The 144,179-nt window shown below is 42.1% G+C and overlaps 4 protein-coding genes across 10 annotated transcripts; 2 read left to right on the top strand and 2 right to left on the bottom strand.

Annotated features, from left to right (window-relative positions):
• The first annotated feature begins 12,642 nt into the window (after positions 1-12,642).
• On the top strand, positions 12,643-14,610 carry LOC147609565 (uncharacterized). Its single transcript, XM_086787975.1, has one exon. The coding sequence runs from the start codon at positions 12,643-12,645 to the stop codon at positions 14,608-14,610; it is 1,968 nt and encodes a 655-aa protein (XP_086644101.1).
• Positions 14,611-47,546: 32,936 nt separating this feature from the next.
• On the bottom strand, positions 47,547-51,108 carry LOC147609564 (heavy metal-associated isoprenylated plant protein 44-like). The gene is made up of 4 exons (XM_086787487.1): positions 49,715-51,108; positions 49,131-49,265; positions 48,913-48,988; positions 47,547-48,190 (listed from the first exon to the last, which is right to left on the bottom strand). The coding sequence occupies exons 2-4, from the start codon at positions 49,134-49,136 to the stop codon at positions 47,856-47,858; spliced, it is 417 nt and encodes a 138-aa protein (XP_086643613.1). The 5' UTR covers positions 49,137-49,265; positions 49,715-51,108; the 3' UTR covers positions 47,547-47,855.
• A 7,350-nt stretch (positions 51,109-58,458) lies between these two features.
• Positions 58,459-61,299, top strand: LOC147609563 (uncharacterized). Of its 4 annotated transcripts, XM_086787921.1 has the most exons (5): positions 58,459-59,621; positions 59,730-60,175; positions 60,280-60,395; positions 60,474-60,941; positions 61,127-61,299. In XM_086787921.1, exons 3-4 carry the CDS (start codon positions 60,375-60,377, stop codon positions 60,933-60,935), a joined length of 483 nt encoding a protein of 160 aa, XP_086644047.1. In that variant the 5' UTR covers positions 58,459-59,621; positions 59,730-60,175; positions 60,280-60,374; the 3' UTR covers positions 60,936-60,941; positions 61,127-61,299. The 4 variants fall into 4 exon arrangements, with proteins under 4 accessions (XP_086644047.1, XP_086644048.1, XP_086644049.1 ...); XM_086787922.1 differs by having other exon boundaries at positions 58,459-60,171; XM_086787923.1 differs by having other exon boundaries at positions 58,459-60,175; positions 60,283-60,395.
• A 14,599-nt stretch (positions 61,300-75,898) lies between these two features.
• LOC147609562 (nuclear pore complex protein NUP98A-like) lies at positions 75,899-128,959 on the bottom strand. Of its 4 annotated transcripts, none has more exons than XM_086787726.1 (13): positions 128,665-128,959; positions 124,520-124,569; positions 124,089-124,382; positions 122,933-123,349; positions 122,581-122,796; positions 78,846-79,435; positions 78,577-78,661; positions 78,434-78,494; positions 78,221-78,341; positions 77,925-78,044; positions 77,546-77,735; positions 77,394-77,456; positions 75,899-76,961 (listed from the first exon to the last, which is right to left on the bottom strand). In XM_086787726.1, the coding sequence occupies exons 2-13, from the start codon at positions 124,542-124,544 to the stop codon at positions 76,261-76,263; spliced, it is 2,883 nt and encodes a 960-aa protein (XP_086643852.1). In that variant the 5' UTR covers positions 124,545-124,569; positions 128,665-128,959; the 3' UTR covers positions 75,899-76,260. The 4 variants fall into 4 exon arrangements, with proteins under 4 accessions (XP_086643852.1, XP_086643854.1, XP_086643853.1 ...); XM_086787728.1 differs by having other exon boundaries at positions 77,546-77,720; XM_086787727.1 differs by having other exon boundaries at positions 124,520-124,563; positions 128,665-128,840.
• Positions 128,960-144,179: the final 15,220 nt, after the last annotated feature.

The following is a 144,179-nucleotide window of genomic DNA, read 5'->3' as shown; positions in this document are numbered from 1 at the left end:
TGAATGATTCTTTAGGTTGACCCTTGTGATGACAGAATCATGTCGGAGGTACAAATAATTGTATCCCCAATCTTGAATCATTTGAAATTGTCGCATGAATGGTCTATCCAATATCACTTCATAGTTTGGATGTTTTCCAAAATCCACTACTACAAAGGTGTGCTCATATTCAATCCCACATGTGGTGACCAATATGTTCTCAAGCAGCCCAAGGGGATGTTCTAAGCTTCCATCTGCTGGCTGCAAGCGCATCCTGGTACTCCTAATAGCTGGTTTACCCCACTTTTCCCAAATGGACCTTGTCACAATGCCCACTCCTGCACCACTATCAAGTATTGCAGTTGAGGCTACTTTTCGCACTTCCAATGGGAGGGTAGCATTTCCCTGATCGTCCTCACAAAATTTTCCTACTTTGTTGATAGGAACTGGCATAACATGCTTTGTCTCAGGGTGTATAGTACCATGATGGTGACCCTTTTGTAGCAATACCTACTCTGACAAACATGTGGCAATATCATTCCACAACTCTGGTCGAAGCTTTATCAAATCAAGCAAAGGTAAGGTACAAGCCACTGGTGCTGACAGAATAGCTTGCACGATACCCATATCCATCTCCTTTGTCAACCTTTTATGCAGGGAGGGTATTTTCAAGGTTTGAGAACAGTTCTCATACTCTCCCAAATATGATGCTAAGGTTTTCATTGTATGCTTACTTCTAGGAGAAACAATTGTTTGAACTTCCTCCTGGATGCTTGGGCGTCTAGAGTTGTTTTTTGTGCCCCTGGTAAAATCTACCTCTCAGAGAATGGAGGTGAACTAATAGAGGACATATTCTCATTAACTTTCTCATGAACTGCTGCCCACATCTCATTTGCCATGTCCTCGTTAGCATCAATAACTTCATCATTGCATGGGAAGACAAGGCTAGGTGGTGGCAGAATACCTCCTTTCAATTGGGTGTCAATTGGTGCAAACCTCTCGCTATGAGCTTGTGAAATGAGCTCACTTTTCATTTCCCGACTTGATGACACTTCTGGTATGGTTTCTAATGTTGGCTTAAGAGAGGTTGGGCCCCGAGGAATAGGTGAAGGCGGTCCCTCAAGTATTGATTGAGCTTCCCTAATGAGTTGCTGATGTACAGCTAGATTGATCTTGTCCTCACGAGGGTTTGGGTATTCTTGAAGCTTCTTGGGTAGCTCAGATAAAGCTGCAATGCGACTTCTATGAGCATCAATGATGGCATCTAGAGTCTCATTCACCTTATCCACAAAAACAAAACCCCCAGAACTATCCTCGGTCGTACTAGTCTCATCTTGTTTAGCACTAGGCCCAGGTTGAGGTTGATGCTCCTCATGCACTTCTTGGGATGTAAAAGTTTGATCCTTCATGTTTTGTTTAGAGGCTTCTTGAGAACTAGTGGATGCACTTTTAGTTCACTTGTTGCGGTTCTTTTTCCTCCTAGTGGTCCTTTTTCTATTGGAATGTAGGGTCTTGTCCACTAGATTTGCCTTTGCATCCCTAGTTCGAGGTGTCTCATCAGTCTGTATTTCGGCATTTCGTGTCTGTGATCTAGTCATGACTCTAAGTGGCATGATATCCTCATTCTCAGATGAAGGTGGCGATGGAACGGCCCCTACAAGGTTAAGTGAGATCTTGGGTTGAGATGTGCCTTCCTCATGTGGTTTCAGCAAACAATCCTTTGGGAAGTGTTCTACACAACACCCTAGACAATATCTTTCAATTGGTGGAAACTGTGGTACTGTTGTATTGGATCGAGCTGTTTGCCTCGAGCGATGTGGACAATCACAAGCCCAATGGGGTTCTCCGCACTCATAACAGGGGCCCATTAGTTTGGCTTCTACTTTCCTTTGCTGCCATTGACCTGAGGGGCCTGGAGTCCTAGGTTGGTAGCCGCCTAGCAACATCCAAGAATTTTGTTCCCCTGGTTGAGCCTCCAGCGCTTGGCTTTGATATGCGGGACTTTCAAAGAGATTTTCCTTGGATGAATATGATGCATATTCCTCCTCCACATAGTCTGGGTTTACCAAGTCTCTACACATATTTGAATTGTTGTAGTCAACAACCCTCACAGGAGCAGTCCCAGGAGCAGGAGGTTGAGCTCCAAGAACAGGTCGTGCTTGCTCTTGTGCCATCGGTGGCTTACGTTCAAAATTAGTATACTGTTGATGTATTTGTGGAGCCACTCCACCCCTTTGCTGCTCACGCTCCTGTCTCATTCTTGCAATGCGAGTACATTCTTGTGTGGTGTGGGTAAAGTTCCAAGCATAAGCCTGGCACCACTTCTTTGTGGGTTGGTTTGTGACTAGAGGAGAAAAGGTATTACATTCTTCGGTTTTATGGTTACCGCCACATGCTCCACAAAGATGAGGACCTGTAGGTAGTACACTCCTCATTCGCTGCTGTTGTTGTTGTGGCTGCATGGGTGGGCGATAGGTCTGGCCCAATCTCCTTAGTACTAGGTTAGCTATCTGGTCTGGAGGATTTACTAGCGCACTAGACCCTGAACTTTGGTCATCACCCCACTGATCTCTAGGTTTCACCTCAGGGCCAGAACCATCTTGGAATTTGAAGTTATCGGTGAAATCCATAGCATCATGGCAACACTCATTGAAATTTGAATGCTTCTTTGCATAGAGATGTGTATGCAGTGTTGAATTTTTGAGTCCTTTTAAGAAGAGAGAAATTAATCGACTCTGGGTGGGCTTCTCATCTTCAGGGCAACAATTAATGTACTGCTTCATCCTATTTACACAATCTCTAACACTCTCATTCTCGCCTTGCTTGAAAGAGTAGATGTTTGCTACCGTGTCATGTTGAATCCCCATCAAGGAAAAAGCAGCAATGAATCTCTCTTCCAAAACCCGTAAAGAAAATTTGTCTGAAGCCTCTAGTGCGTGAAACCAAGCAAGGGCCTTTCCCTCAAGAGTGAGCCCAAATCCTTCAATTTGAGTATGCTTGTCACTTGCTCAGCTCGAACTGTTTGCCTAAATGCTGCTACATGGTCGTATGGATCTCCTGACCCTTCGTACTTCTTTACCAGTTTCTGAAGAGTTGATGGCCTTACTTGTCTTGAATACTCATCATAGGGCCTACGGCCTCTCACTCTCAGTGGGAATTGTTCCTCTCTTTGGTAAGATGGTCCACATGCATCCCAAATTGGTGTGGGTCCCCTATTACCAGCCTCACCAACCCCCTCCAAAGATCTTGTTACCCGTATTTCAGGAGGTGCATTTATGGGAGGCCGAGTTGGTTCCCCTACCCTCCGATTGTCATACTAAGAAAAATGTTGTTGTGGTGTGATCTGTGGTTGCACTTTTGGTGTAGGATAATATCTTGGTGCTAGAGTTGGGCTACTTGCAGTGGTCCACTTTGATGTTGAGGGTCCCTCTCTAGTGAACTCTCGTAGGGGAGGAGCAACAGTTTCTCCAAGAAAGGCTGTCTCTCCTGGTTTAGCTGTATTTGTTGAGAACACTTCCATGAATAATGGTTGTCCTTTCCACGTGAGCTCCCGAATCTCCTTCCAATCTAAGGTTCGGTATTCATTGGCCCATTTATCAACGATTCGGTTCATGTGTCTTGCAAGCTTCTTGACTACCACCACAAGTGCTAGAGGAAGATCTAGCTCTGGCAATGTATGGCATAATATCCCTCTAAAGAGTCCTTATAGACTTCTTGAAGTGGGTCATCCTGTAAGACCTTTGTCACTGGAATTTGTCGTACAAATTCCCATTGGTTCTCGGCCCCTTGATCCATTTTGGTCTTGCCTTTCCTATCCCTTTCCAAATTTAGATCTACAAGAAGTAAATCATCTATGGATGGCTTTGAGGACTGGGCATTGGATGGTCCAAGCATGTCCGACTTAATGAGCCAATCATCTCTAGACTCCCTTGCTCTGGAAAGCTTTGATAAGTCTAGGAACTCGCTTTTAGAGAGCTCCCCTAATTTGTCTACATTCTCTGGAGACTTCGTAGCGAACACTATCTCCACCCATGTACATGTTACCCTAGTCATTGACTAAAGGTGCTCTATCAAGTTCTGAGAAAATGTCTGCGATCTTAACAAGATACCGTTGTTGTGGATCCCTAAAGATCTCAGCTCCTTGAGCATTCGTGTAGACATATTGGAGTCTCACATTGAGTGTTAACCCCATGGTGTCGGCTTCAAATGGATTAAAAGATCTTGTGGGTGTTCTATTTGGGACTAAGGGATGACTATTTGACAGCCCTAGATTGTCCATGGACAATGAGCTAGTTGTTCTAGAAAGGGTATCGGATTGGGATTCGAAAAAGGTTTCAGCAATATCTGCCAAATTTCCTACTGATTGGGTCCCAATTTCCTTCGTAGGTACTCTAGAAGGTGCCCTAGGCCCTATGGCAGAGTCTATCTGACGACCCGACCGCAAGTGCATAAGGTCAAATTTTTTTGGTTTTTTTTTCGTTATGTTTTGTTTTGTTTTTTTTTTTTTTTTTAATCCTACCTATCCACTAAATGCAACTAAAATGAGTATGTGTGTAACTATCTTTTTTTTAATGATTTTATTATTTTTTACTTTTTTTTACTTTTTTTCTAATTACACAAAAATATGAATTACGTTAAAAAAAATACGAAATATGCACAAAATTACAATTTTTTTAAAAAAAATGCAAGTTACTCTAATTATGCAAAAAAAATTATAGAAATTTTAAAATAAAAAATTACAGAATATGCAAAGAATATGGATTCCTAAAAAAAACACATAATTTACAGAATTTTTTTCTATTTCTATTTCTTTTCTTTTGTTTTCTTCTCTTTTTTTTAAAAAAAATTATTGTTTTATGGTTTTTTTTTTGTTTTTTTTTTATTTTATTTTTAAAAAAATAAAAACAAAATAACAAATTAAAAAAAGAAAAAATACTAACCTTATCGTTATCTCCTCCGGCAGATCGTGCGGCTTCGGATTTCCCTCGCCTTCACGTGCTTTGCCTCCGTCTTCTTCTCTCCGTCGCTTCACGTTCTACACGGCTGCCGCCCTTTGCCACCTGCGTTGGCCACAGCAGCCGTCTCTTTCGGCTTCTTGCACTCCACGCAGACTTTGCGCGTTTTTGCTTTCGCTGACGCCTTTGCCTCACAGCTGGGCTTCGCTACAGTCACCTTCGCCCTTTCTTCACTCTGCTCGCTGCTCTCAAGCCAGCCACCTTCGCCTTCACACCCTGCTTACAGCCAACGGCCTCGAAACCGCCACCTTCAACCTTCTCTTCGCACCCGCCTTCGTCTACTACTCCACGCAGACCTGCGTTGGCCACAGCAGCGCCCAGTAGCCGTCAACTCCACCTCCTCTCTCCTCAGCCTCTCTTCGCCAGCACCCGTTGAGCCATGAGCAACAGAACGAACCAAGGGCCTGAGGGTAGGTGTAGATTCAAAGGAAGCTTGAGGGCGAACAGTAGATGCAGGCATCAACGAAGACACAGTTTGGTGGCGAGGTAAAGTTGGCTGCAAGACCGTGAGCGAAGTTGCACTTCTGCCCAAATGGGCAGTGACCAGTCATCTCCCATTTGTTGCTCATGCGGGTCTTCCAGTTCGATGGGCGTTCTCCGCCGCCTCCATTGCCACCTCCGCCACCACTGCCGCCTGCTCCTCCTCCGTTCATCGGACTGCTGGTGGCTGGGCCCAAGCTGATGGCGTTGCTTTCCCGGGCCTTGGCCTGATCGTCATGCAAAAAATTGCACCTCTCCCCGTATGGACACCCCTCCTCGCTGTAGTACTTCTTGCAGCGCCGGGTCCGACGGAAGCGCTGAGATGGTCACTCTCCACGCGGCCACCTCCTTCCACGCCTCCTTCGCTTTGCTTGCGGCCAACCTTCCACTGCTGCAGCCGACAGCCACTCTCCTCCACGGCCACTTCCTTCCACACCACCCTTCACTCTCTTTCGTCTGCAGTCGCTTTGACCTTCTTCGAACCAGTCAGCCAACAGCCACCGCCTTTTGTGTGTTTTTTTTTAATATAACAAAAATAAAAATAAAATTTACAACCTCTCTCCTCCACTTTTTTCCTTTCTCCCTTCTCTTTCCCTCTCTCCTCTCTTCCTTAAGCGGCCTTCACGCTTGGGAGCCTATGGAGCTTGCATAAGCTATGGAAGAGCTTAGCAACGCACCTCTTTTATTTTTATTTTTTTTTACTAATTACATGTTAACGAAAAGCATGAAAACATGAAATGATAAAAAACAATGAAGGTAAGCATAATGAACGGTACTTGAAAAAGAATAAAAGCAATAAAACATAAAAAAAACAATGCAGGAGAAACCTCAACCGCTCAATGGTTTTTTTCTTATCCTAACCTTATCCACTCACACCGGGATCGCACACCCGCACTTAACCTAATCACTCAATGGTTTTGCAACCAAAAGAGGAAATAGTGGTGGTTTCCACACACTCTCAACCGGATTTCTTCTCCCCGGTATAGCGGCGCCAATGGAGAGACGGAAAACTCTCTCACTTGTAGCAAGAGTAGTATGATCCACATGTAGCTCAATCCAATGGGATTTGCATCCCTTTCGGAGCTAGGGATTCAACCCGTACCGGTGCACAAAAGCTTATCCGTTTGATGGAGAGAATGCTAAGAATACTACTACTATTGACATAGACTTAACACACACACAAGCTCAATCTTGCTATTGCTCACTCACTCATCATCCCACTCATCCATCCATCCAAACAAGAAGAAAGCTTAGCTATTGCATACACAAGATCAAAGCATTCTTCATTCTCAAATACTCATTTCCCTAGCATGCACACAAACCTTGAAGCTATCAATAAGAAACATGCACACTAGAGAATTGACATGAGAAGAGAGACAAATATCAACTCATTGCATTGAATTAACAAAAAATAGAACTTACAACAATGCACATAGGGAGAGAGAAGAGCTTGCACCTCTATGGGAAAAGAGGGAGAGCTAGTCTCAAGAGAGCTCAAACATGAGTTTGCCCAATGTCCCCATAAGCTCTCAAATGAGCCACTTTTTATACAAAAACTCTAAAACTCCCAAAAGTTCCCATGTGGGATTATTGTCAAGCCCACTCCCACACTCATCTACAACTTGGAACTCTTTACAAGAGCCCTAAGTATCTTTTTGTTGCATCCTTGCATTGATCTTCACTCATCACGCAACAAAGTTGTTCTTATCCAGCTTCTCACTGACAATCTGATTGATTCCGTCAGACATGTTTTCCTGAAACAATAAAAAATCTACATCAGACAATTTCTGTATGCAACCTGTAACACAACAGTATCTTCTATGACTACTGCAATAGTACTTCAGCACAACCTGTAGGTCACCAGATCTGACCAAAGTACATGTAAATACACCCAATGTAAACAACACATGTGCAAACACTGTCTGTAGTCCCAAAATACACTACTGCATTGCAATAACCAAATTTTGATCAGAGACAGTTCTCAACCAGAACTTCTCAAAACTGTCGAAAATACCTTGCAGTGACAGAATGGAGATCGAGACACACCCGAAACGTAATTTTGGTCGTAAAATTTTAGTTCAAAGTACTAAGTACCACACAAGAACCTCCAAGCCTACGAAGAAAGCTCCTCAATCAGAGATGTGTAGCTCTAAGAGAGCTACCAAGGAGTGTTGTACCTAAACCAAGAAGGGAAAGAGATGATGATGCTCTTACCCATATACCGCTTCCTTCCTTGCTTGTTCTTGTCTCTTGCTTGCCTCCTTAGCTCTCACACGAACCAGAGCTTTGATACCATAAAGAGAATGTGGGGAAGAGATAGAGAGCTTGAGTTCCTTAAGTAAACACACACACAACACAAGAGAGTGCAAGACACAAAAGAGAGATGGATGGCTGAATTTTCTTCTATCTTCTTCTCTTCTTTATATAACTATATAACTAAAAGATAAGAGTCATACATAAAGAAAAACTACTCTCCTACAACAAAATACAAAAATGATCGGTCTGTAGTTTGAACCTGACTATATGAGCTGGCGCTATAACTATGCCATAATTCTAGTACTCCAAAGTGGTTGTCACATAGAGACTGTCATCCACCACCACTGGTGGCATATCGACCATAATCTCACCAACCATGCTAGTGACATATGTGCGGAAGCTTTCACCCAGGCAAGTCATCAATGTTCATTGTAGCACTAGTTGAGCTCGATATCTCAACAATTCTTTAAAAGGGCATTCACAAAAAAACAAAGAAGAAAGGAGAACCACAACTGTATGGAATAAAATCACATAATTGCTCACAAGATGTCACATGTATATTTAATCTTTATATATAGTTTTCATTTAATTATTTAATTATGATAATGTTACATTAATTACAATGTTTTGTTGTATAGAGTTCATTCTTCCCATATGCATTAGTGGCTATGAAGACAAAAAATGCACAAGGCTATATACAAAATGGGGGCGGTATGCACAAGTATAATTTAAACATGGTTTTCTTTGTTATAGTGCTAGTTGGGAGGGTTGGTTATGCTAGTTAAATTGAGTCATCTCTATCTAAGGTACATAAGTTCCAACGAGGGGGTACATCCATCCACTATTGATGCCACTTCAGTAATGGATGCTCCTACTAAATTTTAAATCATAAAAAACATTTTTTAAAAGGGTGGAGGTAAATTGTTTTTGTAAATTTGGATTTGGTGTAAGCACACTTATGGTGCATGTAACTAATTTTATTTTATTTTTACAATAAGAACACTTCATATGACAAGACACCCTTTGTGCAAAAGGTAGTTTTTAGATAGGTTATTTTACTGAGCAGAAAGGTGGTTCGTGATTAGGGAGCAATGATGGGTGATTAGGGAGCAATGGTGGGTGATTAAAGGGATGATGAAGCTTTGACAATGATGGATGGAGGGGAGTCGGACGGCCGTCGGGTTGAGAACAGACAACGGCAAAATTCACAGTATATATGAGCGAATTAAGAAGCATTGCAGTACTATTGACGACAATTAGTATGGCGTCTCTGTTTACGAGGAATGTCGGAGGTTGTCCCAGCGGCGGCTGCAGTTCTACTTGCGCCTTCACATGCGCCATATGCTTGGAGAGAGCGTCCAAGCCCGTTGTCACTAGGTGCGGCCACCTCTTCTGCCTGTCCTGCCTTCAGAAGTGGCTACAATGGAAGCGTTCCTGCCCGTCCTGCCGACGTACGACACAACGCCCCAACTCCAGTTATCGTAGCAGCAGACTGACGTCCTTCATTACCGTCTCATGCCAGGCATTGTCAGCAGCAGATGCAGACCCGAGAAGCGGCGTTGTTAGCTTCTCCTGCCGGCGGTGCCTCCGGGGTGAAGCGTCTCAGCCCGTTGTGCTGTCCGGCTGCGGCCACCTCTATTGCTGGTCTTGTCTCTACCCGTTGCTACTGGAAAAGCAACAACACACTACTCATAGCAACGAGTTACAGCAGCAGCAGCAGCAAACGTCTTGCGTGGCGTGCTCCTTAGTTTTCACTGCCGGAGATATATATCCGGTCTTCATTGATGGCGGCGAGCATGTCGACGACACCCACCAACGCCGAGCTGAGGGTGAGGCGGGTCTAGCATTTGAGGTTAAAATACCCCCGCGACCTGTAGCAGCACTCACGCGCGACGAGGCGGTTCGCTTGAGGGAGTCTGCTGGTGATATAACCGTGAATATTCCGCCTCCGGGCCTCCCATTGCGGCGCCGTTCTCCGCCGTCGGGCGCCCAGTACGTCCCAGCCCCGATCCATAACATTCCGCGCGCACTCACGCTCAGGGCCTAAATTTGACGGGTGTTTTACCTGTCAAGGGTGATTTTGCCCGTCAAAAAAGGTTTTTAAAAAAAAACCATGTCAAAAAACATGTAATGCCTTAGAATTAACCTTTCACTCTGAAATACAGTAATTTCAAATGCCTTTCAAATGACATGTCATTTTTTAAAAAGTGCTTTTCATTTTTTTTGATATATATATATATATATATATATATATATATATATATATATATATAATTTCAGTTGCACAAACATGATTTGTAAATTTTGTAAATATTGGGTAATTACTAATTTGCTCAATGCTAATAGGCTAATAGCTATTAGCTTATTAATAATTACTAATTAACTAAAGCCTAAATTCCTAATATGTTAATTTGCTAAATTACTAATTTACTAATACTATTTAATTCAATAGTTATTAGTATTAATGATCTTTGAATGATCCGTTGAAATCCGTTGATTCCGTGGACCGTTCTGATTCCGTCACAATTTCCGTGAATAGTGAATCATATTAGTTAATAGTGATTATTAATTAATACTAATTTAAGAGATTATGGGCCAGGTGGAGTTGGACGACCGTCGACTGGAGTCTGGGCTTGCGCGTGCCCACTGCCAGGTGCCACACTGCCAGTGGGCACTGGGCATTGCATGCTGATGCTGCATGCAATGTGTGCCGCGTGCATTATTCTGCTGCTTTCTGCATGCATGCAGCGGCCGCCGGCCAGCCTGCAGGCTTGTAGCTACTAGCATAGGCCGAGCCGCCCTCAGCCCTGGTGGAGTGGTGGCCACTGGCCCGTGTAGCTCATAGCTGCCAGGCTCCAGCCAGCCTGGTGCGGAGTCGCGGACCGCGGACGGTGGACCGCGGTGAAGGTTCAAGGAGCCTGGGAGGCTCGCGGCTCGCCGCTCGGACAGTAGACTCTCGGAGAATCGGGACTCGGGAGTCGGAGGCTCCTAGGCTGGCTGAGCCTCTAGGCTCTGAGGCCCGGCCGCCCGACTCTGAGCCTGGAGGCTGGTTAGGCCCTAGCCAGTGGCGGTCACGACTCCTGCTGCAGCCTGCTGGACATTGGACAAGCGGCAAGCCTGAAGGAGGTTGAGACTTGAAAGTTGAGCGGCGAGCCTCTGAGACGGTCGACCTGTAGGCTGTCACCTCTCTCTCTCTTCCCTACTTGTGTTTTCTGTAATTTTTGATTTCTTTATCATTGATCAAGATTCAGGACTGAGGAGTCAGGAGTCAGGACCCTGGACGTTAACTGAAGTCTGAGAAGTTGAAACTTGAGAATCGAGATAACTTGAGAACTCTGCGTTTGCTGCTGCAGTAGTATAATGTATTCCTCTTCCGGCCACGGCGGCCAGTCGCCGGCCACCTCTCTGGCCAGCTGTGTGTACAGCCCTGCTCGTGAGAAGTTACTACTTACTAGTGATTCCTAACTCCTGAGTGTGAGGGAGAGTCCTCGCAGATTTCTTTCAATGAAGATGGCAGTGAATGTGATAGTTGGCCGCTACTAGCTAGCAAGTGTGGCTCCGACTATAAAAATGGCTTCATTTGGGTGAGTCATACTCAGTGCTCACTTAGTCTGCATTGTTGATTCACTGGTGACTGGTTAACATGTCCCTTGTCCTAGCATCCATTGGGAGCTCATCCTCTCAGCCTCTCAGCACTTGTCTCGACTCTCAGGTATCTAGCTATTGCTTGATTATACTCTTTATAATATACGATTGAAGGTTTCTATAATCTTTGAATCCTAGCAAATCTATTACTCAATGATGGGCATGATTTGCTGTTTTCTGAAAGCTGTGAATCTGGTTATGGATGGGCGACTAGGACTGATGATGGATATGATTCTTCATTCTTTGATTTCTAAAAGCTTTGAATCTGCTTATAGATGGGCGAATATGTATTGATGACTTATCTTGGAATTAATGTGTTAACATATGTAACCTAGAAAAAAAAAATGGATTTACTGAACGACTGCTTCAGTTTGCAGATTAGACAAATGGATTGTTTACTTATAGCCATGTTGTTGATCTGACAAATGGATTGTTTACTTATGGCCATGTTGTTGATCTAATACAGTCTATACAGATCTAGCAGTGGATTGTTTACTTATGACAAATGTTATAATATATAGAGGTGGTTTTGTATTGTATGATTGTGTACAATTAAATGAAATTGCTCTCTATCTGTCTTTCTCTCTTAACTTACTTTTATGATTCTTGAATCTTGATTAGTGAGTTGTGATCATAGCTAGCTACTTCTGAGCTTGGTGGAGGAAGGACCTGCTAGGCTGCTGGCTGCAATTTATTCCCAGGTTGGATTCTTATTTGGATTGTTTTAACATTTTGTTAAGCTATCTTCAGCTATTCCCTTTTGTGTCTTGTTTTTGTTGTTAGTCTGTTGTTCCCTTGCTCTATAGTAGTATATATGCCTTGTATAAATGAACATGCTTAATCGGTAAGGAGTATAACGGCCTTGTATAAATGAACGTGCTTAACCATTAAGGTATACCGTATGCTCTCTTCTCTTTATTAACATGTGGCTTCTTTTTCTTATTTTATTCTTAAATTTTCAGTGATGGTTGACCGTCCCAATCTAGTGCCTCATAGAGGACGCAATAAAAAGAAAAAGTCACAACCTTCAATAGATTCTTTTTTGTCAAGACAGACCATTGCCAATGTAGGACATGAGAGTAGTGGTGGGAGCTCAAAAACTTGTAATGAGGTTTCCCAAGAGTCTTCTTCCAATAAACCCAAAAGGAAGTGGAGGACTCAATGGACTCTACTACATCCTTGGGCATATTTATGCAAGTCTACATGTAATGAGGACCGCATAAAATGCACTTGGTGTGAAGAAGATGGAAGAGTGAATACTTTCACAATGGGTGGATCCCAAAGCATTCAGCTTTCAGCCTTGAATGAGCATGCAAAATCTGCAGATCATAGGAGAGCTGCAAGTATTTATCATGCAAAGCTAAAGGCTATTGGTGGCAAAGGACCAATAGATGGGGGTATTGACACAATGGTGCATTCTGAACAGTCTAGAATAATCACTTGTATGAAGTTGGTACACTTTTGTGCATGCAATGATATTGCATTGGAGAAATATCCCACTCAATGTAAGTTACAAAGGGAACTTGGCACTCCTAATATGCCATCATCTGATGAGTATGGTGCATATACCAATCCGGTATCTGGAAGAGAGTTCTTGATGTCTTTAAGAGATTGTACTAGGCAAGACTTGTATGCTGAAATTTGTGAAAGTCCATTTTTTTCAATCCTCATTGATGAAAGTACAGATAGAACCATGGAGAAACATTTGATTATCTACATTTTGTACTTGCCTGGGAATGGCAAAGGAGAGCCCAATTGTAAATTTGTGAGATTGCTACCAGTTGATAATGGATCTGGGAAGGCAATCTACAATGCTGTCCATGCCATGCTCTTAGAGAGTAATCTGGATTTGAAGAAACTAGTTGCATTTGTAACGGATGGTGCCTCAGCAATGACAGGTCATAAGACAGGTGTAGTGGCACGGTTTCAAGCATCGGCTTCACGAATTATGGGCGTGCATTGTATTGCCCATCGTGAGGCACTTGCAGCAAAGGATGGTTTTGCATCGAATCCTCATGTGTTTGCTTTTGTTGATAAGGTTGCAAACAAGGTATATGCATGGCTAGGGAAATCAACAAATCGACATGTCGAACTTCGAAACTTGATGCATGAGTATCATATTGCAGACTTGAAAGTTTTACAAATCCATGCAATTCGATGGCTATCTAGAGGCCAAGTAATGGAAAGATTGGTTCCCTTAATGCCTGCTATTTTGGAGCAATGGAGAATGCATGAGAAAAAATGGTACAATTATGCCACAATCTTTCAAGTCCAGTTTATGATGCATTTGCTGGCTGATGTTTTGGTTGAATTGAATAAATTAAATGTAGAATTTCAGAGGGAGAACATGGATGTTACTATGATTGGAGTCTACTTGGATTTGACATTTGAGAAGCTCACTAAAAGGTATATATCTTATGAGGGCGAATTTGGTGCTGGTTCAAAACAGCTTACAAAGTTTTTGAACATGTCAAAAGATGGGAATATGTTATATGTTGATTCTAATGGGTTTACTCATAAGCATGTGCTACACTTTGTGCCAGTTCCAAAATTAGCTCCAAAAAAGAAACGAGACAGAGCAGTAAGTGATTCAGAAGAGGAGGATGCAACTCTTGATCTCAATGTACTGCCTCATGATGCTGGAAGTGCAAGTGGCTCCCTCGCTGAATGTATTTGCATTGGAAGGACATTTGTACAAGATGTTTTGAATGCTTTAAATAATAGGTTTCTTGATCTTGGGGTTTTCAACTCGGTCAAGCTATTTAATCCCTCTGCCTATCCTTCAGATGTAATTGAAAGGGATAAAAGGACTGAAGAATGGTTAGAGAGGCTTATTGGCAAGCTTAATGTTGATGATTCAACAATTGACATTAGAAAATGTTTGGGTGAACGGGAGGATTTTGTTGGCATGCTGTACAGGGTTGCTAGGAGTAGAGGTATGCATGATGCTTGGGCAATCTGCAGCAACACAAAGACTTGGTGGGACACATTTCCAGGACTGATGCATTTATGGCAAGCAAGCATAGTAATTCCAGCAAGTACAGCATCATGTGAGAGAGGTTTCTCTCGACAAAATGACATAAAGAGTAGCTTGAGAAGTAGCATGTGTTTGGAGACGCTTGATGCATTGATGTTGTTATCACTTAATGCAAGTGATGCATCACAAGTTTGTTGGAAAGATGTTTTTGATATTTGGTTACAAGGCAAAAAGAGGAGGGCGATGCCATTAGAGTGATTTGTTCACTAATTCCATGAAGTGCAACACAACTAAACAATAGTCAAAGGCCTAATTTTGGCAAGTTGGACATGCAAGGCATCTTGTCTGGACAGCATGTTGGCCAATGTATGGGTATATAAGATGGTTGACAACATCACTCCAGCATAAGTATTACATTAGTACTTTCACAACATAAGTATTACATTGAAGCCTTTTGTTTGTAGATTGGATGCTTTATGTAAATTTCATCAACAATTATACCTAAATTTTCACTTTAAAAAAAAGCTTGTTTGTAGATTGATTGTTTAATTACATATAGTTTTTTAGTTTTTAAAAGAGCTTTTCATTTTGATAAATTGCTTGCCATTTGAATAACATGATTTTGAAAATTCATGTCATGTGAAAAGCAGTTTGAAAAAGTGTATGTCACTTGAAATTTTAAGTAACCCGTCAAATTTAGGCCCTGCTCACGCTTGTGCGTTACATGATCTTGCAGAGCCACGCGGCAGCTCACACGAACCCCGTTCTCGACTTATAAACCTTTGGCGAGCAGTACCTCTCATTTTTTTTATTTTTTTTTTGGGGGTGCGGTCACAGATGGTGTCTTCTCATTGTAAAGTTTTTTCTTGGGTGGGGTCACACATGGTGTGGTCCTCACCTTTCCCCACATGATACCCCCTCCATCAAAGGGGGGAACATGCCCACCGCGAGCTAGTGCAATGAAAAAGTCGGAACCCAAGAGTCCCGAGGTTAAGGGTTTGATTCCTCCCTGTGCAAGCGGTGGCACACATGGGGCGTATGGTTGTTGATGTTGTTCTTTCAAATATTCAACTAATTTGGGAAAAAAAAAAGGAGTGAACATTGTGTGTTCCTTGTAATATATATATATATATATATATATATATATATATGTATATATATATATATATATATATATATATATGTATATATATATATATAATCGTAAAGTTTCATTGAAGGGCTCAACATAACTACCCGATCAAGTATACATTTTATTCAAGGACTTAATGTTGACAAATTTCAAAGTCTTTTCAATGTAGAGAGATTCTTAAACTACGAAAGGTCCTAAAATATAGGTACCACTAGAGTAGATTCAAAGTCAATACCTCACGCACTCATGCTACGGCTAGGCTATAGCTCAATATAGGTAGAGGTTTCAAACTTACATGTAGTGCACCAAATCTTGCAAATTATAAGACTTGTTCCCATTCTCGTCAAATATTGCAAATTACTGGACTTGTTCCCATACTTGCCAAATCGTGAGCTAGTTGAAAGTTGAACTATTTTAGACTGCTAATTGCGACTGTCAAAACAACCTCCACAAAACAAGTTCCCATGATGGAGAGTAATTAGCAACGCTTGACAAAAAAGGGAACATATCATTGAATGCTAGAGAAGCATAACTAGACCAAATGCAAAAGATAAGTGCATAATAAGGGGGCTTAATGATGGCAAGGTGAGTGAAATTTCCATAATATTATATTTGAGTAAAGAGTTGGATGCTGGTTGTTGCAAACTTAGTAGACCTCTAAATTGGATGACAAAATGTCTCTATAGAATGGAAACAAAATGTGAATGTATGTATGTTTGACACTAAGCTTTGTTTGCCAAAGCAACTAAGCCCAACATGGAAAGGGGATAAAAGAGAGAGAACTCTAAGGATATTGACACCTTTCAATTTTAAACGTCATGTTGTTGTGGCACATCCATGAGCTCTTCATGGTATTTTATATTCTTAATTGAAAAACTGATAAACTATATATGGCATGGTTAGTTCTTATTTTAATACGTGATATGGTTAGTTCTATAATCTACGACAGATATTTCTATACATGTTTAGTTTTATAATCTATGTTGATATTTCTATATAGATGGTTAAATGTAAGTTATGATCGTGATAATGTTATTTTCAAACATAATTGATGACAACACTCCAAGGGTTTCACGTAGAAATGTGTAAGATTATAAATACATAATTTTAATGGAAAGGGTTTTTATGTGATATATGGAGTTACATGGGGGGTATAATGAATGATATATGGAGTTACATGGGGGGTATAATGAATGATTATTACCTTCACCTTATAAAAGTAGTATTTTAAAATTGGCAATAATAATAGATAAGAGGTTAAAAATACAACTTGAATGCAAGTGGCATAAAAGGTTTTCATGTAGTGACTCGCTAAGTACAATAAAAGTTCTCCTCTAGATATTATTTGTGACTAATGTAAGCATTAATAAATATTTGTTCATGTAATTTTTGAACAAATACTATGGCAATGCCATGAAATAGAAAACATCAAGCAATCAATAGAAGGTTCATGTGGATGGTTGTATAGCATATAAAAACAATGCAACAAAATTTCTTAATTTTGTAATTCTTAAGAGATGTTCCAAAAGTATTCCAAAGTTATATGATGTATTTTCATATCTTGATCATGTCTATATTTTTTTGCTCTAGACTAGCTTTGTTAATAGAAAAAAATGGATCTTGGGTTTAGTACTTATTGTTGTGAAACCATGTTAATTTCATGCAACTCTTGATGTTTTATTCATTTCTTGACCTCCATAGATGATATTTTAAAATTTTGATCTCTCTCCATGTTTCAAGATGTAGAAATGTAAGCATATCAAATATAAAAAATATCTTGTGGGATCACTTTATTGAAAACATATATATCATATGGGTATAAGGGGTATTTTGAACATTTGTTACCTGTGAACTCTGAGTAGTTAAATGACCCTTTTTAACGTAAAATCAAAGCCCTCACGATTCTATCCCCAATTAAAACCCTTATTAACACCTTGAACTTTTAACAAACATCCATTTCAACTTATTAACATTTGTTACCTGTGAACTTTGAGTAGTTAAAATGACCCTTTTTAATGTAAAATAAAAGCCCCCACTATTCGATCCCCAATTAAAACCCTTGTTAACACCTTGAACTTTTAACAATCATCCATTTCAACTCATAGTCCCAGGGATTTCATTAACGTCTTCACAATTTCGTGATCACGTTAACAAAACCTATTGTTAACATATTAAAACTTGTGATCACATTGTACATTCACATGACCTGAGAAATGACCTGCCGGAACCCACTATTCCAGTAACACCTTCGGGCTTCTGCCATTCCCGGCGGGCCCGCCGGGATATAGGGTTTTCTCGGCGGGCCCGCCGGGAATGATGGAAGCCCGGCGGGCCCGCCGAGAAAAACAAGAAACACCGGCGGGGTATTATTCTGTATATAAACACTGCCCGACACCCATCGTACAACTTTTGGGAAGATAGTCCTTGTTTTGGGGGCGTGATATCTCTCCTCAAAGTACTTGTAGAGCTCTCGAGTTGCTAGAAGTGTCCTCTTGGGAAGAACGTCCTTATTTTAGGGGCTGTCGTCTTTCCTTGTAGGCACTCCTAAGGCTATTGGGCCACTCGTCCTTAGTTCTTTGAACTGGGGGCAGGGTGTGGTTCGTAGCTAATACTTGCGGAGATTTAGGGACAAATTTGGAGTCATTCAGCTTTGCATTTGAGCCACGTACGTAATCTACCTCATTCTGCTTTATGAATGGTTTGATGGAGCCAAGAGTCCTGCTTAGGGGCTTGTATTGGTTCTTGATACTTGATATAGTTTAGAGTAGACAAGGGTCTATTGTCCTATACTAGAGTATTGGGCAAGCATAGATCTTTGATTTTTTTCGTGAACGTTAGAGAAGGTCTATTGTCCTATACTAGAGTATTGGACAAGCATAGATCTTTGATTGTGTAAAGTATCCTTAATTGGGTACAAAAGGCATCCTTCATTGGGGGTGCAATGTGCATGATAGTTTCGAAGTAGTTTTGTAGTAAGACCTTGCAAGATAGTTTGAAATAGTTTTGTGTTATGTGATGATCTTTTGTATTTGTCAAGATAGTTTCGAAGTACTTTGTCTGCAGATGTATGTTTTGTTATACGTGAGTGATTTGTTGTTTTTTCATTTGTGTATTCATTGTTATATGCTTGGTTGAATAGGTTATTTGTTGAGATGGAGGACAATGTTGGATCCAGTGATACCTCCAATAGAGTCCAAATTTCAAATAGCAGGAAAAAAAAGGCACCTGGGATAGAGTGGCAATATGCAATTAACATTGGTGATCGATTCATAGATTGGGAGTGTAAGCTATGCCATGCAGTAAAATCAGGTGGGGCGCCTCGACTAAGAGAACACTTTTTAGGCGGACCGAAGAAAAAGTCATGTATCCACCCCTCTGCACCTATAGTGGCCAAACGCATACGAGAAGAAATTCAAAAGAAAGATTCAAGAAAACATGACACTCCTACCGTTAATGTATCAAGGCAGCAAGAACACTGTTGTTCTAATCATCAAACTCCTGCTACATCGCCTACTTGTATCCCGAACGGTAATATGCAGCCAGAAAGTAATCTACCCAGTGCATCTTCTTGCAAGCAAAACTTTGACGTAGGAAATATACCCATGCGTCAAAATTCATTACAAGAAAGCCTACGTCAAGGTCGACTCGATGATGCACAACTCGTCCTTGCTGAAGCGATTTACTTTTCTGGGAGTGCTATGATGATGGTGGACAGTGAGCATTGGAAGAGAGCATGGAAGAAAATTGGTGAGTTTGGACCAGGGTTTTCACCGCCTACGTACCATGCTATGCGAAATGATCTATTAGAGAAATGTTATGCGCAGGTAAAAGAACGTGTACAAAGAATAATTCTTAGCAATATAGAGCTTTCTGGATGTAGTATAGTAAGTGATGGATGGTCTAATGTGCAAAGAAAACCATTAATTAATGTAATGGTTATTTCACCTAGAGGTGAGACTTTCATCCGTGCCGTGGATTCAGCTGGTTCAATCAAAACTGGGGCTTACATTGCTCAAGTCATTAGCTCTGTGATAGAGGAAGTGGGTGCCAAAAATGTAGTCCAAGTCGTCATGGACAATGCAAAAATTTGTAAAAATGCATCCAGAATCCTACAGCGACAATATCCACATATTTTTTCGGTAGGCTGTAATACTCATAGTTTGAATCTTGTATTAAAAGATTGGTATAAATCTGATGATACCAAATGGTTTGCCTCAATCGTCGACACTGCTCGCCAGCTTGTGAAATTCATGCTCAAGAGACAGAGAGTTTTGGATATGTTTCGACCTCGCATGTCAGTTATGTTAAAGCTTCCAGCGGAGACTAGGTTTTGCACTCACTTTTACACTTTTGAGTCTCTTCTTAGAAATAAAGATGCAGTTTGTGAAACATTCACATGCATGGCATTTCATGACTGGGAGAACACTCAACTTGAAAAAGTGAAAGAGAAAATCAAAGTCTTGAAGGGAGCGCTTACGAGAAGAAGTTGGTGGAACAGTGTGATGGATGCATACCATGTAATGATGCCTGTTATGTATGCTGTACGAAGCCTTGATCAAAGAGCGCCTAATCTCGGAAAAGCATGGATGCAATGGTGGACTGTCCAGCGGAGTTTGGAGTGTCCTGAGAAATTAGAGCATTCAGTGGTGGAAAAGCAATGGCGTGTACCATTCTCCAGTAGACAAAGAAAAGTTCTGTTGAAGTACTTTCATGCTAGATGGATTGGAGCGCATTCACCACTGCACAGTGCTGCTTACATGTTAGATCCTGAATATTGGAATATGGATTTGATGTCCAACGTTGAGGTGGTGCAAGATTTTTATAAAGTGGTAAACACTTTCTATAATAATGATGATGATCGTGTACAGTGCATAAAGGAGATGACCTCATTTCGGTTGAAAGAGGGTTTATTTTCCAACTCCCTTGTTCAACAAATGGCTAAAGAGCAACCTGCATGGAAGTGGTGGATGATGAATGGTGGTGAGCATTATGCTTTACTGCGCAACCTTGCGATGAAGGTTCTAAGTCAGTGCTCTTCAAACTCAGGCTCAGAAAGAAACTGGAGCATGTATAAATATATTCATAGTACTATTCGCAATCGACTTCTTGCAGATCGAGCAGATAAACTTGTTTACATGTACTGCAATGAAAAGATCTTGCGAGACATCGAAAGCGAAGAGTATGAAGAAGATATGCCCAGATGGATGTACAATTGTGAAGATGTAGTAGACGAGAACTTTGATGTTGGACGTACGTTGTGCACCACCCTTGAGATAGAAGACAATTTAGACATTGACTTAGATGAGCTTAATTTAGCAGACGAGAGAGTAAACGGTGAAAGAATTTTGGAGCAAGATACTGACATAGAGGAAGAAGTCACTTCATTAATTTAATAAAAAGTACTTGTACAAATGATCATATTTGGAGAAATTATCAATACAAAAGTAGAATTTGTTTTTCTTAGCTCTCATCTTGAAATAAATTGCGAATTGCACTAGGAGTTGCATCTAAAGGTCCTGGTGGTTTATATTCGCTAGCCATGCCGAACACTGTATAAATACCTTGATTTATTGGGACATTGCACAATGCACATGTGGAAGTATTTTGCATTTGTCTCACTAAACATATTAAGTGGTAGTAGTGTCCACATGGTAGTATATACTGGCCGCTCCACCCATCGAATACTTTGTAACATACAGGACATTGGGGGGTGGAGGAACTTGTAGCCTCAGCAGAAACTCCCACAAGATCAGGATGTATCAAAAAATGAGAGATGTGGTTTCCTTGGCGCACAGGAGCAATACGTGAAGAGATGCTCTGCACATCTTGGCTGATCTTTGTTAGCTGCTCTTGAATCCCTCTATTGGCTGGGGGAGGAGTTGACGCTTGAGTTAATCGGTCAGCTTCTTTCTCCTTCTCTGCTAGCTGTGCCCCTAAGCTTTCTTTGACCTGGTTTAACTCCAGTCCGGCGCCCTCCACCACGAGAGCAAGTTCTTCTCTTGTGAATGTCACTGTCTCTTCACGTATGTCGTGGGTGTTGACAGTGGCCTCTCTGGAGGCGAAGTCCACTGGAGTTTCCAGGATAAAGTGAGCATATAGCATTTTAGCAAAATAGAGTGGAGCGTCGGCGTTGTGGAGAGGACGACCGTACACCTCCAAGAAAATGCGCTCGGCATTAGTTTTGATATCATTGTGAGTGCAACGAGAAATCTTCCATCTTCCCTTCTTAATCTCGCCATCTGGACATGGCCATATTTCCTTTATCATCTCTGTGGTTACGCGTTTGTTTATGTCTTTCCATTGGGCATAAGTTGGATTTGTCCATTTCGATAACCTGCACGCTGTTCTTGTAGCTTCGCGGGCTGTGAGGCCATGTGCAAGGGCCTTCATTCGCTCGTGTGCCTTCTTGGCTAACTTCTGATGCTCGTTCGCTTGCGCCTGCTCCATATCTGCATGAACGTAAACGACTTTAGGATTTTAATGAACTGTAAAGATCAACGTAAGATAAATTGACCATTACTCTCAAAATCTTGAAGTCAAACACAACGAGAGGAGATATGTATTGCAAAGACTCGATGAGAAATATCCACTTGACTCCAAAAACACTTCAAACAATGCTCGCACATCAAATTTTGAAGAGAAAACATAAACTTAAACACCACAAGAGGAGAGAGATATTGCAAACACTCAATGAAGAGAGAAACAAAATTTTGAAACATTGGACACATCAAATTTTGAAGAGAGAAACAAAATTTTGAAACATTGGACACATCAAATTTTCAAATTCCTGAAACTTCATCTCTTGATACTGTATCATTACAAAGTTGGGGTGAATGCCACCGATAGCTCTACAAGAGGACGTTGTGCCCTCGTAGGGTCAGTATTTAGTGATCTAAAAAATTCAACTACTTGCAAAATTGATTTTCGCTCATCGCGATTAGGCAGAAACATCCAATTTTTGACTCTATGAATAATAGTATCCATGGTAACTTTGTCATGGGAACTATTATCCATCCACAACTCTTGCACTTTCTTCCAAAAGTCATATAAAGTTTGTAATAAATATCCCAAGGCAAAAACATCAGATGCAGGAGTGTATGCATCTGCCAAAAATGGATCATAAAGCTCTGGGGCTATCCACGGCCGTTTATTTCGCTCTCTGTCTGCGTAGGAGACTGCATGTGCCACCTTCTCCGGGTTCTTGTCTGCTTCAAAAACAAAATTGAGAGACCCGTTTTTTGGGCGCTCTCAGCAGCAACCCCCAATCGATAATACCTATGCGTGGCTTTAGCTCTTTTGTATAATCCAACACTACATTAAAAGGATGTAGGTCGGTATGTACAATACCTGCCATATGCGCTGCCGCTACACCTTCCACCAGGGCATGCATAATATGTGGCATGTTTATTACTACCTCTTTTATTTTTGAAAGTTCTAGATGACCTAAAGGGATATTATCAGGCGGTGGTTGTCTCCATCCTCGATCCAAACGAAAAATGGCTCTGGTGAACTCACTGAATCTGAAGGGAACCTTCAGTAGAGTGTCACCAAGAGCGCCGCCATTATAGTACGGAAAAATTGTGATCCAAGGAGCCTCTTTTATAAAGGCAATGCATCGGACAATCGATGGATGTAGCACTTGCATACCCTGCTCTGCCTGGAAGCTCTCGAACTTCGCGCTGCCTTCTCCTTTGTAGTGCTTTCCGCAAAAAGTGATGTGCTCCGGTAAAAATGATATACCTTTAATTGCATACTCTTTTACTGTTCCAAACACACCGGAGCCTATTGTTCGTCCTTCGTGAAGAGCTTCGTGCGGGATGCCAATAAGATGTGTGCACATAGAATTGTAGATGGTACGATTAATGACACCTGTACCACTTGCATCTGCCTGACTGGACGTTGCAGCGACATCCTGGGCAATTCGCACCCTTTTGGGGAGGGACTCTGCATCCAACGCCTTCATGCGCTTGCTCTTGGCTCTTTGCTCGCTCCATACAACGTCCCATAACTGTAGACGTTGCATGTTGGCTTCAGGCGGGGCAGCATCTCTAAGATCACTGCATGCTACTCGCATGCTCCCCAAAATGGTTCGTGTTATGTGCTGATGGTTGAAATCTGCTATCTTCTGTCTATCTAGCAGCTCAGCGTTGCCTCCGCTTCGAAGCCGACGCTGTGCATTTTCCCATATTTGGTCTATGAGATCTCACATGAGTATCTCAGACTCGTTGATCTTTTTGACGACATCATCAGTACATTGTGATACCGTGATGACCGCTTCAACGCGAATTGCTCGCAGAACAATTTTGCGCTCTTCGGGAGAAAGCATGTTGATCGTCTTCGTAAATCTAGCAAATATCATTAAACACAAAAAAACAGAATATCAAACATTGCTGAAATAAACATCAAGCAAACATCAAGCAACAAGTATATCAATATCGTCAATGTTCATACAAAAACGGAATATCAAATAATTTTAATGAACTCAACATCATCCAATACATCATCAAACGTGAGAAAACAGCAATAAGTGTATCATTACTTATCAATGATCAAACAAAAATAGAATATATCAAACAACATTACTGAACTCAACATCATGCAATACATTATCAAACGTGAGACAACCGCAACAAGCGCATTATTACTTACGAAGTGTATACATTATTGAATGACAGAGAGAGAGAGAGAGGGGGAGGAAGAGAGAGAGGTGTGACAGATAGAGAGGAAAAATTAAATGACATTTTTTATAGATTTGTGAGTTCCTAAAGAGAGAAAAATAATGTTTTGTAATCCTAAAGCACTCCTCATCTACATACCTATCGTGATAGAGAGAGATGTGAAGTGTATCATGAGAGAGAGAGAGAAAGAGTTGTGAAGTGTATCATTGCGAGAGAGAGAGAGAGAGAATTGTGAAGTGTATCATGAGAGAGAGAGAGAGAGGAGAGGAGAGGAAGATAGAGTTGTGACAGATAGAGAGAAGAAACATTAAATGACATTTTTAATGTTTTTGTTTTAATTTTTAAGTAAATAGAGGGAGAAAAAAGAAATTATTAAAAATTATGTATATTTTAAGAGAAATAAAAAAAAATCATTATCTACACATCTATCGTGTTGTGAAGTGAATCATGAGAAAGATAGAGAAAGAGTTGTGAAGTGTATCATGAGAGAGAGAGGGGGGTAAGAAGAGAGAGATTCATATTTTTCGAGTTACGAATCACGATATTATAAAATAAAACGTTTAGACAATATGATGTAAACTTTGATCCATGAAATACTAATGTCGCGTTAGCAACCAAGTATCGCATGGATCAAACACAATAAAAACAATACAAGTCAAATCAAACAAATTTACGATATTTATTCGACCGCGTTAACGATCATATGCCGAAATACGCAAGCAAATTTACGACACTTTTTCGACCGCGTTAACGATCAAATGCCGCAATATGCAAAAAAACATTTTATGCACTAGCGGACGACACCAACTTGCCGTGTTAACGACAAAATGCCGCCCGATTCTATGGGAATACCAATAGGATACGAACATACACTGGCCGCGTTACCGACCATATGTCCGCATTTGACAAAGGGAAGGGAAGGGAAGGTGACATCGCCATAACGATACTATGCTTGCCGCGTTACCGACTAGTACCGCTACGATGTGCCATACTTACCATAGGACACAGACTAGCCACGTTACCGACTAAGTGCCCCAGGGTAAGCACCATTCCGAAGAATGGCCTTACACACACACACCAGTCGTGTGGCGGGCCACCCAAATCCTGCCGCGCATTGCGACAATGGGCGGCTGCCCGCACGAACTCACCCACACACAAATCCCTCGTGTGGCGGACCACCCACATCCTGCCGCGCATTGCGACAGTGGGCGGCTGCCCGCACGAACACACCCACATACACACACACACACACACACAAGTTTTCATTACCTGTGTATGCTGTCAGCAATGAAATCCCAAAGGGCCCCCCGGGCCCATATATATAGAAAAAAGTACCCCGCCGGGATATGTGACGACCCCTCCGGGACCCGTCGGGCAAAGCAAAAGCCCGGCGGGCCCGCCGGGGTATAGCAAAAGCCCGGCGGGATTTTTCCCGGTTACCAGGTCGCTTGCCACCGGCTTTTTTGTGAACATGTTAATAACATGTTCACACATGTTATTAACAAAAAAAAATTTGTGATCACGTGAATATAAAATCAGAGCATAGTCCCATAGCCTTCCTAAGGTCTCTTGTAATAATGAAATTGGTCACAACATAAGCTTAAGGTCTCACAACATCCACCAATCTCACAACCTTCCTAAGGTCTATTGTAATAATGGAGTTGGTCATAGACTTCCTAAGGTATCTTGTAATAATGGAATTGGCCACAACATGGGTTTAAGAAAAATAGCTGCATTCCCTTACAACCAACTTATCCAATTCATCTTCTTTGATATATACCATCTCATATAAATTTTTAAAAGAAAAATAACTACATTTAGAAGAACCAACTCATATCCAATTCATTTTCTTTGATATAAACTAAAATATCATTTTAAAGGCAAATAAGACATGGAATTCCATAAAATAGTAACTCTTTACAAAGTCCTATGCTTCTTTTCTTAAATAAAGTCAACATTACTTTTCTTAAAGTTAGTCTTTTATGAATATGTGTCACTTTCAAGCTACACATTCTTGACACAACTTTATATTATCAATAGAAAACCATTATCCTAGCAAGATAATATAGGAAAAGGCAATACAGAAATGTAAGTAGAATTTCAACAATTCAAAAAGAGGTAGAGACTTGACTTGGTAATTGTCTTACTTTCATTTTGATCTTAAGCTTCCACCATGGGAATGGACATACACTATCCTTGGCTTGCTTTATACCATAGAGGGAAACCATAACTCTCTACGAGACTTATTGCACCCTACCACCCTCTTTCCATCATTTACACGTAGCGGTCCCCCATGACCAGGGGCCACCCCACTATGACTTGACACTTTTGGAATGCTAGCTAATTGATTTATTGGAGGTCGAATCCTTTGTTTATAAATTATAATCTTTCTTACCCGAGGCATCTTCACCCATCTTCTCATTGCATCCTTTAAAATAAACATAAGGGATTCAAAAGACCTCTTTGAAGCAAAAGATGACCTTTAGCTAAACATCAATTATTTTACGATCATTTAAATTTAATCTCATGTAAGAATCAGACCTCATAATTTAAATCTATAATCAGGATTGTTGTGAGTACTAAAGTCACGACAAGTTCTATTTGGCCTATAGAATAGCATATTTGGTGTAAGTGAAAGTTACTCCAAATAGCAATGTATGGCAGTCTATCTTAAATTGTGAGTACTAAAGTTACTGTAAGTTCTATTTCGCCTATAGAATAGTATATTTGGTGCAGGTAAAAGTTACTCCAAGTAACAACGTATGTTAATCTATCCTAGATTGTGAGTGAGAAGCTCAACTTCTAAGCATGGAAGTTTACGATGACAAACTTCCTCATGGAAAAAGATATTACGAGTTTATTACATGTGAGATGAGAAGGAGCCCAACTTCCCAAGATTCTAGAAGAAAACCCCACTGCCAACTGGTACGAGCTTTTAAGGCAAGCCTTTAAGACATGGCATGAGAGAGGATCAATAAGGTTATGTATTGGATCTCAATTAGTATGTTCAATTCTATGATTGGTCACATACATGATGTAGTGACACCCATAGATACATGAGATACCTTGGCTAAGCTATATAGCACATATACCAAGGCCATGAAAATGTAATTAAAGTAAGAGGAGCTGTATAATGTGTGTAAAGGAACAATGATTACTCATTGATTAATTAAAGGGCTTGCAGGCCCTTGCCTCTATTGGAGTACCATTTAATGAGGACGACTTGGTGTCGGTCAATTAAGGGATTTGAAAAAACCGGGTTATGTAGAAACATGTGATGGTGTAACGCAATGGCACAATGCATCCTATTGTGCATATTGGGAAACTCCTTTGTCTATGTAGGATGAAACACTGTTGTGTGGGAAAAAATAAGTAATATTTCATGAAAACAAGAACAAAAGGCTATTTTTTAAACCTCTTTTTGGAAAGTGGTCTATACATGTGTACAACACTGCCCAAAAATGACAATACTTAGGGCACTTTGTGCATTTTTTACAAAAAATGAGATGGAAAAAAAGACTTGGTTTTGGTTACTTTTTGAGATTACAATTAAAAATCTAACAATAAGTTTTAAAAAATATACCAAAATAGAGATTGCCATCTTGAATCCAGAAAAGAAATTGACACAATTCTTTAAAAAAAGCTATTTTCTAGACATACAACTCATGGCATAGTTATGGTTCCTCATTATCATTGTTACCTATACCATCACCATCACTAGTTGGTGTGCCTTCCCTTGAGAAGGTAGATGAGGCATCCTCTGCAAGATAGTGGCCCACTCACAATACTTGGAGTAGACAACAAGAGTATCCTACCATCTCAAGAAGGAGAAGCTCACCATAGAAGCTTGAGCCATAGGCATCAAGGTAATTGTATCCCAACAACTATGAGCTATTATCTTATATACTTGGCCCATTTCACACTCACTTATTATGCCCATGCCCATATGCCTAGACCCCAAAGCCCCACATATGAACATCTCCATGAGCCCATGGCCTCCACCACATTACAAACCATCCCCACACAAATATGTTTCCTCCTTGAAACACTCTTCTACTTCATTGGTATGAGGATATCCAATGAAGACCATCAAGCCACTATATACATGTAGATGTACCGTGTAACAAAATTGTCCCCAAACTGTCCAAGAGAGCATAGCCATGCTTAAGAGCTTCAAAATCTCATGTGATGCTCCACAAACAACCACCAAAACATAGCACCATATATTATACATTCCTCATGAAGTGCATATGTCAATAGCATCCCAATTGAGCATCATATTGGCCTCTAAACAATTAATTACAAAAAATTCAGCAAGCATATTCACTATTACATAGCTCAATTTTCCCCATTGGATGCATTCAAAAGTGCTCATATCCTTCCAACATGTGAGCGGGCTGTCATGTTTCATCTCCATCTGACAAGGTATTCGCACAAAGAATGGTTGCGAAGTACCCTTTTCCTCATGCCCAACACTCTCTCGATAATATATTCCACCATGCCATCCTCATTCATAGGAGGACGTAGCTCATCCAAGACTTGCACGTCCAGTCCAATATATGCCTTCAAATGAGATACATAAAACACATTATAAATCTTACAGTAGTGGATGGAAGTAGCAATTGATAGGCCACTTCACAAACCCTTCTCACCACCTTGTATGGACCATAGAAACGGTGTGCAAGCTTTGTGTTAGTTTTTCCCTTTAGAGGACCATATCGTGTCTTGAGAATCCTCAAAAATACATAATCCCCCCTCTTTGAATTCCAATGGTCTTCGATGTGCATCTTCCTAATGCTTCAGCTTCCCTTGAGACTTCTCGATGTTCTCTTTGCATTTTTGCAAGAGAGCTTGCATTCTTTCCACCTCATTCTTTGCATTGGAATTCACATTGTAATTCTTGGATGCTACGATTGGTACATGTACCTTATACCCATATATAGCCTCAAAACACATTCCAATGCTCACATGGTAAGTGCTATTATAGGCAAACTCAGCCAAGTGTAACCAATCATCCCATGACTTTTACGTCTCATAATAATAAGGCCTCAAGTAAGTCTCAAGCCATTTGTTCACTCGCTCGGTTTGACCATCGGTTTCCGGGGCTTAGGCCGTACTTATAGCCAATTGAGTACCCATACTCTCAAACAATGTATGCCAAAATGTGTCCATGAACTTGACATCCTAGTCCTTCACTATTTGTGGCAGCATGCCATGTATCTAAAACACATAATCCATGAATTGACATGCAGCTATAGACCAAAATCAAAGTCGAAGTCAACTCTATTTTGACTTTTATAAAAAGTCAACTATGCCAATTTTACTAAACAAATGATATCGAAATCAAAAGGTTAAAGGCTTATGACACAAATTAGGGTTTATGATTGAATTAGGGTTTTGTGTAAAAATACTTACGACACAAATTAGGATTTATGATTGAATTAGGGTTTTGTAATTTCTGATAAACCCTAATTTGACCCCCCAAATGATGTCAAAATCAAGAGTTTAAAGGCTTGATGCAGAGTCCTTATGGAGCACTACAAGAGAGGATAAAGCTCTAGGCAATACCTAAAAACCCCAATAACTGAATCTAGGGTATAGGTTACATGTATGCAAGGAAATCTTAAAAATTTCGACAACATTTTGTGTGCTTTTGGAACCAAATCTCAATATATCCAAGCAAAACCATAGATTCCCATTAAACACCTCTTGTCATCATTGCCATCACAAAGTATCCATAATGTATCAATAGGCGTCCACATCCATCCAATTAGTGTCCACAAAATGCATCCAAAATCATATCACTTTGCCCCTTCCAAGGCATCCACTTTCCAATGTACCAAAACTTTGCCAAATGAAAATACACCAATTGTCACACTTGGAAGTCAGTGCAGCGCATCAAAGCTTGTTGCGATCTCCCAGCCAAGCTCTTCCAACCCCCTTACTCAAGTTTGAAATCCAAGAGCAAGGGTTTGGGCCATGTCTTCCCCACCAATTACCTAATCCCTCACTAAACCTCTTTGTGCCACAGCACTCATGGCACAGTGAGTTCAAGCCATACTCCCTTGGCCTCTCTGTTGTATGCCAAGATACCTCACACATTACTAGTAATCTAGAAATAGTAATGTGTAAGTAAAAAGTGTCGTGTTAATATAAAAGAATCTCAATGACAAAAGTAAAGTTGCTTACAATGATTTTAGCATGAACTCATACCTCAATTTCATATCAATGATCAAACCAGCATGGACTCATGCTTCCTTCCATTATCCAAGATAGCTCCCAACATCAAAATCACAACCAAAAACCACAAAGCATAGCCATCAATGCATCCAAGAACCCCATTTGTCAATGCATAACATGTGATATAGCTGATGATACATATCCCATTAGCTTGAAATGCATGTAGCATCTCCAATAATTGCTATAGATTGAAATAGCTCTAAAAACCATAAGCTATTGATCTACGGCTTAATCAATAGCATATTGAAGCCATTTCACATGCACAAGGTCCATAATGTTGCTTCCAATGGTTGTTTGGCAAGTTGATTAGGTTTCTTGAAGGGAAACCCTAAATCTTGATAATGGATTCAAGAAACTCAAGAAATCAATCAACTAATGCAAGAAAGTGTCTAGCAATTAATCAACGATTACCATGGAGCCTCAAACTTGTGTGTTGATCAAGAAATAGCCTTCTCTTTGTGTAGATTTGTGAAGCCTAATATTTGGTTTGTTCCACTTCAAGAGAGCTCTAAAAATCCCAAAATTACCAAGAACACCTACTTTGGCCAGGCTCCAGAGGCAGGTTTATACAGCTCCCATGAAGGTGAATAATGCCAAAATTTCCAACAATCACAAGAAATGCCCCACCTCGTGCTTTCAAGGTCATATAATACCAAAAAACTTTTTGAGGGTAGCAGCTGACGGAAGCTCTCGGCTTGGCGTAGGCAAGAGACGGCATAGACAGCTTGATTTATGCAGTCTTCTATGACAGCTTTGTGTAGACGAGCTTGCTATAAGTAGTCTGCTATGCAGGCAGTGGTGTAGGCGGGGTAGCTGGCTTGGTGTAGATGGCATAGAAGATCCTATTGTAGGCGGCGTGGACAACGAAGCTGTAACTTTGTGTAGGCAGCTGGGTGGGTGTTGTTGAGGGGGACGCATCAGTGCTGGCTTTAACAGGCTACTCTTGCATGCATATCTTTAGCATGCATTGGCAGGCAGGTACGTAAAATCTCGACAATTGGTTTGCATAGGCAGCAATGGTAATTATACACATTAAAAATGTGTATAATTTATCATGGCTATTTTTATGATAAAATTATACACATTAAAAATGTGTATATGTCTATGTAAAAATATATGTATATAATTCATTAAAATTAATATCTTTGTATTACTATTTTCATATATACATATTAATATTGCTATATGTGATATCAATAAATCATCAACATAATAATTAAGCTAATATAATATATTATTAATGGTTCAATTACTAAAAATGATTCTATTACTTAAAAATATATTTTTTAATAATTAAAAAATTAAAGAAGTCTAATGAGAATGATTATGATATATATGTAAATGTTTCTCTCCATGATAAGATATTTTCATTACCCTTTTGTCTATACATAAGCTAGGTACCTGCTTTATCAACCATCTAAGGCATGTGTTCCAGAAGTTGTAAGAAGGTGCCTTCTTGCATTGAAGCTTTTTCACGCTAAGTTTAAAAAGAGGTGAACTTTCGTAGCAATCTGGATGTTCAACATCCAAATTGCCACAAAACTTAAAAACATTTATAGTAATTTGAATGTTCAATATCCAAATTGCCACAAAACTCAACCTAGAGTTCAATATAAAAAGTCAGCAAAACCAGTATAGGTGATATCAACGAACAAGAGGTTAGGGTTACGACAAATTGGATGTCCCACATCCTAATGGTTACAAACAGGTTGGTGTGATAGTTTGCATTTCTACTTTAAGTTAGATGTCCTACATTCATAATGCAATGACAAGGATGAGAAACACCGAGTCTTTTGTGAAAAAATGAATATTGGGCATCCAAATTGAAACAAAATGGTTGTTGGACATCCAAATTGAAACAAAATGGTTATTGGACATCCAAATTGAAACATAATGGATGTTGGACATCCAAATGGAAATAAAATGGATGTTGTACATCCAAATTGAAGCACCATGGATGTTGGACATCTAAATTGAGATGTTGGACATCCAAATGAAAACAAAATGGATGTTGGACATCCAAATTGGAACATAATGGATGTTGGATATCCAAATGGAAACAAAATGGATGTTGGACATCCAAATTGAAGTATAATGGATGTTGGACATCCAAATTGAAACCTCATAATGGGTGTTGGACATCCAAATGGAAACAAAATGGATGTTGGAAGTTGGACATCCAAATGATGTAGTAACGGATGTTGGACATCCAAATTGAAACATAATGGATGTTGGACATCCAAATGATGTAGTAATGAATGTTGGACATCCAAATGGAAATTGAACATCCAAATTGAAACATAATGGATGTTGGACATCCAAATGATGTAGTAATGGATGTTGGACATCCAAATGGAAACATAATGGATGTTGGACATCCAAATTTGTTCAATTTGGATGTTGGACATCCATATTTACCGCAATTTGGATGTTCAACATCTAAACTGGGGTAATGTAGTAGTAATGTTTTGTTGTCGAATATCCAAACTTGGTCTTACAATAGATTTTTTATCCTAACGAAAGGTCCAAGCCTTTTTTCCAAGTTCTAATTATGAATTATTTATGAATTTTTACTTTAAACATTTGGTTTGTGTGAAAAAAAAGCTCTCAAAAAAATTATTGTATACATAAAAGTTTACAAATGGAATCTTTATGAAATCTTTTTTGGGAAAGTGTTTTGAGCTACCTGGCCATCTTCGTAAAAATCGGTGGTGGCTTGAATTACAAGTTTTGGTTGTGCTACTCCTCTTACTAGTCTCCTATTCTCTCCTTGTAGAATGGAAATGAGAAAATGATCCTCTACTACCTCTTAAAGAGGCCTACTCTTCTAAAAATAACAAGTAACATTATCTCTAACATTATCCACAAATAAAAATTTCTAAAATTTATTACATAATATTTTCCCACTTCGTGTTTACTCAAAGTTTCCATCTATCATTTCTCAAGTCTAAGTCCATGTGTTGAGGAGGAGCACCATTAGTAGAAAATTTCCATTGGTTGCCCCATTTGTTGGCCAATTCGGTGGTTCCACAAATTCTTCACCACCCCATTCACATGGCCTATCATTCTCCTCTTATTCTCTGTCAGCAAACGGGGCAAAGAGAAATGGAAAAAGTTTGTCTACAAATGTAGACACAAGTAGACAACACCAGCCATGTCTACCTTTCTCATCATTTGAAGTTGGAGCTTCAAATAATCTTGTCACTCCACCTCATTCAAATGGCAATGATAGTACCATGGGTGACGATGTGAATTTGATGGAGCAACCAACATCATCATTATTGTATCATGGCATGACTTACTATGGAAAGAAATGTAGAGATTACTTATGTGCAGACAAGAAGCTGAGAGCACCAATCAAAGAGAAGTGCTATAAAAAAAAGTTCTTAGAAAAGATTAGATTGCAGAGGCTTTAAGGCAATACCTATGTGCTGCTTTGATATGAGCAATGAATATCAAGATGTCTTCCTTCATGTGGTTTATTGGTTCCTTGCTATAAGGGAAAGTTTGAGTACTGTTTTGGCAGTGATTTGGTTTGTACGGCTGCTTTCAAACTTGCCTTAAGCTTGGGAAATATGCGGCTAGAAAGAGTGAAGTGTAGATTTGAAAAGTGGGGTAGGTCAACACCATTGGATCCATCTTTATCAATCGGTCCAACAGGTCAGAAGACTTTGACTTGGATGCAGTGTTATTTTAGATACCATGCAAAGTGCATGCCAACTACAGGTAGATTTTATTTATCTAATAATTTCACACGAGCAAAGGTCTTCACATTGTATAGAGATGATATGATTCAAAAGAATGAGAGGTTCACAAGCTACTCTTATTTTATAAGGCTTTGGAAAGGCTTCTTCTCCAATGTCACTATCCCATGCAAGGTCAGGATGGGCATGTGTGCTATATGTGCAAGGTTGAAGTCAAGAAGAAAGGCAACATCAAGTCCTAAAGAAAAGAATATTATCATTTAGTTGCTCTAAAAACTCATAGACAAGAGCAAGCTAATGAAAGAAATAAAGTTATGGATCAGAGGAGAAAGTGTTTCAAAAGTCTAGAGAAATACCTAGGGTTATTTCTTGATGGAATGGATAAGAAAAAATCATATTTACCTCACTTCTCAAGGCTATTTCAAAAGTCTAGAGAAATGCCTAGGGTTAGTTCTTGATGAAATGGATAAGAAAAAATCATGTTTGCCTCACTTCTCAAGGCTACCCAAGGACATCACCGATGATACATTGTTATAGATGCATTTGGCTGGGTCCTTTTAGTGTACAATGGTCAAGTCCACCGAAAGGTTTTTTTCACTTATCAAAGAATGGTGGGATGACTTCTTCATAGAATAAGAATACATACTTGAGAGGTGTCTTCATAACAATTGGGATTTAAACACTACATCTGTATAGCCATCGATAACAACAACGGCCCAAATTTAAGAGACACATATACCTATGGAGATTGAGAAACTGCTACATGGTGAATCACAAGAGATGTATTTAAGATCTCAACGCTCCACTGAAATGCGGTTACAACTTTAAGAAATGTGGAATGGCGATGCACAAGACGTAAAGGAAGACACTTTAGTAGCTACTCTCTAGCACATGCTAGGATGCTTTAGGCCATCCATTTTGGATTGCTAAAGTTGTAAGTATCCATGTAGATGAAGAATATCAGAAAACACTTTCTCTAACTGTGCATTGGTTCAGGATAACACACAAAAATGGAGTGTGCTTTTTGAGGGAGCTTTTCTTGGCTTTCCTCTCTCTCTACTTGAACTATCTCTCTCTAACTATAGCCACCACCATCTCCGCCCACCACCGCCCAGCCCAGCCCACCCTTCCTCTCTTTGCTCTGTACCCTCTTTCCTCTCTCTCTCTCTCCTTCTCTCACACTCCCTCTCTCTCCTCTCCCTCTCTCCCTTTCTCTCTCCCACCCTCCCTCTCTCTCCTTCTCCCACCCTCTTCCCTCCCTTTCACTCTCCCACCCTCCCTCTCTCTGCTCTCCCTCTCTCCCTTTCTCTCTTCCACCCTCCCTCTCTCTCCTTCTCCCCCCTCCTTCTCTCTCATCTCTCCCACCCTCCCTCTCCCACCCTCCCTCTCTCTCCTCTCTCCCTTCCTTTCTCTCTCCCACCCTCCCTCTCTCTCCTTCTACCACCCACCCTCTCTCTCATCTCTCCCACCCTCCCTTTTTCTCTCCCACCCTCTCTTCTCTCCTTCTCCCACCCTCCTCCCTCTTTCTCTCCTTGTCCCACCACCGCCCAACCCACACTACCCTCTCTCTCCTTCTCGGGAGAGTGAAAGGGAGGGAAGAGAGTGGGAGAAGGAGAGAGAGGGAGGGTGGGAGAGTGAAAGGGAGGGAAGAGAGTGGACCCTCCCTCTCTCTCCTCTCCCTTTCTCTCTCCCACCCTCCCTCTCTCTCATCTCTCCCACCCTCCCTTTTGCTCTCCCATCCTCCCTTCTCTCCTTCCCCCACCCTCTTCCCTCTCTCTCTCCTTGTCCCACCATTGCCCAACCCACACTACCCTCTCTCTCCTTCTCCCGCCCTCTTCCCTCCCTTTCACTCCCCCACCCTCCCTCTCTCCCCTTCTCTCACCCTCTCTCGCTCTCCTTGTCCCACCCTCCCTATACATAATCTCTTCATCCAGATGTTATTACATGTGGATGTTATTGCATCTAGATGTTATTATATGTGCATGTGATTGCATGGTACTCCATGCCCTTTGCACGTAATTGCATAGCATTTAAAGCCTTTTCATGTGACGGCATATCTTTACATGTGAGTACAATTAACAAGGTGAATAATTTCAAGATTTATACATATAAGCTATCTACTATGCCTTGCGTAAGAAGCAATGAAGAATGTGAATTTATTAAGGTCAATAGTTTTTCAATTATGATTGAGATCATGGCCTAATTATTTGAGAGAGAGAGAGAGAGAGAGAGAGAGAGAGAGAGAACATGGCGCTGCTATTCAAAACATACAATAAACCTAAAATTTGATATAATTAATCATAACAACAACAAACCCACGATTAATACAAAAGACATGGCGATCTATAGTTGAAACCACTTTATTCCAAAAAAAAGTTATTACATGGGCTACTACAATCTAACATGGTTTAAAATTGAAAACATACTATAACTACCCACAGATCCTACACCTATACACTTTTTTGGGCTACTTTATTCTTTAACTCCTCCCGTGTAAGGGCTCCTCCGTCTCTTGAGCAATATATCTGAAACTTTGCCAAGTACCAACGGTTGTTCTAATCTTCATGTTCCACATGAACGAATCTCCAAAATCAATAGGCTCATCTGCTCTAACATCTTTGTCCAAAGATTACAGGACTCTGTCGTGATTCTAAGATGTTGTGTTGCATATCCACCAGTTTTGTTGCATAAATATTTGCAAACCCTTTCCAAGGTTTCCTTCATAGTATAGCTACGGCCATTAGAAGAAGCCATTAGAGATGAACAAAGGTAGTTAATGATCGTAAGGATTGTAAGGAAGAGAACAATAGAGAGGGAGAGAAATACAATGAGAGGGCGAGGGAGGCAACAAGATGAAGAGGAAGGCAACAAGATTTGGAGGTGAGGGTTAGAGAGTAAGAGGCAGGGGACAAATTTATAGCTACACAAAGCAAAAAGCAAAAAAGCTACTTTACATGGTTACCCACTAAATTTAGAAAATTAAATGCTTGGCTTTTTCCTAAATTTAAAAAAGTACATGCATGGCTTTTTCCTAAATTTAGAAAAGTAGATGCATGTCTATCCACTTTTTTTTTAAAAAGTAGATGAATGGAATGAACATATTCAAGGCATTGACATATAACCATATTAATTGTCCTACTAAAACATTTAAAAAAATAAAAAGTAAATAGTTGGGCATTTTATTATTGCAACATGAAGGATCTTTTCAGAACTATAGTACAATGCCATCAACAGTACTAGGTCCTTTTCACATTGTTCTCCTGCTATTGAACATTCTCATGAGGTCCTCCTTTTTTAGAGTGGGTTGATGTATAAACATATTATGGCTCGCATCTAACCCAAAGATATGCAAATATACAAAGTAAAGGTGCTTGCATGTACAATATGGTCGCCCAGCACCTACCCCCCTGATTTGAAAATTGGGACATGTGCATGATGGATTCATTCTCATAGTCACCCGGTATTTTTCATTGCGCACTAGTGATTCCGCAGTCTCAATTACAAAAACTTCCATCTTTCCGACTTTAATGACCAAATGCTCAAAGACCGTAGCTGTACTTGAAATTACCGAATCTATTCACTTGGCTACCATATCTAATATGCCACTTCTATACCTTGTTAGCTGTTGGCCTACATCATTTTCTTCCTGACATTGTCCCTTTTACAACACAAACCCATCAGCCTCCTCCAATTCTTAAATCTCATCCACAGTTAGGTTTGTACCTCATCCCACTGGCCAAACAACCAAGGCTTTAGCAGGTGATTGTTGATAGATGATGTTACATACTCTCCAAGTATGATCCACGTTGTTGTTACAAAACCACATGAACTAACACCTTTTCCCCCCAGACCATTCTCTCATACCATAGAAAGAAGGAGCTAGAACACCTTGTTCGCAGTTCTTGATGCTCTTTTTGCACTTGCCATCTTGGCCACCTAACCATCCTTGGCAAGTTACCTTGTTGTGTAGAGATGTTTGACGTATAGCCCACATTGAGAATCGTGTAGGTCACTCTCCACAATTTCCTGCAGCTCTACTTCAGTCATCTCTCCCTCTGCATTTTTTTGACCACCTGTAGTTAAAGGAATAGTGGGCGTTGAAAGCTTAATCTCCTACCTTGTTTCTTGCGTGGCTGGTATTCTGTGACATACTCTGAATGATGTGATGAGTTATCTTCCTCAAGATTTATAACTGTGGGTTTTTGATATCGGCTAACAGTAATGTTATCACCAAAAAAGTTTGGTTGCACGTGCATTGGTGTGCCACTCTCACTGCTTCCCCCACCAATTTGCTAGTGCTTGATGGACTTGGATCTTTTGATGTTTTGGCCTTCTCCATCAACTTTGTTATTGTAGGGCCTGTTCCATGATATTTTCCTTGCATAAATACATGCTTCTTTGTGGATTACAAGAGGGCATTAGCAAGATCTAAAACAGTTGCATCATATAAAGAGATGGCTCCCCTGAAACCCTCTCCTGCTAACCAACTTGCATGCTTCGTTTTTCTGCTAGATTAGTGGTTGGCATGTGCAACACACAAGCATTGTCAACATCCTACAACAAGAAATTAAGTTAATTACATCATCCAACCACATTCTATAACCAGATAGTTAAGTTGACAATTTAGAGCTATTCTATTCAAGAACCAGGAAAACAATACTTACCCCTACAAAATGTTTCCTCCAATGGATATACCTAGTATGCCACCAACTAAGCCAACAATCCATGGCTGGTAAGTTTGCATCAATGAGTTTACCATTCATCCACCACAATCGAATGTGTCTGTATTTTAAAAGTGCATCTTCCTCACTCAATGCACAACGCCTGAGACGACATAGTCGCTTGTGCTCTTCTTGAAAATTCCTAACTACATATTGTACTGTATGGATGTTCAAGCTTTGTTCCCAATTAAAAAGACACGAATTCTCACAATATTCTAATATATTCTCTGGTCCATTATTATAGATAGTCCTAAACTGCCCTCCAGTTGGTCCCAGTCTCATTAGTCCCATGAAGCCAAAAAAATCTGGCTTGGAGAAGCCTTTTTGGACCACAACATTGTTAATCGTCTCCCAAAAAAGCACTTGTGCCACTTTGTCCTCCTCTTTCATTTCACAAGTTGCAATTGTCATGAACTCTTCCAGGCTGCATGCCATCATTCGACAATTGGAAAAGTACTAAAAATAAGATCAATTTTTTTCAAGAACGTAACAAGAACAAACTCTACCTATGCATGTGCAGCCATTTTTATCCATCTTTGCACATGCCTAACGTGATCAAAACAAACCCAAGCCTTCCTCAAATCCCTATCTCCTGTTTGGCGCATACGATTCACCAGATCTAAACCCAATGCACGCCCTATGGTTGAAATTTTAAACACATAACACCGATCAGCTTTGCCCAGGAAAACAACTACCATGGAAGAACCAAAAGCACATTATCTCTTCAATTCTAGTATACTTGACTCTGCTCCTTGCACTGAACTGTTGATTCTAGAAGCATGCACCATCCTCTTGAATCTACAAGAGAATTGGACTAATTAACAAACTATGTAGACGTTCATTCACAAGAATTACCAAACAATTAAAATCAATATGGAAAGAACATTACCTTTGACATTGAAGTAGGGGATGCATGTGTTCCAATAATAGTGACAACTCCATGTTTGCTAATATTTGATTCATTCTTTGTATGCTTCCTGACAACTGCATCCAATACAAGTTGTTTGGTGATATCCATTTGTACCTTCCTTGGACCACTTGTAGCTGCCTCTTGCACAAGTTCTCTTATCTTTTACAATGTGTGCCTTGATGTGCCCCTTTGCACCTTATGCAAATGTTCCTCTTGATGTATCATCAATCTCAACATATGTGGATCAGCATGCATACAATAGTACACCATAGCACTACACATTCTTATATATACAGGTTTGTCCTTGTAGTAGAAACAAGTTAGTGATCCATATCCATCCGTTGTTAAGCCCAAAGAGGGACGTTTCTGTGTGAGCTTTCCTATTATGTAAAAAAATACAAAGTTCTAATAAATACTCTTATAAATCAACGTTTATTGAAATTAAGCCAAGACAATAAGCGTACCAATCCATAATGTTGTATTCGGTGTGTCGTTCATAGTTTTGCTTCCACACAAGGCATAAGTGCACTCAAATAAGCATCCACAAGAACTCTTTTGTACAACCCCAAGAAACTTCATATGACTCTCTACACGTTTCACCCAACAATGGCCATCATGTGCTTGCTCCATTTCTTGCATTGCAAAGGCTGAAGGATCGTGTACATTTGGTAACTCAAAATCCACATTACCATTATAAATTTGAGGAATCCCTTCTACTTTCTCAATATGTGTACTTGCTAATAACAATATGTGAAGAACACCAGCATAAGATTCCTGAGACAATAAGTATTTGACTACACTCTTCTATAGTGGTATACCTATGGGAGAATCTCCTAATGTAAGGTCAATAATAACTTCTTTTGGGTGCTTGTTGTAGTGTTTCTTGACTCTCCTATTATTGGAATAACAAGTTATTCTATTGTTATATCTTTATCAAAGATATAACATGGTTCCTCTCCAGCGGGTCTAGTTGACTGGATAGATATAAGATGTTATACACCATCATCTTGTAGTTTGATTGCAAAAACTTTCAATCCAGAGTGAGGACACAATATTCCATCAAAATCTTCTCAGCTTTAGTAATATAATAAAGACCCTGTACAGTTCTAACAATAGGATCACTCTCCAAACCTCCCACAAAAATGTGAAATGCTCTCCATGGCAAGAAAAGCTCTCAAAAAACCAGCTCAGAAACACATAAGCTCTCAAAAAACCATCTCACAAACATACAACAAACTATTGACAATGAATTCAAAGTCTAAACACGAATTCTATACATATTAGAATTTTTTTTAAAATGATCATTATAAATAATGTCTTTAACACACAAAATATAAAATTTATTTTCAATAAATATACTATACAATAAATGCATGCATAACTACCTCTCATTTAATGATTATTCCATAACTAACTTCTATATAATGATTATTCCATAACTAATTCTTAGATCTAATGATTATTCCATAACTAACTCTCATATAATGATTGCATAACTTTTATATCTCTGCCATGATCCCAATTTAAGTTTTAACCGTTTTATCATCTCTTTCATGATTCCATCCATTTTTATTTCAAATAAATAGTACATCCTTGTATTGCCCACCAACAGTGCATGGGAGAATTTGAAAAGATTCAAAATGCAACATCTAAGCATGTCTATCATCATCATGGGGTCATTGTCATTATCATAATAATAAAGGTCTCTCCTTTAAGTTTAGCCACAATTACAAAGTTATGCTTATAAAGTCAACTCATTGAAAGATAACAAGTGGCAACTCCTCATCATTCGGAATGATGGAAGAAAATAATGTATTGCCTAACCCCTTAAGTACATGTTAAGCTTGCACACACAAGGAAGGTGGACTACATAGAAAATCAATTGCATTGTACATCATGTAACGTGTGTCATATGTAGTGGATTGTGACATTATACTTTTAAGTAATGATGTATATCAAGAAGCACATATGAGTGAGTTTTCCTTAGTGATGTACACCCCCTAAAGGCTTGCCCTCCACTAAGGATGACGGTCGCCCTTAGTGGGTGGGCAAGCTTTCCCACTAAGGGTTGCCCTTAGTGGGAAAGGCTCGCCCTTAGTGGGCAAGCCTTGCCTACTAAGGGCGACCGACGGTCACCCTTAGTGGGCGGGTTTACCCCACTAAGGGCAACCGTGTCGCCCTTAGTAGGGCACCCACCCCCAAACTCAAAACGCGCTCTCTCATATGGGCAGGCTTGCCCCACTAAGGGAGACTGTGTCGCCCTCAGTAGGGCGCCCACCCCCAAACTCAAAACGCGCTCTCTCTCCCCCCTCCCAAATAACACACTCCATGCGCTCTCCCTCCCCCAAATAACGTGCTCTCTCCCCCCTCCAAAATAACGCACTCCGTGCACTCTCTCTCCTCCCCCCAAATTAAAAACACGCTCCCCCCCCAAAAAAAAACAAAACAAAATAAAACAAAGTGCTCTCTCCCTCCCCCCAAAAAAGAATGCTCTCTCTCTCTCTCTCTCTCTCTCTCTCTCTCTCTCTCTCTCTCTCTCTCTCTCTCTCTCTCTCTCTTTTCAAAATAGCTTTCTTCTCTTTCCCAAAACAAAACGTCTTTCCCTTTCTTTAAAAACACTCTCACACACCCTTTTCCTCTCTCTCTCAGAGATTCTCTACCTCTCTAGATCCTAAAAAGATAGCTTTCTCTCTCTCACCAACTCTTTCTTCACTCTCTTTTTTCCTTTCTCTCTATACCTTTTTCTCTCCTCTTTTTTTTCCATTGTTTCTTCTCTTCTTCTTTGTTTTTTCCTTCTTTCTCTTCTTTCAAAACCCTAATTTTTTTAATTTAATCTTTTTTTCTCTATTAGATCTATCCCTCTATTTATATCACCTCTATTTATATCTATTGCTTTTTTTCTCTATTTTTATGTTTTTCTTTCTTATATCTTTTAGGACTCATTCTTTCTTGTTTATTCTCCTTCTGTGTTGCTCCTCATGGCATCTCCCCAATTCCAAAGAGGGACACAAGTATCCTTGATGTTCAGTGATACCAAGGTAGCTACTGGGACCGTTTTGCATGTAGACCCCATCGTGGATACTGTCCATGGAATTCCTTTGCCACATGGTCATGTTGGCATGTTAATAGAAGATGTTGAAGTGGGAGAAGTTCCTCTTCCTTTTCCCCTTAAAGATGGTGATATCAACAAGTTAAATCAAACCAAAGGATACATCATTATGTGGCTAGCCTAGGGATTGTGTAAGTCTTATTTTATCTCTCTCCACCTTTTTAATTATGCTCTTTTTTAGTTATTTTTTGAGAGCAATTTGTCTTGTATATGTCGATGTGTTTAGTTTATTACAACAAACACATCAAAGGAAACCCCACATCCAAAGCATGCAAAACGTGTAAATAGCACACTTGCCAAGCAACAAAGCCAAGTATCAAGAAGAGGAAGAAAGTGCAAGAGGAAGATGATGATCGGAGTCCTCCTCAAAGGAATCCCAGTTGAGTTGCTAAGTCTTTAAAGAGAGGTGCTTCTTCAAAAATCATTAAAGAAACTAAGGAAGTAGGAGAGGTGGACGAGGGAATTGAAAAAGAAGGCGATAATGAAGAGAGTTTCATGGTCACTCCTACAACTCGCTTGCGATTAGATCTTCTACAAGACAGTCTTAACAGAGTGAAGGTAATTGTTAACCACTTTTTATCAAATCTTACATAAGATATCTTTTGGATTACCAGCATAACGTGTGTGTGTGTGTGTGTGCGCGCGCGCGTGCGCGCGCGCGTGTGCATTGCAGGTGGTGAAATCCACTCCTTTGCCACCTATTCCCTTGTGCAGACTTGTACATAACCCCTCTATATGAAGAGTGTATTTTTTATGTACAAGAGGCTAGCAAGGGAAGTTTATACGAATGGCTATGTCACCGATAGATGCAGGTTCGTTTGCTCCATCTCCTCATCCCATAATCCTATTAGAGAAGTGACTCAAGATAATGTTATTGCATGGGATGATAAAACGAGGAGTTCAAGAATATGATCAAAGGCATAGAGTGGGAATTCATGAGCAACAAGATGTATGTATGGAATGGCAATCATCGAGTTGTGGCATGGATGGAGGAGATTAATAAATGTGAGTCTACTTAAACTGCCTACTTTCTTTTGTTTTATAAAATAGTTTTAGGACTAATTAGATTTGTACTATCTAACTTTACCATTCAAGAATGTCCTCAAGACATCCTTCTATTGACGCTATCCTTATTGAATTCAATGAGGATAGTGAGGGGGGGAGGTTCTCACAATGATCTCTCACTTAAATAGGTAAGAGAATATATGTTTTAAGACTCTTTGAATTAGGAATATTCGACATACTATGTTTCAATCTTTCATCATAACCTTAAATTTTGTTACCGTAGGATGAATGAAGTGGGGCATGTTTCTTCTTCCCTTGTAGACAAAGTGTGCCTCTTTAGGGCACATGGGCAGGTAAACAAAGAAATAACTATAAAGCACACTAAAGAGATGAACAAGGCATGGATAAACAAGCATGCCTCGACACATATAAAAAAAAGGGCCTCCCATCTTGGTATAACTGCAAGCTTTTGGAACTTTCCCAAATAGTATTCTAGGTAAACCTTCAATCTTTAGACACTTGCAATATATGATAAACATTTGCATATCATCAACTAATGTTACAATTCGTGAATAATAGGATGAGTACCTCGCAGCCACCCAAGATATTGACCCCCTAGTAGATAGTTTTTATGCACGAAGAGAGATGGGAACGACATTTTATAAAGATGAAAGAAAGTGGAGGTATGCTACAAGGCGGATGGCAGGGATTGCAAACCCTGCACAAGGGGAAGGTTTCTTTGAGGAAGAAATCCTGCACTATTTCCTCTCTCTATTTCTTCGTAGGCAACAACATTTTATGGTTTTAATGTTGCGGTTTAATTATGGTGTTATGTTGCAGACGACTAGTGCAAGTTAATTGCGATGAGAAACCAGATTGTTTGGCAGGGGATAGGCTATACAATTTGGTAGCTCGCTCGTCTGCCAAATGACCACAAAGCACAAATTTTGGATATTTTGATTGATGACAATTTGCAGAGGCTGAAGGATTCACAAATCCCTAAAAGTATGTAATAATTACTTTTTCTATCTTCTTGATATTTACAAAGTACTCTATTTTGTTTGAATAGCAATTGGCAATGCATCAAATGCAAGTTTATTTAGGGATTGGCTTCGAAGAGAAGTCATATGGCATGAGATTGGAGCGCAGGGTGTAATCGTTCTTGCAAAAATATTAAAAAAGTACAAGGTAATTTTTCCATATACATTCCTTGATGACCTCGCCGATCTTAAGAGAATGTATTTTGGGAATTTGTTCAAGCCCCTTAGACACTTTAATTAAATTTCTTCCCCTCAGACTTTTTGATTTTCTTTTCCTAAAACTTTGAGAAAACTTTCTACACACACACAAGACTTGGGACAAAAACAAACAATGGGGATAAAAAAGTACCATGTGGCAACATTGTCTCACATATGCCACAACATTATTTTTTTTGAAACAACATCACATAGACTCACCTATGCCATGTCATCATAAAAACAAATCTTGAAAAAATTGCCACATATGGTGATGTTGGCTCACGTGTGCCATGTTATCACAAAAATACTTGGAAAAAAGTTCCACACCATCACGTGGGCTCAAATTTGCAATGTCATCCACACGTAGGCTCACATGTGCCAAGTCATCACAAAAAGTGCCACATGGCTATGCTCAAATGTTCCATATAATCATGTAAGCTCACATGTGCCACATTGTTACCCAAACAAACAAGGTGCCACATGTGGCGATGTAAGCTCACGTGTGCTATGTGGTGGTAATGTAAACTCATGGTGCCATGTCATTACTAAAAAATTTATCACATGGCAATGTAGGCTCACATGTGCCACATGGCAGTGTAGGCTCATGGTGCCACATCATAAAAGAACACTATATTTTTTGAGAAAAAAAAGCCACATGGCGACGTAGGCTCATGTGTGCCACATGGCAATATATGGCACACAAAAATGAGGTCTCATTTTTAGGTGATACAATTGAACCAATGATGTAGCATGGAAATTCAAGATGAAGACTATGCTACAAGAATCTATGGTGCACAGTTGAAGGTACATAGCCATTATTTGCACAAGGGCCGACAAGGCAAAGTTGGAATTAGAGAACTAACTTAGCTCAAGGCATCAATAATTTGAACATATTGGATACCGTGACTAGTCATATTAGCACTTATAATACATGTAAAGAACAGCTAAATAGAGTTGGGATATTCTGAAGAGTATGTTTCAAGCAAAAAACACGGTGAGAGAGATTCATTCAAAAACAAAGCTCAACCTCATTAAGAAGCCACCACCATCATATAATACACATGATTACTTTCGGTAAAGATAAAGACAATATGTGATGAGCTAGCCATCATGAGTGGCATGATTGGAGATGTGGAAATGACTTAATTAGTATTTAGAGGCCTCAACGGTGAGAGAGATTCACTCAAAAACAAAGCCCAACCTCATTGAGAAGTCACCATCTTATACATACATGAAATAAATATTGAAAATACCCATTCACACACCATGTGATGCAATCTTGCTAAATAAATATTGCAAATACCCATTCACACACCATGTCATGCAATCTTGCTAAATAAATATTGCAAATACCCATTCACACCCATGTAGTGCAAGCTGAATAAGCTAAATAAATATTGTAAATACCCACATCAACTTGATTTGATTTGCAAATATCTAGTTGTAAATACCCACATCGACTTGATTTGATTTGCAAATATCTCGTTCTACCTTGCACCTTTTATACGATCACAAATTTCCCAATTCTCTTGAATACTTTATTCTAGTTCTATATCACTTTCTTTTTACTTATTATATTTTTTTCCTTGCCAATTTTTTTTTCAATCTCTCTTTAGAATTATAAAAGAAGGACATTTCTCGAGTGTGGAGAGAGGTCTTTTTTAATTAAGAATTGGAGACTCTCTCTCTCTCTCTCTCTCTCTCTCTCTCTCTCTCTCTCTCTCTCTCTCTCTCTCTCTCTCACACACACACACACACACACACACACACACACACACACACACATTTTTGCACATCAAATTGTGCTACAAGTTATAAGTTACCTCACACACACACACACACACACATTTTTGCACATCAAATTGTGCTACAAGTGATAAGTTACCTCACACACACACACACACGCGCGCATTTTTGCACATCAAATTGTGCTACAAGTGATAAGTTAGCTCAATACAATTCTAGGATTGGAAGTATGGCATTCATGTAATGAGTAACCAAGTCTACCACAAGTACAAAGTATGGAATTCGTGTAAGGAATAAACACTCCCATAAATAGGACCCGTCACATGCACCACGTAGGAAAAAAGTTATTATAATCATTAAACAAAAGTAATGTCCTTTAGTATTAAGAGTAATTTGTTTTTTTCTCATGCTTCCTATTGAACATAAATACATTGCATCTCAAAGAAATGATATAGGTACTAGGTGCCCCTTATTTATTAAATCTTTTTCTTTAAATTGCTATTTGAACTCTTCCACCTTTGGTTCCCTGATGTCCTTTTTTGTTTTTCGCCACCTTGAATTTTTTTTGAACTTCTTTGTAAACCTCGTTACACTTTTTATTTCTACATAAGAAGAGGATTTGCAATTTGTGTAGAAGAGTTGCACCAACTAGCTTAGAGTTAAACAATGCTTCAAACTCTCTATGTTCTTTAGAGTGAACTGATGATACACATTCGAGCTTCAACAAACATTTTCATTTAGTATCTACTTTCAAGAAAAAAAGTTCTATGCGGATTTCTACATGGGTTGGGGATGTGGGTTCTACCAACATAAATACTTACATGGTTCCATGGAACCGATTTCTTGTGGTATGATAAGAAGATTTAGGGTTTTTTTCTTGATGAAAGATGTGGAATCCCCATCTTGAAGTGTGTGGTGTGGAATTGACAATAGAAGTGCCCATAGGGGGAGGTTGAGCTTATGTCCTTTCATATTGTGTGTCTCCTATCTATCAAGTTATATGCTTATTGAAAGGATTTCTCACATAATAGAACAAGCATTAGGATTCTCATCACTAAACAAAGTTGTAACCCCATCCTGAGGTCTATTGTGGTATTGAGAGTTGTAGTGGCCATAGGGGACATTGTAGCCATGTCTTTCATAATTGTAGGTGCTAGCAAATGCTTGTGAGTTAGCAGGGTAGCCATAGCCATAGGCATTGGGCAAGTGAAGGTAGTAATCTTCTTGATGTGTGGGGTTCCAAAACTCAGCCCTTTTGCCAGCCCTCCTCACAGCTCTAAGCACCATCATTCTGTCCACATAGCCCGTCACGGTCACCTTGTTTTGTTTAAGATCTACGTCCACCGACTCAATACCTGTTTAATTAGACATTAAGAAGAGGTTTAGCCGCCAATTAGCAATATCGGGGGTATTGTGATTATAAGTAAACATGGGCTTCCATAATTGATAGCGTACTTAACACGCTTTGCAGCATGCACTAAATCACATGGATTAGTGAGGGTTTTCAATTTAAAAAATGGATCAAACATGGGCTTAGATCATTTCTACACACTTTAATGCATGCACTAAGTCACATGGAATACAGTGATTGGGTATAGTGTTAGCTAAACTATGTGATTCTAACACTAAAGCAAAGACCAGTTCTTTTAAAATTAATTACGTGCATTTAATACGTTAATAAATGGCATAGTAAATAATTATGTATCCTAAATGACTATCAACTCTCGGAGAATCCCACAGACTTTGCATGGCAAATTAAAACCCTAATCAAACGACACCACAACCATCAATTAGTAGTGCAATTAGTAGTCACCTTTGGCAAATCAAATCCCTAATCAAACGACACCAAATTCATCAATTACTACTCACCTTTGGCAAATTAAAACCCTAAAACGCCACCAAAATCATCAATTAGTAGTCACCTTTGGCGAGTTAAAATCCTAATCAAACGACACGAGAAAACTCTGAGATCACCCCACAATCTTTGCATGCAATTAACAGCCACCTTCGGCAAATCGAAACCCTAATTAAACGACACCAAAGCCATCGCTAAATAATCAAGCGCAATGCCATTCACCTCTCAGCCTTGAGAGTGCCTTCCTAACGGTCCGCTCACAACCATTGCAATCCATACGCACGAGCATCTCCACAACCTGCAATTGTCAGAAATTCCGAGGGGTTGAGATCGAAGGGTTGCCGCGCAAACACGGTAATCTACTGTTAAGGAGGATAATCAATCTCCTAAGCGAGCATTAACGATCTAAGCAAGCGGAGCACTGTGGGGTGGCCACTCACATCCATGTCGTGAGGCAACTGCAGCAGCTGTTTACAAGAACGAGAGGTGAATCATGAGGTTATTATAACTACAGCTTCGAGTCGAGCTTAAATAGCTCGCACATGCAAAGCTTCCAAGACGTAGTCATTAACACCCTGGACAGCAACACCGCCAAACGTGCCAAACGAATCAAATAAGAAATGATTTCCGTGATGGAATTATTCCACAGGAATAAAGCTGTGATAGGCACAACAGAATAATACGTGATTGACAAGATTATCGGCATAAAAGAATAATACGTGCATATAGTAAGTATGGGTGCTCCCTTTCTTTAATTTGATTTTGTGGATGTATGTATAAAGTGGCCTTTTTTTTAAATGTTTTCTATATGATGATTTCATGTGACTTTAAATCTCCTTGTAAAGCTCAAAATTGTCTCTCAGTACAAACTATAGTCCCTCTAAAGCAACAATTGATTATAACCTTTAAATAAATTAGATCTCTTTATGTAAATTAGACAATGATGTTGATCATTGTGGTGGAGTTATTCTTTTCTTTTTTTAAGGCCCTATGTTGCCTTCCATTTAAAAGATTTTATAGACACCTTCAGATCTCACCTAGAAGGTATATATTCCTTTGAGCTCAATGTCACCAGCATAGGCCGTTGAATTTTTTGTCATGTGTGTATGTGGTGGAATGTTCGATTGCACTAGAAAGATTGCCAGGGAAACAAATTTTAAACAAATGTAGAAGAATAATGCGCATTATGACATTCCTAAGTAGTGCGAGGAGATGGTAAAAGTGAAAGTAAAAGTAAAAGTTAAGCATCCTAATATACACTTTTATCATTGCATCATGAGAAACATCATGGTTACAAATTGGCACCCAAAAAAAAATATTTTACAAACGAATGATGGTTTATCACATGATTTTTTATTAAAAGAATGGTGTTCATTATCCATGATAAAAACTTTTGAAGCAAGAAAGCACTTAAGTCACTTGAAACATAATGATCATGTTTTCTTTCCACATTGCTAGAACTTTTTTCAATGTATATTGTAGAGAACACATCTACATGTTTGGAAAATACGTTTTATAATTTCTTTGCCTTCTCATCATCATAATGATTGTTTTATAATGCCATATTTTTGTACTACCTTTGACATCGCCATGATTGACTCTTAATGGAGAGCTTTTCAAACCAACTAAACTATATATTTTATGTTAATGCTAGATAGGCATTTTTATAAAATGTGATGTGAATGGCCTAATTGTGCATCATTATACATTATTTCTTTTCACTTCCTAGGTGAATAAAGGAGAATACATCAAAATATAATATTTGTATTAAAGTTTTTTAACTAACTATAAAAAATAAAAACACTCACATGCCATTTATTTATTTATTTATTTTTATTTTTATTATAAATATGACCTATGGGATTGATTTAAGTTTACGACATGTTTTAATAACAAGAAAAAAAAAGGAGCAAAAAGTTAAAAAATGGGGACATGTGAAGGCGGAGATGGGTTTGTTTAGAGAGAGAAAAATTAAAGAAAATCCTTAATAAGTTATAAGTTTGATTAATGTTTTGAAGGTGTATGTATACATGTGCACAAGTACATGTCTGCATGTTTTGATAAATATTCTGAATGTGAGTGTATACACATGCACAATTGTGTGTATGCACATGCACATGTACACTCATGTGTGCATGTGTGCATGTGTGCGTGCGTGCATGTGCGTGCGTGCGTGCGTGTGTGTGTGTGTGTGTGTGTGTGTGTGTGTGTGTGTGTGTGTGTGTGTGAGAGAGAGAGAGAGAGAGAGAGGAGAAGAGGGAAGGGGAGGGGAGGGGAGGAGGAAAAATGGTTTGGTTAGAGAAGTGCTCATTTTTCAACAAAGGAAGAAGGGAAGACATTGCTAGTGGTGGGTGAGTTCAAGGAAGAAGGGAAGACATTGCTAGTGGTGGGTGAGTTCAAGGAAGGTAGTGCAAGAGTGTTTTAGGTAGAGAGAGGTCATGAGAGTTGATATAGAGAGAAAATCTAAAGTAAAGTTTTGTACTTGTGCTCATTAAAAAATTACACTATGTATGGGATGATTTTGGAAATTCTCAAAAAAAAATCTTGTAGAAGTGATCATTAAGAGATTCACTTTGTATAAAAAAGTTTTGGGAAATTCTTAATCAAAAATATACTTTGTACGAGAGGATATCATCCATTCAGAGAGCATCCATTTAGAGAGCATCCATTTAGAGATTAGCTTTCCATTTTATGTATGTAGCTTTGATTTTTCCTTACTTCGAATTTTTTGTAATAAAAAACTTTAATCTCCAATCAACAAATCAACATGCATGATGAACTCATACCTTTTATAAGTCTGAGTGGAGTGATTGTATGACTTTAATTAATGATAGTAAAGGCTTGAGAAAGATTCTTGAGAAACTTGACATGTTTCACAACATGTTTAATGGCCATGCTCATGTTTAATGGCCACGCTCATGAATCACTGGGCTAATTTAGCTCAAAAACTAAGGCATGATCTCTTGGTATGCAAAGGAAAGAGTAATGATGTTATTTAAGTAGAACGGCAAGGTTTATGTCAATAGAAATCCAACAATGAAGATGTGGGTTTCCACTAATTTAGTATTTTCACACATCAGAGGGTTTCCACCGCCCTTTTTCGGTCAATAAACCACCTTAAAGAGATGTGGGGTCCTCATGACTAAGATATATATTGTGGTTCTTTAATTTAGTTTATCCATCCTTCTATTAAATATGGAATATGAGAGTCATTGGAAATTCTTGAAAAGTACTTGAATTGTATTTTTTATTTTTGTGGGGTAGTTCCCCAACCAATTGTATATATTGCCCAATACCATAGTGGGGCTACATGCTAACTAAAGGTTATGTGATAGTATCTATCTATGGTTGGATTTTTGGAGGGTATTTAGTATGTGTAGCAAAGATCTTTATTGATATATAAAACCAAACATCCCAAAAAAAAATCTTTAGAATTTAAAATCAATTCTACTTATGGAATTATGGGTTAGTTTGGTTCAAAATCTAAGATTTTCATATGTAAGGGACAATTTTTCAAGAGAACCTCTTGTGAAAATTACAAAGATACAAGAGTGGTTTTCCATCTAATGTAGTCTCTTCAAGCTATATTAAATGTACTAGCTTATGAAAGTTAGCTTGCTTTTGATTGAGAAGATGCATAAACTAACACTTTAGCTTAAAGTCTAGTTTCTCTAGATTCCAAAGTCAAGTGAGGTGTCCTTTGCTAATGTAATAGTCTAGATTTAAGTCTTTCTGGTAACAACATGGAGCTATAAGAGAGCAATAACAATGGTGAGGTTGAATATATGAACTCACCAAAATAAAAAAAACTGCACCAAATCATCTAACCCTATTTTTTGAAGGGACTAAAGAAAAATGGGGATTATATACCATTATGTCATTAAGTAGTTACTTTCCAACTCAGTAATACTTGCTACATAGTCCATATTTTTGGCTAGCTTGAGGATTTTTTGGCTTGGACTGCACTATCAAACTTTGTCTTTACATGCTTTTAAATGTTTAAATTTCATAAAAGAGAGCATACTTTTGCAACACTTTTTAGGTTCTACTACATGATAGTCTTCTTCTAACAAAGGAGGCCCATAGACTCAGTCACCAACACTTAGAAATAATCTACCACACTAAAATATAATGAAACCCATTAAAGAGCCTAGAACGTTATGCTTATAATGGAATGCAACATGTGCACTATCAAACTGTGTCTTTATGTGCTTTTAAATGTTTAAATCTCATAAAAGAGAGCATACTTTTGCAACACTTTTCAGGTTCTACTACTTGATAGTCTTCTTCTAACAAAGGAGGCCCGTAGATTCAACCACCACCACCAACTCAAGACCAACACCTAGAGAACACCTAGAAATAACCTACCACACTAAAAGATGATGATGCCCATTAAAGATCCTAGAAAGTTATGCTTATGTGCTCTAAGCACAATAGGGTGGGCATACTTATGGCAAAATGAGTACTATACTTTTTCATTTTTATCCATCTTTGAAATTGCAACCTTTATCTCCTTAAAAACTTAAATGACATTCAAAGTAGGCAGTCCCGGTTTAAAAAATGGTGGGAAAGGCATTTAGTGCCAAGTGGCCTTGGTGGAAAAGGCATTTAGTGGGCCTTTTTTTTTGAAAATGGTAAAATTCCTCATGCAAAAAAACTCTGCTCTGTGAGGCGCTTGCGTCCGAGGAGGGCGGACTCGAAGTTCAGAGACTGTAAGCAGAGGACGTGGGGTCAAAACCGGCAAGAAATCGAAACGGCCCACAAGACGTCTGTGGGCGAGGATCGGCTCTCTGCTCAGCAAAGGCTCTACAAGGAAAGGGGAGCTCCAAGAAATCGAAACGGCCCTCGCCCGTTAAGGTTTAGCAGTTCCCTTCTCTGTTTTTTTTCATTCCGCCTTGCGGCGTTTGTCTATTGCCTGCCTTTCAACAGCTAGCTTCCCCCCCTCGCGTGCATGGGCACCGAGTGGAGGGGTACCCCCACCTTGCTCAGAGCGCAGGGCGCTAGCTCCAGCACAGTGGCTGCGCAGGGCTCGGTTCCTGTCAAAAGCATTCAAGCTCCGGCCTACCAACAGTTCCCCCACCAGAGGCCTCCTGCCACGGATGCGAATCGAGATGCTTTGATGAAATACGACCAGAACCAAATAGAAGAAGGTGCACAGACAGCCAAGAAGTCTCTAGCAAAGGACGTGGTCCCCTCAGCCCTCCCTTTGGTGCTTAGAGGGACTCCTTCTCTGCTCAGGGGACAAGGTGGACCCAACCCCAAGGATGGAACGGTGGCAGGAATGGTGCAAGCCTTCTCTGCGGGATACCAGACAAGGAAGCCGGTAACTACATGGCCTCCACTCTCATACAAAGGCAAAGAGCCATGGACTGAGGAATCGATGATAGAGATGAGGAGAAGGATTGCCGAGGAAGCGGACAACGAGATAAGGGCAATTCTTGAAAAAGATAATGAGCAGAGGCTTACACAGCTCCTCCCTGATGACATCATGGAGCATGACTCCAACAACACAACCAATGCTGAATCGACCATTGCTAAGGTTAACCTCCCTTTGGATATTCTGCGGGATGTGGAAGCAGATTACTCAGCCAGATGCATTGTTGGCTTACTCTTTGGCCCCCGCCCACCTGTGGACTTTCTTAGGAAATGGATGGAAGATACCTGGAGCCCCTTGGGGGTAGAAATCGATGCAGTCCAAGTACTACCCAAAGGATACTACCTCTTCCTGCTTAAAAATAGCGCTATGGCGATCAAAATTCTGGGGGCAGGTCAATGGATGTACAGAAATGCTCCTTTCTGTTTCTTCAGGTGGACTAAGGAGTTCTCTGCTAGTGGCCCCAAACCCTCTACATGTCCGGTATGGATTGAGCTCCCCGACTTACCCTATCATATGTATCAGTGGACTGACAAGATTGCAGGCTCTCTAGGAAAAGTATTGGGACATAGACCGAAAACCTTCATCAACCCCTCCTGGCACCCTCAAGTCCTGATGGAGATTGATCTTGACAAACCCCTTAAAGAGTCGATATCTATTAACTGTGGAGAGTACAGCATTGTGCAGAAAGTGCTCTATAAACACCTCCCGCATGCGTGCTTTCATTGTGGGATGAAAGGGCATGTCATTAAGGATTGCCCACTTAAAGCCCCCTCCAAGATAAAACCCCTGCAAAGAGATCTGGTACAGAATGAAAAGCTTCCTCCATCTGGAAATCCTCCTACTGAATCAGGGCGAAAAGAACCTCTGGCAAGCTCTCCCCCCATTATCTCTGGCTCCTCTTCCAACCAGTCTAACCCTATAGGAAGAGATTCACAAACAGGAAAAGGAGGGGGAGAAGGATTTACGCCGATCCCCAAAAGAAAAACCTTCAAGCAAAAGAAGTTTAACTTGGCCAACACCAAAGCCAACTTCTACACACTTCTAGATAAACCTGAACTCTCAGACGATGATGAGGACCTGCTGGAAACAGTTCCAGGAACACAAATCGACCTCAAACGTCTGACGTCAGAGTTGGCTCAACTGGAAGATACCCATATCCTCGAAGTAGAAGAAACCACTATAGAGAAGGGGACAGAACAGAACCAAAGACAGCCTACTATGGCAGATAATGAAATGGACATTTCCAAAGAGCTCAAAAGAGCTCATGGCCAAGTGGAGGACTCTCCCATAGAAGTCAACAAGAGCAGGAGACAGAAGAAACCTAATCAAACACCCCCTCCATGAGGATTCTATCTTTGAATGTCAAAGGACTTACAGACGTCAATAAAGCCAAAAAAGTCAAGACTTGGCTAAAGCAACAAGGGAATTTCGATGCTCTGGTCTTAACGGAGGTTAAGGTTAGTGGAGATAACCTTCTGCAAAGACTTAATACTATTAGCAATAATCTCATGTGGATATACACAGTCCACCAACAGGGGTCGGGAGGAGTTGCCTGTGGTCTGCACCCAAGATGGGAGAATCAGATTAGAGATTTTCAAATAGATACTTTTGACCAATGGGTAGCATTTGAGCTTAAGGAGTTTGTGCTTATTGGAATGTATGCAAACTGCCCCCAAGCTATAAGGGCAAGAATGTGGCATTCGGTCATGCAAGAATATGATGAGCCTATAATTTTAATAGGTGATTTGAATATGGTTGAACTGGAGGAAGATAGGTACAAGAAGCTGGGTAAACTTATCTCAGGGGCTGAGAAATTGGCCTGGGACCAATGCAAAGAACATTTTAATCTAGTAGATATTGGTTCCCCTGGCCAATTCACATGGCAAAATTATGGCACGGGAGAGCTTCTGAGGAAAGCTAGAATAGACAGATGTTATGTCAGCCAGGAAATAAGCAGGATGTATGTCAATGTGGAATGCAAAGCTATACTTGATACCTGTTTGTCAGATCACTACCCCATTAGAGCCTCTCTGGATAAAGAAGATAAAAAAAGAGGCTCCAAGTGGTTTCATACAGACCCTGCCCTATTTAAAATCCCCATGATACAAGAAGAAATTAAAAGGATATGGGATCATTTCTTTAGTGTAGGCTTGTCTCCCGCTAAAGCTTGGACTCTAGCAGTAAAATCTACGCAATCTCTGCTCATAAGTACCAGGAAAGGGGTTAAAAAGATAAGGTTTGAGAAGAAAAGAGCCTGTATAGAAGAGATTAAAGAGCTTGAAGACAGGGTGGACAATGGAGATGATACAGCTCAGAGGAAGCTAAAGGACACGAGAGCCAAACTCCACAAGCTTGAAGACCAAGAACTGGAGGAAAGCTCCCTCTTCTTCAGGGAATGGTGGGCTGGGAAAGCAGATAGACCATCTAAAGAGATGTTCCAAATGCTCAAAGTAAAACATGCAGCGGACACAATCCCCCCCATGAAAGACAGCTCAGGCAATCTATTGCTAAAGGATGAAGACAATAAAGCCTGGATAGCACAGCATTTCCAAACGCTCCTCACAGAAACTACCACCTCGGATGAGGAACAAACGGGGGCCACTAAGGTTATTGAACAGAGCAGGCGCAAAACTGTACCTGAGCAACAAGCCCATTGGCTGGACAAAGCAATTACAAGAGAGGAAATTGCCACAGCCATTGACATGCTCAAGGTCAAGAAATCGCCCGGCAAAGATGGCCTCCCAGCGGAATTCTTCCAAACCTTCAAAGAATTTCTGATAGAGCCCCTTCTCAAAATCTGGAATGAAGCCCTCCTCTTCGAAGCCCTCCCCCAGACTGTCAATGCAGGAATCATTAAACTTATACACATTATAACCAACTGGAGGCTGATCACTCTCCTCAATAGCGCTTACAAGATCTTTGCCAAAGCTCTTGCTTTAAGGCTGAAAGATCATATGAATGATTGGATAAGACAGGAACAGAAGGGATTTATTAAAGGAAGGTTCATTCTGGACACTATAATCACGCTTTGGGAAACTATGGAATATGCAGAAGAATCAGAGCAGGATTACATTTTCTTTAAAATAGACTTTGACAAAGCCTATGATAGACTTAGATGGGACTATATGCTGGATGCTCTGAAACACATGGGTTGTGGCCCTAGATTCTGTAGCATGGTTAAAACCTTATTGGGCAATGCTTCTGCACAGGTTTGTGTCAATGGAGATTTGACACAAGCCTTCAAATTGTCAAGGTCCATCAGGCAAGGCTGCCCTCTGGCCCCCCTTCTGTATGCAATAGCGGCGGATGGACTCAATTGGCTTATCCATGACAGAATAAGCAAAGGTGATCTGAAAGGTATTTTACTTGGTAATGGAGCACAGGTGTGCATGGAAATGTTCGCAGATGACTCCAATGCTCTTGTGGAAAATGAAGAGAACAGCATAGACACCTTTTGGGAATGTCTGCAAACCTACTGCAAGGCCTCTGGCTCAGTGATCAACCACAACAAAACAGGGATCAGAACCAGCATTCAGCCCCCGCCTAACTGGCTCCTACAAGAAGGATGCAAGGTTATCCAGGATGGTGAAATTATTAGGATTCTTGGAATACCTATGGGATTCAGAGTGTCTCTAAGGAAAAGATGGCAATGGGTCATGCAAAAACTTGAAGTCAAGCTAAAAAAATGGCAAAATAGACAACTGAATATGGCAGCCAGGAAAATGGTGCTTAACCACTGCATCATTCCAACTGCAATCTACTTCTTGAGCTGTTGGAGACCTCCTGAAGAAGATGTGAAGATGTTCTTGTCCCTTTGCAGGAACTTTCTCTGGGGAGGAGACCCGTGGGTAAAGAAAGTGGCCAAAGTGAAATGGGAAATCTGCTGCCTCCCCACTGAGCTTGGAGGATTGGGAATTCTAGACATAGTAGAATTAGCTGACAGACTGGCAGCCAAATGGATTCTGAGAGGATTAATGCACCAGGACAAGAGTTGGGCGTGGCTTCTCAACAGGAAAAATCACATGTTTGCTCTTAGAGGCCAACATAGATGGAAAAACCTCCCCCATCTAACCATTATTGGAAGCAAACACGGGATAAACCCAAAAGGATCGGAACTGGTGGTTTCGATATGGAAGGCCTGGGGGAAGGTGAAAGGGCAGTTGGAGTTAGCCACGGCCCTCAAAGATTTGCTGGGTTTGCATCCTCTCGACTCCATATGGTGGCCTGCCCTTGATCTGCCACCAACGGATACTCAAGATTTGGAAGAGGCTCTGAAGCTGCACAACATGGGCATTAAGATATGGGCAGACCTGTGGGACAGAGAAAAGAAAACATGGCTAGCAAGAGCGGATCTCATAGCTAAACATAACCTCTCAGTCTCCCAACAGCTGGACACTGTTGGGAGAAGACTGATGCTATGGCAGAGGGAAGACTGGTGGCTAATGACAATAGAGGTCCCCCCCAAGTTGAAAGCCTTCCAGTGGAAATCCCAAAGGTACATCTGGCCTATCCCTCCCATAGTCTCCTCCCCTCCTGTCCATCGGTTTCTTAACCAAAGATGGAGTATCCTCAAAGACAGAAGACAATGGTATTTTCTCTTTAAGTCCTTATGGGGGAAACATGTGGAACCTAAGAAAGCCTGCCTAGCTTGGCTTATCATGTACAGAGCCATCTGGACTCAGAAAAAGGCTCTTGCTATCGGGAAGGGCAATGGTACTTGCAGCAGATGCAACAAAGAAGAAGATGATGTCCACATATTTCTTTTGTGCCCTGCCATAGAGCTAATGGTTAAGAAACTTAATGAATACGTGGCTAGTTGAGGGCAAACATCACTGTCATGGAAACATCTGCTCATTGGTGATTCAATAGGATGCTCTACGGAGCTGTGGACTGTAATTAGAACAGAGATTCTCTGGTTCTTTTGGCTTGAAAGACTAGCGGCCTTATACAATGGCAGTACTCGGAATACTAACACCCTCAAAAGTCAGCTCACCTCCGCTGGAGAGAGATTCTACCTGAAGAAGCTCACTGCCATTGAGACCAAAATTGCAAGAGCTAAAGTCCAGATTGAAAGGTCGGCCATGAACATTCAGGCGAAGTTGAAGCTACTACAGCTACAAGAAAAGAGAGAGCAACTCGTCAAGATTGATCTCTCCTATGTTCTAAAGCTCCAGTACCTATAGGAAGCCATCTTGTAACTCAGTTCTTAGGTAATCTGTAATCCCCCATGAATCCCGGTATGTAACCTATAGGAAGCCATCTTGTAACTCAGTTCTTTGGTAATCTGTAATCCCCCATGATTCCATGTATCAGGAGCTTGGCCATAGCTAATTCTCCGACTCTTGTAACCTGTATTGTCTTTTTTCAGTAATGAAAATGCCTTTTATTGAAAAAAAAAAATCCTCATGCACCTACCATCATACTCTGAGAGCAAAGGGATGGCTCACATCCTCGTTACCTAAGTAGAGTACTACGGTTGCGTAAGCTCCATGTCCGCCTAGCCTCTCCCCAACCCCTCTCCTGATTGCGCATAGAGCCTGCCCTGCTACCTCAAGTATGGTGCTTCCCCTACCTTGCGCTATCGCATGAGCTTATTAACGACCCTTTACCAGGCTCCCCACAATTTCCCTTTAAACCCCTCCTAAAGTGGGCATTTTTGTAGGTTCAATGGCGCCCAAACAGGGGAAGGACTCTGATGACACCGGCAAAGTGCCAAGGAACTTTACATACTAGCTGAAGGAGAAGCCTGAGTTGAATCCAAAGCTCGGCAAGTGGATGGTTAACACCTGGGGCCAGCTTAAGAAGTAAAGTAGGAGGGGCTAAAACTTAGATTCTTCACAGACCAAGTGGAGAGTAGAGTTGTTGGAGATCGGCATTTATCACACAAATACGATCATGAACAAGGAGGTCGGGGTCGCCTTGGCACATGCATTTGCAGAGCACAAGCATGAGGTTCCAATCGATTGGTTGTCCTTTTCTGAGCACAGGGACAGTTGGGCCCAAACGGCAGCCAGGGAGTGAGGAAGCAAGCACTGGCATAGAGGATGTGAAGCCTCACATTGTGCAAGGATCAAAGCTGTGGAGAATTGGAGGATTTTCATATTGTAGGTATGAGTCACCTTTACTTGAGTGTTTTCTTTACTTAGATGTTAAATCCAACAACTTCATTGGTCTCTGATGTTGTGGTGTGATTTCTTTGCTTGTGCTCTCAGAAGACCTTAGTACTCCAAAGTCTAAACATCAGTTGGTAGCTGTTAAAGAGGCATCTGCTCTCAGGTGGGTCATTCAGCCAAGGGCATCTCTGAAGATGATGAAGAGCCTAGGGAAGGTATGGCAAAGATTTTCTGATTGACATGTTTTTGTGAGTCTAGGTTAGAAGAGTGAAACCGGTATATCTGCAATGCAGGTCACTATCAAGGGGAAGGTAAAGTGCCTGTTTTTTACAGTGTCTGAAGACAATTCCAAAGATAGTGTCCTAAAGCCTGTAGTGGATGAGCATGTTAGTGAGCCTTCACTGGCTGCTAATTTTTATGACCCTTTAGTGGCGTGGCACATTAGTGAGCCTGCACTGGCTAAAATTGCTACTGGTGAGCCTGTTGTTGTGAATGAAGTTCTCAGTGAGGACGTTGCAAGTGTTGTTTGCGATGTTCTAAAGCTTGATGTGGCCCCTCTAAACAAATTTGTGGAGCTTGCTATGGGAGACGTTGTGACAACGAAAAAAGTCCCTAATGTGAATGTTGAAGAGTCTACCTTGGGTGATGCTATGAGGGAAAACAATGGCACTAATGTGAATTCTGGGGGCCTTACTGTGGGTGATGCTGTGAGACAGAGGACATGGACCATGAAGACAATGCGGAGGAGCTCATAGTTGATGGTATGTATCTATTGTGTGAAGGAATGACCATCCTTGGGAATAGGTAGTTAATAGGGTTTAGGAATTATGATGCAAAAAACTATCTTAGTATGACAGGTCTATGGAGTCCTCGATACCTTACTAGTTTCTCTGTACACTATCATTTTGCATATGTGTGTTAGCTTGATGATCCATGTCATGTGCAGTTTTGGTGGAAGAGAATGATGATGTCCTGCTCGAAGGTTTTTTGGCAATATCGAAGAGGAGAGGGAAAAAAGGCCCACAAAAAAGCAAAGCATTAATGTTGTTTGTAACCATTCGCCAACTAACTATGTAGTTGGCCTTTTGTTGTACTAAATTAATTGAATGAAACTTCACTCTTTTTGTGCAACTTTTTGCATTTCATCTGTCCAATTGTGTTTTTGTCTTTGAGCAAAGTAGTGTGTGTTGTCTCCTGACTTCATACATTCTCTCTGCACACTAAGACTTGTGCCCCTTTTCTCAAGTGTTGCAAAAGCTATCATGCCATTGAAGAAACTGGTAATTTTGGATTTGAACGGCCTGTTAATTAAGTAGTGGCACTTCAATATCAATAACTTGTCATTACTTGGATTGGTTCTGAATAATATGGGGGCAAGTATAGAGTTGAATTGAGACCAGGATCGTGCCCTTTCCTGAGGGATTTGTTTGGCTTGTTCTTCCATGTTGCTATATGGTCTTCAGTAATGGAGAGAAATCTCATTCCGCTAGTTCGGTTGATAGTCAGAGAACGTGAACACGAGGGTTTCAAAGTCCCTCCTTTTTTTTTCTTTATTCATAGGAGGCATGCGTGCAGAGGCCATCACGAGAATGGGAGCATCCAAACTAGTTTTCCTGAAGCCCTTCAGCAACATCACAATTTTTGGCTTTGATCATTTTCAAACACTGCTAATAGACGACTCACCAGAAAAGGCAGCTTTAAATCCACCTCACTCTTGTATATTTTCCTTGCCATGGGAAGGTGTACCAAGGGACACTACCTTGCTCTGCAGCAATTACTACCATATTTGAAAAGGCTTGCAGAGTTCAATGGCTTGGTTCCTAAGTTTGTGCAGTGTCATCCATGGGAGCATCCATGGGAGCAGTAGCATGAAATAAGTTTTGCCTAGCTATTATGTGGCGGCCTTTGAGAATCCATAATAATTCTTTGCGTTTTCTATTACAGGGTTTAGTGTAAGTCACCATCCTTTTGGGGAGGTAGCAAGGACATATGATTTCCAAGTTGCATGGTAATTGTATCAATGTAATCAATATACTAATTTGCATGGGTAATTGTTGCATTTTGAGTATCCAAGTATTGCAATGTCAGTATAGAGTTTTTTTTTTAAGTCTCTATGGAACAATGCTTACGTTTTATAACTGAGTGAGTATTATATGTGTATTGTATAGTTGTATAGTAAATGTAGGAGTAACAATTTGGCATAATATTGGAGAATAATAGAGCAGTGCTCTAAAGTACCATTACGGTACTGTATGGATACTATATATGAACAAATGAAGGAGTACTATGTGAGTATTGTGTGAGTACTATGATCCAAGGCTTTAGGGCATTTGGGGACACTGGTCTAAGAATAGTTTGGCATAACATTCGAGAATAAGAACGATACTCTAAAGTACCATTACAGTATTGTATAACAAATGAAGGGGTACTATGGGAGTGCTATGTGAGTACTATGATCCAAGGCTTTAGGGCATTTGGAGACATTGGTCTAAGAACAGTTTGGCATAACATTGGAGAATAATAGAGCAGTGCTGTAAAGTACCATTACGGAACTATATGGGTACTGTATGAACAAATGAAAGAGTACTATGGGAGTATTGTGTGAGTACTATGGTCCAAGGCTTTAGGGCATTTGGGGAAAGTGGTCTGAGAGTAACAGTTTGGCATAATATTGGAGAATAACAGAGCAGTGCTCTAAAGTACCATTAGGGTACTGTATGAAAAAATGAAGGAGTACTGTGTGAGTACTATGGTCCAAGGCTTTAGGGAATTTGTCTGACCATTATGGCTACAGTACTGTAGTCTGCAACAATTTTGAAGAAATAGCTTTTGGAAAACCATTCTCAAACGCCAAAAAAAAAAAGTATACGCAAAATGTCAGCACCACTAAGAGTTCTAAATAAGACTATGCTTCAGGTTCGCACAGGAATCCCACATTTCACCCACACAATACTCACAAAAGCACAAAAAGTTTCTCATAATAAGTTGAGTAGGATCCTTTTTGCTAAAACCATACACTGCATGTAGGCTTCGTGTGCCCTTCATTGTGCTGCTGCAATCCCACAAATCTCACTGATTCACATCTTTCTCCTTCACCTCCACAAACTTCCTAGATCCCTGCTTTGCATTTGTCATGGTTTCACTCAACCAAACAACAACATCATTGGTGTTCTGCAACTTTGCTCAATTGATTTTGAGCTGCTCTCTAGTGAGGGATCTTTTAATCATTGCACCTGCACCATCGTGTTCACCTTTACCGTGTCCGGATGCAAAGAAGTTCTATATCATGCAGATCTTAGTCAACGAAAAGTACCTGCATCATTAAATATGAATATCTATTTCAGTAACATGTTTCTGCATCAAATAGAGAACACTATGGGATAACCTGAGAGCATAAAAGAGCAGTGTTCTAAAGTACTGAGCACCATTATAGTATTGTATGAGTACTGTAGGAGAGTTGTATGAGTACTATAGGAGTAATGTGTGAGTACTGTATGAGTCACTGTAGGAGTATTGTTTGAGTTTTATGGAACTATGGATGGAGATTCCAAGAATGCAACATGTACTTCTTATATTTAAGGTTTCCAAGAATATAACATGTACTTATTATATCTAGTCAGAACTGTATGAGTACTACAGAGTATTGTATATGAGTAACCTTAGGAGTACTGTATGAGTACTATGGAACTATGGATATAGTTTATATGGAGAACCATTACAGTACTATATGAGAACTGTATGAGTACTATAAGAGTACTAAATAATTACTCTATGAGTAAGTACTTTATGAGTACTATGGATACATAACTGGAACTATGGATATTGTTTATATGGAGCACCATTACAGTACTATATGTGTACATGTGCTTAACACAATACCTTGAATGCAACATGCGCTTCTTATATTAAGGTTTCCAAGAATTTGACAAACCTAGCCACAAAGTAAAAAGGTCATATGCCTTTGAATTGGGAAGCGGCACTGTCGGACCAAACCCAGTGACGCTTGACCTTCAATCCCATCTCTTCAATCCATCTATGATGTAGGAGCAAGCAATGCTACACAAATAGAGTTCATGTTTCTTGTCTCATCAGATATGTAGAACACTGGCTGCTTTTTTGTTTCACCTCCTTCATGCCAATACCAAATGTGGACAAATATTATACATTGCTCGCTATGCCAGTGCATGGATTGAATTTCATTTTGGACCTTGAAGGTGTAATTCTTAGCAAAATCCACGACTAAGACCAGTACGTCATCCGGGATGTTTGCCATGCATTTTTTATACTGGTTGTGCTGCCACTGAGCTCTAAACTTGTGTGCAATAAAGATCTTCAGATGATGTTGAAACTATTGGAGTAGTGCAGATGGTCTTGTTTCTTTGTACACCAAGTTGATTCTCTTCTTACCACCTCCTTTCTCAGTGGAAGGGTAACATGCTCATAAGTCCTCCATTTGACAAGTGCTCAATTGGAATTTGATTGCTCACGGGACATAGAGGCACTAGGGATGGACCACATTGTTTGCACTTACCCATCAATCACGACAACCGATGCCATTGACATTCAACTTCCTTTGGACATACCACAGAAGTCCATAATGCTTTCACCGATTTATAGGTACTGCTCTTTACAGGAAAATATGTTTCTTGATTTGGTCAACAAACCCTGCATACATAATCGCAATCCTTCGTATGCAAAGATAAATTATCACACCGCATCTGATTCATGCCATCCAACAAGAAATCGCGCACATGATAAACACAACAACGTGTATTTCTCTCCTTAAAGATTCCTCACATAGAATGGCTTCAACTTTTGAAAAGCACGAAGCTCGATTCCACATTCAGAGTGCTCCTCCTTGAATCGCCCAAAAAACTCTACTGTGCAGAGGGAACATCATGTACTACAAAATAGTACTGTAGTACTATACTTGATAAAATCATCCAAAAGGTACATTACAAATATCCGTACATAACATCTTTATCAGATACACATAAGGTAGAGTAGAATGTACATCAGAATGAAGTTGATGGGTGGACAACAATCCTATGGATTGTACTGTGTGTATCTGATAAAGATGTTACCTTATGTGTATCTTTATCAGATACACATAAGGTAGAGTAGAATGTAAATCAGAATGAAGTTAATGGGTGGACAACAATCCTATGGATTGTACTATGCAAAAGGAACATTTTGCACTATATTATAGTACTATAGTAATATACTTATAGTACTATAGTACTATATTTATAGTATTGTACATAAGGTACACTACAAGGTAAAGAACATAGCAGAATATAGTATTGTACATAAGGTACACTACAAGGTAAAGAACATAGCAGAATATAGTACTTGGGCTACAATCCTTGACACAGTACTGTGCAGAGGGAACATATCAAACTACAGTATAACACTGTGCAAAGGGAACATTCTAAAATATAGTATAGTACTACAGTACTATACTTGGATATTACTATGCAGAAGAAACATTAAAAAAAAACCCCAGCAAATATAGTACTTGGACTACAACATACATATAACTTGGATAACAAAGCACAATATAGTACTTGGACTACATTCCTTGGGAGGACAACTGAGCAAAGGGGAGTATTATAGCCTATTGTACAATACTGTAGTACTATACTGTTATAGTATTGTGCAGAAGGTACATTTTAGAGAACCGTAGAGTTCATCTCTAGAGTAACACTTGGAAAGTTGTGCAAAAGGTACATCATAAACTATAGTGCAACTGCATAGTGATTTATAGTAGAAGAAACCATATTGGTTATACTATACTTAACTATACTGTAGTATACTTAAGTACCCTTTTTGAATCTATTTTTGTTTATGTTCAAAAAGCTACATGGGTTCAAGTAGACCAATTAAGTATAGTTTAGTACTTTTTCTATTTCATTGTCTAATAACACTAATGCACAAACAACAGAACTAATATTAGATGCACATTACTAAAAACACAAAAGTTGCTTACAAAATTACCTCTATCCTCTCCAGCAAATGCAAAGGGTGGGTTTCGTATGTTCGCACATCGACTCTCCTTTGGCATATGTCCTTCTTGTTGGGCGAAACGCGAGTGTTGAACTTCTAAAACTTTATGACACACTCCACAACTTCTTGACTTAGACAATCACTTCTCGGTTTTCGCAATCCATTAGCCCATTGAAAAGCCAAGTCATGGATGTCCACTCTATGCTTCTTCATATTGCGTGGATGAATGCCAAGAGCATCTGTAATTTTCCTATCATTGTGCCTCTTATTGCATGTGTTGTCCAAGTTTACAATCATATGAAGTGATGCTCTTCTAGCAGCCACTTTGTCTTTGTTGTGTCCACCTTTGATATGTGTCAAAAATTACCTGAGGTTTTCAACGATGACCGAAGACACACCCTCATTTATGGAAGATGTAGTCGTCACTTCTCTCATGTGTTGGTGATGTAAATACCTTGAAAGGATCTCACTCTTTGCTCCTAAATCAAGTCCACGAGTTCTACGTTGGAAATCTTGAACCAATTGCAAGGCTAGGCGTCATAGATTCCGCTCGGAGACTCTGGATCTTGCACTTGCATTACCCGCTACTAGCATCCGAAGGGTCTCAGATGTGTTGACACTTGCAACTATTCCCTCATTTTTGTTGTTGCAGCCATCAGCTTGCTCAAGATCTTCATCACCGTTGCTTGCGCTCTATACACCCAATGGCAACTGTAGACCTCTTTGCAGCACTCACAGTGTCTGCACAGTCAATCTGTCTTCCTGCAGTTCTTAAAATAGAGTTCTGCAGAGAATCGATGACTTACCCGCAGTGCTAGAAATCGCTCGCTTTCTGAAAAATGGAGGTCCAGATGCGCCCGAAACGCGTTTTCGGCCCAGAAAATTTAGTCCGATAGGATAATATAGTTGCCCTATAGCTTTACTCCTGCGAAGAAAGCTCCTCAATCAGAGATCGTTGCCGATGCCTCCCGTAGAGCTCCCGACAAGGGTGTAGTATGCCTTATGTGGATGTGCACCCTAATATCACTTTGTTGAAACCATCCCCTCCTACTTCATCATCAATGATAAATTTGAGCGCAAGCAACGGTGATGAAGATTTTCAGCAAGTTGATGGATGCAGCAACAATAATGAGGGAATAGTTGCAACAATAATGAGGGAATAGTTGCAAGTGTCAACACATCTGCTGAGACCCTTTGGATGCTAGCGGGTAATGCAAGTGCAAGATCCAGAGTCTCCGAATGGAATCTATGACACCTAGCCTTGCAATTGGTTCAAGATTTCCAACATATAACTCTTGATTGAAGGCTCTCTCTCTCTCTCTCTCTCTCTCTCTCTCTAGCAAGGTGTCTCTGGGTGAAAGCATGATAAGGTGGTACACTTTCTACCAGTTGCATTGGTTGCTACTACCACACTTGAAGACAACCAATATTAGTGGATTTAATATCATTGTAAGATGTATTTGGCATTTTTTCTAGTGCCTTTTAGATATAATAAATGTAAAACAATGCTTTCACCCCTCTTGATTGGAAGTCTCTCTTTCTCTCTCTCTCTCTCTCTCTCTCATGTGGTCACTGTTGCTCTAGTTATGGATTCATCATCCTCTGTCAATCTGACCACATGCAACAGTAAACAAAGAGCTTGTTGCACACGGGCATATTTAGCATGTGTGATTTGGACATATGGGGCTTTGGGGACTACAAAAGGCATCAGCCCTAGGAATATTATACCCTTTTGATATCTTTTTACCATTATACACTGTCTTTCTTGGAGCTCCCAACCCAAGCTACTATGGTTGAATCATGGTTGTCCTTCCTTGTTTGGGTGGCTACTCTCTATGAGACGAGCACCACCGCATGTGTATACTCGATGCTAATGAGTGTAAGGTTGTGTCATGGAAGACTTCTCATGTCTAGGTGCTAATCCCTATGATGAGTGAATCTCTGGTGGCACTCCCTTCATGAGTGCAATCTCCATCTCTATCCCTAGATTTCTTTCTTATAGGGCACCCGGCCACCTGGCCCTCATAGGGTTGTGTGGTGAGGTAATTCTTTTAAATTTAAAATTTTTTAATGAAAAATAGGGGAATTGATTTGAAAATAAGAAAAAAGGAAGGGAGGATTTATTTTAAAAATAAATAAAAAGGGGGGAAGGGAGTGTGGATGGGGGAGGGGAAAAATAAATCAAGCAAGGGGGAGGAGGGAGGGAGGTTTTACTTTTTTGAGAGGAGATGGGGTTTTGTGCATCGTGTATGGGTGGGCAGGTGTGCGTGCATGCAGGGATGCAAAGGTGGTGGGCATATGTGCATGGCTGCACATGTGCAAATAATTGTGCATGTACGTGTACACGTTATATGCAAGTGCATGTATGCGTATGTGGAGTGCACGATTTGTAAATGTGTGTGTAAGTGCGTGGGGTGCAAGGTGTGCAAGTATGTGTGCATGTGCATGTGGTACACATGCACGCACATGTGTGTGTGCATGTACATGTGGTGTATACGTTATGCAAGTGTGTGTGTACATGCATGTGGTACTACTACACGTGTGTGTGCATGTGCATGTGGTACATGTTTACACACGTGTGTGAACACTATGCAAGTGTGTGTGTGCATGGGGTGCACACTATGCAAGTGTGTGTGTACATATGCATGGGATGCATGTTGTGCAATTATGTGCAAGCTATGCAAGTATGTGTGCATATGTGTGTAAAGTGCATGTTTTATAAGTGTGAACACTATGCAAGTGTGTGTGTGCATGTGCATGGGGTGCACACTATGCAAGTGTGTGTGTACTATGCATGGGATGCATGTTGTGCAATTATGTGCAAGCTATGCAAGTATGTGTGCATATGTGTGTAAAGTGCATGTTTTATAAGTGTGTGCATACATATACGTGGGATGCACTTTGTGCAAGTATGTTTGCATGTGCATGGGGTGCAACTTGAGCAAATGTGTGTGCACATGTGCATGGGGTGCAAGCTGTGCAAGTTTGTGTACACACATGCATGGGGTGCATCTGATACACATTTGTGTGGGGTGCACACTATGCAAATGGTGTGGGGCATGATGTGCAAATGTGTGTGCACGTGCATTCTATAAGTATGTGTGCATGTGTATGGAATGGATATTGTGGACGTGTGTGTGTACGTGCATGTGGTGCACATTGTGCAAGTGTGTGCACACACGTGCATGGGGTGCATGCTATGCAAGTGTGTCTGTGTGTGGGGTGCATGATGTGCAAGTGTGTGTACATGCATGGGGTGCATGCTATGTAAGTGTGTGTGCACAGGTGCATGAGGTGTATGATGTGCAACTGTGTGCAGGTGCATGGGTTGTATGATGTTATGCAAGTGTGTGTGCACATGTTTGTGGTTTACGATGTGCAAATATGTGTGCATGTGCATGGAAAGTGTGTGCGCACATGTGTATGATGTGCAAGTGTGTGTAGGTGGATGGGTTGCATGATGTTATGAAAGTGTGTGTGCACATGTGTGTGGTGTACGATGTGCAAATGTTTGCGCATGTGCATGGCATGCACGTTGTGAAAGTGCGTGTGCGCATTGGGTGCATGCTATGCAAGTGTGTGTGCACTTGTGTGGGGTGCACGCACACTTGCCTGGGGTGCACGCCATGCAAGTATGTGTACACGCTATGCAAGTGTGTGTGCACGTGTGTGGGGTGCATTCTATGCAAGTATGTGTGTTCTATGCAAGTGTGTGTGCACGTGTGTGTTCTATGCAAGCATGTATGTGTGTTCTATGCAAGTGTGTGTGCACGTGTGTGGGGTGCATTCTATGCAAGTGTGTGTGCACGGGTGTGGGATGCATGTTATGCAAGTGAGTGTGCACATGTGTGTGGAGCACATGTTGTGCAAGTGTGTGTTTGCATGCATGCGTGTAAGTGTGTACACATACTGAGTCCTCCCTCAATGCATCATCAACCAATGTGGGGCTCGGTTAGATTGGTTCTAGAGGTTACAGCCTCTTAAGAAAGGTTATGGGTTTTATCTAAAGCCTATGACACAAACTCTGTTGTTCCTTCACTGGTTCTATTATTAGCTCTAGGATAGGGTCTGGGATATGCTCAAGCGGGGTTAGTGGTTCATATCGACTCACAAGCTCTTAGTATTTCTCCAACACACGAATTGCTTGATTCTTTCTTTCTCCAACACAGGGATTGCTTCATTCTTTCTCTAACAGAAGGTTGGGGTACTCCTTGATTTTTTTTGGAAGGTTTTCGTAATTTATGGATTTCTTTTCTTTGGGAAGAGCAAGTTTGTGTGGGAGATCACTGGTTTTTTTCGTAAGGGACGCAACTTCGAATGTCTTCTCCTTTCAATGGTTACGACAATTGATCACGCGTTGTTGCATTTCTACATGCTTTTTGAGGTCTTCTTCTTTTGGACCTTTGGTTCTTCTTCATTGGCATTCTTAGGGGCTATTGTGACCTTTGGGACTCGTGCTCTGGCTCTTTTACTGCTTGCTTTGATTTGGTAGCCTGGGCTTTCAAATCAAAACAAGCAGTGACCTTTGGGACTCATGCTCTGGCTTTTTTACTTGCTTGCTTTGATTTGGAAGCCTAGGCTTTCTCCTTATTGGTAGCCTTGGATGTTCCTTTGGCTGTTGCCCTCATCTTGGCTTGGCGCCTTGTGATGGAATTAAGGGGGCATTGTATAAATAAGCCCTCCTTGTAAGCTCAACAAGTTAAGGCTCATCTCAAAGTGGTAGTAGATGCTTCTATCCAATGGGGGAAATTGTCAACTCAGTTGATCCTTGTATGCATGGTTGAATCTGCACTTATAGCATATGCTTTCATGAGGAATTATGTTGGGGGTGGGCAAGGGGTTGGAGTGCTTAGAGAACTCAGGGGATTTGGTTCAAGGTCGTGAGGGCACTCCAGAAAAATGGTGGAGAGCTTTGCATCGAAAGAATTACATTGATGACCTATGTACCATATTGTTGTCTCTTGCTCTTTGTTGTACCATGGCTTTGAACAAAGAGGCATAGTCTATGGGGAATCCTATTCAGGATACCCATAGGGATCATATGTTTCCTACTCATATGGGCCTTGTTGGTCAGATGACTCATAGCCCTCTTGTTCCTAGTTTTTTGTCTTTGCAGAGCAAGAGGGTCACCAAAAACTGTTGTATAGTCATGGTTCTGAAAGGAACTAGTTGAGGTGGTAGTACCAAAGGTGTATATGGCAATTGAGGCATCTATACATACCTCTCAGTAAAGGGTTTTGATAGGTATACACTAGAGCTTCTACTTGTTGAGGAGTCATTGGTGGGTTTGGCAAGGCCAATAATTGCCTTAGCATAGGGCTCGGTGCAAATCATACACCAAACCATATCTCTTCATGGGAATAGGTGTGGGTGTCTACTTGAAGTGTTGTGGGCTGGGGCTAGCCTTGAGGTTGCCCTTGGGGCTAGCTCTGCCACATTGTTGGCCTAAACAATTTAGTAGATTCTCTACCAACTCATCCATGCTTATGTCCTTGACTAGGACTCTCGTTGGTGCTAGTTGGGCATCCTTGGTGGGCAATGAGGCTTTGGATGATATGTCCGCTATTTCTTGGTTCGGGTGGACGACTTCTACATTCTTGTCTTGCAAATTGTCTACTAGGTCTATTGCCGCGATATAGCACTCATCGAAGATGTAGTTCCTATACCAATAGAGATGGTCATGAAGCCTCTTGCTCTTAAGACTGATCATGAATCGGTCAATGAGTGTATCCATAGTCTTTTAGGAGTGTGTTGCGTCTAATATGGAGATAGATGTTTCTAGCTATGTAATCCTGCATTGTTTCTCTCTCCTCCTACTTGAGGTTATAGATACTTGCTTCTAGCTATGTAATCCCGTATTGTTTCTCCCTCCTCCTTCTTGAGGTTATAGATTTGTGTAATGGGACTCCATCTTGCTTCACGGGGTAGAAGAATTCCACAATGAATATTTGTCTCAACACCTCATAAGTGGCCTTTTCAAGTGAGTTTAGAGACCTAAACCACCAATAGCCTGCTTTTCCTTCAAGGAAAAATTTGAATCAGTAGATCTTGGTGGGATCATCAATTCAGACTACTCTGCTTCGAAGCAAAGTCCAAATAAGCAGATCTAAGGGGGATTATCAATCTATCCCATGGCCTCACAAATTTGATCAATCTTCTCTATAGGAACTAAATATGATCTCCAATTCGATCAAATTTGCTGGTCATCGTTGAGATGTTTTGCCACTCTCAGCCTCGAGGTACTATGTTTGTCACAACCCCCATTCCCATTTCAAACGTCATCCTTGGCATGTCTTCTACATATTCACTGATGGTGAGGGAGAACATATGGAGGTGGTTGTGCAAAACCCTCTATTTTAGGACATGGGATCCAATGGCACTTGCCCTCTATCGACCTGGGTTTGAGGGCACAAGCTTGCTTTGTGGGGGCTCAGAACTTGTTACATGAATGCCTCTGTGTATCCCTTTGTGTTTAGATAGTCCTAGATTGTGGCTTTTTACCCCTGCACTGTGGAAAGTGGGGAGTCTTACTTGCATTTTGGAAAGTGTGTACACTTGCTCTATTGAGTGTAATGAGGAACATATGCCCCTAATGGTATACCAAAAAAGACGTGTCCTAATTTCCATAGCTGGTCATGGTCATCTTGGGATAAACCCTTGACACCACGTGTTTGAAATATTGTGGCATCTAACATGGTTTAACCACTTCTTGAGGGAGAAAACCTTGATGTTCCTAGGACCATGTTGGCTTTTGTTTCTAGGTATTCCGTTGTTCCTCCACTCACATCTGTGTTTTCTTAGCTTATTTTTTCCCAAAGCTCCTTGCTTGAGGTGGAATCAAAGGAGTCTAGCCTTCTTAATAGGGGAGCACTCTACTGAAGTGTTGGTATCTTTAGTGCTTCTCGAGTAGGTCTAAAAGGGATTTCAAACACGTTTTTTTTTCACTATCTGCACATATGCAAGTTCATGCCTCTAAACTCTCGTCTGCAGGCTCACGTGTCCAGGGTCACATATGGAGGCTCACATACCTAGGTTCATGTCTACAAGCTTACGTGTTTTTTATATAAACTAGGATTCACATGCTTTTTCTTTATGAAATAAGCCTACCTTAAGCAGGGACTTTGAGAAATTGGGACTATGACAGAGTTGGTGTGCACTTATTGCATAATAATTATACTTTAATTCCCCACCAATAACCGTAAAGGACAAGAATTTTTCTTAGAATTTGTAGCTAACACAGATTGTATAACGAGAAAATTCCCAAAGAATAGGAGTAGGTATGGCCTTACAAGTCTTAAAGACAGTAATAATTGGTCAATACAATTTAGGTTTACATACCTCTAGATTCACGTGTCCAAACTTACATCAATAGACACGTGTCCAAACACAACTCACATGTCCAGACTCACATCTCCAAAGTCAAACCTGTAGACTCATATATCCAAACTCACAGCTCACGTAAGATCATGTCTGCAAGCTTACGTGTCCAAGCTCACATCTCTTTGTGCGGGACTATCAACTCACATCCCCAACACGAGAGCTCGTTAGGTCTTGACTTGATTTTTTGAAGTTTTTTAAGATTTTTTGGACTTGATGGAGGAAAAGGGTCCTAATCTTAGTTAATGGTTGTTATGCAAGTAATTAAGTATTTTTTTATAGATATACATCTTCGAAGCTACCAATTCAAACAATGCATGAAAAAATATGAAAATTTATGAAATGCATGAACACAATTGACTATCTCACTCTAATCCACACAATGGAGCTTAATGCTCGTGTTTTTGGAGTGGATTCCACTCCTAATCATAATTGCTAATCTATTCCTTGGCTTAATACAATGAAATCTAAGCATTTTGTGCTCCAAAATCAAGCAAAAGACCAAGAAGGTAATTTCTTTACAAGAGATGAAAAAAAAATACTATAATGCAACAAGCTTCAAAACAAAATCAAAAACAACAAATTGAACACATCCAAGACTCCAAAATCATATGTTTTTTCGAGCATGACCTCCTAATCAGCACTGATCAATATTGGGTGATCCCAATAGCTTATTAGACTAGATGGATGAATGGAGCTAAGACTTAGGCTAGTCCACACAATGGCGCGAAATATGTTCAAGTCGAGAGCTTACCTGAGCTTTGCCGAAGTATGTGTCATTGGGCCTTGACTTAAGAGCCGCAATTGCAACTTCCCTATGAGTGCTAGCTCATGCATCGTGTCCTCACTCTGTTGTCACATCGGAATTCTCCTTGTGGATGGGATGAAGGGAGAGCTCTCTTCTCCTAGATGGAAGCTAATAGAGATGGTTGATTGCAACGGTTCTCTCTCACAAAAGATGGGAAAGAAAAAGCTAATGAAAGAGGAAAACCTACAAGCAAGCATGCATGAATCCAATTGCATACAAGCAAGCAATACTAGAGAAGAGAAGAGCTCACAAGTATTTCTATTGCAAGGAAATGATTATTCATTGCTTATTGTCCAAAAATGACTTATACACAAGCGACTAGTTTTCACACTTAGCCGACCAAACTTAAATGGTCCGCCCGACCTTGATTACAATCATAAGCAAGTATGTACACAAAGTCCTAGGCACAAGGTAAGGTTGCTTTATCTATTCCAATGATGTTTTACAAAAGATAGTGCTCATTTGAGCAGATAAGATGGCAACGCACCTTTAGGAATAAGTCAAGTGGGTGAAACCATGTTAACATACGGAGTGGTTGACACTCCTCGCCCAAGATAGGTTTCTATGTAAAGACCCTTACATTTGTGTGAAAACGGCAACACCTTGTTAGCTAGCACTTTTCCTAGTCTACGCCATATTTCTTGTGTGAGTAAATGTGGTGGATTATCTATCGGAGATTATGAGCAAGCCTAGTAGATAGAAACTCTAATGATATCCTTCTTTCATGCCAATTGTTAATGTGATAGATTCCTACTAAGTGGACCATTGTAAGCATAAACCAAGTGGACAATTTTGTACACGGACTGAAAAATTTTACTTTTCTATAAACATAGGAGATGTGCAAAGTTGTTTAATCGAGGATGCAAGGACGACATACTCTTTGATTTTATTTATTTAAGCCTCTGATTATAGCAATGGAGAATACAATCTATTGCAACCATTTGATGCATTTCAATGTGGCAAACATAAACAAGATTCAAAGTGTGACCAGGTGTAGCTTAAAGAAGATCAACAATGAGTTGTGGTCCAAGGAGGAAGTAGCTCAAGGGAACCCAAGTTGCCGCTTAAGGTGCAAGCAGTCCAAGGAAACTAGGAAACTTATTTGTGTGATCAAATATTGGCATAGAGCTAATCTTTGGTAAGGGTAAGACATCAACTTCACTGGATTTAATCATCTAGAGATAAAGGAACCTTCCCAAGTGTGCTTCTCAAGAGCTCAATCGAGCTCGATTTTCAAGTGGTCATTGGCAATCCAAGGAAAACACCAAGAGGGCCAAGTTGGCCCCAGAGTATGGTGTCAAGTCAGAAGACTTGGGACTCGAGTAGACCTATGGTGAAAGACCTATGATTTCACCAGGGGAAAGTCCAGAACAACTCTAGATCAAGTAGACCAATGTGAGTGAAAATTTTGAAGTGTCACTTGTTGAGCACAAGTATGACAGGAGTTCATCTCCAAAGTAGATAAAGAAGGTAACAACCAAACAAAATCAAACTTGGTATTGGCAAGCTTCTTGGACAAAGTTTGGTGGAGAGATTCAATGTTCGTAAGTGGAAGGTTAGCATAGTAAAGTTTACTCCATGATAGCATAGTACAGTTTACTCCATGAGATAAAAAAACCTCTTCACTCTGATGTACGATTACAAAATATCCTAACATCATACTCTTCTCAGCAAGCAAGCCAATCCTGACTAAGAATTACTACGGAGTCCACGCATTTTGAGGGGTTGTAAGGACCCCAAGAATCCTTCAAGCTCACAATTAAAGTAGCTCACATTCATTACATAGACTATGGACAAAAAGGTAGTCACTATTGATTTGTTACGAGTGGCCTACCTCAGATCCTCCTTCATGAGCCATATAGCATCCCCATCAACACCGACTAGACTCTCTACTCTCCATCTACAAAAGAGTATTTACTGAAGTGCTTCACACGAAATTTCCACTCTCCTCTAGTTGCATCATAGGAGACAAACTCCGCACCTTGCTCCTCCGTCTTCTTCTTGAGTCTCTTCTCGAACTTCTCAACCTCGACACCCTCTGAAAAATGCTTACCCGACTTCTTGTCCACACACTTCACATTCAACAGTGTGATTTCTGCAGGCTTGTTCAGCCCAAACCCAGGAAGAGGTTTTTTGTCATCATCCATGTACACGAGCACTTCACACTTGTTGAATTGGATTATGCTTTCAATGTCAAGCCCACGGACGTCCGTCTCACCTAAGAACTTCACAAAACCATATCCATGCCGCCCAACCACAAAGTCCTTCACCCTACGGCAATATCCAAGCTCCGCTCGCTCTTTTGCAGCCAATTCTTGAACTTTAGGTTGGATGTAGTAGTCGGAATGCCGCAGCTTCGGCATGAGGGCTTCTATATCTGCACCATGCTCATAAGCAACTGCTGCTTTTCCTGCTCTATGCCCAGTAACTGAAGTATATCCATTACCTATATGGCCGGCTTCTGCATGCATGCCCTTTTGCTTCGGAGCACTTTTAGACAAAGGGTTTTCTTCTTCAACCTTAGACTGCTGTAGTGAGCTCGCCACTTTGGGACCTTCAAATGCAGCACTCATATAGCTCTGCAATGGATCTGCATGACAAAATCCATAAAGTACAGATCAGCAATAGCAACTTAATTAGTACCAAATCTACATGCCATGTCATTTGAACACCCACATAAACCTCAAGGGAACATGAACAACAATGGTTAAAGGGAAATTCCCTGCCTTCCATGGGATGGGTGGGGAAAGATTCCCCCTTCCATCTCTGACAAGGAAGCTGGACAGGCAAAATTGCCTACCCGCCACAGAACCAGCATGGAGCTGGACAGGCAAGATTTGCCCACCATGGGATGGACAGCAGACTGGATGGACCACCACTGACATGTGGGAGCATCTGTGTACTTCACAAGGATAACAAAATGTCAAGAACTAGAAGGGAAAAGCCACGTAGTCTCTAATTGCTCTGAATTTTGGAATCAAATGCAGCACACCCCAATGCTTAGCGAAATGTCCCAACTCACTTTCTGTATCTCGATGTGGGGAGCTTGATACATCAACCATTCCGTTTCCATCAAGTTTATCACCTGACAGTAGACAGCAACCATCCCTTTAGTTACACTTTCAAGATATCTAGAAAATTTTAGATTATACACTTACAAAAGAACAGTGATACCGTTTTGCTTCATGGATGCAGCCATATCTCTGCTTTTCAATGTTGTGCCTCTGAGTGTGCTCAGGGATTGATTAGGCTGGCTAATAAATAAAGCTCTAGGATTTTCCCGAGGGACAAATAAGGCATCTCCTTTAGATGTGCTTGGAGTGTCTTCCACCTCGCTAAAGAAGGAAACCTTCAGCACAAATTTCTGATTAATGTTAAGTTAACAATAGAAAATCAAGCTACTAATTGTCGGTGGCAGGCCCTTTCATGAGAGGCTATTGTACCATGCTGCCCATAAGAGTGTGAGTTCCAACCCCAACAGCTACATGTATAATATATGTCCACACTAAAAGGAACAAGCTGCTAAAGCTGAACAACATCTCTGAGAGATTACCATTGGACCATCTTTTTTGGGATGATATCCTCGTGCCTGCATGCGGATTCTCGACCTTTGAGTGATGTGCCTTGGTGTTAGAATTGAAGTTGTTCGTACTTGAGTGGGTTTTTCGAATACCTACATGTAGACCACACAATAGGTTTGTTCTTAGTTGTTGCCATAATCCATGTCACAGAGCTAACGGGCTCTGGCCTGACACGACTGGGCTTGCCAAAAGGCAGGTCCCAGGTTCAAACCTTGGCACCTTAGCTTATAAAAACACTTGAAAAAGAGAATAACGTGGCAGCCCTTACTGGGATACTAGATATGCCATACTGTATAGAGGGGCCTGTGGCAGAACTATGGCCAACGGATATCTGAGGCATCGGAGGTAGACTGCCAAAAGGATTGCTTATAGCCACAGGTGCACTTGACCTGTCAGTAGCAAATCAGGTATTCAATGTATTACACAGAAATAGCACCAGAAAGATTAAAGAAAAATTTAGAGCTTGAAATAAGAAACTTACTGAGGTGTGAACATGCTCAGACCCATTCCAGGAGTTGCGGGTGCACCAAAAGAGCCCATTGCTATAACAGAAAAATTATCTAAATCAGAGGCAGATTAGGAGGGAGAGGCTACCAAATCACTTCAGTTTTCCGCAACTAGTACCTGACTGAGATTGTCCAAGCCCAGAAAATCCAAAGCTTCCAATGGCCTGGCCGGGTGTAGAAGACAAACCACCAAATATAGAAGACTGCCCACCAAATCAAAATCCTTTAGAATGGCTTCCATTCAATACATGCAAATGCCTTTTCTACGAGGATTCCAAAAGAGCAACATTTTGAAATCACACATGCGGGCATACATGGTCACATACGCACACATATGCTTGCCATTTTTTAAAGTATCACATTTTCCACTGAAATGTTTTAACTTACCCCCGGCACTGAAAGGCCTGCAGGCTTCGTGTTCTGAAAAGGCAACGCAGAACTTCCAAAGATGCTGGTGCCAAGCGTTGGGGTGCTTAAGGCAGGGGTTGTCATGCTGAATGGCTGATTTGAAGTTGGGAATAAGGAACTTGAAATTGCACCTTGTGTGAACGGGTTTGAACCAAATGCAGTCGTGCCAGCACTGAACAGGTTAGAAGAAGCAGTGCTAAATGCAGAAGCAGCAGGTGATCCAAACATAGAAGGAGAACTTCCAAACCCTGACGCAAAACTAGGAGTACTTCCGGCCCCAAAGGGAGAACTTAGGCCCAAACCGAACGAGGGAGTGCTTGGTTGACCAAAAGCAGAACCAGATGATGGCGCTCCAAAGGGGGATGATGAAGGCATCATCATAGATCCAGTACTAGGTGTCCCAAACGTTCCTGCTGGTTTGCTTCCAAAAACACTAGAGGCACCAGCACCAAATGGATTCGGTGCCGGAGTCTGGCTGAAGGCTGGAGAAGTCCCTCCAAAAGGAGTCGAAGGGGATGCCTGCCCAAAAATTCCAGCTGCAGGTTGCTGCCCTGCTGGACTTGGACCACCTGTAAATCATGACACCAAAACCGATTAGCATTGTCACTAAAAAATGCACAGCAGAATCTTGTAGAAGCACTCATCAAATACATGTTCCATAAAACACAATGACACTCCTACTTGTAGCCAATTAACCCACCATTAATATCACAGATATGCCCCAACCCACCAAAACCACCCCCTTTACCACCACATCAATTACTCAGGCTAGCCACAACTCAAGTATACTAAGGCAAAAGATCAGTAAGGGCATACAATCAGACTTATTCACTCAAAGTTGTAAGATCCGCACCAACAGTAGCCCAACTTTTCAAGGAGTATATTTGCCAAGGGCTCCCCAAAATTGATTGGCAAACACCACCATACCCATTTGACACACTTCTCTCTGAGGTGAAATAAGACGATTTGCACGCATTGACAGCTGATAGGAAGCCTCTGGGACAAAGAGCCCTTCAAGGTCCAGGTAGTTTTGGCAGCCAGCAGGCTGGACATGGCAGCAGTGAAGCTTGTACGGACCAACTGGGCACGATGCACAAGTGTGGGCCCCCTTTTTCTGGCCGTGAGCTGACCGGCAGTTGGCCCGCGAAAATGCGACATTGTTGTTAAGCAGAATTCAACTGCCATGTCAAAAGAGGGGCAGTCCTAGATAGCCCAAGTTCAACAGGATTGTGTATGGTCAGATAGTCGCCAATTGGGATTAGAACTCCTCCACCCTCGCCCCACCAGGTGGATCGCAGACAATCCAGCAGACAGCATTCACATGTTCAGCTCTTCTTTGGTGGGAGGACTACCTCAAGCATCACACGGAACATGAGACCAACCCTCAAACTGTAACATGGGTGCTTGCAGAAGCGTGTTTATGATTGATTGATTGTGATTAGCACCTGATCAGAGACTTAAACCCACAAAACTGCTGCTTCTGCACCATAGAGAGAGATGACCTAATCTACAATGAATAGAGATACTCAATGGTAGCATTGCTCCTAATCTCTCAATGACTCAATCATGACCAACTGATCAATGAATGAATATGACTAAGGCCTAGACTCATCTTTATAGTGTCCAATGTTGGTCAGTTGGCTACCAGCCCTAATAATGATGTCCGAACTAAGTGTGTTCACACAAATAACCCAATAACTTTGTCCACACAATAACCCAATAACTCTGTCCACACTTGGTGTCATGTGCACAGAGTGTATCTAACATGTGCAGCAGGCACACAAGACTGGCTTTGAGGCTTGGGGTAGCTTGGAGCCAGGTAAGCAGATTGGCAAGCTGGGCTGGGGATGGACTGACATGCAGGCACCCATGTGTGGATGCCCGGTGATTGGCCAAGAGCCTATAAAAGGGTAGCCAGGGTAGTCAGAGTCTCGCGAGGCTATGTGAGAGCTCTGCGGTCAGGAACCTGGATCTAGTGCAGACGTGCACCTACTTCATGCAGCCGGGGCCGGCAGCAGTCTCGAGGCCCACGAGGGTAGCCTCATAGCGGTATGTAACGTCATGGGGTAGAGGCTGGTCCGTACGTCTAGCTAGTTAGCTCAGCTCGTGGCTCGGTGGGGACAGCCAAGACTTGTGGGATTTGCCCACGACTGTCATGATTGGGTGGTGAGTCATGACTACACCCCCTTCATGGTTTATGGATTTGTTTTGCAAGTTTGCCCTATGAGGAGAACCTGGAGTTTTGACACTTGGCTACTCATTGGGCACCTAGACAATATTACGTCACACTCGCGGAGTGTGTGCATGTGGCATCCCCTCCTACTTAACTTGGAGCACAGGTGCAAATGATGCTCCACTGCTCCAACTTGGTATGGATCTTCTAGCAAACTCGCTCTCTGCTCCACACACCGGTTGTAGGAACTCCAATAGCACGACTATTGGACCTGTTGTCTCCAATGATATCTCCCCCACTGCCTCCTCAAGAACTACGAGCCCTAGAACTAGCCCCTCTGCCTCTTGATGCTCAGCTATGCTCAACTAGCATGGTAGACACCACTACGAAATCACTCATCTCATCCTCCGGAGAGAGAGTCTGAAACTCACATGATGACTCCTCCCTGTCCTCAAAAACTAGAATGGACTACGGGATGGTGTTGATCTGTCGGATCCATCCTTACCTGGAGTGTCGCTAGACCTCTTTAAGGTCATCGGACCACTGCCGACCCCGGCATTGCCGATCCAACCACACAGCCGACTCCATAACGCCACTTGTTGGCATCTGCCCATGTACCCACTACCTTGTACATTACCTGTAATCATCAATCCGTTAGGATCTTTGATGTAACCTATATGCGCAGATCTATAAGTGACCTGTGCAGACTTAGATAGAGTTAGCTGGAGAGAAGTAAATTCTCAGTCACTCATTCTGTAGAACACTTGTGCTTGTGTGCTAGGGTTTTCTAGGGATAGAAAGAAGAATACCGTAGAATCACACATACAGCACAAGCACACACAAGAGTCCTAAACTATCGCTCTTTATTATATACAAGATATAAGTAATACAACTAAAATTCAAGTACAAGATGTGGCTGAGAATGAAGACGTCAAATCACAGCCCTATGACCTACTCTACACTCCTAGCTAGCACTTCGCCTATAGAGAAATGCTCTGTGAAGTCCAACACTGAGAAAAGCAGATGAATATGATGATTTGGCTACCCACATATATATGTGCACCAATGCTTCTAGTCGGCCAATAGTAATGATGTCAGGGCTAGCTATACCCGACTTCCATGTCATTAATGCCACCTCACCACTGCCACGTGGCAATAACACACGTCATCTGCACTATCCGCGATCCTGTCACGATTGTGACTTAATCTCGCTTAATTATCCTTAACTACCCTTAATTACTTTTAATCATTGAAGGGACACCAATGAAGGGTCACACCCTGTCACATGGGTCATCACCAAAGGACCATCTATCTAAAGGGACACATCTATTGATCAAAAGACACATCTCTACGTCCAAAGGACATAACTAGTGTCACACCCTTTCATCAGGGATGTCCATCTTCATTTGTACCTCTTCAGGCCCTATTTAACAAGGCCTTGTGTCTCAATGCAAACAACACAGCTTTCTGCTCTAAGCATCTTGCTTTTCAGTGTTGTCTTTTAATCATGTCTTAAATCACTAATAGGCTAAGAAGTCCTCACAGTGGTATCAAAGCTAACAAACTCCAACTTGTAGGATGCCCACAGCCAAACCCTAACCCTTTAAAAAAAGCAAAACCCTAACCCTAAAAATCAGCCAGTCTTAACTCTAAAATTGGCCTTAGCAGTGTTTGTATGGAAGAGCAAGAGAGAATGCCCCATTCAATTTTGGCCCCATTTTGCCTAATTTATGAAATCCCCTAATTTTCTATGACCAAAAAAAAAAAAAAAGAGATGGCAAGTTGTAGCCTCACCAAGGTACTCATAGCATAATATTGGGTCTTCTCTCCCAGCTTTCCAAGCATCGGTTGGTATGGCGACTCTTCCAGCCCTTTTTCAACAGCCGTTTCCATTCAAGTAAAGAGCCACAACTGAAGACAAATATTAAAAGTCCTTTTTTTTTAACATTTTAACTAAGGCTTGTAAGCCTTATAACTTAAGGCTTTTAAAAGCCTTATCAGCCACGTAAGCCACCCAACGGCGGCCAAGCTCGACCAGTGGCCACATTTATTTATTTATTTTAACTAAAAACTAAGGCTTGTAAGCCTTATAACTTAAGGCTTTTAAAAGCCTTACCAACCACGTAAGCCACCCAACGGCAGCCAAGCTCGACCAATGGCCACATTTATTTATTTTTTTAAACTAAAAACAGGCGCCCAACCCCAGCCGGCCCGCCTCTCCAACCCCAAAAAAAAAAAACGAACCCACCAACAAACGTGAATCAGCCAGCCTTCTTGCAACCTGCGAGCATTTTTTTTTTTTAGAAGAAGACCTCATAGTGGTAAATGGTGCTTCTCTCGCCTCCTACATCACGATAGCCCTTGGTCTTCTCCCTTCGGCAAAATTTACAAAGGTGTTCGTTCCACGTATTTTGTGCCTACAAATAAACAAAAGTTCCCACACAACAATATAACAGCACCACACAAACAGCAATGTGGTCATGCTTTATCTCAAAAACCCGTCACTTCATAATTTTATGGGCATAGCACACCTCAGGCAGCAACATTACTCTTTATGGGCTGATTTGCTACTGGAATGGCCCCAACTTTGTGCCGCAGTGCCAAAGGTTTAAAGTGAATCTAATGAGCATTTCATGTGTGGGAGAAGGAAGAATTAGGGTTAGGTTAGAGTATTCATGTGGGAGACATACACAGAGAAGAACAAGGGAGAGAGAGAGAGAGAGAGAGAGAGTTGTGGGGATAAGTCAACTCATCAATAGCATGAGTGTGTGACTCCCCTATCACACATGTATATTGCACTAGTACACATAGTGCACTTAGTACATTAAAAGTACTAAGTGTACTATGTACTATAACTTATGGGCTTGTACACACTATAAGGGTGGGCATTATGCCTTTACCCCAACAACCTCCCACTTAAAGGCAAAGTGCCCTTAAGTAAAGGAAAAAAAAAATCAGCATGTACATGATAATATACAAGGCCATATCAAGGCTGAAAATGGCCTCATCCAATGCCCATCAAGTGTCTGCAATGAGCAAACCGCTCCGGAGGCAAACTCTTCGTCAACAGATCAGCCGGGTTGTCATCCGTATGAATCTTAACAAGCTGAATTTGCTTGTTCTCTATCACCTCTCTGATGAAGTGATACTTCACATCCACATGCTTCGTCTTTGCATGAAAGACAGGGTTCTTTGCCAACTGGATGGCACTCTGACTGTCACAATGCAACAATGGAATATCCCCTGTACAACCCAAATCAACCACTAACCGAGATAGCCATAATGCCTCCTTGCAAGCCTCTGTGGCTGCAATATACTCGGCCTCTGTAGTAGATAAGGCAGTGCACTTCTACATCCTGGATATCCATGACACAGCACCTCCTGTGAATGTAAACACATAACCAGTAGTAGACTTCCGGTTATCTGGATGACCGGCATAATCCGAATCCGTGTAACCATGCACTAATGCATCCTGTTTGCCAAAGCAAATGCACAAATCCTGAGTGCCCTTCAGGTATCTCATGACACCTTTCACTGCTTCCCAATGCTTCTTGCCAGGATTGGCCATGTATCTAGAAACCACTCCCACTGCAAATGCAATGTCCGGCCTAGTAGCAACCATGGCATACATGAGACTGCCACATGCGGAAGCATACGGAATCTTGGCCATATCAGCCCTGTCTCTATTTGACTGTGGGCTGTCCATAGCACTGAGTTTCACATATGGAGGCAAAGGAGTACTAGTCTTCTTCCCCCCGTCCATATTGAACCTCTGCAAGACTTTGCCAATGTATTCCTTCTGAGACAAATACAACACATGCTGATTTCTGTCCCGAAGTATCCGCATACCCAAGATGTGATTTGCATCACCCAAATCCTTCATATCAAAGGTTTGATGCAGCCTCTGCTTCAAGGTATCCATCTCCTTACGAGATTTCCCGGCAATCAACATATCATCAACATACAAGATGAGGATCAATAGACTCCCATCCAAAGCTTTCTTGGTGTACAAGCAGTGATCTATGTCACTTCTCCTGAATTTCTGAGATTTCATGAATGTATCAAATTTGTGATACCATTCCCTTGGTGCCTGTTTGAGCCCATAAAGACTCTTTTTCAGCTTGCATACAAGCTTCTCCTTTCCACTCACTGCATAACCCTCTGGCTGCTGCATATATATCTCCTCATGGAGATCACCGTGAAGAAAAGCAGTCTTCACATCCATCTGAATCAAGTCCAGATCATCATGCGCAACCAAAGCCAACACAGCTCTAAGTGTGGTCATTTTGACCACTGGAGAGAAGATCTCCTCAAAGTCCACACCATATTCCTGCATGAAGCCCTTAGCCACTAACCTGGCTTTGTATCTTGGCTTTGCATCTGGTGCAACTTTGGGCCTGTATACCCATTTGCATGGCAAAACCTTCTTGCCTGCAGGCAAATGCACCAACTTCCATGTTCCATTTTTATGCAGAGAATCCATCTCTGACTTCATGGCACGCTCCCATAGAGCTTTGTCTGCCCTCTGTAAAGCCTCTTTATAACATGAGGGCTCCCCACAGTCAGTAAGCATCAAGTAGTCAACCCCTGGAACAAACCTGTCAGTGGCTCTGGAGGGTCTTGTGGACCTTCGTACCCAATGACCATCATTTGCAGGTTGCTGTCCAGCCTGCATATCACCCATTGGTGGCTCCTGTTCCATGCCATAAGGCTGAAAAATCATGCCCGGTATCTCCTCTAACTGTGGTATATCCATAGGGATATCTTCTGCCATCTCTGGCTGTCCATTTGGACCATTTTCAGCACCATTTAAGGGCTGGTTTTCCTGCTGTAATGGCTGATTTACAGCCCTTTGTTGTTGTCCATGATGTCCATCATCATCAAAGATGACTCTGCCAGGCTCCTGTTGCCTTGCAGGCTCCTTATACATGCATGTTTCATCAAAAATGACATCATTGCTGCGTATGATCTTTCTATTCATGGGATCCCAAAGTCTATACCCCATTTCACCTCTGTCACCATATCCTAGGAATATGCATTTGTGAGACTTAGGATCAAGTTTGGTGCGCATTTCTCTGTGTATGTGCACGTACGCAACGCAACCAAACACTCTTAAGTGCTTGTATGACGGAGGCTTCCCTATCCATACTTCTTCTGGCACTTTCCCACCAAGCCTCGTGTTAGGTGACCTGTTTATAAGGTGAACGGCTGTCATAACAGCTTCAGCCCAAAAACCATGAGGTAATGCAGCATGTGACAACATAGAACGGACCTTCTCCTGAATGGTCCTGTTCATCCTCTCTGCTGTCCCGTTTTGTGGAGGATCATAAGGAGTAGAGAGCTCCCTCTTGATGCCTTTAGCATCACAAAAGTCCTGAAACTGTTTGGACATGTACTCTCCACCATTGTCGGAACGCAAAGCCTTCAGTGTTCTGCCAGTTTGATTCTCAACATGAGCAACAAACTTCTGAATGTATCACTCTTCAAACGAAGAGGATAGACCCACACCTTGCATGTGGCATCATCTATAAATGACACAAAATATTTTGCCCCTCCCAAAGAAAGCTGAGGCATCTCACATACATCTCTGTATGCACAAGCTCTAACTGAGCATCTTTCTGTCCAAGAGCTTTCTTGTGGGGGCACTGTAGTTGCCTACCATATATACAATGCTCACAAAACTGAAAACTTGAAAACTTTAGAGAAGGCAAGTAACCCAAACGAGTTCCCTTGACACTCATGTGTCCCAACCGGCTATGCCACATAGAGATTTCCGGCAGCTCGGTTGCATTTACATTAGCATGGTGACAAACACCTGCATGCATGAAGTAAAGAGTGTGTCCACCTTAGAGCCTCTGGCAACAACCAGTGAGCCCTTACTAATTTTCCACTTTCCACTACCAAATGTGGTAACATAATCAGCATCATCAAGCTGTCCAGTAGAAAGCAGATTCTTCTTGATCTCAGGTACATGCCTGACATCATGGAGCATAAGCTGTGAGCCATCTGAAAACACAAGCCTCACATCACCTCTGCCAAGAATCTTGCATGCATGGTTATCACCCAAATAAACCACTCCTTCATTGCCAGCAGTATACCTGACAAACAAGTCTCTGCAACCTGTGACATGAAAGGAGGCACCTGAATCAATGATCCATGAGTGCATACCATGACCACCTGTAAGAAGTGAATGGGCATCAAGTGAAGACGTAAAGAGGACCTCATCCTCACTGCCACCTGCATGTGACATATTGATTTCTTCAATCTTGACTCCACTTTTGCCCTTTGGCTTTACATCTTTGGCTTCATCCTTCTCTTTGTCTTTGCCTTTTCCCTTTTCTTTTTGATCATTTTTCCATTTGTAGCATTGCTTTTTAATGTGTCCCTTCTTGCCACAATACTGGCATTCCAAATCCTTTTTGGAGCGAGACTTACTCCTTCCCCTTTCTTGGCTTTTCCCCCTTTGCTGGGATCTCCCACGTGCATTCATTGCATTGGACTTTCCAACAGAGTTGTTTTTCCTGTTCATCTCTTCTTGAAGAAGAGCACCCTCAACATCTGCATATGATAGCATAGCATGTGAATTGCTAGTGGCTGTCCTGAATGTGTCCCAACTCTCTGGCAAAGTGCATAACAGAAAACTGGCTTTGAACTCATCGTCCATTGCCAACTTTTGATTAATGACCTGGCTGACAATACCATTAAACTCATTTAGATGGGCTGTCATAGACGCCCCTTCCTTCATCTGAAGACCTATGAGTTTCTTCAACCAATACACTTTGCTTGAGGCACTTTGTTGGGCATACAAGTCCTGCAATCTCTGCCACATTCCCCAAGCTGTCTTCTCTTCACGAATGCTGAAAAGTAATGAGTCTGACACAGACAACATGATAGTAGATCTTGCTAGCTCATCCATATCTTCCCACTCTTCAGCAGTAAGAGAAGCGGGCATTACACCCCTTTCTTTGATAGGCTTGTGCTGCTTTTTGTGGAGCAACACATTGTAGCACTGGGTTTGCCAAATATCGTAATTATGCGAGCCTTCAAGCTTCTTGATGTGAAGCAATGAAGAGCTCTCACCTGTGGTTGCCATAGCAATATGCAACCTGTCAATGCCTGACTCCCTGCAAAAATGTGCAAACACTGCACCAAAAGCACACAAAGTGCTCACAGTTGTTTTCTCAAGCTTTATCTCCCACTGCGGAAGCAAGAATGCAACTTTTCTCCCACTTTATGTGATGAAATCACCAAAATCTGGTTGCTGCAGATTTTGGACAGCACCTTAAATGTGCTCTGTTGCCCTTCCAAAGTACTGTACAGCAGTACCAAGTGCTCACCAATGATGTACCAAACCTATACCGGCAAGTACAGCAGCTGAAATTGAACCTTTTGATCACTCAAAACAGTGTACAGCCATGCCAAAACATGCACAAAGCTGTGCCAAATCTGTACCAGCAGGTACAGTAGCAATAAATGCTCTCCTGGCTGTCCAAATGAGTGAAAATCAGACTTTAACAGTCCTGTACACTGCATACAACAGTCCCGAACAGAAATTGGGCAAAAGCCCCTTGACTGCAAGCTGATTTTTGAGGATTCAAGGCATAAATGTCTTGCCTGCTGCTTTGCCAAGCTCAACAAGCATACGAACTTGAAAAGCCCCTTCATTTAAGATCAATTTTTGATCATACATGGTACATTGACGCACATGAAGGCATCCAGAGTGTTCACGATGCTTCCCCCTGGCCACATATACATCAAATACATGAAAGCCCCTTGATTTACAGGCACATTGAGTGCTTGTAAGGAATCAACACATTATCCACAGCATCAAATGCGATTGCCTGCATGCAAATCAACCAAATCGGCACAAAAGCCCCTTGATTTGCGCTGCAATTTGCTGCAATTTTGCCCAAATGTGCGATTTTTTCACATCATACAGCATGTATGAGTGCTTAATTGCACAATTACATCAAAAGCCCCAAATTTTGACATTCAATTTCCTGCAAATTGATCCTGATTGTGACCAATGTCCTGCAAATTGATCTTGATTGTGACCAATGTCACCTAATTTTGCCAATTTTGCTCAAAATTGAGCAATTCGACACCTGTATCTGCTCAATTGTTGATTGTACTTGCTCAATTGCAAATCCCAAAAAAAAATTGAGGAAAATACCTTGTAATTTTCTGATTTTTCTCTGATTTGCAGGCTGAATTTTAGTTGTTGCAGGAAGGGGGGGGCATCTTCTTCCCACTTGCAAGGAAGCATGCCTGATGCAAGAAAAGCTTCTCGTTTTCCCTGGGCAGAAGCTTCATGGTTGTCCTTTACCCTCTTGTTGTTGGAGGCTCTTGTGCAGCAGAAGGGCAACAACACGCATACCTGGCTGCCTTCGCCTATTCACAAGCAACTCGAAAAGCGCTGGGCGTCTATTTGTTGGCTACGCGGCCAGTTGACGGGCGCCGGGAGTGGTCACCGAGCGAAAACACGCGAAGCGAAGGCTACTAGGCCAGCGTGCACCAGCGGTCGACTAAAGCCTTCGCTTACTTGTCTAACGCTTCTTCGCTCCACGCTGTTCGCCAACGCCTCTTCGCTCCACGCTCAGCTGCCTACTAGTTGTGTGTCGCCTGTGTATCCACTCGCTACTCATGCTGAAGGGCCAGCGCTGCCTTCGCCGTGTAGAGCTACCACACTCACCTATCAATGGCCAGCGTTTTTGCACGCCTTGTCTGCCTGCGATTGCTGCAAGCAAGCTTCACTGTTCTATGCTGGCCGAAGGAGGTGTGAAACGAAAGCTATTTGTAAGCACCTGTTCCACAGCCTGAAATGCAGCCTGAGATGCTATCAAGAGGGAGGGGAGAGAATGAAGAGGCTCTGATACCAGTTGTGTGGGAGAAGGAAGAATTAGGGTTAAGTTAGAGTATTCATGTGGGAGACATACACAGAGAAGAACAAGGGAGAGAGAGAGAGAGAGAGAGTTGTGGGGATAAGTCAACTCATCAATAGCATGAGTGTGTGACTCCCCTATCACACATGTATATTGCACTAGTACACATAGTGCACTTAGTACATTAAAAGTACTAAGTGTACTATGTACTATAACTTATGGGCTTGTACACACTATAAGGGTGGGCATTATGCCTTTACCCCAACATTTCACAGCAAATGCAGCAGCTTCAACGAGGATTCTCCCAACCAACCAGCTCGCGTGCCTCGGTCGACACACCAGCTCCAGTTCGCAACGACATACCAACAGAGGTAGATGACTCTAAACTTGAAGTCCTTTATCATTTACTTCAAGCAAATCATTCTAAGAAATTGGACACAAAACCCCCTTAAGCATTCAAAGGCCAACACAACTGTCACATGCACCCTGCACTGGGGTATACAATGACACACCGGCATGATCATCAGTGCAGCATTTATACAGAAGTAGAACCTTTTTTATGATTATTTGTTGTACGTCGCGACCCCATTGTAAGCCCTCAGTCTAGGGACAGTTAGGCACGAGCTACGTAGGTCAGTCTCTGAGCTTTAGAGGTCAGTCAGATGTCAGTCCTATTAACCCACTTGGAGAATTCATCAGTTTATGCATGTAGAACTCAGCCTTAGCATTAGGTCAAGTATTATCAGGCATGAAGACATCAGTAGGCTTGTCCAAGGGCCTCAACTTAGCCTTGGAACACCTGGTAGACCAGCCGACCAGCCTGGGAGAGTGATGTTCCCAGTCGGCCAGCATTTGCAGCAGGTCAACAGCATGTGGGGCACACATATCCCAGTTGGCCAGGTCTCCTGCAGTCCGGCAGCAACTTTGTGCATTTTAACCTTGTGCAAAACCATTTAATAGCATAAAATGCTATTTTCTTGTCCACATGCTACTGGCCAACAGCTAATGCTGGCCGACCAACAGCATATGGACATAAAAAGAGGCAGTGCTGTCCCACATAAAATATTCAGGTATTCAGCAAAATTCATCAAAGCAGTTCAGCATCCTATCAACTTCAGGCAACAAGGAAGCTCTTCTTCACATTCAGCCAGCATATGTGCACTCCTTCAGATATCTGGACTTGCATCAGTGGCCAGAAGACTCTTCAGCAGAGCCTCGGACTAGGTGGATACTCATCTGACATACGGTCTTCCTCGTCCTTGCGTTGGGCATTCATATCACTTGTAATCAGTATTGTACAGCGTTTCTCCAAAGAATAATATAAGCAAATACTCTTGCTTGCAGGGGGGCCCTCCAGTGGGTATTGGGACCCAATACTGTGTCGTCTTCTACATTCTCATTCTCTTCTCTCTACTCTCTAAAGTTGATGCTAAAGATTCTCACCACATAAAGGTATAAAGAAGGCCTTGTTGTGCATTATCACGATCAAGCTTAGTGTAAGTTACATTGGTATCAGAGCATCAGGTTGGTACATCACATCAAGAAGAAAGCCAACAAGAAGAGATGGAGGCACAAAGCTTCCAAACAGAAAGAACGCTTCTACCAAGCACAGAAGAGCTTCTGAGAATAATGATGGAGCAAATAAATTCTCTGAAGATGCAGCTTGCCACCGAAAAAGAGAAGCCCAAAGAAGGCATCTCCGATCTGGCAGCACAGGTCCTTCTATATATGGAGGAACAAAGAAGAAAAGATGAAGACCCATGTGAAGAACAAAGAAGAAAAGATGAAGAAGCAAAAAGAAGCGCAGATGAAGAAAAAGAACTGAGACGTAAAGGGAACAGAGAGACAAGGAAGCTACACGCAGATATGAGGAAGACCAACGCCGATGAGAGAAAGCCAACCGAGAGTTCCATCCAAGACTCGATTGGGAGGCTCTGCAAATCCCGAATGAGCAAACGATGACACATATTCTGGCGGCTCTCCCTCAGCAGGCTCCAAATTCCTTGTTCTCCACCGCCCCTACCACCACCGTCATACGAACCTCTCCAAATTTCAGTAAGTATCATGGTAAGTGTGATCATAGTATAGTTACTCAATTTATTCATCAATTTGAAACACATTTTCCTTTAGCTAAAATCACAGATCCACACGACAAAGTCCATGTGGCAACACCCCAACTCACTGGGGGAAGCCGTTACTTCGTGGCAGTATTGGTCACAACCTCACACAGGCCCCATCACAAGCTAATTCCATTTTCATTGGGACACCTTTGTGGCTGACCTCAAATCCCGCTTTCTTCCACCACACTACATGACCAATCTTGAGGATGAGTTTTACAAACTCACTCAAGGTGGTTCCCTTGTTTTGACCTATTCAAACAAGGTCATTACCAACAGTTGGGCATATCGGAAGAAGATAAGCTCAAGCAGTTTATTCGAGGTTTAGACACTACCATTAGGTACCCAGTGAGGAATTTTGAGCCTCAGACTTATGCACAGGCACTGACCCTCGCTCAGAATCAAGATCTAATGCTGAACGGAGGTAGGCCCAAGCAGGTACAATCTACCCCAAAGCCCCAACAACACTCATCCACCCAGCAACCATCTACCCAAGCTGAGGGGGCTCAAAACACCAAAGACCAAAAGGACCAAAAGGACCAAAAGAAAAATTCTTCAAGTTAATTGAGCAATAAGAAAGATTCTACACCCAAGAAGACTCTTGAGAAAAAAGCTAAGGAGGACATCACTGGAGGTTATCTCTAGCCAGATAAACAAGACCCAGTACAAGACAGAGAATTGTTGTTTCTTCTGTCACACTATGGGACACAGGAAGAAAGATTGCACTAAGTTCCAGGCTGAAAAGTCTACTAAGGCATCCACTTTCAGACAGGCTCTCATCCCTGCGTATGGCACTACAAAGGGATAGCAGTTCATTGTCCTCTTTGACATGGACAATTCTGAGGATGTCATCTCTCCACAGTTGACTGCCACAATGAGTTGTACCTTGTTTCCTTATCATTTAGATTTGGATGGGTTTACCCCTGGTCTACGTACACACATCACTCATAAAGCTCAAAAATTTGACAGGCCACTTTCCAGCGAGATTTCATTGTCTCCCCACTTTTAGGGTGTGACATGATCCTCGGGATCCAGTGGTTTCGATAGTATGCACCCATTCCTGATTGGAGGCAAGACACTTCACCATCGTTGAAGAATTTCCTGAGCCTCTCATAATTTGCGGGGATCTGAGAATTCCTCGCATTTCACTCATTTCCCACATTCAGGCCCAACGAGCCATCAGAAAAGAAGGAGAGTGTGCATTGCTATATGGCCGCTCTCAGTGTAATGCAGTTCAAGTAGATCCCGCAAGGGAGCAGCGGATGGCTGGTCTTTTGTCTCAACACAGCAACATAATGCTACAAGACGACCTTCCACCCAATAGACTTGAAGACCATTGCATAGAGTTGGTTCCTGGTGCAGAACCTCCAAGCAAGTTCCCCTACACATAATTTTGATTCTAAAGAAGATTCTAAATGTTCAACAAAAAGAAACTCAACAGAAGATTATTGCAGCATTCTTGGTACAATGGAAAGACTTGGATGATTCATATTCAACTTGGCAAAGTGATGAAGATCTACAACAGTACCCATAATTACTTCAAGAGTTCTTTAATAAACAGCAATCACTTATATAACCCTGGATCTTATTTTAAGTGAGAGGGAATGTCACGTTTGGGACTTAATCTCTCTTAACTACCCTTAATTACTCTTAATCATTGAAGGGACACCAGTGAAGAGTCACACCCTATCACATGGGTCATCACCAAAGGATGCATCCATCCAAAGGGACACATCTATTGATCAAAAGACGCATCTCTACGTCCAAAGGACATAACTATTCATTCAAGAGTCACACCCTTTCGTCAAGAATGTGCCTCTTCATTTGTACCTCTTCAGTGTTAGGGTAAAGGCATTATGCCCACCCTTATAGTGTGTACAAGCCCATAAGTTATAGTACATAGTACACTTAGTACTTTTAATGTACTAAGTGCACTATGTGTACTAGTGCAATATACATGTGTGATAGGGGAGTCACACACTCATTCCCATGAGTTGACTTATCCCCACAACTCTCTCTCTCTCTCTCTCTCTCTCTCTCTCTCTCTCTCCCTTGTTTCTCTGTGTATGTCTCCCACACATGAACTCTAACCCTAAATCTCTCTCCCATTCAACTGGTATCAAAGCCTTCAACTGGAGCACACAGTCGAGCTGGCAGTGAAGCGCAGCAACGCTTGAGATTGGAGCTTCTTGTAAGGACAGAGAGCGCTGAGCAGCGCACAGCACTGAAGAGAGGGCAAGGCGCCAGGCAAGAAGGCGTGGGCTGCTCAGCTGCTGCCCAGGCGCAGCCACGCTGCCCAGCAGGTGCAGCCACGCTGCGAACCAAAACCAAGCGAACGAGAACCAGGCGCATACCTGGTGCGGTGAGCGTGGACACGTAAACTGGCTGCGAACCAGAACCAGGCGGACGTCAATACAACAGGCGAGCGAAGAAGAAAGGCAGACGGGTACGGGCGTCAATCGCTTCTTGCACTGCCTCTTCCCCCGGCCTTGAACACACGTCTACAAAGGTTTGACACAAAACTTCATGAGGCCAACGCGGCAATGTATGCCATCGCCGATGCTGCACGCGAAGTAGACCGGCTTCGTGTCTTTGAGTGTGAACGCATAGCCTGGGTCACCTTGAGTCGTGTTAACCAGCAACACTGCTCTGTCAAATGAACACGCCTCATAAGCTTTCAAGCTATGGAGGCGGTGCAGTCGTGATTCAAGTACAAGCCCTCTGTGATCAACTGCATGCCAGAGAATCATAGCAGCCAGCCATCCGTACATCAGCTACAGCTACAGCAGCTTCATCACCCCCCTTCTGCAACAGCATCAGATTTTCTGCAACAGCATCAACACAAAGAAATTCAGCCTGCAAATCTCAGAGAAATTCAAAAATTAAGAGGTATTTGCCTTCAATTTTGGGAATTTCTTATCAATTCAATCAATTGAGCAGATACAGGTGCCCAATTGCTCAATTTTTGAGCAAAATTGGGTGACATTGGTCACAATCAGGATCAATTTGCAGGAAATTGGATGTCGAAATTTGGGGCTTTTGATGTAATTGTGCAATTAAACATTCATACATGCTGTATGATGTGAGAAATCGCACATTTGGGCAAAATTGCAGCAAATTGCAGTGCAAATCAAGGGGCTTCTGTGCCGATTGGGTTGATTTCCATGCAGGCAATCGCATTTGATGCTTTGGGCAATGTGTTGATGCCTTACAAGCACTCAATGTGCCTGTAAATCAAGGGGCTTTCATGTATTGGATGTATATGTGGCCAGGGGGAAGCACCGTGAAGACTTTCGATGCCTTCATGTGCGTCAATGTACCATGTATGATCAAAAATTGATCTTAAATCAAGGGGCTTTTCAAGATTTTATGCCTGTTAAGCTTGGCAAAGCAGCAGGCAAGACTTTTATGCCTTGAATCCTCAGAAATCAGCTTGCAGTCAAGGGGCTTTTGCCCAATTTCTGTTCGGAACTGTTGTATGCAGTGTTCGGGACTATAAAAGTCTGATTTTCACTCATTTGGACAGCCAGGAGAGCATTTATTGCTACTGTACCTGCTGGTACAGATTTGGTACAGCTTTGTACAAGTTTTGGCATGGCTACACATTGATTTGAGTGAGCAAAAGGTTCATTTACAGCTGCTGTACTTGCCGGTACAGGTTTGGTACATCATTGGTGAGCACTTGGTACTGCTGTACAGTACTTTGGAAGGGGAACAGAGCACATTTAAGGTGCTGTCCTAAATCTGCAGCAACCAGATTTTAGTGATTTCATCACATACAGTGGGAGTAGAGTTGCATTTGTGCTTCTGCAGTGGGAGATAAAGCTTGGGAGAATAACTGTGAGCACTTTGTGTGCTTTTGGTGCAGTGTTTGCACATTTTGCAGGAGTCAGGCATTGACAGGTTGCATATTGCTATGGCAACCACAAGTGAGAGCTCTTCATTACTTCACATCAAGAAGCTTGAAGGCTCACATAACTATGATATTTGGCAAACCCAATGCTACAATGTGTTGCTCCAGAAGAAGAAGCACAAGCCTATCAAAGAAAGGGGTGTAAAGCCCGCTTCTCTTACTGCTGAAGAGTGGGAAGATATGGATGAGCTAGCAAGATCTACTATCATGTTGTCTGTGTCAGACTCTTTACTTTTCAGCATTCGTGAAGAGAAGACAGCTTGGGGAATGTGGCAGAGATTGCAGGACTTGTATGCCCAGCAAAGTGCCTCAAGCAAAGTGTATTGGTTGAAGAAACTCATAGGTCTTCAGATGAAGGAAGGGGCTTCTATGACAGCCCATCTAAATGAGTTTAATGGTATTGTCAGCCAAGTTATAAATCAAAAGTTGGCAATGGACGATGAGTTCAAAGCCACTTTTCTCTTATGCACTTTGCCAGAGAGTTGGGACACATTCAGGACAGCCACTAGCAATTCGAATGCTATGCTGTCATATGCAGATGTTGAGGGTGCTCTTCTTCAAGAAGAGATGAACAAGAAAAACAACTCTGTTGGAAAGTCCAATGCAATGAATGCACGTGGGAGATCCCAGCAAAGGGGTAAAAGCCAAGAACGGGGAAGGAGCAAGTCTCGCTCCAAAAAGGATTTGGAATGCCATTATTATGGCAAGAAGGGACACATCAAAAAGCAAAGCTACAAATAGAAAAATGATCAAAAAGAAAAGGGAAAAGGCAAAGACAAAGACAAAGATGAAGCCAAAGATGTAAAGCCAAAGGACAAAAGTGGAGTCAAGATTGAAGAAGTCAATGTGTCACATGCAGGTGACAGTGAGGATGAGGTCCTATTTACGTCTTCACTTGATGCCCATTCACTTCTTACAGGTGGTCATGGTATGCACTTATGGATCATTGATTCAGGTGCCTCCTTTCATGTCACAGGTTGCAGAGACTTGTTTGTCAGGTATACTTCTGGCAATGAAGGAGTGGTTTATTTGGGTGATAACCATGCATGCAAGATTCTTGGCAGAGGTGATGTGAGGCTTGTATTTTCAGATGGCTCACAGCTTATGCTCCATGATGTCAGGCATGTGCCTGAGATCAAGAAGAACCTGCTTTCTACTGGACAGCTTGATGATGCTGATTATGTTACCACATTTGGTCGTGGAAAGTGGAAAATTAGTAAGCGCTCACTGGTTGTTGCCAGAGGCTCTAAGGTGGACACTCTTTACTTTATGCATGCAGGTGTTTGTCACCATGCTAATGTAAATGCAACCAAGCTGCCGGAAATCTCTATGTGGCATAGCCGGTTGGGACACATGAGTGTCAAAGGAATGGAGCAATTGTCTCGTTTGGGTTACTTGCCTTCTCTAAAGTTTTCAAGTTTTCAGTTTTGTGAGCATTGTATATATGGCAGGCAACTGCAGTGCCCCCACAAGAAAGCTCTTGGACAGAAAGATGCTCAGTTAGAGCTTGTGCATACAGATGTATGTGAGATGCCTCAGCTTTCTTTGGGAGGGGCAAAATACTTTGTGTCTTTTATAGATGATGCCACACGCAAGGTGTGGGTCTATCCTCTTCGTTTGAAGAGTGATACATTCTCAGTGTTTCAGAAGTTTGTTGCCCTTGTTGAGAATCAAACTGGCAAAACACTGAAGGCTTTGCGTTCCGACAATGGTGGAGAGTATATGTCCAAATAGTTTCAGGACTTTTGTGATGCTAAAGGCATCAAGAGGGAGCTCTCTACTCCTTATGATCCTCCACAAAACGGGACAGCAGAGAGGATGAACAGGACCATTCAGGAGAAGGTCCGTTCTATGTTGTCACATGCTGCATTACCTCATGGTTTTTGGGCTGAAGCTGTTATGACAGTCGTTCACCTTATAAACAGGTCACCTAACACGAGGCTTGGTGGGAAAGTGCCAGAGGAAGTATGGACAGGGAAGCCTCCGTCATACAAGCACTTGAAAGTGTTTGGTTGCGTTGCGTACGTGCACATACGCAGGGAAATGCGCACCAAACTTGATCCTAAGCCTCACAAATGCATATTCCTAGGATATGGTGACAGAGGTGAAATGGGGTATAGACTTTGGGATCCCGTGAATAGAAAGATTATACGTAGCAATGATGTCATTTTTGATGAAACATGCATGTATAAGGAGCCTGCAAGGCAACAGGAGCCTGGCAGAGTCATCTTTGATGATGATGGACATCATGGACAACAACCAAGGGCTGTAAATCAGCCATTACAGCAGCAAAACCAGCCCTTAAATGGTGCTGAAAATGGTCCAAATGGACAGCCAGACATGGCAGAAGATATCCCTATGGATATGCCACAGTTAGAGGAGATACCGGGCATGATTTTTCAGCCTTATGGCATGGAACAGGAGCCACCAATAGGTGATATGCAGGCTGGACAACAACCTGCAAATGATGGTCATTGGGTACGGAGGTCCACTAGACCCTCCAGAGCCCCTGACAGGTTTGTTCCAAGGGTTGACTACTTGATGCTCACTGACTGTGGGGAGCCCTCATGTTACAAGGAGGCTTTACAGAGGGCAGACAAGGCTCTTTGGGAGCGTGCTATGAAGTCAGAGATGGATTCTCTGCACAAAAATGGAACATGGAAGTTGGTGCATTTGCCTGCAGGCAAGAAGGTTTTGCCATGCAAGTGGGTTTACAGGCTCAAAGTTGCACCTGATGCAAAGCCAAGATACAAAGCCAGGTTAGTGGCTAAGGGCTTCAAGCAAGAATATGGTGTGGACTTTGATGAGATCTTCTCTCCAGTGGGTGATCTCCATGAGGAGATATATATGCAACAGCCAGAGGGTTATGCAGTGAGTGGAAAGGAGAAGCTTGTATGCAAGCTGAAAAAGAGTCTTTATGGGCTCAAACATGCACCAAGGAAATGGTATCACAAATTTGATACATTCATGAAATCCCAGAAATTCAGGAGAAGTGACATAGATCACTGCTTATACACCAAGAAAGCTTTGGATGGCAGTCTATTGATCCTCATCTTGTATGTTGATGATATGTTGATTGCCGGGAAATCTCGTAACGAGATGGATGCCTTGAAGAAGAGGCTGCATGAAACCTTTGATATGAAGGATTTGGGTGATGCAAATCACATTTTGGATATGCGGATACTTCGGGACAGAAATCAGCATGTGTTGTATTTGTCTCAGAAGGAATACATTGGCAAAGTTTTGCAGAGGTTCAATATGGACGGGGGGAAGAAGACTAGTACTCCTTTGCCTCCATATGTGAAACTCAGTGCTATGGACAGCCCACAGTCAGATAGTGGCAGGGCTGATATGGCCAAGATTCCGTATGCTTCAGCTTGTGGCAGTCTCATGTATGCCATGGTTGCTACTAGGCCGGACATTGCATTTGCAGTGGGAGTGGTTTCTAGATACATGGCCAACCCTGGCAAGAAGCATTGGGAAGCAGTGAAAGGTGTCATGAGATACCTGAAGGGCACACAGGATATGTGCATATGTTTTGGCAAACATGATGCATTAGTGCATGGTTACACGGATTCGGATTATGCCGGTCATCCAGATAACCGGAAGTCTACTACCGGTTATGTGTTTACATTCACAGGAGGTGCTGTGTCATGGATATCCAGGATGCAGAAGTGCAGAGCCTTATCTACTACAGAGGCCGAGTATATTGCAGCCACAGAGGCATTATGGCTATCTCGGTTAGTGGTTGATTTGGTTTATACAGGGGATATTCCATTGTTGCATTGTGACAGTCAGAGTGCCATCCAGTTGGCAAAGAACCCTGTCTTTCATGCAAAGACGAAGCATGTGGATGTGAAGTATCACTTCATCAGAGAGGTGATAGAGAACAAGCAAATTCAGCTTGTTAAGATTCATACGGATGACAACCCGGCTGATCTGTTGACAAAGAGTTTGCCTCCGGAGCGGTTTGCTCATTGCAGACACTTGATGGGCGTTGATGAGGCCAGTTTCAGCCTTGATATGGCCTTGTATATTATCATGTACATGCTGATTTTTCTTTTCCTTTACTTAAGGGCACTTTGCCTTTAAGTGGGAGGTTGTTGGGGTAAAGGCATTATGCCCACCCTTATAGTGTGTACAAGCCCATAAGTTATAGTATATAGTACACTTAGTACTTTTAATGTACTAAGTGCACTATGTGTACTAGTGCAATATACATGTGTGATAGGGGAGTCACACACTCATTCCCATGAGTTGACTTATCCCCACAACTCTCTCTCTCTCTCTCTCTCTCTCCCCCTTGTTTCTCTGTGTATGTCTCCCACACATGAACTCTAACCCTAAATCTCTCTCCCATTCATTCAGGTCCTATTTAACAAGGCCTTGTGTCTCAATGCAAACAACACAGCTTTCCGCTCCAAGATGTTGGTGTTGGACTCACACACTTACACACACAAGCATGCACATTAGGGTTAGGTGCATGATAGAGAAGCTCACACACAGAAATGAGAGAGAGAGAGAGAGAGAGAGAGCCAAAAGTGTGGTATCCTCAAAATGCAAGTCAACTCTTGCATGTGTGCCACATCCATATAATATAGAAGTACAACAAAGACACCCCAAAAGATATGTCCGGCCTCGTGTTACACAAGTAAATGAGACATCCCACTGCCTAGCTGTAAATGCCGGCCTCAAAAGGCTCTCCAATATCATGCATAGTAAGCCGTACACCTGGTTCTACTGGAGTAGAAATGGGCTTACATTCATCCATGTGAAACCTTTTTAGCAAACTTTTTATGTACTTAGTTTGCTGCATAACAATGCCATCATTTGTATGCATAAACTGTATGCCGAGATAGTAGTGTAAAGGCCCCAAATCTGACATATCAAATTCAGCTTTCAAATCAGCTTTCAAATCTGAAATTTGTGCTTTGCTAGTACCTGCAATGAGCATGTCATCTACATACAAGATGACTATGAGAATATCGGCATCGGTTTTCTTCACATACAATGTGCTTTCAGCTGGACTATTCACATAACCTTGGCTGGTTAGATGAGTATGTATCTTATCATACCAAGCTCTTGGAGCTTGCTTTAACCCATACAATGCTTTGTGTAACCTGCATACTTTATGTTCCTCACCAGGAACTATAAAACCAATGGGCTGATTTACATATACTTCCTCCTGTAAATCCCCATTTAAGAAAGCAGTTTTGCTGTCCAATTGATGCACTATCCATCCTTTATGTGCAGCCAATGCAATCACTGATCTTATTGTGGTCATTCTCGAAGTAGGAGCAAAAGTCTCTTCATAATCTATTCCCTTTTTTTGGGAGTAGCCTTTAGCCACAAGTCTTGCTTTGTACCTGTCAATAGTACCATCAAACTTTCTTTTGACTTTGTACACCCACTTTGTTCCAATGACATGCTTGCCTTTAGGCAGTTCCACAAGATCCCATGTATTGTTCTTCATGATAGAAGAAATTTCAGCTTGCATAGCTTGCAACCAATGCTCATTCTCATGTGCTTCTTCATGAGAAGAAGGCTCTTCTGAATCAAAGAGACCACCCATTGCTAATGCAGACTCCCCACGATGTATATTCAAAGCATGGATGGAACTAGCCCTTGTTCTACCTGTGAGTGGAGCTGCAAGTTTGCTTTCTTGCAAAGTTTTCGGCAACCATCTTGGCACTGACTTGGCTGTGTCTATGGCTGTTTGCTCTTCCCTGACAAGATCTTCCACTTCTTCCATAGAAGGGGGCTGAATGGCTGGCTGTTCCACATGTTCTACATGAGGATTTTCTTGTGTAGGGGCTGGCTGATCTGAATCCCCCGTAATTGCAATGGGTAATAGTCCATCAAACATGTCCTGTATGCCTGTATCATTACTTTTATACAAGCTGTACATGGGCTGTTCTGAATTTTCAGCAAATACCACATCTCTACTGACAAAAATCCTTCGTGTAGTTGGATTATAAAGACGGTATCCTTTGCTCTCATTGCTGTAGCCTACAAAAATGCATTTCATTGCTTTGTCATCTAGCTTTGTTCGGAGTTGTTCTGGCACATGTGCATATGCCAAACACCCAAATGTACGCATATAATCCACTGTTGGCTTTCGGCTATACCAAGCCTCAAATGGTGTTATGGTTTTCAAAGCTTTTGTTGGACACCTTTTCAACACATGAGTTGCACACATTATAGCTTCCATCCAAAATTTGTGAGGCAACTTTTGTGCTTTCACCATGCATCTTGCCATCTCCATGAGAGATCTATTTTTCCTTTCAGCTACACCATTTTGCTGCGGTGTATAAGGCACAGTACATTGGTGTTTGATGCCCTTTTGAAGCGTATAATCCTTGAATGCATTTGACATGTATTCTCCACCTCTATCTGAGCGGAGTGTTTGGACTTTACATCCACACATATTTTCAGCCATTGCTACAAAGTGTCGAAAGCATGTAAACACATCTGCTCAAGGGGTAAGCCCAAGCAAACCTGGAGTAGTCATCAATGAATGTGACGAAGTAAAGATGCCCCCCTATGGATGGTGTCCGCATTGGACCACATACATCACTATGTATGAGCTGTAATTTACTTTCAGCTCTGACAGCTCTATCTTTGGGGAATGGTTTTCGTTGCATCTTTCCCAAAATACACCCCTCACATACATGTCTTAGTGGAGACTCAAGAGGCGGCATATTATCAACCATATGATGCTTCTGCAAAAGCATCAAACTCCGAAAATTTACATGCCCAAAACAAGCATGCCATAGCTCTGCATCATGCATAGCAGGTGTGTGGGCAGCCACTGTATTTGCATCATAAGTACGCTTGTCATAGTTGTCCAGCTTATACAAGCCTTTGTATCGTGTTCCAGAAGTGACTATTTCATAACCCTTTGATGGGTCTTTTACCAAACACTTCCCATCTTCAAATTCAACCTTTAAACCTTGGTCGTTTATGGCTGAGATGGAGAGCAGATTTTTCTTTATCCCTGGAATATACAATACATTTTTCATACAAATATTGGCACCATTGGCTGCAATAAGTATGACATTGGCAATTCCCTTTACTGGATATGTGGTATGATCTGCACATGATACAGTGCGGCCATTTGAAGCATAAACCAAGTGCTGAAATACATCTTTGCATGAAGTGATGTGGCTCGAAGCACCACTATCAAAATACCATGATGCATTCTGTCTGTCAGATGCAATGCAAGACATATCAGTGTCTGAAGCACTTGGTGTGCCACTAGTGCATGTGACCAAAAAAGTATACTCTTCCTGGATTACATTAGCTGATTGCTGTGCTTTGTCATCAGAAGAGTCTGCTACTGCATTCCCTGCTGCTTTCCTTTTCTCTTTTGCAATCCGCTTCCTACATTCACTGATGTAGTGTCCAAGCTTATGGAAGTAGTGACATTTGCCCTTCTTTTTGGGCTTGTTTGCATCCCCTTTGTCAGACTTTTCACCACCAGAAGAGGGCTGTCCATGACCAGCCTTGCTAGACTGTTGTCCCCCATGCTTAAAGCTCTTTGCTTTACCCTTATCCTTTCTGTAAATGCCTTGTCTCCACCACGGTTGCTCGATAAGTTTGCTCTTGTTTGCTCCTCCTACAAGAGTAAACCCACCAGCTCTTCAAAAGTGACGGGATCACCACCTCCTCTCATTGAGAGGTTGAGAGAGGTGTGAAAGCCCAAGTAGGAAGGTGGTAAAGAATGAAGAGTGTTGGTGTGAGATTCCCCCGGTCGGGGTTGAGCACAATCTTGGCAAACACTTAAGCTATTAACATAATTAAACAATTTTAAATGGCGCAACACAATAGAGTAAGAAGCTGAATTTTATTTTTGCACACTGCACTAGGGCCGGAAAGGGCCGACCCCCCTTGTAATAGATTTTATTATCAAGGAAAAACTGTTACAAGCCTCACGGGCATTCACATGCCAAACTGTTCAAGTGCATCCATGATCATGAAAACAGTATTGCAAACAAATTTGTCGTAGACGATGGAATCCATAGCTTCACTTGAGAGTAGCTTCGTTCCTTGATTCCTTGAAGCTTGTCAAACGCAGCTATGCTCCACTGGCATCCATACACATACACATGTGTGTGCCAGGACCGAGACATAGGAGACCATATTGACAAAGCATTCGAATCTCAAATTGAAAATTGCTTGCAAAATGCTCTTACCAAGTATTGGACGATCAATGTCGAGCTCCACCTCCATGCGGACGAACTACAGCTTGAATGTGACCGTTTTCCACTTCCGGCTGAAATTAGGGTTTCTGATTTTTAGGGTTTTAAGCAGGTTATATGAGTCCAAAATTGGGCATTTTGGGCTCTTTAGATGCCTATGAGTAAGGGGCACAGCTTGGTATGGTTTCCTCCAAAATTAGGGTTTCTGAAATTAGGGTTTCTGCAGAATTAGGGTTTCTAAAAATTAGGGTTTCAGCAGAATTTGGGGGCGGTAGAATGGTTAGGAGACTCCATATTCATTTAGAAGAGAGAGATAGAGTGAAAAGGTGAGCAACTGGAGGCTTAACTGTGAAAGGAAGAATCTTCAAGCTTTCCATTGGAGCTGGGAGCAAGAGGGAATGAAAATCAGCACTCTCACCAAGCAAAAAGTTAGAGAGAATAACAAAAATAGGCTCTCTTGAAGGGGGGCGCCTATTTCTAGAGAGAGAGTGTAGAGAGAGGTAATTTTCAAAATGAGTAATAGCATGGTGGCAGGTCCTCATACTGCCACCCAGTCCATAACCATCCCTTTTCCACACAAATTTAGTGGGAAGGGTGCCTGGACACTCGCCTAGCCGACCGGAAGGGAATTCTAGTCTATTCTTACTTATAGTTTGTCCGCCCGAACTTTAATGAAGTGTGGACGCCCAATCTCACTTATAACTTGGGCAGACACACTTATTAAAGTGTGGACCTGCAAAACAAAGAATACATTGCTTTAACTCATAAAAGAGTAAAGTGGTGTACTTACCACCTGTCTACAGCCCACAAACGAGGTCAGAATACAGTTTCACTCGCACGGTTCACAAGAGGGCGTCCCCTACATGTGAACTACACAAACAAATCTTGCATGCAATCAAATAGTTCATGCAAAGACAGGATTTTTAACTTGCAAACATGTTATGCAAGGATGCATTGAACAGTCTCCCTATTCATTTAGCTTGTAGTCCGTGGTACCACACTCTGGATTTGGGCGCAGATACACAATCCCAACCCATATATCCAGCCTACTGGCTCTCGGTGTAGACATAAGTCCCCAACCATAAGATGCCAGTCCATCCTACAGAACTCGTCCATAGGCCTGAAGCGCAGAGAATGCCCAAATAGTGACATCCTCCCCTGCTTCTAAACAGTTGACCGCAACTGAAATGCTTCCAAATATGCTTGGAGGAGCTGCGGATACTCCTGAAAGTATGTTTCATCCATCCATTTTGCATCCATAGGAGAATAGTTCTTGAATTTCACAAGGTAGCGCCTCTGGAGTTTGCCACCTGCAAACTTTCGCTCCTTATGAAACACAATTTGCTCTGGCTGCAATACCTCTTCCAGCTCTTCCACCTCTGGTGGATCTTCCATAACCGGTTCCAAAGGTTCCGGTCCCACATATTTGCGCAAGAGGCTCACATGGAATGCATTATGAATCTTCCAATGATCCGGTAAAGCAAGTCGAAAAGCCACATCATTGATCTTCTTGATCACCTTGAAGGGTCCATAATACCTGGTAGAGAGTTTTGGGCATGCTCTCTCCTTGCCAGACCTCTTCCTGAGTCTAGCTTTCTCAAATTTTAGCAATACCAAGTCATTCTCTTTAATGTCCAATTGCCTTCTATGCTTGTCGGCAGCTTTCTTATGCTTTGCTTGAGAGCGTGCAATGGCTGTCCGAACTTGTGAAAAGGCAATATCAAGGTCCCTGACAAAGTCATCAGCAGCAAATATCTCATCTTTTGTGCGTAAGATAGGTGGCAATACCACTTTGCCATAAATGATCTCAAATGGGGCCTTGCTTGTAGAAGCATGTACCGTATTATTGTATGCAAATTCTACAAGCGGTAGATACTTTTCCCAAGAAGATTTCTGATCTGTCACATAGCATTTAAGCAAATCCAACACAGCTGAATTTGCAGCTTCACTTTGTCCATCCGTTTGAGGATGATAAGCTGAAGAAAAATTCAGCTTTGTGCCCATGTTATCAAAAAGAGCTCTCCAAAAGAGGCTTGTTGTTCGGGGATCCCTGTCTCCCACAATTGATTTGGGCATACCATGGTGTTTAAATACCTGTGACACAAAAATTTTGACCATATGTTCTGGTTTTATGGTCTTTTTGACAGGTAGAAAATGTGCTTGTTTACTAAACCTGTCCACAATTGTCCATATTGCATCATTGCCATTTGGGGTGCGGGGCAAATCCATAATAAAATCCATTGCAATGCTTTCCCATGGCTGGTCCGGAATAGGCAAAGGCTGAAGCAAACCAGGAGTCTTTTGCCTATCAAATTTTACCTTTTGGCAGGTGACACATGCACGTACATAGGCTTCTATATCTTTCCTCATACCTGGCCAAAAGAAGTATCTCTCAATCATTTGAGTAGTAGGGAGTATCCCTCTATGCCCTGCATAAGGTGGTGCATGACATTCATCCAAAACTTTTTGTCTCATGTTTGAAACCACACATAAGCAGTTATCCTTCATGATATAACCATCTTTGACCACATAAGAAGCATGTGTATGACCAGTCATTAAATCAGCCCATAAATCTGAAAAATCAGCATCCAAATGGTACATTTCTCGCATAGTAGACAAGTCTTGATGAGAAGCAACCGAAATTGCAGCCACATATGGTTTTCTGGACAATGCATCTGCTACCACATTTTTCTTGCCAGGAGTATGCAAAATCTGAAAATGAAACATTGAGAGAAAATTGGCCATTCTCATTTGTTTCTCAGAGAGTTTAGTTTGCGTAAGAAAGTACCGCAAACTTTGGTGATCAGTTTTGACAACAAATTCAGCTCCCAATAAGTAATGTTTCCATACTGTGAGAGCATGAATGACGGCCAATAATTCCTTCTGATAAACATCAAGAGTAAGTTCAGCATTTTGCAATCTCCTGCTTTCAAATGCAATGGCATGTCCTTCTTGATTTAAGACGGCTCCAATGCAATTGCCACAAGCATCACATTCTACCACAAATGGCTTTTGCAAGTCTGGAATGATTAGGACTGGCCCTGTGATAATGGCATTTTTGAGCTTATTGAAAGCATTAATCTCAACCTCTGTCCATTTAAACATAGGACGTTTCTTGGTGAGTTCATGCAATGGCGAAGCAATCATTGCAAAGTGAAAGATAAATCTCCTGTAATATGAACATAGACCAAGAAAGCTTCGGACTTCATGAATAGATTTAAGTTCTGGCCAATCTTTGATGGTTTGGATCTTTGCAGGATCCATTCGTACACCATCCTTTGATACTATGTGTCCCAAGTAGTGAATCTCTGAAAGGAAAAATTCACTCTTTTTGGCGTTGATCATAAGCTTATGCTGCCTTAGTTCTTCAAAGACCACTCTTAAGTGCTTTTTGTGATCCTCCTCATTCTTGGAGAATACAAGAATGTCATCAAAGAACACACCTGTAAAAGTTCTATGATTTCTGAAAATTCGGTCCATCATGCGATTGAAAGTAGCCGGGGCATTTGTAAGACCGAATGGCATAACCAAATACTCATAGAGACCAAAAGAAGTGCGAAATGCTGTCTTATGTACATCCTGTGGCATCACTCGCACTTGATGATAGCCGCTTTTAAGATCAATGCGACTAAAACAAGATGATCCATCCAGCTTGTCCAAGATATCATCAATCCTCGGTATGGGAAACCGATTCTTGATGGTAATCTTATTTAATGCCCTGTAATCCACACACATACGGAATGAACCGTCTTTCTTTTGTACAAGAAGAACGGGTGAACAAAATGGCGAAGAACTAGGCCGCACCAAGCCTTTCTCAAGTAGTTCACCCACTTGTTTCATAATCTCTTCTTGTTGGCAAGCACTAACACGATATGCTGGCCTATTTGGAGGTGAATTCCCTGGAACTAATTCAATGCGGTGATCTTCTGGCCGTGAAGGAGGCATTACATTAGGTAAAGAGTCAGCAAAACAATCCCCGAATTCGCTTAAAAATTTCAGCCTCTCTTTAGTAAGAGTGTCCACATGTACATTACTGTGTTCCACATTATCACGTACAAAAACCAAGTACGAAGAAACACTCTTTTTCATTGCTTTATTGATTTGTATATGAGATACAACGGGGATAGTATCACCCGATACACCTGCATCTAAATGATGCTCTCTACCTTTATACATAAAAGTGATTTTGTTGGTCTTGTAATTCTTGGTAGGCTCAAGGCGTGCATGCCAAGGTTTTCCCAGTAATACATCACATCCACTAAGAGGGGCAACGAGAAAGTTCTCGTGGTCAAGGTATCCTTGGATATGCATTCGCAGCTTTCCAATAAGGGGTGTAACCTTCACATCTTTTTCCAGAAAAGCTGAACATGCATGAATTTCGGGTCCCATGTCACCTACTTCAATCCCCAAGGCAGCAGCCATATCAGTGGAGATGAAGTTGTCAGTGGAGCAGTCATCAAACATGAATAAAGCTGGCTGGTCTTTTAGTTGTCCCCATGCTTTGCATACCATTCTATGCATGTTTGCATGTCCCGTGTTGCCCTGTACATCATATACCATGTTGACATGCACTTTAGGCTCTTCTGGCTTCTTATTCTTGTTAGGGCATTGTGGAGAGATGTGATCTTTACTACCGCATTTAAAGCATTTGCCTTCACGAATGTATTGTACCCTTTGTTGAGGAGTCAAGCCATAAACACCCTTTTTCTGCCACGGTTTCTTTTCTTTTGCATTTTCAGCTCTTTGAGGGGGCTTTACATCCTTCAAATCTGAATTTTCAGCTTTGTGCATGGCTTTGAAATCTCTTCTAAAGGGCTGTCCACCCTTTTGCACATTAAAACCAGCTTTCTCCTTACCCTTGCCCAAGCTTTGGTCAATTCTAGATTGCACCCATTTGACATTAAGCTCTTCGGAAGCCAAGACCGAGTTTATGAGTTGACGAAGAGTTTGGTTTGGATAGATTTGTAGTCCTCTTTGGAAGATGGGTTGCAATCCTGACTCAAATTTCCTCTTCTTTTCTTCTTCAGTAACGGTCATGAAGGGTAACACTTCCATTAATACCTCCCAAAATTTGGAGACGTAAGAGGTAATGGATTGCCCTTCTTTTTGCTCCAACCTGTCCCACTTCCTGCATATATCCTGAGTAAAATTTGGAGGCAAAAATTGATCATAAAACTTTTGTTTGAATTCAGCCCATGTAGAAATGGTGTTGCCGGAAAGCTTCTCGGCCAACCACCAATGAGCAGCAGTGCCTTTCATGTACATGCCCACATGTCTGAGTTTTGATGATTCTGAAAATTCTCCCTCATGAAAAGCAATTTCAAATTGGGAGATAAAAGATAGAGCTTTGGTAGAATCATATTCTCCATGAAAATACTCAAACTTAACTGTTTTGTCACCTGCAGTAAACTCTTTAGTCTTCTTCTTCTTATGTTGATGCGTTTCCTCTTCATCTCTCTCAATTGGTTGCTTATTTGCTTCATTAGTAGGAACATATCGCTCAATTCCATCATGAGGAGGGGCTGATTTATGAGTCGGTTCCTTGAGAAGACTTTCATGAGCTTTAATAGATGACCTGTGGGGAGGAGAAACATGTGCGGTAGAGGCATGATGAGAGGTAGCAGACGCCTCTTCTCTTTCCTGTCGCACAATAGATTTAAGCTTTGATGTTTCAGCTGCATGTTGATTCATAAGAGGAGGCTTTTTAAACCTAAGCCCTCCTTCCTTTCGAGTAACTACATCACCTTGTCCCATGAGGTAAGAGACAGCCATATCTCTTGGTTGAACCCCCAATTCCATGGCAACATTTTCCAATGCATCATTCACAAAAGGAGAATGCTTTGACACACGAGATACATGCCTTGACTGTGAGTCTTCATGCATATCCTTGAGTTGTTTTTGCATCATACATAATTGCCTTTTGAGGTCTGCAATTTCAGCCTGCATAGCATCATGTGCATCACTCTGTATAGCCTTCTCCTTACCTCGGGATGGCTGTCCCATATATACATGAGTTGCATTTCCTTCCCTTCTAACATAAGATGGCTGTCCGGCATGTGCAATACCATCATGTGACCCAAGAAAAACATTTTCAGCAGTGTATTGTTCATGCATTTGAGTATCATCATGCACATTGTCTCCTCTTGGCTTCACATATGTACTCTTCCTTGGATTTACATCCCGTGAAGTACCTGTTTGGCTCGCCATAATGCTTAAGAATGCTAACAGCTAGTGTAAGCTAGATTAGGACCGTCTTCCACACAGAAAGGAGGAAGATCCTAGGCTCTGATACCAATGAGATTCCCCCGGTCGGGGTTGAGCACAATCTTGGCAAACACTTAAGCTATTAACATAATTAAACAATTTTAAATGGCGCAACACAATAGAGTAAGAAGCTGAATTTTATTTTTGCACACTGCACTAGGGCCGGAAAGGGCCGACCCCCCTTGTAATAGATTTTATTATCAAGGAAAAACTGTTACAAGCCTCACGGGCATTCACATGCCAAACTGTTCAAGTGCATCCATGATCATGAAAACAGTATTGCAAACAAATTTGTCGTAGACGATGGAATCCATAGCTTCACTTGAGAGTAGCTTCGTTCCTTGATTCCTTGAAGCTTGTCAAACGCAGCTATGCTCCACTGGCATCCATACACATACACATGTGTGTGCCAGGACCGAGACATAGGAGACCATATTGACAAAGCATTCGAATCTCAAATTGAAAATTGCTTGCAAAATGCTCTTACCAAGTATTGGACGATCAATGTCGAGCTCCACCTCCGTGCGGACGAACTACAGCTTGAATGTGACCGTTTTCCACTTCCGGCTGAAATTAGGGTTTCTGATTTTTAGGGTTTTAAGCAGGTTATATGAGTCCAAAATTGGGCATTTTGGGCTCTTTAGATGCCTATGAGTAAGGGGCACAGCTTGGTATGGTTTCCTCCAAAATTAGGGTTTCTGAAATTAGGGTTTCTGTAGAATTAGGGTTTCTGAAAATTAGGGTTTCAGCAGAATTTGGGGGCGGTAGAATGGTTAGGAGACTCCATATTCATTTAGAAGAGAGAGATAGAGTGAAAAGGTGAGCAACTGGAGGCTTAACTGTGAAAGGAAGAATCTTCAAGCTTTCCATTGGAGCTGGGAGCAAGAGGGAATGAAAATCAGCACTCTCACCAAGCAAAAAGTTAGAGAGAATAACAAAAATAGGCTCTCTTGAAGGGGGGCGCCTATTTCTAGAGAGAGAGTGTAGAGAGAGGTAATTTTCAAAATGAGTAATAGCATGGTGGCAGGTCCTCATACTGCCACCCAGTCCATAACCATCCCTTTTCCACACAAATTTAGTGGGAAGGGTGCCTGGACACTCGCCTAGCCGACCGGAAGGGAATTCTAGTCTATTCTTACTTATAGTTTGTCCGCCCGAACTTTAATGAAGTGTGGACGCCCAATCTCACTTATAACTTGGGCGGACACACTTATTAAAGTGTGGACCTGCAAAACAAAGAATACATTGCTTTAACTCATAAAAGAGTAAAGTGGTGTACTTACCACCTGTCTACAGCCCACAAACGAGGTCAGAATACAGTTTCACTCGCACGGTTCACAAGAGGGCGTCCCCTACATGTGAACTACACAAACAAATCTTGCATGCAATCAAATAGTTCATGCAAAGACAGGATTTTTAACTTGCAAACATGTTATGCAAGGATGCATTGAACAGTCTCCCTATTCATTTAGCTTGTAGTCCGTGGTACCACACTCTGGATTTGGGCGCAGATACACAATCCCAACCCATATATCCAGCCTACTGGCTCTCGGTGTAGACATAAGTCCCCAACCATAAGATGCCAGTCCATCCTACAGAACTCGTCCATAGGCCTGAAGCGCAGAGAATGCCCAAATAGTGACATGGTGACCATCTGTCTGTCTGGGATAACCTCATCAATGTTGAGCAATTGTTCTTGCAAATCTTTCACTTTGGTGAGATGATCTGCCATGGAGTCACCCTCATCCATAGAAAGAAGATCCAATTGCCTCTTCAAGTAGGCAACTCTTGCCTCGTTGCGTACCTGATACATTGCTTCCAATGTGTCCCATGCAAGCTTCGATGTCTTGCAAGAACGAATGTGCGGAATAATAGTCCTTTTCACTGAAAGGGCTATCAATGACATGGCCTATGCATCTCTAGAGTCCCATCTCTTCTGCTCTTGTGTGGGAGCAGGTTCTACATCAAGAGCTCTTTGAGCACCTCCCCTTTGAGGCGTGGCTGGCTGTATGGTAAGTGGGCGTGTGTCATCACCACACACGATGCTCCAAAGCCCTTTGGCTACCAGCAAATTATGGATCATGAAACTCCAAAGGGAGTAGTTAGATCCATCCAACTTGTCCTCCTGGGTGAGCACACCAAATACATTTGTAGCATTTTGTGCCATGTCAACAAAATATACCTGCAAGCAAACCAAACACCAATGTGCACTGCCAGGCAACCAAATGTCCTATGCAAATGTTTGCCTGCTAACAAAAGCAAGTGTAAACCTGCACCAAATTGTCCAATTACACACAATGTGTATACATACGCGACAAATCACAGCTGTAATGCCCAATTACATGCTCCAATCTGAAAAGCCCCAATTTTTATGCACTCCAATTGCTCCAATGTGCATTTAATTGGCCAATTTTCACAAAAGCCCCAAATTTTTGCAAATGAAAGAGGCTCAATTTGTTGATTTTGACCTCAATTTGGAAAACCCCCAAATTGCAAGCAAAGCAACATGTCCAATTTTTTCAATTTGGCCTCAAATTGAGAAATCCCCCAAATTGCCTGAACCCTGCACCACCTGCAGATTGCAAATTTTCCTAGCGAGAATATGGTGTTGAGTGCCTGCAAAGCTTTCCCCCCTTTTATTTGCTTACTTAATTTGAATATTTAAGTTTCCTGGAGCACAAGTACCTGCAAGTGGAGTAGTATTACAGATGTGCAGGGCGCCAGAGGCGAAAACGGGCGGGAGTCGTCTGCTGGGCACGTGCGGATGTCTGGGTGTTGGAGACGAAAACCGTCTGCTGGGCCGCCGGAAGGCAAGAGTGACGGCGGCGGCTCAGGGCGGCCAGAAGGGAGCAGTGACGGCGACGGCTGGAGAGGGAGGTGCCGCCCGCGGGTCTGGCGGCCGGAAGGGAGTAGCGACGGACGACGGCAGATGGCGGCGGCTCTAGCTGCACTATCGCCGCCGGCTTGAGAGGGAGGTGCCGCCCACGGGCTGAGCGGCGGGCTCCCCACTAGTGCCGTCGGCTATTGGTGGCCGGAACTGGCGGATGGAAGCAGTAGCGACGAAGCCGTTGGCCAGAACTGGCGGACGGGAGCGCCAACGACGGACAGAGGTCTGCAAGCGACGGAATTTCGCAGGCTTGGACGGAAACTCACAGTATTATGTCTTTTAATCATGTCTTAAATAACTGATAGGCTAAGAAGACCTCACAGACCCTGCCCATCAATTGTTGTCTGATGTCTGGCTCTGCCCTACATACTCGTAGGAGTGTCACATTCTCCCCTACTTGGTTTGTAACTGTCCTCAGCTGCAAAGTGCCCTTCCATAAAAGGAAAAGATCCAAGCAAAGCTCATCCAAGGTACCCAAGATCCCAAACACTCTGATACCACTTTGCGTCCACTGCAAAGGCTCACATTCCGTCCTCACCACATCAGCACGAAGACTTGCAGAGAAACCTACGGTTGACCGACTTCCACATGATCGAGCACTCTTTGTCTATCCAACCATCCATGAAAAAACATTGCAAACCTCCAAGTATCCTCCAGCAGCCCACGAGAACACTCTAGAGAATGGCCACGCAAAACTTTGCTATCTAAACTCCAACCACTACTGCAACAAATCAAATGGAGCACAAAAACTGCTTGCATCGTCTCCAACGTACTCTGAAGAAAGAAACTAGAACCAAGAACCATACTCCTCAAAAACGTTGCACCAAATCTATATCCATCAGTACTGCTTAGCACTTGTATGTCTAAACCACCCATGTCATGTGGAACATACTCCAAGTAATACATTCGTTGATACGCCCCAAAGTCCAACCCCCAGTTGTTGTCTTGGTACAGTCTCCAAGAAATCTCTGTACTATGAAGATACATCGATGAATACAAATCTGATGACATATCCTCCTCTGCCTCCAATACTGAAGATACTCCACCCAATGCAAATGGAAGGTGAGAAGAATCCTCCAGAACAACCCCAAAAACTGAAGTGATTGCCAATGAAGCCAAAGATTCTCCACTGAATGCAAACGCCAAATGTGAAGACTCTCTCTATTGAAAACTTCCTTTGTCCGTACCTTTGGCTTGATGCAATGAAGCACCCTCGGTGTGTGCTCGACCCGAGAAATGAAAAAAGCTGAGCTGCACATATGCATCTCCTTCACATTCATCCTCCGGTTCTAAAGAAGCTGCCTCCTTGGACCGCTCCTCTAGTTTTGAAGAAGCCACCTTCTCGGATTGCTCCTCCAAGGTCTTCGGACAATCCTTCGCAATGTGATCGGTGGAATCATGCCATCTTGGTGCGACACTCTTCAAGGGTGAGGCGGGTCACCAAGGCTCCCCCACTTTCCTTGTCCTTATCATCTTTGGCCTTGGATTGGCTACCCTTATCTTTGCCTTTCTGCTGCCCTTCCAGGCTTGGAACTCTCCCACGTCTCAAGGATTGTAGCAAGACGAACTGCATTGCATCTGAAAGATCACAAGGCTGATGTGCACAAATGTCTGCATGCAAAGACGGTTTCAAACCATCCACAAATTGCTCAACCTGGTCCCACCGTTGGACGGTTGGGAGCATGAGCAAAAGCCTCCAAAAACAAGCGAGCCAGTCGTTTAACGATTCACCATGTTTCCGTGTAAAATGCTCCCACTGTTTCTTCAATTCATGCTCGCAATCTACGAGAATAAACTACTTTAAGACCACCTTGTAGCAATCATTCCCACAAGTCACACAGTGGTGCCCAAGGTGGTCTTCCCACCGCAAGAGAGCGGCACCCTCGAAGCCATACACAACAAATGGAGCTAAAAAATATCTGAACCACCGGTTGCTGCCAACATGGCAGCCATTTTGCAGTCCAATTAGTGACGAATCTCCGTCCATCTTCCCGTTGAACTTGGAAGGCTTCAGAAGCTTCATTAATTAAGCTCGTTCCTCACGAGGCATGGAGGAAGCACTCCAATTGCTGCCAACATGGCAGCCATTTTGCAGTCCAATTAGTGACGAATCTCCGTCCATCTTCCCGTTGAACTTGGAAGGCTTCAGAAGCTTCATTAATTAAGCTCATTCCTCACAAGGCATGGAGGAAGTACTCAACAAACCGGTAGGCCCCCGACGTCAAGCCGATGAATGCGAGTGGGAACTGTCCAAAGAATCCAATGGAGAGGGACTATGCGTCGTGCGAAGAAGACCATCGGTGAAACGAATGATGTCTCCCCTTCCGACTGTGTGCAAGTGTAGAATGATGAGCACCAGACTTGAGCCAAGCTCATCCAATACATCCCTGCCTACATCCAAAGGAGTGAAAAATCCTCCTCCAAAAAGTTTTGCCAATTTGTCTCTTGTCAAGATAGGCAGATATAGCCTCCATTTTAGCCACCTGTGTATCCATGGATACCTTCATACTAAGAAGCACATCAATGAGTTGTGAATCCATGATAAATATCAAATGATCAAGGACCATGTCATGTGCACACATGGACATGGCTGTTTTCCAAGCTAATCCCTCATTAGCAACAGATACACAATAGGATTATAACTCGTAAGGCTTAGGAGCATGAGAAAAAATTCTTGTGAGATCAAGACAACAATCGGCAAGGTGGACAGGAGCATGCAACATGACTTCTAGATTTATCTTGTATTTTGTGTGTGTTTTTGTCCTTGTTTTGCTGGCCAACACGTCAGACAATTGGTGGGTATGTAGAGAGCCTATAAAAAGGCTAGGCTAGAAAGTAGAAGACCATCTTACCTTCTTGAAAGAGTGCACAAAGCGGAAGCAAAAGGGCACTAGAGTGTGCTGAATAGAGAGTGCAAGAGAGAGAGATATGGAGCAACTATGCTGAATATACTGAAGCAAAACAGAGTCCCAAGCAAGAGACACAAGTAGTCTCATAAGTGAGGGAGCAAAAGATGTACAAGACAAGATGAAAAGTGAGAGGCCAGCCCCACCTATTTATAGGTGGGGAGAGCTGGCCAACTGGAGCTAAATAAGCTGGCCGACTGGAGCAGAGTAGCTGGCCGACTGGGAAAATACCATATGGGCTGGGAAAAATCCCAAAAAAAATATGTAAAATAGGGGTGGCCAACCCACAACACCCCCTCTCAGCACCACATGCTGAACAAACTCTGAGAAGCCGAAGATGAGGAGCCAAGGAAGCCTGAGAAACCGGCTTAGTGAACAAATCTGCAGCATTCTCCGCTGAAGGACAATACTCCAAACACAAATCTCTAGATGTAACTTGGTTGAACACAATGCTAATCAATACACTTAAATACACTAATATTTGATGGACACTTGCTCAAATACAAGAAGTAAATTGCTGAATTGATAAGAGACACACAATGAGCCAGAACGGCCGACCTCTCTCTCAAAGAAAGTATATTGATCTTGGGAGAATCAAGTACATAGTGTCATGGGCATTTCTGACCAGATTTCCATACCAATGCATATGAATACAGTATTGCAAACAAGTGGTTGTCGATGTAGACTTGTAATCCACACTACCCTCTCAAGTGCCCATGTTCCCTACCATTTGCTCTCTATTGTTCCACCAACACATGGTAGCAACAATCTGCAAGAGAGCACGTAGGACAAGAGAACACTACACAGGATATGTGATCTTGTTATCCAGTTCCTCCCTCCTGCTACTTACTTCCATATTTAAGTATTAAAGCTTACCAATTGCAAGTAGAGTCGATGGCAGCGGAAGTCTTCGCGATGGAAGTCCTTGGAGTGAAGAGATCTTCGATTTGTCGCATTTCTTCGCAACAAAAGCCTCTAAGAGAATGAAGGGAACCTTGGGAAAGCTTCCCCTATGGTTCAACTTAAGAAAGAAGGGCTGAAATTAGGGTTTTCAACAAAAAGACCAAAAATTACAGCAATAAAGAGAGCTGTTTTGCTGAATTTCAGTCATTGGGAGTGTGTAGGAGAGTGATTAGCATCCGGAAACACTCTTGGAAGCTTGAGAAACACCTTAGCAAGATTGGAAATAGAGTTGGGAAGGAGAAAGTGCAGAAAATGCAGCCCAGCAACCCTCATGCAAGAGGCACCAATCTCTAGAGAGAGAAGTAGTGAGGTGGTGAGTTGTCTAGTGTAGGTGGCAGGCAAGTGCTTTGTGGAGCAAGCTAGAGTGGACACATGGCCGGTTACTCCCTTTGTACAAAGAAAATAAGGTCTAGGCGGTGGACACTGGGTTATGTCCGCCTCGAGACATCAGTGTGTGTGAACACCAGGCTGGTCATAATTTACAAGTGAGTTTTGGTCGCCCAAAACTTAATGAAGTGTGTACACACTCACTTATAAATTAGTGCTAACTCCTAAGGCTAGGTTTATGACCAATACTTACCACCTGTCACATGCCACATAACCATGTCAGCAGATAGTTTCACACACGGTTCGCGGGCGGGCATCCCCTTACCCAAAACTACACATTGGTCAAGCAAGCATGAAAACAGCATGCAATTTCAATTGCAAGCAAGTACATAAAGATGCTATGCAATGCAACATTGGTATGGACAATCACCGTTCATGAGACTATACCAAAATAGACGTGCTCCAGGCAAGTACACAAAGTACCTGACCCAATGGAACACCAATCCACCAGGCATTTCCGGACATGTACACAGAGACACAAGTCCCAACGGAAAGCCAAGTCCACAGTATCACATGAGAGGCATCAATCCCCGGCATATACAACTACCATGGACACCAGTCCAATGTACATACATGATGAGAAAGCACGGGTGGACCAATTGGGTGGCCAAATGGTGACACCAGCAAGAACCCGTTCACGAACATAGTGATACTGTATCTCAATGTGTTTCGTACGAGCATGAAACACAGGGTTCTTGGCGATGGCGATGCAACTCTGATTGTCACACCAAAGAAGAGTAGATCCCGTAGGAGGATAGCCGAGCTCCTCCAATAATCTCCGCAACCATATTGCCTCACATGCAGCATAACAAACCGCACGATACTCTGTCTCTATAGAGGAAAGCGCCACAATAGGCTACTTTTTACTGCTCCATGAAATGGCTCTAGACCCAAGTGTAAAAACACAACCAGTGGTCGAACGCTGAGTATCTGGATCTCCAGCCCAATCTGAATCAGACCATCCAACAAGAGTGCATCCAGTCTAGAGTGCCACGTAAGTACCAAAGAACTCTAAGAGCACACCGCCAATGCTGCTGACGGGGTTTGGATGAGAAAGAACTCAATAAACTGACTGCGAAACATATGTCCAATCGGGAGTAGATCAACCAAACCAAACAGTCGACGAGAACTCGATGTTGTCCCTGATCAATCCCTAGAGAAGCATCAAGTAGAGAAAGCTTCTCACTAGTATCCATAGGAGAAGATACTGGTCTGCATCCAGTCATCTGAAATCTGTCAAGAATCTCCCATGTGTACTTCTGCTGAGAGAAGAAAATGCCTTTCGAGGTCTGCCAAATTTCAAAGCCAAGAAAATAGAATGACCACCGGAGAGGAAAACGCAGCCAAAGAAGGGCTGTTGTCTTGAAAAAACAGGTCGCCTAGATCCAAACTCCACGTGGAATAAAACGCTGATCAGAAAATTACCTTATGGTTGCAAGCGGTGAAGCCAATCTGAAGAGGAAGTGGTTAACAGATGCTGTCCAGAAAACGTAGCAACAAGGAGGCTGCAAATCTGAGAAAAAACGCAGAGGAGAAGGTGCAAAAAATAGGGCTGAATCTGGGGTAGCAGAGGAGTCGCTGAATCGGGAGCGATGATACCATGAAAGTGCACAGAGCGGAAGCAAAAGGGCACTAGAGTGTGCTGAATAGAGAGTGCAAGAGAGAGAGAGATATGGAGCAACTATGCTGAATATACTGAAGCAAAACAGTCCCAAGCAAGAGACACAAGTAGTCTCATGAGTGAGGGAGCAAAAGATGTACAAGACAAGATGAAAAGTGAGAGGCCAGCCCCACCTATTTATCGGTGGGGAGAGCTGGCCAACTGGAGCTGAATAAGCTCGGGGACTGGAGCAAAGTAGCTGGCCGACTAGGAAAATACCATATGGGCTGGGAAAAATCCCAGAAAAATATGTAAAATAAGGGTGGCCAGCCCACAATTAAGGGCCATGCAAAAGGGACCAAAAAGCCACTAGAAATGGACAGAAACTGGGGATGAATGTGCTAACACTTCTTTTGGAGCAAGTCAAAAGTTAGGGCTTTTTAGGTCTAGTTTTACCTCTTTTGGAAGGCCAAAGGCCACAGACTTGAATAGTCATCTTTGAAACTTTTGTACAATACAATATGCTGAAAATACAGCTCTCCCTCTCTCTTCTCTCTCTATCTTTGTTGATGACTTGCATCAAGGTTCCTATTCAGTTGCTTAGGGCTGAAAGAAGACACACAAAGCTTCCGCGCATGTGACATTGGTATCAGAGCATCACGCTCAGCAAGGCCAAGTGCTGAAGGTGCACACGTCCAAGGAGAGTAGCACAGCCAGAGTAAAAATCCCATGGGACTGGTCAGTGTCATCAAAACCCGAGGGGATTGCAGCCCTGAGGGTCGGATGCCATTTGGGGCATACCAAGGACATGGTTGTTTTCTAGGCTAATCCCTGATTAGGCAGAAGATAAACAGTAGGATTAGTGCACTAGCAACGCTCAGGAGCATGCAAAAGAATCTCTGTGAAGTCAGGAAAGCAGTCAACAGGGTGGACAGGAGCATGCAGATGAAGTCAGGATTTATCTTGTATTTTGTGTGTGCTTCTGTCCGTGCTGCTGGCCGACCTCAGGTCGGACAATTTGTGGGCATGTAGAGAGCCTATAAAAAGGCTAGGCTAGAGAGTAGAAGACCATCTAGCCCCCTTTTGGGGCAGGTCAAGAGTTCAGGCTTTTTAGGTCTAGTTTTACCTCTTTTAGAAGCCAAAGGCCAAAGATTTGAACAGTCACCTTTGATACTTTTGTACCATACAAATTACAATATACTGGAAATACAACTCTCTCTCTCTCTCTCTCTCTCTCTCTCTCTCTCTCTCTCTCTTTGTTGATGACTTGCATCAAGGTTCCTATTTAGTTACTTAGGGCTGAAAGAAGACACACAAAGCTTCCGTGCAGGTGACAAACCACCAAGTGAGGGATTTCAGCCCTGTGCGATGAGGTAAGTGTTTGGTGAGGCAAGGATGCACAATATACCCAATTGACCCAAGTGCAATGAAGAGAACCCAAATATTCACTTTCCCCAAACCCAAACTTGTGCACTCTTGGAATCTAGGTGCTCTACCCTATCCACGCAGTCAACGCACACAAGAGCCAGAAAAGCAAAGAAAATTGCAAGTTCCCTAGGCTCTGATACCAACTGTAGAACACTTGTTCCTATGTGCTAGGGTTTTCTAGGGATAGAAAGAAGAGTGCTGGGGAATCGCACATACAACACACACACGAGTCCTAAACTACTGCTCTGTAAATATATAAGTAATACAAATGATATTCAAGTACAAGATGTGGCTGAAAATGAAGAAATCAAATCATAACCCTGTGACCTATTGTGCACTCCTTGGCTAGCACATCCCCTACAAAGAAACGCTCTCTACAGTCCAACACTAAGGAAAGCAAATGAATATGACAATTTCGCTACCCACGTATATATATGCACCAATGCTCCGAGTCGGCCAGTACTAATGCTTTTGGCCAACTCTACCCACTTTCCACATCATCAATGCCACGTGACCACCACCACCACCACGTCATCACTGCCTCAGCTGCTATCTGATGTCTAGCTCTGCCCTGCATACTAGTGTATTCTCATAGAGTAATGTACAGCAGTTCTCTTGTAGTCTTGTCTTACAAATAATAGCACAATCCTGTTGCATATGCTTTAAGTAATCTTCTTTCACTGCATCTGCATAGTCTCGTTCAACAGTTTGTCTGTGTACTTCTGATCCTACATATTGGGCATCCAAGCATTGCTATACATGCCAAAAGTATGTTTTGCCATGTCCTTGGCACCAGAGTTCTTCTTGGGGATTCATCCATTCACATGCACAAAACACCGACCCTGTCATGGCCTCCTGCAGAGTATGCACCACTGGTGAGGTGGAGGACCAACAGCACTATTTGTTCAAGTGCCCACCCTACTGTGCCTCCAAGTGAGAGTTCCTCCTGCAAAGCATGCACCACTGGTGGGGTGGAGGACCAAGAGCACTATTTGTTCAAGTGCCCACCCTACTGTGACATTCAAGGGAGATTTCATTCTCTTCCGCAACAGATTCGGGCCTTACAGGTCATGCAGTATATAAGATTAGGCATGTTTTTACTGGAGCTTTGCTGTCACATAGGTCATGCTGAGGCAGCACTCCAAAAGACACAACTAGTGAGGCGCCTCCCAGAGCTCCATCACATATTTATGTGTCACAACCATTGACTATTGTGGCCCAACAAGAGCAGCAGCATGACCAACCAAGCCCACGGCAAACTACACTGACGCCTGATCCTCTAGCCTCATAATAACACGGGGTGTTACTAAATGAGCGTGCCTAATCCCGTCTGAGAGCTAGACACCCCAGGTCTCACAGGCCTCATCCCTCCATCCGACAGCTGCAGATCCAGGATATCCTTTGATGACATGGTTAGCTATGGCTACTATGCGTCCTAACCTAGAGGAGGAGGATATCACTATCATCATGTAGCATCACATGGATACTTTAGCCTGTGTAGCTAGTTTCGTTCAGTTTCTTCTTTTCCATGGTCTAATATTCATCGTGGATACATTGTACTACCTTTTTGGTCTCATAGACCCTCTGGGTCTTTTGAAGACGTTAATATCTCTCTCTCAAAGGGGGCGGGGGGGAGAGGGAGGGAAGGCAGGTTCTCTCCTGATGGCTATATCACAACTCTTATCCTTTTTGGCTTGATACCATAACTAAGAAAACAATAGAAATGCATATTTTGACCCATCAGGAGTGATCAACTTCAAAAACATCTTTTCCATGATTGTGTCTGGAACCATCTTGATTCTACAACAATTGGACAGATGATCGAAAGAATTGGCAACCTAGGTGACAATTGTTGATCCCTTACAAAACCTTGTTGAGGGTATGGAGGCCACAAAAAGGTTTGCACTAACAAAGCCTGTCATGTAATTAGAACAGTTGATTAGCTTAAACACAATGCTTAAACATGAGGTGTTGAATGGAGCATCACACCAACCTTTATCACCAGCTTGATAGTCTTCCCACCTCAACTCTTCAGGAGATTTATTTTTGAAAGAAGGCATAGCAGATATGGACAAAAGCTTTCCAGTCTGCCCAGTGGCCCCAGCCTCTGCATCACTGGTTGGGGCATAAGGAGCAGCTCTACTGCCATTTCGTTGACCCCCAAAAGGTGATGCATTGAATGTTGATGATCCAAAACTTGGAGAGGAACCTGCTCCCCAGCCAACAAAACAACTTGACAAGTCTGAAACAATGCAATTGCATATTGACAAGACAAACTATGAACTGCCCAGAGATTGCAAAAAGTTGTGAAAAGGAGAATAAAAACAAGGAAAGGTGAAATAAACCAAAAGCAGGACTGCTTTGAGCTCCAAAAGGTGTAGCTCCACCACCGCTTCCAAACACAGATGTACTACCAAATGCTGGTGTTGAACTGCTTCCAAAGGCTGGAGTTGATTGTCCAAATGTAGGGGTATTACTACCAAATATTGAGCTGGAAGTAGCACCAAAGGCAGGGATTGAAGAGGCACCAAAGGCGGGGGCAGAAGAGGCACCGAAGGCAGGGGCAGAAGAGGCACCGAAGGGTGTTGAGCCAAATGCTGGAGTGCTGGAACCAAAACCAGGAGTACTCGAGCCAAATGATGGAGAGCCAAATGCAGGCTGACTCTGCCCAAAGGATGTGCTTCCAAAAGGATTGGCCTGTCCAGAAGTTGACCCAAAACCACCAAAGGCTGGTGCAGGCTTTTGTCCAAAAACAGATGTCCCTGAGAATTTCAACCCAATGTAAGCAAATTTCCCTTGTGATAACAAAGCGGTTTAGACTAAAGGCAAGCTGAAACAGACTAGGTATAACCCTAGTCTCAAATACATGCCAACCAAATTATGACCTTTGTGGTCGTAACAACTATGTACTTCTATTGTCCACAATGAAATTCAACATACAACATTCATTGAACAAAGATTTAAACTAAGGCCTCATAATTCATACATTAATTGAAAGGATTCAAAAATGAGATTTTAGGATTTAATGTTGTCAACCATGCACTGTAAGATGCAGTCCCAAGTCAAGCATGGGCTTGTTAGAAGGCATCTACATCACCAGGTGGGATACAACTGGACTGGTATCCCAAATAACGGGCTGATATTAAGCTGATTTTATTGGTAAGAATTGGCACTGAACATCAGAGAAATCAAGCTAATACTGCTGGTCAACGGTCAAAAGGGGTAAATTTTGAAGACACACGTAGAAATACTGACAGGTCTACTACTTTCCAGGGTCATTCAGGTACATTACTTTCCACAAGTACAGTATGGAAAAATGGGATAGGGACGCATGCTGACCTCACACTGATGCTCAAGTTCCTCCAATGTATTATGTAAGTATCATTCACAAAAATTCAGTCATATAGGTGTGAAAAGATAATAATGTCGTTAGACTGGTTCATAAGAAAAGTGCAACACTCATGCTTACAATAGCAGATTAGTATGGCATTAGAAACCGACCTGACCCAAAAGCAGATGGGGTGCTCCCAAAAGCAGGTGTGGAGGATGCACCAAACGCTGGTGTTGAAGAGGCTGGAGGGGATGCTTGGGATGCTCCAAACACACCAGTTGCTGTTCCTCCAAACAACGAGCTTCCTGTTTGGGCTCCAAATGCAGGACTTCCAAAAGGTTTCGTACCAAATATTGATGATGTATTCTGACTAGCCCCAAAAGGGCTTGATGGAGGTGTTGTACCAAAAGGATTGGAAGTAGGTGAGACTCCCACAAAAGGACTCGGGGTTGATGCTCCAAAAGCTGATAGAAAAACCAAACGAGCTTACTGTGAGAACTACATGTAAATTGATCATAGTGAGATCATACTTGAACTTGAGGGTTAATGACAAGCATTTCTTGTCAAAAGCATTGAAAGTACAAAGAACGAGATTTCTTACGGCTGCTAGACCCGAACAAAGCCATCAGATGCTAAAAAAGCCTCCTGTTCCTGCCAAAACATACAATATCACACATCATTTTAACTCTTAGAATTTGAGCAGGTAAATATGTCTCTCACAAGTATACAAGGATCAACGTCAAGAATTTCAACCTCGTCATGTGTAGTAAATGTATGGATCTGTGAATGTATCTATCTATGTGTGAGTTTGTACCCATAGACAGAATGTTTACAAATTAGTTCATTTGATACACAAGCATGAATAGAACATTTAACCAGATGTGAAGGAGCGCTGATGAAGAAAACAGCATGCGGTATCATGTATATATGTAATGTATGCATACGTGTACGTATATATGGGCGTGGGCGTGGGCACAGTAGGTGTATATGTATATGTGTAGAGTGTAGGTATATATATAGATACTTGTTTATGTGTAATAGTGTAGATATGAAACCGGCCTTCAGAAACTTGATGGGCGGTGAAACAAACACTCGCACACAAAACACTTCAACACCTTTGAAGACCTGAAAAAGGAAAACAAACAGGGGGAGCTAGAGTGCTCCCGCAGAAAGTACACGGACACCGATTGGCCCCAAATCGCAATGGCACCCCTTGCGGTATTTCTTTAATTTAATCAAATTTGAGTACAAAGAAAACTTGTAGAATCCTCCACCAACAAGATCCCTTGTAGTTTCACCCAGGTCTTCCAAATGAGTGCTTAGCAAGCCTTACCCCATGTCTTCTTCATCAAGAGCCCTTCTCAAAGTCTTAACCCTTGATCTTTGTCTTCAAAAAGCCTTCAAGCCAAGTGCTCGAGGACCTCGTACACACTCAAGGCTCAAGACTCACTAGCCGGCACCTCTCATGGCGCCCTTGCTCTCTTGCAAGTCTACCTTAGATGTGTCCCATGATCCAAGCTTTCAACTCAATCTGGCTTTCCAAAGGCACACAAGGCCGGCACTAGAGAGCACTTCTAACCCACCCAAAACATCATGACCAAAGACAAAGAGAAAGCAGCCCAAGATACAAACTAATCTGCAGCTTTTTCCTTCCAGGAGTTCACGCGTTCATGTTTGGGAATCATAGCCTCCTGCTCCCACTCTTGCCTTAGCCGCTCATGCCTCTGAAATAATCCCCAAAAACTCTCTCCAAGTTTCATGTCACCAGAGCTTTCCTGACGTTGCATACAATCTCCGCCGTCACAGCCCACATGTGCACTTCTGCCCTGCCAGTCCGCCTCCTGCAAACCAGTCGGTCTCCTGCAGCTGCCGACTTGCCCCTGTAGACCTGCGCAACCTTTCACTGTAGACCAGCCCACGTGCCTACTTGTTGCGCCTGTGTACTGCAGGGCAGACCGCCAGCCAGCCTCCTTCCAAAAGAGAGAGAGAGAGAGAGAGAGAGAGAGAGAGAAACATTCAGTCTGCGCCTATGCTCTCTAGTGACCAACCTTCCAAGGAGAAGCGCCACCTGTTGTCCTGTATATACCTATGCCAGTCCCTCGGCTGTGCGCCTGGGTGCGATTCCTATAGCCAGCCCGCCTACAGCTAAACGAGCGAGAGAGAGCCCAGTTCAGTTCAGCCCGGTGCTTTTTCCCTGCAGCCCACCAGTCGCCAAAAGGAGCACCATGTGTGCAGCTGCAACCCTGCCCGCCAGCCTGTTGCAAAAAAGGTCCTGTGGTGCTGTAGCTCTATGTGTCGCTTGTGCTCTCTGGCGACCAGCCATACAAGGAGAAGAAGCGCCACCTTCCCCTTTTAAATGATAAGGATGCGATTCAGCCCTGCTTTTCTCCAAAAAGCAAAAACTAAGAGCAAAAACGCATCTTCCCAAAATAATATTATTTTTAAATCATCAAAGGTTGTAAAACTTTAAAATCCTTTTGTCCCCTTCACACTTGGGGTTGTCCACCATGGGTTTCCTTCTCAAATTCAAACGGATGCCATTCACACTGTCCATCCCGTGCCCGTGCCCACCTACATACTGTCCACAGAAAAACACAGGGTCGTAACAAGATATGTGTATGTGTTGTAGTGTAGTTACAAGAAACATTGGAAAAGGCAGCCAGACTATGAATCGTCGTTTCAAGCAGGCACACATGAGGAAACACATTTTCATAGGGAGAAAAAGTTTCCTGAGGAGGGAAATGGAATGTTTCTCAAATCTCTCAGGTGAGAACCAGCCGTTACACAAGCATGAACAGAACATTTAACCAAATGTGAAGGAGCACTGATGAAGAAAACAGCATGAGGTATCATGTATATATCTAATGTATGCATACATGTACGTATATGTGTAGACATGGGTGTCGGTGTGGGCGTATGTATATGTGTAGAGGGTAGGTATATATATAGGTACTTGTGTATGTGCAATAGTGTAGATATGTGTGTGTTGTAGTGTAGTTACAAGAAACATTGGAAAAGGCAGCCAGATAAGGATGAATCATCGTTTCGCGCAAGCACACATGGGAAAACGCATATTCATAGGGGGGAAAGTTTCCTGTGGAGGGAAACAACACATTTCCCCATGTTTCTCACATCTAAGAAACATTTCTCAGGTGAGAACCAACCGTTTCCAAGGCCATGGGTGCTCATCATCAGCTTTGGAGCGTCTACACTCCAAAAAGAGGAATCAGCTTGGGACACAAAATGCAAATGACCTTGTCTTTGTTAATACAAACTTGTGTTTGATAACAAGGATGAAGCATGAATACACACAAGATAAATACATTGGCTTCCCCAGCTTAGAGGTGGATAGACGTTCCATGCTTGGTGATGTTCATGAGGAAGAATGTGGATGCACCAATGCAGGAAATGGAGCCAATGGAAGCACATGAAGAGGATAAGCTTGAGGATGATTCTCACCACAATGAGGCTTTCTCATTGGAATAGGATTCGCTAAATTAGAATCTAGATTCTAAAAAGTAGCTCTTTTTATGTTTGGCACTTGTTCAAACTTCAAAGTTCACATATGATCTTAAAGTTATTGAAATGGTTGGTTGTTGACTCTTTGAGGGATGAGTCTTGAGTCTTATCTCTTTTCATGATTATATGCAATGATTTGTATTTTTGGAATTTCTAAGTCTCATCATCTTATGAAACCTACAAGTTACAATAGTCTTTTAAAGTTTGAACATTGTACATGTTGCCTCTCTACTTAGACTCCCCAATAACCCCCCTCCCCAAAAAACCTTGCTGAGGTGGCATTTCCCACATTTCCGCCTCCCTTGAAAATGCCATTTCCGTTTCCATTTTCCCGTTTCTCGTAACTATGGTAGGTATACGTTTATGTCTAATACTGTAGGAACGTGTAAAAGTACTTGCATATGCATGCAGGTATGTGTATATAGTGTAGGTGAGTACTTGTATATGTATGGGTGTACAGCGTAGGTGAGCAGTTGTATATGTGCAGGTATATGTAGAAGTGTGTGCATGCGGTGTATGTATACAGTATAGGCATATGTAAAGGTACGTGTATAGTACTGTAGGTATATGTAGAGGTACAAGTATATTTAAGTATATATATAGGTAATTGTGTACAAGTATAAGTAAATGTAATGATACTGAGTTAGTGTAGTGGTCAAAGCTTGTGACTTGTAACCTCTAGGTTGTGAGTTCAAGTCCCACTAGGCTCTCTCATGTTATAAAGGGACACCTATGCTCGCTTGATGTGTTTGGTTGCTCGGGCTCTTGCGCCTTGAACACTCGAGTGACTCCTCCTCCTCGGGTGGTAGATCACCCGAGATAGGAGGATCCATACGAGACCCCTCCGCTGTTCCAGCACTCGACTCATCACGGTGGTCATGGGGATGCCTCATTCGTGGCTCTTGCCCGATGGTACGTGGCCCTTGCCCGACCATGATAATTGGCTAATTGTTGGAAGGGGAAATCGGCTCCACCCACTTGAGTGGGCCCCGGGTGTGTACGAAAAAAAAATTTGTAATGATACTGGTATATATATACGTGTGGAAGCACCTTTTATGTGATATATACATCACATGTAGAGTCAAAGCTAACAATGCAATGAACAGCAATCATCCCACATATGATGAGAGAGGAGGTGTTGTGTACAGCAGAGAGCACTGGATAAACCATTAAATTGAGATGTGAAGAGATCGGGGATCAGAAAATGGCGATAACAAGAAGGGTTACCTGTGTGAAGGGCGGAGCTCAGACTTCCATTCCTTCTGTTAGCAGGGGGAGTTCGCCACTCGGGCAGCACACGAAGGCCGCCGATGCAACCAAGAAGTCATTCTTTGATGCACAGGGAGATCAATTCTGCCTCTCCAAGAGAAAAGAACCGAGGGTAAAGGAGGAGGTTTAGTGTCGAGTGTGAAAAAGTTTTAACCTCGTTTATATACCCTTTCATAGCGGGATTACACACGTTGTACCCACCCATAATGCAAACTAGTGGGAGGCCCGCCCTTATACAATGCTGTTGGGGCACAAACTATGAGGTGGAGAGGAGATGGTTTTAGAGAAATGCTAGAGAGAGTTGCTGCTACGGCACACACTGCCCACCGTTGTACGTCGATGCCACGTGGCTAGAGGAGGAGGAGAGGAGATGCTAGAGAGAGTGGAGAGAAAAACATGTGCTTAATAGACAGTAGATAGATGAGCAATTGGCCCTTTTTTTGCAATGAATTACTTACATCCCCTTTTTAACCCACCCCTCAGTGGAGTGGGGGGGGGGGGAAGGGCTCAATTCTTCGAACTCGCATCCCCACACGTTAGAGCTCGCTGAGCTATTATCCCCACCTCAACAAGTGGCCCTTACAAACATTGTCAACTTGACTCTAGTTTTTAGGATGGCCAATTCTGAAAACACACATGGGACTTCCATTCCATTGACCAACACATAGACCTTCAAAGTTACTGTGAGTTACACTTGAAAGCGTCACTAAGGTGAAATCTCCAGTACGGGGATGCATTAAAACCTACACAATAGTCCCCCCAATAATAAGACATGATTTAACCTTTTGAAGTTGAAATAGTGCAATTTTTAATCCAAAAGTGAATATTTGGCTCACACTAATTGGCTAAAGGCATGTTCTTCTTTGGGAACTTTATTTTGGCTACACTCCCCCTTTCTTGTCCTACGTTACACTCCTTAAGTAAAAACTAATCCTTACAACGTTGCAATTATATCTACGCATATTTATTTTTTTAACAAATTGAAGGTCATGTTAACCTAGGTCATCACACTACTCATGGCTTTACCTTACACATGATAAGGGCCTAGGCCATGTGCACACTACTATGGTTAAGGGTTTTTACTCTCAAGACTTTCAGACCCTATTGTCTAAGGTGAATACAAATGGTGTAATTTGGGGATCTTTTTTCTTGTGATTTCTAAGATTTAGGGGCTTTGAACCATCCACCATGTATAGGGGGGCTATGTGAGAGCCTATTTGGAGGCTCCTTTGAGTTAAAGAGGCTTGTCTTTTGATAATGATGCCACCTACATAGTCACACAACACACAATAGTTGCTTTTCTTTTGTGATACACATTTTGGAAACAAGAAGCAAACCCATCTTGTTGGAGGAAGTTCCCTTAAAACCCCCCAGCCAAAGTGCATGATTTAGATAGTAGGAGGCAACATAGAACCAAGTCTAGTATGAAGTTTGAATATTATTACTCACATAGCTAATTTCACACACACACATACACACAGAGATTTTAGTAGGAGCTTCAAGTTTTAGTGGCAACTAGTAAAATAGGGAAGGAGATCAACTTTGTGGATGGAAAGAAGGGAAAAAAGGGTAGCTATAATGATGGGATGAAGGAGGCGATGGTAAATGGAATCAAGTATTTGGTAGAGCTCCTTCTAGAGAGCTCCTTCTAGAGGTAGAGGAAAACATTTCCCCATTTCACCCACCAGTACATTCTCCTAACATTTATGCTCCTTTGAATGATGAGGATAGTGACCCCTCTCCAGAGATTTAATTGTTGGCAGATAGAGAATGATGATGCACTCTACGTGGACAAGGATAATCCTTCAAAAATGAGGGTGGTGAGGAGATGATGCATGGTTGTTCCTAGATGTCAAAGGGTTGAAAGATAGAGCTAAGAGAGGGACCTTGTAGGGTCATGTTGCTAGTAGAAGATGTAAAGTTTGGGTCATACAAGAACATAACCCGCTTAGGAAGAAAAGATTCTTTCAAACACTAGTTGATCTTTTATGAAGGTATGGAGAAGAAATATAGTAGTGTTATGACCTTAGTTGATAAATCCCTTAAATCCTCAAAATGACAGTTATAACCTTGGTTAATAAATCTCTTGAACCCTCAATGATTGCTAATCACCCTAGTGGTAGAGCTTTCATCATTGAGATTTGTTGGATGGTTAATACTATTAGTTGGTGAATATATATGGCTAGCATACAACTAAACAAAGGAGGGCTCTCTCTGGGAATGGCTTAATAGTGTTCGATCTCAAAAAGTCCTTGGATTCTCGGGGGGGAAGGGGCCGACGAGGGGGACTTTTACATGTTAGAACACATAGAGATAAAAAAAGGTGGGAGTGCAATCTTAATGGGTGCTAATTAAAAAGAGACAATGGATGATCATTGTTCTCACAAGGGATTAGTGGATGGTCAAATATGTTGCTCATCTCTTTGATGACTTGTGGGGTGGCCCTACTTTGGGCTAGAGAGGATGCTATCAAATAAGAGTCATGTTCGATACCAAAAGAAAAAGATATAGATCTATTATCTTTGGCTCTTTAGAAGGCATAGCTACTTGAGGTCAACACATCAAGGAGAGATTACAATTAGGGCAAGGATTAGATCTCTAGCCTAATGGCTTCTCCCTATAAACCCATAATTACTAACTTTGTATTTGAAGATGATCAATGGAGTTGAAGACTACCTTAATAAGACACGAAACTTGAAGTGGTGGAAGGAGGAAGTTTGGTTGTCCAGATGTAAAAATATTTGGGAGCTTAAAGTTCCTTTGAGAATAAATACCTTCTTATGAAAGGTGTTATTTGGTGCTTTATCTTTAAAGTTGTTGAGGAGGAACCTTAGCTCTAGCAAATGCATGAGGTGTTATTTGGTTCTTTATCTTTGGGTGTAAAGTTGTTGAGAAACCTTAGTTCTAGTAAATGCATGAGGTGAAAGACTTTTTTGAGGTTGTCCTATTATTAGGAACCTCTTAACTCAACTATGTAGATGGATTTTTGGATTAATGAGATAGAGAGATTCATGGTCACATTGGCTTATAGGAAAAGAAATAAGTTTGCAAAGAAGTGTAATATGATATTTGGAGCTATTAGGTTCACATGTCTATGGGAAATTTTTGTACTTCTCTCTATCTCTCCTTGCTTGTTGCATATGTATGTGTGTTGCTACCTTCATCTCCACTCCCACACATCACTACTATTCTATTCATATGGTAGTGATATGTGGACATAGGCTCTCTCTCTATCTCTCCTTGCTTGTTGCATATGTATGTATGTTGCTACCTTCATCTCCACTCCCACACATCACTACTATTTATATGGTAGTGATACATGGACATAGGCTAATAATGGGGGTCAAGGCACTTTTTCCCTCTTTCGGAGGTGTTTTCCCATGAACATATGTATACACACTCTTATATAAGTGTGTGTAAATGACCTTATCATGTCACTTCACCTATAATTCACCTATTTTTATCAATCTAATTTGAGTGTTGTGCTTCTCTCTATCTCTCCTTGCTTATTGCATATGTGTGTGTGTTTGTCTCCACTCCAACAATTGGTACTAGAGTAAGTTCTCTTGGCCCTCATCCCCTTGCATCTTTTTCTCAAGCTACTTTTTTTTTGTCCAGAGTGAGTTATCTTCTTAGGTGGAGAAGGTATACCTTATAGTGTGTTGTTAACTACACGTTCTAGGTGCATTTTGGGGTTTATTTGCATGTTGTAAGGTTTTTGCAGCAAACATTTCGAGAGAGTGTCACTTTGAACTATCTTTGATTGAATTTGGGTTTTTTTTGTACTATAGTAGCATTTAGTGTATAGATAGGGTTGTCATTTTTCATCGACATCACATCTTCGAGCTCTTCCTCAACAACTTCAATAGCATTGTCAACATTGGCGTCTATTTCTACATTCCGCACACTAGTAACATTTCTACACTCTAAACTGCCATTTTTCATACATTTACAAGTTTCCTTTGTTCGCGTCAGTGATTTATTGGGGCAGCCATGTCAGTTGCACACTTAGTGGTGGGCATTAATAGTACACGCAAGTAGTTGGGATATTTGCATTTTGTGTCAGAGATCTGTTATTTGTAGGCTGAAATAGAAGACAATGATGTATTTGGGATGCTTTTCAGTGAGGATAAGCTTGACAACGAGACCAACTATCTATTGTGGTCCTATTTGATGTATCATGTATTGGTTTCCAAAAGGCTATTGAATATTATTATTGACATTGAGGCGCGCTCTATCTCGCCAGCACATGATAGTACAAGTACTTTAACTGATGACACTAGTTTAAACAAGTAGGTGACCCACGTGGTGTTGCTGCTGCTGCGGCCAGGCCATAAAACAAAAAATACTTTCCCAAGCATGAAAAAACATACCTTCATTTCCAATTTCAAAAATCCAAAAATCCTCATTTCTCCTTGGCCCATTTTCTCTCTCTTATTTGGCCACGTGGATAGGGAGTAAGGTGTGTTTAATAAAGAGTAGGTGGCATCTGCCTGCACACCTCCCATAGTGAAATAAGCCAGATGGGATGGCAGGGATGCACAGACACATGCATTATGGCACTTTCCATAAAAAGGGGCATTATTCCTCATACTTGTGCAAGTAGTTAGAGTCCAAGCATATAAATGAGGGAGATGAGTTCTTCACAAGGAGTAAAGATCTCAAGGAGCAGTTTGCATGTATTGATGAGGCCTATCCGATAGCTCATTAGTGTTGTCTACTATTCTCCATGGCATTATCGGATTCATATCCGGGTTTTGCATCCACACTTTGGCTCATGATGAAGGGTAACCCTAATGCCCTTACTCTTTATGAGTTGGTTAGAAATTCTCTTGCAAGAAGATAAATCTTAGCAAAATTGAACTAGTATACATGTGGGAGGAGATCAGGCACTTGTCGCTACCAGGCAGCAAAGCCTTTTCTCAAGGGTGGCGACGAGCCAAAGGTAGAGTTAGCCCAATCTTCTAGAAAGGATTCCAAGAAGGGGAGTGATAAGCCTAAGAAGAAAGGTAAATGCAACTAATGTTGGAAGCCAGCAGGCCATTATATCAATGAATGTAGAAAAAGGCTAGAGAAGGAGAAGAAGAAAAAGTTAGGATGATGCATCAACACCAAATGCTGAAAAGAAGGAGTCAACAAACTATGCATAGGATGATTGGGAATTCATAAGAGTCATATTGTAGTGCACAATCATCCTATGATATAATTATGACCCTTCTGTGCTTATGATGTATGCATGTCAATGACAAATCAACATACTCGGTAAATTTATAGTGATGCTAGCAAGCATATTACTTCTCAGTGTGCTTTGTTTTCCTCCCTCGAGTCTGCTCCTCAAGGAGGGACAATTACATATGCAAACAACTTCTCGTATCTAGTAAAAGGAGTTGGTAAGGTTATGCTCACTGGGCTGCTGCAAATGGTGGGACAATCACTCTCTCAAAAGTCTTGTTTGTTCCAGGAATTAAAAATAACTTATTGTTAGTCTCTGCCATTGCTAGGGTAGGCCTAATGGTTATATTTGTTGATGGTTGTATAGTTCATGAACAAAGTGGTGGAGACATCACTGTGGTATATTTGAGCCATGGGCTTTATAGGTTGGATAGCAATGAAAGATTGGTATATAATGCTTGTTCTATTACTACCACACGTGCTATGAGTGATGCAAAGCTAGAGCTTTGACAGGTTAGATTTGTTGATTTATGAGAGATTGGCATATAATGCTTGTTTAATTACTGCCACATGTGCTATGAGTGATGTGGAGCTAGAGCTATGGCATACTTGCTTTGGTCATGTGAATTTTAGTAGTTTGTTGTGCCTTAAAAAGGCAAGAGATGGTGTCAGGCCCCTATCAAACATGTATGTGAGGGATATATTTTGGGTAAGATAAACATAGGAAAATGACCATTGAATGTAGGCGATGCAAATTAGCTACCCCTTTGCCTACATGTAGGTCCTCATCATGCATCTTATTCTTTTTGTTAACCTATGACAGACATTGAGACGTACTATGTTTTACGTCATGTAATTAGTTTAACTATTCTGAGTCATGGGCCGGGCTTGTCGGCACCATATGCAAAGGATAAAGGGATTGGGTGATCGCCGATGAGAGGCGCACCTTGAATATCAATAGGATAAGGGTTAGGATCGGTCGGCCATGTATGGGCGCCCATGTGTGAACGGCCAAGTCACCTATAAGAGTCAAATGTAATCCTAAAACCCTCATTCTCATGTGTTGAATACAAGAGTGCTCTTGCCTTATCTCCTTGGTTTCCTTCTCCTGCGTGTGTGTGTGTGTGAGAGAGAGAGAGAGAGTGAGAGAGCGATCGAGCACTGTGTAGCAGCACGGCGGCGGCGGAGAGGCGGTAGAGCGGCGACGGCGGCTCCTCCTTCACTGCTGCGACACGGGAATCCTTCACGGCGGTGGTTAGAGCGGTGAGTGACACACCTTTGCATTCTGTTTGAGCTTGCTTTCCTGGTTGTATGCTTGTAGCCATCCGTGGCTCGCATACGGTGTTCGGCAAGTCCCCAGCTACGACCTGTGCGGCAAAAGCGCACATTTTTGGCACCGCTGTTGGGGAGATGCCTTGCACCAAGCTCCAGTTTGCAGCTCGGGCTGCTACGTGAAGTGAAATTTACACTGTAGGAAAGGCGTTTGTGTGTTTGTTGTTGAGGTGTATCTGTTTCTGCAATTTGTCTTCTACATTTCTATTTCTTTTGTTATTTTTTCGCTCCGCGTGTGGGCGTGCGTTCTGTTATCTAGTTTTCTGCGTGCGAGGGGGGATTTCTGAATCCCCAGACCTGTGCTATGTGTGAACTGCGCCACGGCCAAGGCTGAACCCTAGAAAGAAACCCTAGAAAACTTATCCCAAAAAAATTAAAAAAAATAAAAATAAAATAAAACAATTAAATTTTATTTTTAAAGAAAAAAACCAAACATGTGGAGAGGAAAGATTTTCTATTTGGAGAAAAAATTTTTGAAAAGAAAAACCCCCAATTGACCCCAATCCCGACCTCGGTCTCAATCTTTTGATATATATATATAGGAGAGTGAGCCTCCATAGCTTTCTTTCAAGTGAGAGCTTATGGGAAGTTAAGCCCTATATGTAGCCCATTCCTCAAGGAGTGAAGTGAGTATGTGGGATAAAGCCTTCACCCTTTCCTCCACAAGGAAACAGACTGTTTTGAGGACCACAGGAGCTCTGGATAGGCGAACACGGTGCTGTAAAGCACGCTAGGACCCTTTAAACGATACGCTCGTTTCGAGCTATCACATGCCCTAGTCCAGGTTCAACTATAAGGGGGTAAAAAAACAGGTTAAACACAATATAAAAACAAGTAAAAACGGGGTGCGAAACACCTAAGAAACCACTTGTGTGGGCTTCAAGGGTAGTAACCAACGCCCGTAGGGTAACCACGTCATATGCATCTACGCTCTGGTCGGGTGCTAGAGTCTGAGCCACTAGAAAGCGTTTCAGTTTACGCAGGCTCACACCATCCCTCCACGTTGGCATCTTGGCCTTCAGTTGGAACCCAGGGAAGTGTAACCCAAGATCCACGAATAGCGGATAGTGATTCGTCCTCTGACTCAGAAGCCATGGAAGGGCACCCTACCAAGAACCCTGAGGAGACAAGCCAAAACATGCCAGTTTGGGCCCCACAACCCGGATCTAGCATGTTTAGTCGTTTAATAGAGACCTTTAGTAGAGCTACACGCTCTGAATATGCGACAAGCGAAGTAAATGAAGAAGGAGGGGTAGTGGATTCGCCATTCACATCTCATGTAGACCCTACCCTCCCAAAGAGTGTCCATGTGGATATTCTACCCACTTCGTTTAATGAGGGCCCTACTGGGCTACCACCTTCCCGATGCTCTTCCTAAAGTAGAGGTCCCTAGAAGCCAATCCATAAGAAGTGACATTGCGTCCACTTCAAGAGAACCGTTTGGCACACCAAGTCTAGATGGGATATTTCTCAATGAAAATTGGGAATATGATCTACACACGGAGACTCTAACTGACCTATACACGGATTACACATACCATGTAGGTTGGTTAGAAGTCATATGATCTACATCTAGCGCCACTAATCTAGAGGAGCAACAACAAACGATATGTGAGGTTATTCATAGAATTATCCAAATTGAGAGGCAAAATAGGGGAGTGAACCTAGTTTCCACTGGCCCTATGAGGTTTTTGGATACAGGCAAGGCCAAACAACCAACCCTATCACAATTGGAGACTCCCTCGGTGAGTCCCATAGACCCTTTGTATGTTGTTTCGCATGGAGTCTCAATGCAGGTTAAGCCCACGAGTAGTAACTTTAGCTTTCCAACCTTGGCTCAACTTTCCATTAGGAAATCCACAATGCCTACCCCAATGATGAGCATGACGGAAGGCGCACCTGTTACCACTGTAGTTAGTATGACACCGCTAACAGTACCTATAACAGTGCGTGCTAGTGCCTATCGACCATATGTACCTATCGCTACTCATGCTCATGTAGCTCCTACGCCTCTTAGTATGCCAATGGCATATGCTCCACGACCGCCTTATCACAACCCTTACCAAGAGGAGCTAGGCCTAGTCACATATCATATCCTACGTCATTTGCCAACATACCCAGACCAACGCCAACTCCTATCAGCCAGGCTATCCCAGAAGTGCCTCCACTAGCTATGCCTGCTCACCTAGGTGATCTCGCAGCGTTTGCTCAGACGATCGGACGATCTATTGCGGAAAACATGCGGGGCATGCCTGAGAGAGAACCCAGAAGCAAGGCGGTACAAGTGGCTAAGCTCACTCAAAACTTCAGTGGTAAACGAGGATGTCAGGAAGCACATTGAAGTCTTTAAACATGTGTGTGATTCCTTGGAAGAGCACAATGAGCTGCATAAGTGTAAAGCCTTAGGCTTAACCTTAAGTGGGAAGGCCGGAGATTGGTATCGAACCTTAAGGGTTGAAGAGCGCACTCACTACCTCACTCTCAAGAGATTTTTCTTGATAGAATACATACGTGAGGGTGTGCTTTGGGGAGTAGCATCTCAACTCCAAAAAGCTGAACGCGAGGAAGGGGAGTCAGTGAGAGACTTTATAAGTCGATTGAAGCATCTAAATTCTCGCTGCACTCGCGATGAGCACTTCAATAATAACCAACTGCTCGATAGAATCATTCGAGGATTGCGCCACGAAGACATATACAATGGCCTAGTCATTAGAGGTCTTACAACGTGGGAAGCAGTCACTGCCAATGCAATCCAGTTAGAAGATAACTTAATGATTGCAGGTAAAAAGGTGTCTTCGGAGACAAAATCCGTTAGTTCGCAAGTATCTGGGCACGAGCCAATGACGATAAAACCTATTGCCAAGGAGCCCAAGATATCCGAAATGTCTGTGACCGACCTTACTAAGGCTCTCCAAGAATACTTTAGGGGTAATCGAGCTCCTCAAAATAGCCATATGTACCCAAGAAGAGAGCAACAATGGTGTTCGGTTTGCTTAGGACCACATAGCACGAGTGAATGTCCCACATTCAGAGTCAAATTCAATGGGAATTGCAGTGCATGTGGTAAGTATGGCCATCAATCTAAAGATTGCCGAGTACTTAAGCGAATGTTGGCAAATCAAGCACCACTAGCCTAGTCAAACACACCTCAAGTACCCGCGCTAATGCTTGCACAACCTGTCGAGCAACCGTCACAGCACATAGTTTCAAGGAATCTGAATGTAGTCCAGTCTGTGCCATTACCACCGCCAGTGCTAGGACCACAACCTCCACATCCAAGGATTACCACAATAAACCAGATGGGTTGTGAGTCACATAGTGCATGTGGGGATTATGAAGAGGAGATAGACCCCACTGCTCCATATGGGATTGATACGTTTGAAATGACTCCCCAGTACTACATGGAGGATCATTTCGGGCAAGTCAAGCCTGTATATCAAGCGGCTGCTCTCGCCACAAGGGGGCAAAACCTTAATACCTTGGCGAGGAGACCACCTCTTCAATGCTACGAGTGTGGTGGACCGCATCGTGTAGCGGAGTGCCCTAATAGGCTACAGAAGATCGCTACTCAGATGCAACCAAATCAAGGGAGCACATCGGGAATGCCGGTACTTACATGTAATCATTGTGGCATAGATCATTTGATTGCTCAATGTCCACATAATCCTAATGCACCCAAGATTGCGCCATTGAATTTGGTTGAGGTCACCAACCAGGCACGAGGAACCACACCCGTTGTACCCGCGAATGTAGTTACACGATCAATGCTTCAAAATCAAAACTACATTCTTGAAGAGAGGGATACTGCATCAATTGCTCAAGCAAAGAAAAAGAAAACGCGACGGAAGAGATCACAATGCCACGAGCTCCAAGCCTAGTTCAAAGACTAACATAGGGACAGGAGACGACCCCGTGTATATGAATGATCCCGAAGATGATTTCGATTCAATAGAAACCATGGGGACCAAAGCCACTACCTTAAGGGAGGAACCCACTCGGGAGCTCAACGAAGGAGAATCAAGTGAATACATAAATAAGGGGAAACAAAAGGAAACTTCCTCGGTCCCACAACCAAGTCAGTTAATGCCCTCTCGACCGCCCAAACTGACTGAGACTCCCCAAGACAAGCCACGTGGGCCAAAAACCCTCAAGAAAAAGATTAGAACTTACCCAAACCCAGTTGAGGAGATTGAACAAGTGCAACACTTAAGGAGTTTGGTGGAAGAAACACAAAGAGAACTGAAACCAAACCCAAGAAAAATCAAAATTCCAGATACGGTGTTTCCTATGCAAGTTCAGCCTCACAAGAACCATAAACCGTTAGCTATACCTAGTATCATTCGGGAAGAAAGTGAGGATAGGACATCAGGAAGTGGGCAAACACCCTTTTTGCTTGAAAGAATGTTTAGTGAGGGAATGCCTGACCCTATCAAAGAGGAAGTGATTCCATCTTCACCAGTCCCTAGTCAAGGGGCGATGTCTCGAAAAGTACCGTTGAATGTGTCTAAGCTAATGGATTTCATGTCCTCTGAAATCAGAACCACGATCATATCCAAATTATATGGAGATCCTGAGCTATTCTTAGCTCTTCGGGCATTTCTCAATAGAGAACTAAAGGCGGGGCTACCACAATTTGCAAATATGGATAGACCCGACACGCTTCAAGATGAAGGGGAACATTGGGATCTACAACCCAACCTAGATGAAGACTCGGTCGTTGAAATACCTGTTAACAAGTTGGGACAGTACTTTGAAGGTGACGAATCTAATATAACCCTCCCCATTATTACCAAGGGATTAACTGTAAAGGGAATCCTTGATGGTGGTGCTGGAGTGAGCATTGTGACTAAAAACTGTTGGGAGTCTATGGGAAGACCTCACCTCGAAGTCACAAACATAGTGGTTAAAATGGCAAATGGAACTATTGCTAAACCTATTGGAATGTTAAGGGACCTTAAGATCAAGGTTCTGGGATACAAGGTAAAACATACCTTCATTGTAATGGATTTCTCCAAGCATCCTATGTCATATCAAATGATCTTAGGACGTCCTTTCATGAGGGAAGCACAAATGGTACATGACTGGTCGAAAAACCATGTCTACCTACAATTCCAGGACTCTGTCATTCGAGTTGATCTTGAGAATGGTCGTGCGCATCCTTTAGGAAGCAAGGTTATCATCGATAATCGATCGGATACCACTGTTCACTCCCCCCCATTAAGGTATTGCTATACATGCAAAAAAGAGACTGATGATGGGAAAGATTCTCCTTATATGGATGTCCTACCGGGTATGACAGAGTCGGATAACGTGGATTGGGTACACCTAGCGGCAGCCATAGACACATGGGGAAATAGAGGCATAAGTTGGGTAACACCTGAGGGGCAAGATATGCCACCGTTGGTGCCGATGAACATGATAGGTGTTATGCACTTGACTCCTGATGGCGAGAAAGCGGCAACCTCCACTGACACTGAAAGTGGCTCTGACCAATGAAACTCTGAGTATGAATATCAAGAAGAAACTGACCCTGAGCCTGATGGAGGGGATGAATCAAATATTCACCCAAATGTGGAAACAAGGTGCTCAAGGCCTAGGACAGTGACCTTCTACAGTTCATCCGAAAGTGAGGGGGACACAAGTGAAGATCGACCAAGTGAGTTCGAATCTGACAAAAACAAAAATCGAAAACTTGGCAAGAAGAAAACGAGACATAAGCGCCAACGCTATCGAGCTAATGTACGCACTGCAATAAACAAGGAGAGATCCACCGCAGAATGGCTTAGTTATGTAGGAGCTATTGACGCTGATCGGAAGTTAGCGGATGATTGGGGACAATACCTCCAAAGTGTCATGTGGTGTATTACGCAACCTCATGACGTCGCCCAATTAGAAATCGAAGAGAAACCGAAACTAAGTCGTACTGCAAGAAGGCGGCAAAACCAAGAGTTAGCTCAGCAATAAAAGGAGGCGGAATTGAAAAAAAAAGCCTGGCACAACAAGAACCAGTAGACCTACACCCCGCACCCGAGCATTTCAAATCATTCACCACAGGGGGACGTAAAGTGGTCTACACAAAAGCCCAACGAACGCTTACCAATGGGAGTAGCGGTGTCTACGATGACCCTGCGGTAGTTAAGGAGATAGACTTAGCAGATCCGGGTGAGGAGTCTAAACCAGTTTTTATTGCTCAAGACCTCACCAAGGCGGAAGAAGCTGCACTTACGAAGCTTCTTAAGGAATTCAAGGACATATTTGCCTGGACATATCATGATATGAAGGGTGTTCCACCCTCTATGGTGCAACACACGATTCCAATGATTAGCACTGCTAAACCAGTCCAGCAACATCCCTACCCAATGAATCCTAAGTACGCAAAGATTGTACAAGAGGAAATTGAAAAGCTTGTAAAATGTGGATTCATATACCCTATTGAGCACTCAGAATGGGTTTCTCCGATAGTCATCGTACCAAAGAAGAATGGGAAACTGAGAGTGTGCGTTGATCTCAAAAAGGTTAATGCAGCCACCAGAAGGGATCATTATCCCTTGCCATATTCTGAACATGTGCTTGAAAAAGTGGCAGGCACGGAGGCATATAGCTTTTTAGATGGGTACTCGGGTTACAATCAGATCACAATTGCAGTCAAGGACCAAGCTAAAATAGCATTTATCATGGAGTTTGGAGTGTTTGCCTTTCGTGTCATGGCTTTTGGCTTGACCAATGCACGTGCAACATTCCAACGATTGATAAACACGGCCTTTAAGGAATATCTAAGGGACTTCTGTGAAGCTTTCTTAGATGATCTTTGTGTTCATTCCTCTTGGGACGAGCACTTGATGTGTTTACGAAAAATATTTGAAAGGTGTAGATTATATCGCATCTCATTGAATCCTTTCAAATGCCAATTCTGGGTTAAACACGGAGTTATCTTAGGGCATATAGTGTCCAAAAATGGAATTTCCACTGACGAGAGTAAAATCAAGGTCATTCTGGAATTACCCCCACCCACCAACTATAAGGGAGTCCAACGCTTTATGGGCCACGTTGGTTATTATCGAAGATTTATTCTATTCTTCGCCGAGATAGCTCGACCATTGTACTTAGGGCTACTTTATTTTACATGTTTCATGGAATAGGAGTTGCTTACATGGATGTGTCAACATGCTTTTATGTGTACCTCGTAACCAAGTTGTGAGGTTTTGGATAACCACTATCTTTGAGTTACTATCTCTCCAGGTTATGATAAACATGTATTGGATCCCCATGAAGATGCCAGTTGGGTAAAACTAAGTAAACAAGTGATATTTCTCCTATTCTAGACACTTGTTGGAGACTCTTACTTAGATTTATCAAAAAGTTTGAAGGTTGAGAGCATACTTTGGTTAGTGTAGAAGCTTCTTCATGTTGCTATCTTGGATTGATTTTCCTTTACTGGTTGTTTTTCTCGGTAGTAATCCAAGCCTTGTGTTGTAATTATTCCTTAGGCTCTCAGCTTGCCTTGGCACCAATTAACATGGGCATCATTTTTGTAAAGTTAACTTACTAGTGCTACACCATCTTGCTTTAACATACCCTTAATGCTTCTTGAGGAAACCTTTTGCATAAGTGGCTAATAACAAGAGGAAGCACTCAATAGTGCCAAGATAATAACAAGAGGAAGCACTCAATAGTGCTAAGATAATAACAAGAGGAAGCACTCAATAGTGCAAAGATAATTAAAAAATCCAAATATAAACAAAGTTTAATAAAAGGAGTGAGTTCGCGATATGTCCTCCAAAGGTACATAACTGGTATGGTTCCTAAAGGCTCCAACTAATAAAGGAATAGTGCCAAGGTTATCTAAATCTAAATAAATTGTACTAATAGCGGAGTGAACTAGTGATATGACCTCCAAAGGCACATGACTAATGTGGTTCGCAAAGGCTCCCAAAGGTTTCTTCCAAAGTCTCCCTCTCCTTCATGATGCTAATGTAAAGGAGTGGGTCTAACAAAAACAAAATCTTAAACATCAGCTTAATATTTAATTAATAAACCCACATCTCTCTAAGGGTTCTTCCAAAGCCTCACTCTCCTTTAAAGGAGTGGGCCTAATAAAATAAAATGTTAAAAAATCAACTCAATATCCACATATTTACTTATTAGTGAAGCCTCCTACATTTGACGTAACAAAATCTCAAAAGGGTTTGTTAATGGTTCGAGCTTTGAGCTTTTGAGCAAGTGACGTCAATGTAGATTTTAACACACAATGACATCGCACAAGAGAGCAGGACAATATGTTTTTGCCACAAAACTATCTAAACGTACCACTTATGAAAGATAACAAGTGGGCAATATGATGACTTAGTCTCTTTCCTTGTTTGTAGCTAATGCATTCAACGTTAGCAAACTATCATAGTCTCTTTCCTTGTAGCTAATGCATTCAACGTTAGTAAACTATTATAATAAACTATATATATAATATTGTACCTTGAAGGTGTTTTCGAGAGGGGTTTTGACGTGGATGTGAATGAGGGTTACGATGGTGGTGAGGAGCATGTCAGGATCTGGGGAGCATGAATCGTCTCTACTGGTGGTGAGTGACATTTTGGTGAATGGATCTAAGAGATCTAGAGGGTGCTTTCTAGGCTCCCTACACATGATGATGTGCATGTGGTTCCATTAGCCATGGTCTGTGCACATGAATGTTTCTTTTGTAAGGGATTAAATCCTTAGTTTGAGTAACTACATAATCGTTCTATGGAGTGCCAGCTTAGTGTGTGGGGTTTGTGTGAAATAGATTTGGTAAGTTGGTTAGTGTTTGGGGATTTCAAGTGTTAAGCTTAGCATTGGGTTTGCTTGCTTTGTCAACTTTCAATTTTTACGTGTACAATTACTTTCCTTAACTATATTGGCATGGGCCAGGTGGTGCTGGGGGTGACCTTGCAGCTTAATGGATGTTGACCTGTGGATGGCCTTTAGGCTTCTTG

Source organism: Cibotium barometz, chromosome 51, assembly GCF_041138505.1.
Source record: "Cibotium barometz isolate CiBa-2024 chromosome 51, ASM4113850v1, whole genome shotgun sequence".
Classification (NCBI taxonomy): Eukaryota; Viridiplantae; Streptophyta; class Polypodiopsida; order Cyatheales; family Cibotiaceae; genus Cibotium; species Cibotium barometz.
This window is presented reverse-complemented; position numbering and strand designations above follow the sequence as displayed.

Coding starts and splice junctions, on each gene's coding strand:
- LOC147609565 (XM_086787975.1), top strand. CDS start 12,643: ATGGGTGGATCCCAAAGCATTCAGCTTTCAGCCTTGAATGAGCATGCA.
- LOC147609564 (XM_086787487.1), bottom strand. Junction 48,191..48,912: donor GGCACTCTCAAGGCTGAGAG/GTGAATGGCATT, acceptor CTAATTAAACAG/GTATTGAGTCGGTGGACGTA.
- LOC147609563 (XM_086787921.1), top strand. CDS start 60,375: ATGATGAAGAGCCTAGGGAAG. Junction 60,396..60,473: donor TGATGAAGAGCCTAGGGAAG/GTATGGCAAAGA, acceptor TCTGCAATGCAG/GTCACTATCAAGGGGAAGGT.
- LOC147609562 (XM_086787726.1), bottom strand. CDS start 124,544: ATGGCTTTGTTCGGGTCTAGCAGCC. Junction 78,045..78,220: donor ATGGCATATCTAGTATCCCA/GTAAGGGCTGCC, acceptor GTCTACATGTAG/GTATTCGAAAAACCCACTCA. Junction 76,962..77,393: donor CCCACATCGAGATACAGAAA/GTGAGTTGGGAC, acceptor TTTGTCATGCAG/ATCCATTGCAGAGCTATATG.